We start from the raw sequence: 144,179 nt of genomic DNA, 5'->3' as shown, positions 1-144,179 counted from the left end.
GTCCCTTACACAACGCCTTAAGATTTGATCGGGGCCAAGCTTGAACAGATTGCCCCCAATCCAAGTAAATGAGGCACTTTTTCTGATGATTCTGCTCTTCTCTCTGGAAGATAGGTGCGGAGGGAACTGTGCTGAAACAAGGTAGTTTGCTATATCAGCAAACCATGGAGAGAGTACTGAAATAGCAAATAGATGTTCATCAGGCATCTGGTCATCCACCGTTCCATCCTCATCTGCAGACAAATCCAATCTAGATAAAAAATCAGCAACAACATTTTCTCTACCTGGTTTGTCAACAATGGTCAAATCAAACTGCTGCAATAAAAGTAACCATCTAATAATACGAGCATTCACATCTGGTTTATTCATTAAATATCTAATTGCAGCATGGTCTGTATGTACAAAGGTTTGATAGCCAGTAATATAATGTCGGAACTTGTTCAGTGCATGGACCACAGCCAAGAATTCTTTCTCGGTTACAGTGTAATTCAGCTCAGCTTTGGACAAGTTTTTGCTAACAAAGTAAATGGCATATGGAAGTTTTTGCTCAACCTGTCCTAAAGCTGCACCTATGGCTTTGTTCGAGGCATTAGTGTGGATGTGGAAAGGTAGGGCCCAGTTTGGACCTCTCAGGATTGGGGCTGACACCAACTTGTCCTTCAATTCATTTAAAGCCCTTTGACAATCGTCAGTCCATTTAAACTCCACATCTTTTGCCAACAGGCCAAACAATGGCGATGCTAGCTTGCTGAAATCTTTAATGAATCTCCGGTAGTATCCTGCTAATCCCAAGAAACTCCGAACATCCCTTACCTTTTGAGGAGGTGGAACCTTCTTGATGAGAGCAATTTTGTTAGGATCCACCTGCAACCCTTGGCAAGAAATGGTATGGCCTAGCACGGTCCCTTCAGTCATTAGGAATTCACATTTTTCAGGACTAAGGGACAAGTTCATCTCAATGCATTTGGTTAGGACTTTTCCCAGATTGGACAATGCTTCCTGAAAGTTGGCCCCATAAGGAGTGAAGTCATCCATATAGATTTCCACTGCATCATGGACCAGCTCCGAGAAGATGCTCAAAACAGCTCTCTGGAAGGTAGCAGGAGCATTGCATAGCCCAAAGGGAAGGACTCGGTAGGCAAAGGTACCCCAAGGGCAAGTGAAGGTGGTCTTATCTTGGTCTTCTGGGCTGATTTGGATTTGGTTGTACCCGCTAAACCCATCCAGGAAAGAGAATAACTTCTTTCCTGCCAGTCCATCCAACACTTGATCTATGAAAGGTAGAGGGAAATGGTCTTTCTTGGTAGCTTTGTTCAATTCCCGGTAGTCCACACAGATTCTCCATTTCCCATTTTTCTTGGGAACCAACACCAGAGGGGACACCCATTCACTATCTGAGATGGGGTAGATGAATCCGGCATCCAACAGTTTTTGCAATTCTTCCTTGACAATGTCCTTAAGGGCTGGATTCATTCTCCTCTGGGGTTGCCTAACCAGCTTACAATCCTCTTTGATGTATATGTGATGGGTACAAACCGAAGGATGGACTCCTTTCATCTCCTTATAGCTCCAAGCAAAAGAATCTAGGTGACTGGCCAACAGGCTACACAGCTCCTTTTCCTGGGAAGGAGATAGGGAGGAGCTGATCTTCAATGTTCTCTCAGGGCCGAACTCCACATTCTTGACTGTGGGAGTGACAGGGTTGGTTGTACAAAGATCCACTAAAGTGCTAGCTTGGGCATCCTCCACCAATTTCTCTAAGGATAGTGTAATGGAAGGTGGATTCCGAATCAAGGTCTCAATCAAGTCATCCTCGGTTGGGGGGTCTCTTCTAGTGGTCTCTAAGGTGCACAGAGGTGCTGAGTACACCTCGTCTTCCTCTCCTTCTTCTAACCAGAGTGGTAAGTCATGCTCTAAGGAGGGTTGGGCAGGAGGGTATAGGACTAGCTGTTTTGACATAGGACCATTTTTTATGGTCATATTTCCTGCACGACAACTTATGTAAGCATCTGCAGTGGCTAACCAAGGCCTTCCCAAAATGAGAGGATATCTAGTAAACTTTGCCTTGGGTTGCAGAACCAAGAAATCTGCAGGATATTCCCAAGAGTCGATAGAGACCAAGACATCCTCCACAATCCCTTCGGGAGTCACAGTGGAGCGATCTGCTAATTGCAGTACTGTCGAGGTCTTCCTCAAGGAACCCTGAAGATTGAGTTTGAGCATGGTGTCCCTGGTCATCACGTTAATGGCAGCCCCCAGATCAATCAAGGTGTGAGGTATGATGGTGCCACTGATGTGGACATCTACTACAGGACTTCCAGGATCTAGGTACTTTGGGCAGATGACTTGTCCTAACATAAGGTCAGACAGTTGTCCTATGACATTGATGGTTGAAGCATCTTTCTTCCGCCTGCCTGGGTGTTTGAAACACTTTTCCTTAACCAGTTTGTTGTATATTGGCACATCCTTGATGGCTTGGAGAAGTGGTATTTTTACACACAACTGCTTGAGCTCACCCATAAGCTCATCCTCTTCTAGGTTGGGTTGTGTGGTGGCTATTAGTCTCTCAAGAAAGGGTGGAATAGCCTTTGGTTCACTTTCCTGTTTATCTTCCTCATCCTCTGGGGGAGGAGGTTGGCGATCTGGTAGAGTCTTTCCAGATCGAAGGTTGATCTCCTGGATCTCCACAGCATAGGTAGGGCATGAGGTTTCCCCAGTGTATACCTGCTGGGCCTGTCTATTGTTGGGGTTCGGGTTCGGTTGAGCAGGCATTTGAGGTTGCCTTGGAGGAGCAGGAGGTAATGGCTGAGGTTGAACCGGTGGTGGAGGCAAAATGGCAGGAGGAGTGTTGTACTGGGGCCTCCACCCCGACTGAGGTGCATTCCACTGAGGCTGTGGCTGGGCATGTGAATGATATGAATGAGAAGTAGGTTGAGTGGGGTACTGAGGTGGATAAGACCATGGAGGAGGCATGGACCAGGAAGGATGAGCAGGGGGACCCCAGGAAGGCAAAGGAGTCGATTGGTTGGGGCTGTAATAAGCTTGAGGTGCCCCTTGCATTCCCTGTTGATAAGGTCTAGATCCTTGTGGCCTCCTTTGGTTGAGGTAGTAGAGAGGTTCAGTGGGAGCTTCTGTCCCTTGGTACATGGCTTTAAACCCAGGTAAGGTTGGACACTGATTTGTGGGATGGTCCTCCTCACAAACGAAACATACTTCAACCGAATGCAATGGGCATTCGTTCTTAGGGTGTCTCCTTGTGCACCTAGGGCAGAAGACAGCCAAGGCTCTCTCAGCTTATTCTTTCTTCTGCTAGATTCTGAATGTGTCCAGTTGCATGGCAATGGTCTATCTCACCTTACTCTTGAGATCTTCTAATTGATTTGCAAGCTCATGTTTGGAGAAAGGGACACTAGTTGCGAGGAGGTTTCCCCTACCTCGTTTCCGAGCTGCCCTGGAGTGGTTTCTAAACACAGTCTTGATGTCCTCATAAGGCAGTTGGTAAATGTCCCCCCCCAGCTAACATGTGAAGGGTATCTAAAAGGTCTTCAGGGACTCCTCGGAGTAGGACCAACTTGAGGGATTCAGGGTCAAGTGTGCACCTGGCCCGCTTATAGCTTAGTTGGAACCTCTCCTCATAATCCTCTAAGGACTCATCATTTCCCATGGTCATCCGAAAGATTTCTCCCTTGGTTTCCTTAGACCTACAATAATCCCTGTACTTGGTATTGAAAGCTTGCTGCATCTGAGCCCAAGTGGTGATACTATTCCCAGGTAAGCCCATGAACCAGCGTAATGCTGCATCCTTAAGAGTTGAAGGGAAGAGTTTCAGCTTTTGCTCATCTTCAGTATAGTCATAGGTTCTACAAAGGACAGAAAACTCAAACAGGAAGGTATCAGGATCTTCAGTAGTCAGTCCATGGAAGTGAGGTAAGGCAGAGGGGCTAATGTTCTTCATTTTCATCTCTCCATTGGTCTCTCGGATGGGGAAGGCACCTTCTATTCTCTCATCTTCTCTTCTATTGTCAGCCATAGCTTTAGATGGAGTGGTCTCTAACTCTTCTTCTACTATAGGATCTTTGTATATCTCTGGATGTTCACCTATAGGTTCTTCTGGGTCACTGTCACCAAAGAAGAGAGAAGGGTGACTCAGTGATGTGGTGGGGGTGTTGGGTAGGAATTTGCCTGATTTATCTCGGTTCCTACGAGGCATGAAATGGAAAAGACTTTCTTTTTTTGATTGATTTTGCTTCTTTCTTTTGTACCTGCAAAACTGAAACAGATTGATCTATAGCTAACTATAAAGATGCAGAATTAAACTGAAAGCAGGAAAGAACTAATCTACTTTGCTCAAATGAAATTGCAGGAATGGAAATGCTAGTCTACGCTTGCAGAAATGAAATGCTAATCTATGAAAGCAGGAAATGCTAATCTATGAAAGCAGGAAATGCTAATCTATGAAAGCAGGAAATGCTAATCTATGAAAGCAGGAAATGCTAATCTATGAAAGCAGGAAATGTCTATGCTACTTTTGCAGAATGGAAATGAAATAAACTACTTAGCAGAAGGCAAGAGTAAGAAAATAGAAGAAAAGCAACAATTACTAATACTCTGACGCTTCCCCGGCAACGGCGCCAAAAAGATGGTGGGCTCCAGTATTGTAGCAATAATGCTACAACTCCTGGGGCTCCCTATCTCTAATTTTATCAACCCGGTAGTTCGTACAAACTTGGAAGCGACGGTGTTGTATGCACAAGTACTAGCTCTTGTCGCAGCTGTCACTTGGTCAGCTGGCACAAGTTCGCTAGGGCTCAAGCCAACTTCTATATGCTCTTCAGAAGAAGCTTTCTAAATGATGGACGAAGGCTATCTCGATGGAAATTGACCTACTTTGCAAAAGTGAACTAAAAGCCAACCAAAACATGAAACCCTAGTAAACCCTAATTTGACTAGTTTGACCTCTATGATGCAATAGTGAAAGTGTAAATGTATAAAAAGGATGCCATTACCTCTAATGATGTGAAATGCATGAACTCAAACTACTTCTATGAAAAAGGACATTGTTTTTGTATTTTTTCTTAAATGGATGGAGTGATTATGAATTTGTTTCTTATTAGGGTTTGGCTGTGCAGAGGTGGTGCGAAGGGAGAGAAAGCTTGGGAAAGGTCAGGATGGCTAGGAGAGGTCCCAGAGGGTCCATAGCATTAGTCCATAGAGGTCTACAACATTTGGATGCTCGGCAACCAAGTTTGCAGGCTTCTACAGGATGTCTGCAGGGGATCCTATAGGAAACTAAGGAATTCTACAGGAAGTCTGCTAACTTCTACAGGATGTGCTATAAGTGGAAGTTTTGGGTGATGGTGAAGTGATGGAATGGTTTGGGTGGATAGGTAAGGTGGAGATGGAGCTTGTGATGACTCAGGGGCAGAGAAATAAGATGGAGAGAGAGTGCATGGAGTTGATTGGTGGATAGAAGGATGGAAGCACCGAAAGGTCAAAAAGATGTAGCTACGTGGCAATGGATGAGTTGGAAGGTAAACGAGCTGAACAAAGGTCGAGTAGGTGGCTTGAGGAGAGGTCAAGAAGAAGAAGAAGGAAGTGGAATGATATGGAGCAGTGTAAATAAAACAAATGACTTATGTCTTGCACCAAAAACGAGAATTCATTAACGAATGCTACCTGTGCTATTAAATCAATAAATAGTGTTGTAAATCATGAAGAAAAGTCATGCATGGAATTGCAATGACGAAGTATGGCTCAAGAGAAAAAGTGCATGGAAGGATCCACGATTAAACCAACTGTGTTGCAGCTTGCATGAAGGTAGAAAAGACTGCGTTTTTTTTGGTGGTTGGTATAGACTACACCCGAATCCCTAAACAGAGATGGCAGTGATCTCTAACAACCTTTTCTTGGAGCTCCTTTGTATTACAAACCTCCTATCCGAATCTAAGCAGCTAAAAGTAATTTAATCATAAACCAATCCTACTCAATCCTATTAAAGAAATCAAATCAGCAAACCGTGTTCTTGAAATGCATATCAAAACAAGTAAACAAAGTGCTGGAAAGAAAGGTAAATAACACTACAAGAAGAGGAGATCTATTGCTCTCAGGTTGGGCCCTAACCTGAGAGCTATAGCTCCCTTAAAAGCTCAGAATTAGATCCAAATCTGCTTGCCTTTATTCATAATCAAAAGTCTGATGTCATGCCAAAACTGGCTTACAAAAACAAACACCGAGCTATGCTCCAAAAATTACAATATCAGTCCAAAAGTTCAAAAAGCTCCTAACAAAGGCTACGGCCTTCATATTTATACAAAATGAAGATCAAGCTGGCTTCCTCCATTTGTGGAGCTTGGCTGTCCAACTGAAAGTCAAACTGCTGTAAAATTGCTGATCCTGTAGAACGTGTTGGCTGTCTTTAAGCTCGGTGGGGAGAGCTGTTAGGGCTCGGAGTTAAGGTGAAAATCACGAGGAGGGTCATCAAGACTGTGGACAACCTCCCTATGAACCCGCAATGTCACCTTTGTTGTCTCCTTGTCTCCTTTTGCGTGGTCTTTTGCTCTCTTTAATGCCAAGAACCTGAAATCATCATGTATTAGTCACATAGATATAATGCCTGCCCTTCTTCCTACAAACAACACGAATATACTAAGAAATGAATGCATAAGTGGTAAAATATGAATGGTTGAGCAAGGTAAGTAGGCCAATATGAGCCCAAATTGTACCAAAAATTGGGGCTCATCAATGAGTAATGAAAGAGTATTCAAGTATTCCTCATTTTTGTACCACCTTTTTCTATATTACCAAGCTGACAAGCTCCCCTTTACTATCCAAAAGTTTGATACAAAAGGTCACCCTAGGTCAGAGATTTTCTAGACTCCTTTGATCCATAAGTATGACTCCCCATATCCATCACTACCCACCAATTTCAAAACTCCCTGAATAATATATCAGCACTGTTCCAGTTGGAAAAGGCCTCTTCATATGCCAAAGATACCAGAACCAAGTCCTTAGAGGACTTAGTCATTGAGTTGGGACACGATCCCAAAGATGTAAAGGCCACTGAAAAATTAATAAAGAAGAAGAATGATGATATAGATGCTCTGAAGAAATAGCCCAAGGTTCCCTAGTTGCATCACCCACAAACAAAAAAAGTTCTGGAGGCACAATAAGTACATGAAGAGCTCATGGACTTGATCCTAAATCTAAATGACCAATTAAAAGAAACATAGAAGCAGTTCGACATTTTGATTCAATCCAAACAAAGTGACCTGGCAACACCTACCACAACTGCCATCCAAAAGTATCAACTACAGTTCCTTCTACATTGGCAGCATCTTTGGCACTAATAGCTCCACCTGCCATAACACTACCAATCACAACTGAGTCTATAGCAGTAGGCACATCTACAATGAAAACAACAGAGCTAGTGAAATCCATGGAGGAGATGTCAATCCAGGAAACATAGCTCAAAATGATAAAGGAGAAAGTGGCAAGCTTAGAAACTGACTGTAAGCTTGTGCAAATTTATCAGAGAGAAGAAACACAGAAATCCCTAAGGATGGGTGAGAAGATCAAAGTCCTAGAGAAAGATTTGACATTACAGAAACCACTAGGACAGACCAATGAAATGCTCTAGGCCAATATCATTGACTCTGTCAATGATATTTGGCCATCAATTCAAGTTATATTTGAGCAAACGGAATTGGTAAACGTAACCACTGAGGCTATCCAGAAAGTAAGGGAAGAGTCGGGCGAGATGCCTGAGGATGCCAATCAACTCATCCACTTCTTGAACAGTAAGAACAAAGATGAGCTTAATGATATTGGTATAGAGGATAGGACCAAAGCCATCATAGAGGTCAAAAAGGTTCTTTCCAAAAGAAACCTTATGCTAAACTTGGAAGAAAAGTGCCACAACATGCAGGTGGCCATTGACAGGTTCATGGCCAAAATTCAAATTTTGAGGGACAACGGCCTTCCCAGTGATATGGTTATCCATGATAAACTCATGACCCAATTGGACTACACTGACAGGCTTAGGAAATTGGCTAAGGAACAAGCTACAAGCACTTCAGGTATAAAAGCCCTGCCAACTAGAAAAGTATTGTATGATACTTTGGAAAATATATTAGTCCTAGAACATGAGGTGAAACATATGTTTGTCGCCAAGCCAAATTTTGCTAAATACACAGAGGAAGACGAAATTTATAGGAGAATGTTGAAAGAAAAGTTACTTGAGGATGAATGGTGGGAAAAGATGACAAATTTACTATAAGTTTTACATCAGAAATTTACATTAGAAAGTTACTACAGTAAGTCTGAAGGTAGCCAGATGGAACAGATAAAGGTAGATCACCATGGTCAAAGAGTAATAGGGTCAAAGAGTATCAGCGAAAGATCAAACTGAAGAATATTCGAGTGTACAAGTATCATCCAGCTTAAAGGGCCACAACTCAACTGCAAAAGCCAGCACTACCACAATAAAAGGGATAACATGATGCAGTTTTCCATCTATCTCTATCTTCATGCTTGAAGATATTTTTATTTCCTAAATTAAATCTCAAACTGTTATGAGATATTTTGTAATTATTTTTTGTATAAATACTTCATATTTTGAAGTATTTGGGGTGGATTCCAAGACATTTCTATAGACTTTCTCTCTCAATTCTAAGTTCTATTGTATCAATGACTGGATTGGCTTGCTGGATCAAGGAATAAAGCTCAGATATTTTACAGGATTCTTGTGTAAAGTGATATACAAATAAGTATTCTCTTTTGTTTACTGTTATTTCTCTTATGTGTCTCCATAATCTTGTTTGTTTATCTAAAATCTAAATGTATAACATGGAATGATATTTCAGAAATTGCTTGAATGCACTCTATCTTGACTGTTTACATTTTAAATGTTTTCTACTAAACTATCTTAGTTAGGGAATTCTTAACTGCTCCCTAACTTCCATAGTTTCTCTCCTTGGTCTATAGAAAAGGATTCTTAATTTCCCTTTGTTCATGATCACCCTCTTTTCTTCATTCTGATCCTGGTCCAAGGATTCTTAGCTACCCTTTCACCTTAGTTAGAATCATTTCACCCATTAGACCTGAAGATTTTCCTTTTGCTTTGCTAGCCTGCCTTGTGAACATTCCCTTTAATGATCTAATCCAGTTATACTATCCTTTTAACTTGACTCCCTAGCTCAATGGTTTGAAGACCTAGCTCTATCCATTTGCTCCTAGAATTCCACCAGTCAATCTAAAATCAAAATCTCATGAACACTAAGAACTAGCCTAAAATCTAATAAAACAAAGCTAAATAATAAAGAGAGAGCCCTCTCTAGACTCATGTTTTCTAGAATAGGAGCCTAAAAGATTGGTTTGTGGCTACCTCAGATTATTCCTTCTTTTGATAACTTCTAGGGAAAACTTCTGAGAGATAACAAAATGTTTGCAACTGTAACTCAACAAAATGTTATACTGTAAAATCGTACACCTAATTATCCTACCAACTAATCAAGCTTATTTCCAGAGGTGTTGGGCCCTCCCACACCTAGAGTAAGCTAACTTAATGCAATCAAAGAGTGATTTAAAGCATTAAAAATATGATTCACAATAAACCATGTTGGCAAACACTATGGTTCACAACTTGGAAATGGCCATATGCATATCACTTCAGAACAAAGTCTTGAAAACTAAATTACATAAATCACTGTATGTTGTTGACAACTAGCACTGTATTATATTACATCTAACTTTAAAGGCAATTTATTAAATGTAAAACTAATAGTGTATCTAACTATGGAAATCTTCATCAAACTAGAACTAATTTGAGCATGTTCGATTTGCTTCGAATCGGCTTTGCCTTGCTTGGAACAAATGGTTTCCCTTCAAGTTAACTAACTCCTAACATTAGAGTAATTTGCTTCTATCTCAATCTAGAAAATCTTGAACTTTGAAAGCATCGAGCTTGGCATAACAAAATCTCCTTGAGCTTTATACATCGATCTTCAATAAGTCAAAAAGGAGTGTGGAAGGAGTCCACCTGGCCACTACCATCTTGAGTACAAGTCAAGGACCCACTGTTTGAGTATGAAAATGAGAATGACGCTGATGACAAGGAACCCATTCCATCCCTGTGATGCCCTGCCAGTCTTGCCACTAATCTTCATAGCTAAACCCATAAATAGACAGTTAGCATATTAAGAATATGACTCAAAATCTACTTAAACTTAATCATAAATAGAAAAACAATGCCAGTTAGATGCATTTACCTCTGGTCATATATTAGCAAGGTTTAGGTAGTGATGTAGGTGGTAGGGTAGGTGGAAAGAGTACCTTTTCAAATAAAAGACAGTGAAAATAGGGGTGGGAAGCAGAAAATTTGGGGAAAAAATGGGCGCCAACATAGGCGATATGCATTCCAGTGTAACATCATGGAGTCGCAGGCATGGGCTTTTTCTTCTCAAATAGGCGAAACATGGATTTTGGATTTCCCCCTTAGCCCCTCGCACAACTTTACTCATATGACTGAGAAATGGAACCAGGGGGTGATCCCTCAGGTGCTAAGGCCTTCAAACCCATGTGTGGAGGAATTTTCCTTTGTTCTCGCAAATCTATCGGCACTTTAACTTTACTTTACCCTACTCTACCATTTTTCCTTAGCACGGACCGACAATCCGGACACAAGATCTTATGGATCACTCTGTAATAATTTCTTGCATCCAGGGGGGGAGTCTCACATATTGCAATTGCTTCTCACCATAGTATTTAGCCTTTTTCCCTTTAACAATTGCGATCGTTAGTCTACAGTGTGACATCATCATTGCCACGTGTCACCCTATGAGTGTTGACACATGGCACCCAAAAATGGCCCCATGTCATGCCTTGAAAATAATGAAACTAGGTGACACGTGTCCTCTACCACGTCATCATCCATACCACCATGGCACTTCCCATGCTGCCACATGGAGTAGAGAGAAAGGGGGATGTACGCCTTGGTTTTGTAGGCATTTCCTTTGTTAAATCGTTTTAGCCCTCCCCCGACAATATGACACTATATCGTAAATCAACCACCGCAAACTCTTTGAAGGTTTCGAAACCTTTCAAGGTGACGAGTTGCAGGACTAATATGATGTGGGATTGTGCTGCGTGGAGGAGAGAGAAGGGGGTGGCCTGCTCCTATTTTGTTCAACTTTCCTTTGTTAAATCATTCCTCTGCCATCTCTACGATACAACACTATATGATAATATCATCCCCCACATGGTCTTTCAGGTTTGGAACCCATCGATATGCCTATCTGTGGAACTTATATGATGCGGGATGCTGGGAAGTGGGAACCCGCCATGTGGAGGAGAGAGAAGGGAGGCAGCCGCTCCTTTTTTGTTCGCCTTTCCTATGTTAAAATTTCTCTGTCCTCCCTCGGTGATTTCTCATTATATTGCAAATCGTCCCCCGCAAAGTCTTTGAATTCAGAATCCTACAAATCCATAGATATTATGAGATTACGGGTGCAGGGTCGTTGGCATGTGGGAACCCTCCACGTGGAGGAAAGAGGAGGAGGGTTTCTCATTCTTGTTTTGGTCCCACTTTGCTATGTTACATTTCTTAAGCCCTTCCTCAGCTATACAACATTATATCATAGATCGCCCCCCCGCAAAGGTCAGTTAAGCATGGAACCTACGCATGTGATGAGCTGCGGGACTGCCGAGATGCGGGAACTCGCCACATGGATGAGAGAGAAGGGGGGGTGGACCGGCTCTGTTTTTCCCGCCTTTCCTATGTTGAACTCTTTAGACCCTCCCCTAGCTATGTAGCACGTTGTCACAAATCGGCCCCCGCACGATCTTTGGGGTTTGCTGTGACAGTGGGCATGTAGTGACAACTGATTTGTTAGATTTTTCTCATACTTGGACATTTTTATTCAATTGTTGGGTTTTTCCATGGTAACCTTCAAAGTGATTTAAGTTCTACTCCAGGAGTCAATTTTTGGAGTTCTATATACCACTAGAAATATTTTTCTAAGCACTAGGCATTAGAGGGGGCCAGATTGAGCTCTAAGACATTCTATAGCCTAGGACAGTGGATCCAAGTTTCACTACTCTTGGTTAACCTTAACCAACTAAAATTCATAATTCAGTGTGTGAAAAAAGGAGCGACGTGCACATGGAACATCAAGCCAACAAAAAGACCATCGAAGACTCTGCACGCCCTGTCATGTGGAGGTGAAGATATGATACAACACGATCACACTCATCATTTAGCAGCACTGTAGCTCGACATGGACACTGCTAGCACCATGAACATACTAGCTTTGTCGTGTCGAGGCATGTCATGAGTCATCTCAACCACATCACTATTGTGGGCCATACCGTTGTAATCAATTTAAAGTAATGTAGACGTCGAAGAGACCCACATGTAAAGTTGAAGAGTCATGTAAAGTTGAAGAATCAGATAATTCAAAATGTCATCAAGGAAGTTGAAAAATCACAAGGTTCAGTTTCACCCTTAGCTATAGATACCCTTCATTTTTACATGCAAAGGACTTTTTCACCTTGGCTCCTCCCACATAGCCTTGAGAGTCTATAGTATTTTCTTTGAGGAGAGAGCAGTGGATCCAATGCCCTACTATCGGGGTTAGTGATGTATGGTGTACCAATGTGTCTTGGAACATTCGCTTAATTCAAAAGCCTCATAAAAGGCTAGCACATTTTCATAGATGTATTGTATTTTTTTGTAAGACTATTCTTCGAACACTTTTAATTCATTTTTCTTTAACATATGTTAAAACAGTTGAACTATTTCGGTAGTTCCAATACATATGGTTATGAAAATGTGTTTTATAAGTTGTTAACATTGTCTCGCCCCTGTGGACTAATGCACCGGACACTTGACATAATCATTCCCATAAACTTGTCATAACGAACGTTGCACTCGTGTGGACTACTCTGTTGGGTGTTGTACGTGTTATCCATTCACTTGGTGTTTGTGAGTGCCACATTCATGTGGACTACTCCTTCGAAAGTTGTGCATGTCTTGTTGTGTTGTGTTTACCTCACAGATTTGGGACTATTCCCTTTCGACTAAGACTCACTTCCACCCTCTCCCTCTGTGGTGAAATAACCTTCACACAAGTAACACTAAGCACTCACCAGGCATGAGAACCTCATTGTTCAAAGACAAAGCAGACCACTCTCATGTGCTGACAAGCAAGAAATAAGGCAAACCTTTAAGATAATGGCAATGGGGCTACCGTACTGGATGAGACTCCTACACCAAAGGGTGTGAGGTCTAGTTGGGACTTCATACTAGGCAGATGCCTTGAATGTTGGTGGGTCCATCACCGTCAAAATTTCTAGCGCTAGAAGGAGGGTCACTATTTGTTTATGGTTGAATGTCCTCTCAGCCCCACTCATCAAGCATCTCATGAAGGAAGTAACTCGCACTCCCTCTCACCTACGTGCCACTCTAAAGTTGGTTACTCCTCAACTCCTAGACATTTACACCAAAATTCATATCAGCACCTCTGCTCTGTAAATCCCATCACACACCAATTCCTGAAATTAGTCAGACTGATCCCAGGAATACATCATCTTCCATATGCATCAAGGAAGCCAAAGACCCCTCCCACATGAGTTGTTATATCATCAATGGAAGAAGTAGTTCTCTCCACACTTGAAGGTTTGGCAGAAGTTGTTGAGAACGGAGAGGAACCTATGGTCTTCCAATAGAGAGAATGAGACAATGTTTTGATCTTCTGCTCAGGTTCTAGTACAAGAGGCGGTGGGGAAGGCAACAGAGGAGGTAGAGGTGGAGACGAACCAACAAACTCAAAGCAAGAACTGTTATATTATGAAGAAGAGGAGGAGGACGAAGAAGAAGAATACATGGATTCCAAAAACTTGGAATGGATGACTCAAGTACCATTGGCTCTTCTGAATGCTTTTCGTAGGATTTTGAAGTTTTTAGATATAATGCTAACAAAGTTTGATGCTGACAACACAGTGAAGGCAGAAGACCACTTGGAAAACTTATACCTAAAGCTGCAGGTACTCAAGGTGCACCACAATGATGTTACATGAATATTTTTTCCGTGTACCCTGGATGGCCACACAACAATATGGTATCACAACCTTCTTAGCAACTCCATCCATAACTTGGTTATGTTCAAATGAATATTCTTGGAAAAATTTGCTAATGACAAGACCCCAACCATGTTTCTCAAAAAGTTGGCCAATCTGAAGATGGAGTTGAAATAAAAGGTAAAAGCCTTCAATAAAAGGTTTTTGCACATATTGAATAAGTTTGCAATGGACACAAAGCCTCATGACTCCATCACTATCGACTACTGCACGTCTGCACTACCAACTAGTATTGCGCAGTTTGTCAAGGTTGGTGCGAAACCAACATTAGTATAAAAGTGGAAAGATCCAATCGCTATAGAGAAGGACCTACATGCAATAGGAGTCATTAAGGATGATGAAACATTGAAGGACTCCAAATACGTGAGTAGGAAGCCCCAAGCTGTGGTGAGCAAGTGTAAAGACAAGGAAGCAAGTGATATTGGAACCCTTACTAATCTTGTTAAGAACATGACAACAGAAGTGTCTGAGCACAAACAACAAACGTTGAAACATTTGCGAGCAACTGGCCATCCAGATAATAGAAATGAAGCATGTCATCAGGCAGCAACCGCTTCCTAACTAAGACTGCATAGAGCTCCAATTCAGTGCTCCAGTTAGAACAATTTGTGAATAATGAATTATGCTCATTTCATGAAGATGACCACCTAGAAGGGTCTTGTTTGGATTAGAAATGAGTTGAAAACTCAGTATGCACCCATATTGCAAACGTAGTGAGAAGTATGCAGTACTAGCTGATGACGACGATGCTGCACTTGATGAGGTACCTAGCACTGGGTAGGTAATAAACATTTATTAGTGCTTGCAAGCAGCAGATAAGACAAACACCGAGAAGAAAACCCAAGAGAATTATGGTCGTTACAATCTCAGGAGTCAAGGGGCTCACCCTACACTTGGGGAAATGCGAAAAAGGCTTAAACTGCTGAGGAAGGTTGATCCACCAGCCGTCCAAATGACGAAAAAAAAGGGAAATCGCAAGAAGACAATGGCAGAAAAGAGTATGTTGATGAGTAGAAAACTACAGAACACTCCGTTGAATAATAAAAACAGAATTATGACCTCGGACATCTTGGTGAGTCTACCCTCTTTGGACTACAACATTGTAGAAGACATGAAAAAAACTCACGCAAATGTTATTTTGTTCAAGTTGGCTAAGATTAAAATTCAGTGGGATATTCTGTTGCATTCACTAGGGCAAACATCTACAAACAATGTAACCTATGTTGGCAGGTGAGCAAGAACATCTCCTAGTTCACTCACAATTGTGCTCAACACGCTCTATATTGAAGATGAAAACTCCATTTTCCCTCCATTCTTGCTTTGATTCGAAATTTTTAACCGCAATGTTCACAACTATTTGGTTGATTCTGGGGCATCAATTTTTGGCATTATGGCACTGATTTAGAGCTATGGCACAGGTGTTTTCCTTGATGGCAACTCTCTTTGGTAACCGATCACAGGTCAGGCTTTCAGAATGAAGGAAAAGGCATATATGCAGGTTCATCTAGACGAAGATGCGTATACACGTGGGTTAGACGTTACAAAGGCACGTATGTGTATACATGCACTTTCATGTAAGGAAAAGTGCGTATATGTTGGAGAACCTACTTTTGGTCCGTGGTAGTTACTCCTTGGTATTTGAACCTATGGTTTTGGACCATGGTATCTCGTCAGAAGTGTTGACCCAAAGTATTGGGTCCATGGTATTGTTTTATTATGGTTTTGGACCGTGGTATTGTGGAAGGCCTAAGACTATAAAAAAGGAAGGAGATCATTTGGCAAAGGATCATCTGAATTAATTGAATATCTAATAAGTGCTAGATCTGAAATATTGATTGGGGTTATGGTGCAGATCTGAATCTGAATGAAGGAGGAACCTTAGCGCAGAGAGAAGGATAAGTTCTATTGATGGGTCATAATCTTTAGACTTGAATGATAATATCTTTGTATGATTTTGATCTGTTATATGTGGCACATACTTGATTTATAAATCTGGTAATCTGGGTTAACTAATGTTTGAAAAGAATGAATTATCCTTTATAGATCTATACGCAGGTTTAGTGAAGCGAAGGCGCGTATACACAGTGTTTTGGTAAGGGAAAGAAGCATATACACAGGTTGGCTTTGACACAGAAGCGTATACACACAGGTTTCTGAAAAGTGAAGTAGCATACATCTCTTGATTTATGTTCTAGCTACTTCTGTTTATTGCTGAAGTGTTCAGGGTTCAGAATTGGTGTGTGGTTATAGTTACTGTGTTCTAGATATAGGTGTCAGAGAAGTGTTTATTTTGATTCAGTTTTGATTCGTGAAAAGGTGATTGGTTGACGTAGAAATTCTTGATGTTTGATTGATGTGGATCGAGTCTGAAAATTTATGAAACGTGGTCCCTGGAAGAAAGAGAAGGTTGTAGCCTTCTGTAGGCCGGCACCTACGTACTAGTATCTTGGCTAGTGCAAGAGCTAAGGGGGTTGTAGCTCCCTTCTAGGAGAAACTGGAGAACAAGAGAGGGTTGTAGCTCTCTGCAGGTTGCAACCTGCGTACTGGTAAAGGACTGCACCAGTACATTGTAAAATGAAGTTTCTAATTAAAGGAAGATAGAGACGAATTGCAGCAGGTGGTTTTCACCCACATTGGGTTTCCACCTTATATCTTGTGTTCCTGTGTGTGTGATTGTCTTCAGATCTATTTTACTATTTCTGGTTACTGTTTATTTGATCTTAGTACACAGATTAATGATCAGCATCAGTAAGATAAATTAAATTATAAGTTTACATTGCATACGCGGGTTTCCTTCTCTGTAGTTGCGTATATACACAGTTTTATCTAACTGAAGTAGCGTATATGATCTGGATTTAAAAAAAAGAATAATTGACTTGATAATACTGATTCACCCCCACTCTCAGTATTATTTCCAACAATTGGTATCAGAGCAAGTCCTTCTGAAGAAGCTTGATCGCTTGAAGGAAGATCCATCATCATGAGCAACTACGAGAGAGAAGCATCTATCAGGCCACCAATTTTTGATGGGACAAACTTCGTATATTGGAAGGTAAGAGTTACTGCATATCTTCAATCTCTTGGTATAGAAGTCTGGGATATCATAGATATAGGGTACACTTTTCCATCAGCAACTCCTACAGATCCGGCTGAGAAGAAGAAATATGAAACAATTGCAAAGGTTTTCAATACTTTATTAGGGTGTCTATCTCAATCAAAATTCATGAAGGTTATGTAGTATAAATCCGCAAAAGAAATATGGGACAAGATTGTTTTGAGCTATGAAGGAGATGAATAGGTAAAACGAGAAAAACTTCAAACCCTCAGAATTCAGCATGAAAATCTCAGAATGCATAATGATGAAAGTGTGGCTAACTATTTCCTTTGTGTAGATGAGATCGTTAATTGTATGAAAAATTTGGGTGAAGAAATAAAAGAGGCTGTTGTGGTTGAAAATTTTCTAAGATCTTTGTCCCCTAGGTTTGAATCCAAAGTTTCTGCAATAGAAGAAAAAGAGAATCTACGAAACCTTACCATGTCACAGCTGCACGGAATTCTGACTGCTTATGAAATGAGGAAAGGAGGACCATCAGACAGGAGAGAAGCTGCCTTGAAGGCTTTAGGCAAAGGAGATTACTATGAGTCAGGACACATGTCAGAAGAAGAGGAGGAATCAAATTTTGTCTAGAACCTTCAACGGGGTGCTGGAAGATTCAGAGGTAAGTTACCTTTCAAATGCTTTGCTTGTGGAAGAGTCGATCACTATGCTTCCAAATGTCCTCATAAGGATAAGATTGACAAGGGGAAGGAACCTATTAGATGGAACAAGAAACAGAATGGAAATAAGAAAAGTTATTACACTCATGAAGATAGTGATGGACTTTCAAATAGTGATGAAGATGAATGAGGTATTAATTATAAACTTTTAATGGCTTTTGAATATGATGATTACATGGATGCTATAGATGAAGAAGGTCTTTATGAAGAGATTTCTAAACTCAAAATTTGTTTAGAAGAGAAAAATGTGATTATTGATTCTCTTCAATGTCAACTGGTTGAAAGGGAAAAACATCATGAAAAATTGGAATGTGAAATTGTGGGACTTAGAAGAGAGATTGAGAAAACTAAAGCTCTTAATCTTATATTTGTTAAAGATTCTGAAACTCTAGATGAGATTATCAATGTGCAACATTCCCCACTAATCAAGACAGTTCTGGGCTGCAATGAAGAAGCAACTCAAGTGCAGAAACCATCCACATCAAAAAGTTATCTTGATGCAGCAAGGAGGAATGAGCAAAAGCCCAGTGGAGATCACCAGGTAAAACAGGGATGATTTACATCAAGAATAAACAAAGACTACCAAGTAAATCAGGGGCAATCCATATTAAGGATGAACAAAAGCTACAACCAGCCATAGGTAAAATCTTCTCAATTTTCCTCAAGAATGGATGACAATAGAAACTACAATCATTTGGGTGGTAGATTTGATAATCGCAGGAGTTTCTTCAATGGCCAATGTTTCTCTTGCCATAACTTTGGCCACAAAGCAGCTCAATGTGTTGCCTATAAGACAATCATGACTAGAGAAGCTCAAAAACAAAGAAGTATGACCGGAATCACGAAAGGGACCTACAACAACTTCTCCACCCTTGAAAATGAAATTGAATGTTCTATTTATAATAACTTTGGTCATGAAGATTCTGAATGCAGGAGCAGGTTTTGGAAGACAACTCAGAAGGAACAAACCTCAAGTGCCAGAACATGGATAATGAAGGAACCGCAACCAGAAAGATGTGGGATAGCTTTATATGCAGAAGGATAGGAAAATCAATGGTACATCGACAGTGGATGTTCGAAGCATATGACAGGTGATAAAGAAAAACTTCAATCATATAGTGCTTTAGGAAAAGGAAAGAAAGTTTCTTTTGGAAATGATACCCCTGCAGTCATAAAAGGAAAAGGCACTGTTCAGTTGAAAGAAAAAGTCAAAGCTAGAAATGTTTTGTATGTTGATGGTTTGAAGCATAATCTACTGAGTGTCAGTCAGATGTGCGATCAAGGAACTGAGGTAATATTTTGATCAAATGGATGTAGTGTTCGTGATCTTGATACAAGAAAAACAGTGATTAAAGGCATAAGAACTCCAAATAATTTATACATATTTGAAGAAGGACAACAACAATGTTATTTGAGCAAAAATGATGAACAATGGTTATGGCACTGGAGGTTGGGGCATCTAAGCTTTTCACAGATAAGGAAAGCATACAAGTACCAGGTAGTTCGTGGTCTTCCAGACATCATAATTCCAAACAATACAATATGCAAATCATGTCAGTTTGGTAAGCAAACCAGAACTAACTTCCCTGAGAAGGAAGGATCAGCTAGCATGCCTCTTGAACTAGTCCATATAGATGTATTTGGTCCATCTATGAAAAGATCACCTCGAGGAGAAGAATACTTTATATTATTCATTGACGACTTCTCCAGAATGGTTTGGATAGGACTTACGAAGCACAAAGACGAATCCTTCGAAAAATTCAAATCTTTCAAAGCCTTGGTTGAAAACGAATCAAATCACAAAATTAAATGCCTCAGTTCCGATAGAGGTGGGGAGTTTGCCTCAAATGAATTTTTCAATTTTTGTGAAGAACATGGAATAAGAAGGGAATTCTCTACAGCTAGGACTCCTCAGCAAAATGGAGTAGTGGAAAGAATGAATAGAACGGTTCAACAAATGGCTTGTGCTATGCTTGATGAGTCTGGAACTCTCACAACCTTCTGGGGTGAAGCTGCATTTGCTGCGGTTGTTATTCTCAACAAAAAAAATGTCCGAGTGAATAGCACTCAAACTCCTCATGAGCTCTAGTATGGTGAGACTCCTTCGGTAAAACATTTCAAGATCTTTGGAAGAAAATTCTATATTAAGAATAATGATGAACATCTTGGCAAGTTTGAACCTAGAGCAGATGAAGGCCATCTGGGCAGATAGAAGCCGAATGAAGAATGATTAATCGTTATGCCCATCGTGGCGGAAAAATATGGGTACTCCTCATAGCAAAGCATATAAGTGTTACAACAAAAGACTTGGAAGAATTGTTGACAGCATTGATGTAGTGGTTGATGAAGAAGGAAACATTCCTAGGCAAGTAAATTATGAAAATATCGAAGAGGATGAAGACCATCCTTCAAATCAGACTGATGATGAAGAAGAACCTCAAGAGGCACTAGAGGAATAGATAAGGATAGAAGAGAAGACTCCATCTAGGTACGTTCAGAAGAATCGTCCAGAATCTTAAATTTTGGGGTAGAAAGAGGCAGGTATACAAATAAGAAGAACAATTGCAGAAGCCTCAAGCTATTTGGCCTTGCTCTCCTCCACTGAACCAAAAAATGTAAAATAAGCATGCAAGGATGAATGTTGTGTCAAGGCAATGGATGAAGAACTTGAGCATATCGAAAAGAATAACACCTGGGAGCTGGTTCCGAGACCAAAAGATAAGAATGTCATAGGGACAAAATGGATCTTCAAGAACAAGTTGAATGAAAATGGGGAAGTGATTAGAATCAAGGCCAGACTTGTCTGTAAAGGGTATGCTCAACAAGAAGGAATAGACTTTGAAGAAACTTTTGCTCCTGTTGCTAGACTTGAGGCCATCAGAATGTTCCTTGCTCTCTCTAGCTTTCAGAAATTCAAAGTATTTCAAATGGACGTGAAATCAGCCTTTCTGAATGGAGACTTAGAAGAAGAAGTGTACATTGAGCAACCAGATGGTTTCATTCTTGGGAATGATCCAAATCTTGTATGCAGAATAAAAAAGGCTCTCTATGGTCTTAAACAGGATCCAAGGGCTTGGTACTACCGTTTGGAAAAATATCTTCATCAACAAGGTTTTTCAAAAGGATCAGCAGATAGCAATCTTTATATAAAAATTGAAAATGACAAATTGCTAATACTTGTTGTGTATGTAGATGATATTATCTTTGGCAGCAATGAAGAAGCTATGAGTCAAAGCTTTGCCTTGGTAATGCAGAAAGAATTCGAAATGTCTTTTCTTGGAGAACTCACATATTTTCTTGGATTGCAAATCCAACAAAATGAAGGCGGTATCTTTTTGTCTCAAACCAAGTATCTCAAGCAGATCTTGAAGAAATATGGCATGGAAGATGCAAAACCAGTATGTACCCCCATGGTTACAGGATGCAGCCTCAGTGCAAATGATGAATCAGCAGCAGTGCATCAACCAACCTATAGATCCATGATTGGAAGTTTACTTTATTTGACAGGTACCCGATCAGACACCATGCATGTAGTAGTAATAGTTGGAAGATTTCAAGCAAATCATAAGGAAACTCATCTTCAAGCAGTCAAGAGAATCTTCAAGTACCTTCAAGGAACTCAAAACTATGGCTTATGGTATCCTAGAGATACAGATCTCACACTTCATGCTTATACAGATGCAGATTGGGCCGGAAGCGTGGATGACAGGAAGAGCACAAGTGGTGGTGCATTCTCTATGGGTTCCAGATTAGTATATTGGTTCAGAAAGAAATAGAGTTAGATTGCTTTATCTACAGCTGAAGCGGAATATGTGGCTGCTGCATCTTGCTGCACTCAACTCCTTTGGATGATGCAGACCTTGCAGGATTTTCAAATCACTTGTACACCACCTATCTCCATCTTATGTGATAATACAAGTGCAATCAGCATTTCAAAGAACCCAGTCATGCATTCAAAGACCAAGCACATACAGATCAAGTATCACTTTCTCCAGGAACAAGTGTTGGAAAAAAAAGTCAAATTGGAGTATGTTCCTTCTAAGGAAAGGTTGCTGATATTCTCACTAAACCATTGCCCAGGGAAACTTTTGAATACCTCAGACAGAAGCTGGGATTAGTTGATGCATCATCTTGCTGTTAAATCTTGTCTGTTTCAGAGAAAAATAGGCGTACGCAAGTTGCCTAAGGAGGATCCGCGTACATACACTGGTTTGTGCAGAGACAGTCGCGTTTATGGAGGTTTGATGGATATCAATAGGGACAGGCTATGGTTGAAGATATTCTAATATGGGTCTGACAGAGACCATCCGGCATAGGCTCAGGGGGAGTAGATAAACTTCTAATGATGCGTTGTTGGCATCATATTAGAAGCTTTTGGTTCTAGTTCACAGCTGTTGTTGGTTTCAGGTGGAACAAAGGCAGAGGGAGACCAGAAAGAAATCTTGGTTACTGATCTGAATGGTGATTGACAGATGCTGCTGCTATCAGTTATTGGTGACTTTCATAAGTCTTTCTCTAGATATTTCATCTCTATGTCATGTATCTCTTTTATGGTTTCAAGGTCATGTAACAGCCTATTTTGGTTTCCCTACTATGCCTGGGATGAATATGTAATGTACTTGGTTGACATATGTAAATTTCTGACGTATCCCCACTTGGTGGGGTGGATGAACCCCACTTGGTTGGGTGATGGATGTATGTATTGAGTCTTTTGGTGATAGGAAGGTCTTTTATGATGTATAAGTCATGGTTCTTCTTGAAGAACATCTTTTTGCAGATCTTGCCTACAGTCAGGGGGAGCATGGTCAGCACAACAGGGCAGAGATTTCAGCATGTACTCAGGGGGAGCACAACCCTTTTCCCTTGATGACAAAGGGGGAGAATGCCTTTGAGGATCTTGGGGTTGCCATCAAGTCCAAAGGGGGAGAGTGTTGGCATTATGGAACTGATTTAGAGTTATGGCACAGGTGTTGTCCTTGATGGCAACTTTCTTTGGTAACAGATCTCAGTTTAGGCTTTCAGAATGAAGGAAAAGGCATATATGCAGGTTCATCTAGATGAAGATGCGTATACACGCAAGTTAGACGTTACAAAGGCGCGTATTCGTATACACACACTTTCACACAAGGAAAAGCACATATATGTTGGAGAACCTACTTTTGGTCCGTGGTAGTTAGTCCTTGGTATTTGAACCTATGGTTTTGGACCATGGTATCTCATCAGAAGTGCTGACCTAAAGTATTGGGTCCATGGTATTGTTTTATTATGGTTTTGGACCGTGGTATTGTGGAAGGCCTAAGACTATAAAAAGGGAAGGAGATCATTTGGCAAAGGATCATCTGAATTAATTGAATATCTAATAAGTGCTAGATCTGAAATATTGATTGGGTTATGGTGCAGATCTGAATCTGAATGAAGGAGGAACCTTAGCGCAAAGAGAAGGATAAGTTCTATTGATGGATCATAATCTTTAGACTTGAATGATAGTATCTTTGTATGATTTTGATATGTTATATGTGGTGCATACTTGATCTATAAATCTGGTAATCTGGGTTAACTAATGTTTGAAAAGAATGAATTATCCTTTATAGATCTATACGCAGGTTCAGTGAAGCGAAGGCGCGTATACACGCTATTTTTGTAAGGGAAAGAAGTGTATACGTAGGTTGGCTTTGACACAGAAGCGTATACACACAGGTTTCTGAAAAGTGAAGTAGCGTACATCTCTTGATTTATGTTCTAGCTGCTTCTTTTTATTGCTGCAGCATTCAAGGTTCAGAATTGGTGTGTGGTTACAGTTACTGTGTTCTGGGTATAGCTGTCAGAGAAGTGCTTATTTTGATTTAGTTTTGATTGGTGAAAAGGTGATTGGTTGATGCAAAAATTCTTGATGTTTGATTGATGTGGATCCAGTCTGAAAATTTATGAAACGTGGTCCCTGGACGAAAGAGAAGGTTGTAGCCTTCTGTAGGCCAGCACCTACGTACTAGTATCTTGGCTAGTGCAAGAGCTAAGGGGGTTGTAGCTCCCTTCCAGGAGAAGCTGGAGAACGAGAGAGGGTTGTAGCTCTCTGTAGGTTGTAACCTGCGTACTGGTAAAGGATTGCACCAGTACATTGTAAAAAGAAGTTTCTAATTAAAGGAAGATAGAGACGAATTGCAGCAGGTGGTTTTCACCCACATTGGTTTTCCACCTTATATCTTGTGTTCTTGTGTGTGTGATTGTCTTCAAATCTATTTTTCTGTTTCTAGTTACTGTTTATTTGATCTTAGGACATAGATTAAGGATCAGCATCAATAAGGTAAATTAAATTATAAGTTTACATTACATACGCGGGTTTCCTTCTCTGTAGTTGCGTATATACGCGGTTTTATATAACTGAAGTAGCGTATATGATCTGGATTTAAAAAAAGAATACTTGACTTGATAATACTGATTCACCCCCCCTCTCAGTATTATTTCCAACATCAATAACATCATTCACTCTCCATTTCCAAGAAGATCAATGTGCAATGTAGAAAGACATCCGCGCAGATCATCCAAATCGATCGGATATGCATACCAGCCATTGGTGATGTCAGAGATGTGATCATATGATTGTCTCATGAAGGTCGAGTTCAACAGTGCACAAACATTGTTGTTGTGGACATACCGGAATCATATGGCCTACTAATCAACAGAGACTGGTATAACAAGTTGAATGGGTACTTTTCTATCGATAGGTCACACTTATGGCTTCCATATAAGGGCAAAAGAAATCAAATCTGGGTGTTATCTCAGAGATACATGAGGCACAACTTCACTTTGATCAATGGAAAGAATGAACCATTGGCCTTCGTAGAGCTCATGTTTAACAACTACCTCTTGGAAACAATGCTGGGGTGTTATCTTGCACAGCCAGCTCTAACCCCACCAGACACATAGTTGGATCTCCTTCCTTGCCCAACTAATGGAAATGAAACGTGTACAACACATTTTAACGCTAGTAACAGTAGCAGTAGCAATAGTAGCAATAATACAAGCACGTCGAACAGTTCGTGTACAAATGAACTATGGACCATGTATTTTGACGGATCAAAGACATGCGATGGGTCTAGAGCCAGGTGTTTCTTGATTCACCCAAAGCACAGTAAGCACTTGGTCTCAAGTCACTTGGTGTTTGAGTGCACAAACAACATTACTGAATATGAAGCACTCATGTTGGGCTTGCAAAAGGCCATTAGCCTCAACGTTGTTGCGCTCAAAGTGGTAGGTGATGCAGAAATCGTGGTACAATAAGTACGTAACACCATAAACTTTTTATCATCTCATATCAAAAGTTACCAGAAAGAGGTATGGTGACTAATCTCTAACTTCCAAGCATTCAATATCATTGTTGTACCAAGAACACGTAAGGCAGTTGTCGGTACCTTAGCAAATGGAGCTGCTAGCATGTGACCACTTAGGGAGAGATTTATTGTTGAAATTTTGTATAAGCCTTCTATCCCTGATAACATAAATCATATATGCATTTTTGGAAATGATAAACAAATACTACACTTCATGGGTAGTGCTGATGCCTTTAGCGACTAGTGGATGATGAATATGAGCACGAGTAGTCCCTACAAGCTAGAGCTCACAACAAGAAAAGAAACCCCATCCCCAAGGGTGAGTTTCCTCTCAAAAGGCTCTATGACTTGCATAACTACTTTCGAGGGTCAAGAAGTAGAAAAATCCACAGTTCCTCCATGATGAATGAACAACTCAATCTCGAAACATATCATGACCTGAAGTTCGTTAGTCTCAGTACGTGATGCACATCGCAGGAGCGACAAGTTTTTGTCCGCTTGTTCAAACAATATTGTGACATGTCCATGTGGGCACCTGATGGAATGAGTACATATGACACGTGAATAATCCAACACGTTATTCCAATCAAATAAGGGGTCAAGCCATTGCAGCAAAAACTGAGGTAAGTACATCTATCACTTGAACCCCTTATATAAAAAGAACTGACTAAGTTGTTGGATGTTCAGATCACTTACAGAGTTTATTATTTTACACGGGTTTTTAGTTTAAGTTATGAACATAAGAAATCTGGGGGAATCCTCTTAAGCATCTATTTCTGAAACTTGTACCACTCCCGGAACAAAAACAACTACCCCGTGCCATCATTGGAACCTATTTTACACGCAATATCTAGAGAAAGAATGTCATCTTTTCTTAATGGGATTTTGGGATACCACCAGGTTCCAGTAGCGGAACCTAATAGTCTAATAGTGGTTGAGGAGAAGCTTGGAAAACACATATACCATCCACAATCACTTAACGGGGGGGTTGACAACCTTTGTGTCAACAACCAAGATCTCAAACTCTGTTTTCAGTAGGTTGGGCCACGCCCCACGCCATGTAGATAGTCTATTTACTGCTTGCTATTTTTTTTCTTTTCTTACTATTTTTGTTTTGTTTTGTTTTTTTTCTTAGTATCATGCTAATTTTGGTTTTGCAAAAAAGTGTTTCCCTCTACTTAGTTCTATCTTTTGAATGATTATGTGTGCTGAGATATAAAGAGTCTTGTGACACTATAGCACTTAGCCAGTCATATGTATGTCTTCTATGTGCTTGGTTATAACCTTTGGCTGATGAATTCTTAATAGAAAATGTGAGCCATCTATAAGGGAAGCTTAGGTCCAACCAGGAACCTCTGTCCACATTGGGAAACCTCATGCGTATACTCAGCCTTCTGCTCCGTGTGTTCAAGCTCATCCAACTGGTAGAAGTGGAGAAGGGGAAAAATCAAAATGAGAAAACCTATGTCATAGGTCTTACATGCTTCTCTAAAGGAAAAACAACTTCCTCTCTCAATAAGTCGGGATTCGTCTTCCACCCCAAAAATAAATAAGTGCCTATGCACAATCCTCTTTAAAATACAAAGGCAAAAGAAGAGAAAGGCTTCCCGCAGAGAGAGGTGAAGCATGCAACTCCACTGGGGTACTGACAAAGCTACCTAGAAGTGGAGCAATGTGTGTGTTCCTACGTGACTCCACCAAGGTACTGTCTAGGCCTGCTAGTAGTGGAGAAACACCAGAGATGAAAACTTATATTGTGTAATTTTTTAACTCGCAAGTGGAACTACCCTTCCCAATTTTGAAACATTCTAATCAAGCTGAAAATTGTTGTTGTTTTTGAATGTGTTGGCAAGGGCTGAACCATATCTATCCATGGGGTAAGTGGGGAAGCTGAAGTAATCCGCACAACAATTCAACACTCCCTGAAAGGCCAAGGCCCCATGCTATCAATGGACTAAAACATAGAATCTTGAGTTCAACCAATGTGTTGCCCAGTAGTGTAGCAGCTGTAACACCCTCTAAAATTTTGGCTTGCATTCAATTTCAGAGCCTTCCTTGGGTTTTTCTTTGATGTTTTCAAACACTCAAGCTCATCTCATGAGCTCATGTTGAGTCTTTGCACCCTCCTTGCTTGTCCATTCGTCAGACATATTTTTCATGTTGATCACAATGTCATGCTTGCATCCATGATTTGGTGATGCACAAGGTCCCTCTCCATGAGCACAAGCTGTATTCGCTATGTAAGAATCCATCGCACTCACACACGATGTTGTATGCATTGTCATGCAAGTGTCGTCGTGATCGTTCAATGATATATCAAAAGCGTCGGGCTTGTCACTCGCACCTTCAGTCAGTCACACTAAGTGTGTGTTGTCTTAATGGTTCAACATGTCTTTTTGTCAGGTCATGTTGAGTGTGTGTTAACAATTTCATGCATGTACAAAGTCACTCGTTCACACAATTATTCATTTCCCTGAATCTATGTTGACCAGAACAACTACAACAACTAGACCTCCGCTAAGATGCACTACACAATTTCAGCCCTTAGTGAACATGTACTACTACCAAGAATTGCATAGATCTTGAGGATACCTCTAGGAGTCTGCGCTATGGAATCCTAGAATCGACTCGAATGAATGTCACCAAGAAGAATGCATAATTTTCTTAGCAAGCCATGTCAATCTACGTTGGCCTCAAGAAAATTAACCAAGCCTCCAATTGGTCAATGAGAGAGTTTGACCGGGCAGTGAGCCTCAGCCTCACTCCTCCAAGAAATTGTGCAGACACTGCCAAGCATGCCCACTTCCACTCACTGAAGAAACTTCATAGACATGCTAGACATACACGTGCTACTTGTCACTGCAATGCCCTAAAAAATTGTGTAGATTTTCCGCCTAGTCACCCTGTCAGCTAGTCTGCTATTCATCCTGAAAACTACGCAGTTTTCATGAGCAGTCTCCTTGCTGCCCAACATCTCGCTCATCTTAGAAACTGCACAGGGATGTCTAGCAGGCTAGCCTCCTAGCTCTATGGAATTTTTTCTGGCAACCTCTCGCAGCCTGCTGCCAGCTCCCCAGAAAAATTGTGCAATTTTTATCAGCAGCCTCCCGTAGACCCCTGCTAGCTCCCCAGCTAAATTGTGTAGTTTTCACTGACAGTCTCCCTCTACTGGCTGCACTATCTCCCTAAAACATTTGTATAGATATACCCTTCATCCGAGCCAAATCCCGTAGAAATTCATTGTTGATCCGGATTTCCCATCTCAACCTCCCAATGACCTCTACACTTTTTTCATGGATAGTGCCTGGAATCCACATCCCAACTTGAAATCTTCCTTTCACAGGTTTAGAGAATTGTCCTCTCTCTCAGTCACCTACATTCAAAACCAAAAGAAAATGCATCATGGTAGACTAGGATATTTTTGGAATTGATGTCATCTCATCATGAGTGATTGCAAATATAGGTACATGGATGAGACACAGTGTGACAACAAATGGGATGAACAAGGAGCGCATTCAAGGAGACTTGTTTGTGAACGAAGGAACACATGAAGCATGCCAAAGTACAAGCAAAGGAGAGACGTGCACATTCAACATCAACTGAACACTAAGACCATCGAAGACTCCGCACAACTTCCGATGTGGAGGTGAAGCTATGATACACCAAGAGCACACTCATCACTTCGCAACACTGCCGCTTGACATGGACACCACAAGAAACATGAACATACCAGCCCTATCATGTCATGTCATGTCATGAGTCATCTCAGCCACATAGCTATTGTTGGCCATACTATTGTAATCAATGTAGTGTGACGGGGAAGTCCAAGAGACCCACATGTAAAGTCAAAGAGTCATGTAAAGTTGAATATTCATGTAATTCAAATAGTCATCAAGGAAGTTGAACAGTCACAAGGGTCAGTTTCACCCTTGGCTATATACACCCCTCATTTGTGCATGTAAAGTACTTTTTCACCTTGGCTCCTCCCACATAACCTTGGGAGTCTGTAGTTTTTTCTTTGAGGAGCAAGCAATGGCTCCAATGCCCCGATATTGAGGTTAGTTATGTATGGTGTACTAATGTGTCTTGGAACTTTCACTTAATTAAGAAGCCTAATAACATGCCAACACGTTTTCACACATGTATTGCATTTGTTTGTAACACTATTCTTTGGACACTTGCAATGCATGTTTCTTTAACCTATGTTAGAACAATTTAACTATTTTGTTTGTTTTAATACATATTCTTACGCAAATTTGTTGTATAAGTTGTTAATGTTGTCTTGCCCATGTGGACTAACCTGACATAAACTCCACATAATCATTCCCATAAACTTGTTATAATGACAATCGCACTCGTGTGGACTACTCCGTTGGGTGTTCTACGTGTTATCCATTCACTATGTGTTTGTGACTGCTGCATCCATGTGGAATACTCCATCAACAGTTATGCATGTCATGTTGTGTTATGTGTGTCTAACAGAGTTGGGACTAGTCCCTTTCAACTTAACACTCACTTCCACCCTCTCCCTCTATGGTGAAAGAACATTGACACAAGTAACAATAAGCATTCAACAGGAACATGAACCTCGTTGTTTAATGACAAAGAAAACCACTTTCATGTGCTGGCAATAAATAGATAAGGCAAACCTTTAAGATAATGGAAACTAGGTCATCATACCGAATGGGACTCCTACACCAACGGTGTGAGGTCTAGTTGGGACTTCATACTGGGGAGATCCCCTAAATTTTGGTGGGTCCAACACTGTCAACACATTCCACTAAATGCTTAATACTTGCACATCACTAATGTATATAATACCTTTCTCATGTCCCTATTTTCCTGTTGTGTTCCTTCCTCTCCATTCATCCTCCATCATCAATCTCTATGTCCAATTCCATGAAGATTTTGTGTTCAATATATCTTCAACAACATAAATAATTACTTTTGCCTAGTCCTAAGGTCACAAGCATTTTCATTGGAAGGTTGGCTTGATCTGGAGGAAGAGAATGTGATGTGCCTCGGTCCTGTGCTTATATGTCCTCATCCTATTTCTATCCAAAGTGGAATTCTTACATGTCCATCCTAATTGTAAATGAGTACCGATATCAATATATTTCAGATTCCTGCAGACAAAGAAGTTATTTAAAGCCCATATCTTCTTCTCCATAAATTTACCACTGCTTCGCCTGAGATGAACCTACCCTCATGGCTGTGGCTATTCCCTCGTGCCTCCACAACTCTGGATCCCAACCAGTGAAAGCTTCAGTTCTAAGAATAATTACTCATGGATCTGGATCTTATCTTGTCCCTCAGTGCCCCTCCTGGTCCTCGAGCTGGAGCGTTTCTTTCAGAGTGTTTATCGCCACTCGAAACAACATCTTATAGTGAATTTATACATTAATATAATATTTTTTGTTAATATTTTAAAAAAGAAAATTTTGTTAATTTAAATTACAAATATTTCATTTTTGGTTTGTGAGGTAATATGGGTTTTAAGATTACTGGCACACCATCCTTCAAAATCACCACAGTTTGGTTCCAAATATTTTGATTATTAAAATTGATTGTAATATTATTGAAGTTATAAAATTAGAAACTTCAAATTTATTTGTTTTTCCAGTTATTTCATTCATAATAGTAATGTTTTTTAAAGATACTTTTTTTCTTAATGATTAAATAGTTGTAAATATTTTCTTTTGATTTGCTATGGGTTTTCAGATCGCTGACATATCTATCTTGTAATTTGAGTTGCTTCAGTACAAAGCATTAATTACTCAAATAAACTTATTTCTATCTAAAAAAATAAAAAAATATTTTGACGATTGCCAAATAACAATATATTATGGCTTTTAAGATTTAACAAATCCAATCTCATTGATTGTGAGGCTATATGGCACAATATTGTAACTTTAGTCATTCTATTGGTTCTTTTATAAAATCATGTGGTAAATGTTTCACTCCATTTATTGATGTCAGATGGGTTTTTTTTAAGAAAAAAAACACTATAATTTTCATTAAAGTAAAAAAATAGTTACATCTTCATGGATCTATACTAGTGTGAAAAAATTCTAAATCAAATTTATCTATTATATCATCATATGCATCATCACAGTTCCTATTTTTAGAATAACAACTATGTATACTTTCATGACAATCTAGTATCTCATACATAAAACTAATATATATCTAAACCATCTCAAAAAGAACAAAAGGTAAATCAAACAAAAATATTATAAAGGTCTCTAAAGGAAGTCAACATGATCACTTTCGGATCCAAGTTGACTCCCTCCTTTGGCAGAGCATCTGCGACCTAGTTCTTTACTTTGTAGATTCAATGAAAGTTCTTCTCCAACATTCAGATGCACCTCATCCAACTTTATATTGATGGTGAATTAAACAGTGACTGACCATGTACCCAATCGATAAGTCCATTGGAATCTACATTTACATGTAAAATATCAATTCCCAACCATTTGGTGATAAAAGAACACCATGGAAATAAATGATTTCTGTAGTGTTGTTTGTGCCATCACCACTCACCTGCCAATCATGATAGGTATTCTAGTTACAAGAAATATGAATGTGCCACATCCACACCTTCCTTGTGTACAAGCCCCATCAAAAAAAGAAGCAGGATAGTGCTTCCATATGTCCTTAAGTTGAATTGACCTTCTTATGTGTTTCTTCATTCTAGGGCCTATCTTTGAGATATATGAAACAATATTGACCTCTATCTCTCTCACATCGATCACTTTTTGTTTCAATATCTTGTGGTTTTGGCTCCTCCATAATCCATAGAAAATATAGAAAGGAAAAGAAGAGAAGTCCCTATATGTCTTGAACCAGTGAATAAGGAAACCCTGAATTGAGCTAGAGATCCAATATCCATTAATATTAAATTGTTGTGTGACCCCTCTCAAAATCAAATATGAAAAAGTACAGGTGAGAAAAAAGTGACTCACATCCTCCAAGGCCTTCAAACACATTACACGCCTTCCTAGAGCTACAAATCCTCTGTGCAAGCGGTTATCCTATGTAAGTAATTTTTTATGCAACACAAACTAATAGAAACACTTGGGTTTCATTGGGATCTCCCATTTCCATGCCTTTTGACACCTAATCCAATTATGTGGAGGGACATTAGGCGGACAATATTGAGATGTACCTCCTTCAAAACTATCTTTCTCTTTTTGAGTTATCCATCCCATATTAGCTTATATTCCCATTTAGAAAGATAAATTCTAGCAGGAACAAACTTTAACATGTAAGTCTCCCCTTCAGGTGTTAAAAGACCTATAAAACCCATCTCATTTTCCTTGATCCATGACTTTAAATATTATAATGTAAATGAGACAAAGAGATTTGTTTAAGAAATGAAATATCACTTTCATGAAAATTAGGAAGAAGTGATATAAAGAGTATGTGATTTCCTGCAAGACCCTTAATGGCACCTAGACCAACTTGAATATTAGTGGTGGCTTGATCGGCCTTGACCTAGGTTCAACATTAAGAAGCCAAGTAAATCCCTACAATGCTGGCCCTTTTGGCATCAATTTTCAGAGCACAAACTGGAGTCTCAGCCAAAGTAGTATGAGGGAATGCTGGAACCAAGTTTTTGTACCCTATTATCACGTGGATTGAACCTCAGGCTGAAGGAAGGCAATGCGAGGGTAACCACAAACCATGCTTAGCCAAGTAGCTAGCCTACTAGGCCGGGAGAGGGCTCTCTCCGTAAGGATCTCAGCCAATATGACTGGATGAGGTAAAGGATTTTAGGTTAGGTATAGTAACATGAAGTTTTGATTGGATTTTGAAGGGTTTTTGTTGGATCAGGAGGAGCTGGATAGTTTAGGTCTAGGGAACTAGGTCAGAATTGCAGGGTGTTCAATGGGGCAAGGTAGGCATAGGCTTTAGCTCTCAAGGGCTTGATGGGGTGAGATGTTTTAGGCTAGTGGGAAGCTAAGGAGGGCATGTGAAAACCATGGATCCTCTCTACACTATAGAAAACATGAAATGGTGAATGATTTCCCAAGGCGAAGCACTGATATAATGAATTCAGCCTATCAAATTGAAAGCATTCAACTAGAAGCAATGAAATGATTAAGAAGCATACAAAAAAATTAACATATGATAACATAAGAAGAAATTGTACTAAAACTCCATACCACATGGATCCCAAAAAAATAGGTGCAATTCTTATTAATCTCCTTCCAAACTGCTTACAAAAGGTGTACAATCAAGGTCTGAGCATCCAACTGAGTCCAACCCTTTACAATGAGAAAGAAGAAGAAGATATAGACATGAATTCAACGTCCTCCCATCCTCAAGGGTTGAATCCCTAGGATGAGGAGCTAATCTAACTAATATTAAACAAGAAATAAGAATATAGGCATCTCAACAACATGCCTCTAAAAGTGAAAAAGGGATTTATTTGAGCTCAAACTAACTTCTAAAACAACGAATCTACCCTCTATCACTATATATCTATCATAGTTATATTCCAAGTCATCATTTAGAAATTTAAGTCATCCTCCATGAGAGATAATCCATGATCATAGTCAAAAACAGGAAAAATGGCCAACCTGAGCAGAAACTACCCTATGCGCAGTGCCACTAGCCCAACGCACAATGCCACTTTCAGGTCTCTTTTGGAGGCCTTCCAAGCATCAAAATTGAGCTCATGATAGCTCATTGGAAAGGTATACAAGTATAAGTTCCAAAACACCTACAATATAGGATTTTGAAGCTCATTTGACCCCTCAAAAGGCGATTCTCCCAAGATTGTTTTTGTGTGTCCAAAAAGTGGCAGAAAGGTCATTTTTAGGGTGTCTTTTGACCTTTTGGTGGAGCAATTCTGCACTAAAAAATTTGAAAATTTCTAGGGTGCATGTCCTTGTTGCTCTAAATCCAAAAGTACAAACCATTTCTTCATTGAGTGGCCCTAGAAAAATCGAAGCGCTGGTGGCACTGCGCGTCTAGGCTGTTTTCCTATGTGGAATTTCAAAAATTGGCAAATGACAAAAATTTCTTCAAACTTTCCCAGAATTGGTGAGTAGCACCATCATCATGTGTCCTAGTGAGCCAAGGAATCTTTAGCAAGAATCCTAAGCCTATCCTCCTCCTTTTTTCCTTTCAAAGCTTGCCTTAGCCTAGTTTTCATTTTCTTGACCCTCATATTGTAAATCTTGTTTCAGGTCCTGTAATGATAGGCCGTGTGTCTGATCATTTGATTGTCTCTATTGGCCTTCTATAGTAGCTTCTCAAGGTGAAATTTGACTCTCTCAAGCCAAGTCTCCCTATCGTCTTCAATGTCCTTCTCAATAGGAGTCAAAGTGACTTGTTCCTCTTTGCCACTTTGTCGTTTTACCTTGAGCATTTCTAGCTCTTGTTTGTCACTCAACTATTTGTTTTCTTGCTCCAAATATGTGATGACATACTTGGCCCTCTCCAAATTATCTGCCAAAGCTTGTACTTGACCCTCCCTTTCTTGTATGATGATGTCTTTTAGCGTTTCTTTGTCCTGAGCATCTAAGTCAATAATTTCAACTCCATGATGAGTATAACGCTGCTCCGGATCATCATGCTCAGCCAAGTCAATGTCCCTTTCCTCCTCATCATCAAAACTATGCTCCGACATCTTTTCCTTCCCTTTGTACAACTACTGCTCCTGTACCTGCTATGCTAAAGAAGAAAGCAAATCCCCTTCCACATCCTGTGGAGCTAGAATTTGCCTATGGGCTGATGAAGAAGGCAAGGTCCCTTCCACATCCCATGGAGAAAACACTTACCTATCGGCTTCAAATGATCTCGTTGTTCCCCTCTGATATGTCATGTAAATGGGCACCTCAGTAGTTCTAGTCTCCTTGGCTTCCTCATTTGTTTTCACCTGAATACTGCTAGAAGGTCCCCCTGCTTCTTGAGGCATTGGTGGAGGAATTTGAGGACCCCTAAAGATATCATGAGAAATAAATTTCTCACAAGAGATGTTGAGGAGACTGAGGTGATGAATCACAATCATCTTGATCAGGGAATAGTAATAGAGACTACTCATCTGCTGAGGGTATGGCTTCTTCTAGAACAAATGAGCCATCTTCTCAATATTCCTGAACAAGACGTAAGGGAGGTTTAAAATCCTCACCCTGGTAAAATTCATGAAGAGCCTAATGTGATAGGTGTACAACCTCGAAAACTTGCCCTCACAAGTGAAATAATTCATGATGATTTTCATCCTGGGGACATACTTGTCTTTGAGAAATCTGAAAGGAAAAAGTCTCTTCACCTCATTTATGTATTGGGGTTTGATATAAGGCTCATAGTAGTTTTCATCCAGGTCCTGGGCCCTGTACCATTTCTCCCCTACATTTGGAATCCTGGTGGCATCTGAAATGATGGAGGGTGAAACTGTGAAGGTAACCCCAGCAAGAGTTACTTTGTTGTCCTAAAGATGAGATACAAAAAGTCTAGTGAGTTCAAGGTGATGTTGAACTCTCTCTACCTGCTCAGAGAACTCATAGCATTCAATATATCTTAAACATGTGACAGCCAACTGAGAGGCCTACAATTCCCTAAGGTTTGATGGCTCTTTTCTGATAATTCTTCCTCCCTTGTGTGGTTTTCTCTGCTTCCTAGCTCTATCGGCTGAAGTGTCACTTCATGTGTTTTACTCCTCCTCATAGTCTCGGTCCTCTGTGTCCATGTTTGCAAGGCTAGAGTTTATATGAAGGGAATGAGTGAAAGTGTTTTAGGAGTGAGGGGATGGGAAATGACTTTACGAGCTAAAACTAAATGAGGGATTAGGAAATGATAAAATGAGAGGGAGGGCTTGTTTTTTTTGGGAAATTTCCCTTGGAGAAGAGGGATAAAGGGATGGAAATGATATGAAATAGGGATAAAGGGATAAGGGATAGGAAAAAAGGGATAGGGAAATAGGGACAGGGAAAGAGTTTAGAGCTGTAGGAATAGGTGATAGGATGAACAATGAGGGTTTAGGGTTTTAGTCACCACTAGGGAGATTTTTAGGGTTTCATATTTAACATGGAGAATGATGCTTATGATGTTGATATGCAAACCAAAACTGAAGTGAGGTATGTCAACCTACTTGTATGCAGGTGAGAAAGGGTAAATTTGAGGTTTTTATGAATATTTGAGGCTTTTCTAGACCTCCTGCACAACGCGCAGTGCCATTGCACAGACGCGCAACGCCACCCTAGAAGCGCAGCGCCAGCGTAAAATAACACTGCAAAATTTTTCTAGATGCACAACGCCGGTCTTAACACATAGTGCCAAGTCTTCAGCACGCAGCGCCAACTTGCCAGTGTGAAATGCACAACACCACTCAACCACTGCCCCAGAAGCGCAATGCCACCCTTTAGAAGTGCAACACCAACATTCCTTCACCTAAAACTCACTCAAGCTTGCCTCTTCTTCTCACATTTTTGACTGCTTGGTTGCCAATGAGAATAATGAACTTGGAATTGAAATGTGAGAGATTAAATAGGAGTAGATTTTTTGTTTTTCACTTGAAAAACCCACTTTCTAATGTTTCTTGTCCATCTTCAAAACTCTGTTCTTAATGCCTTTCCTTCTTTGTGTCTTTGCAGGTGGATAATGCTCAACTTGAACTAAAATTTTCCATGTTTCTTTGTCATGCAGCAAGGATAGATGCTCTGGTGCAGCTAGGATCTTTTATTACATATAGTGACTTAAAATTACATAAGAAATACAAATAAACTCAAAATACTCTGTTATCACCTCAAAAACATGTTTTTGAGGTGAAAATTACATTAGGTTAAAAGATAATTATTCAGTGGCTATGACCTACAAGCCATCATGTTTGACATATTTATCATTCTCATACCCTTGCTGACCTTTATTTAGATGTTAAAATCAGGCTCTTGATCTTGGAAATGAAACCCTAAGACCTAATGGAAACATGCCCTATGACCTAATGAAAGCATGATTGTAAATTGACCATGAAACCATAACTGAAGACAACCTGAAGAAGGGTCAACAAGTATACTCTATGAGGGAAAAATTTAGATTTTTTGAAGATAAGACAACCATCAGTGGATCAATTTGACATGACCTAATGAAATGATGCAAAATTTCAGTATGGGACACCTAAAATGAAAATGCAAAGAGAAAATTTTGATCCCTGATGGAAGTATGCAGATACTGACACTAACATTGGTCTTATTATGGATGGAAGCTACTTGGAGGTGTCAAGAAAACTATAGACCAAGTGCCTCATCCATTGGGCAATACGATCAAAACAAAAAGGTGAAAAATGACTCAATACAAACTGAAAACTGACTCACAACCAAACCGACTCTAAACTTGACTATAAACCAAATCAACCAAACTTGACACTAATCATTCAAAATTTATAGCCGTCACTTCAAGCCCCAAGCTTAGATGACAATGTACTTGAAAACTTGCAAGGAAAATCAAACTGGTTAATGTAATGAAAGTGAAGTAACTTCAAGGAACAACCTCAAAAGTAGTAGTGCTTCAGGAGCCTACCATTCACTGGTACTCCTGAAAAATCTTGACCTTCCATTTCCTTCAATAAAAATGCATTTTGTCCCTAATAAGCTGAGATTTTATACGGTCCTTTCCATAAATTTTCAAACTTACCATGCTTTCCCTTTTCCTCATTTTGTGCATCCCACTGCAGCACTACATCTTCTAGCTGAAACTTTTCTGCTTTAGTTTTGCGGTCATAAATCTTCTTTATCTTCTCTTGCAACCAGAAAGTGTTTTGGGAAACATCTTCCCTTCTTTGCTGAAGGTGAATCATTTGATTAATTCTGCGCTGAATATCATCCTCTACGCTACCAGTTTCATGTAATAATATCATGACCGGGATTGCAAGTGATGTAGGAAATACTGTATTAGTACCATAAACCAACTTAAAAGGTGACATACCTATATATTTATTGCTACTCACTATGTCAGCCCACAAGGCATTAACAAGCTTTCAATGCCAATTCTTCTTGTTTGCCTCCAACATTTTCTTGATAATGTTCACCAAGGATTTATTTGATGACTCAGCCAATCCATTGCCTTGCGGGTAGTATGTTGTGGAATGACCCAATGCAATATTGTACTTGTTGCAAAACTCAGCCATCTTCTACTTAAATGCTGCTGCATTATCTATTATAATCTTATGAGGGCACCCTAAACGAGAGAAGATATTATATTCTAAAAATTGGATAATTACCATGTCCGTGGCTTGCCTTATCGGAATGGCCTCAATCCACTTGTTGAAGTAATTGGTAGCTGTCAAGATCCATCTGCACTATGCTGATGATGTAGGATGGATTTACCCTATGAAATCAAGTCCCCACTACTGGAAAGGTGCATTTACCTCAACTGGCTTCAAAGGAAGAGGAAGAAACTTCCTTTTTCCTTGAAAAACTTGGCATTCATGGCAGCCCATCACTGCCTTATATAAATCTGAAAACAAAGTCGGCCAATAATATCCTGCTCTCAACACTTTGTTAGCTGTTGTTTTCCAAAACAATGACCACCCCAATCACCTCTATGAAAATCATTCATTACCTTTTGAGCTTCATCTTCAACCAAACAATTAAGAAGAGCTCCTCTCGGATCTTTCCAATAGAGAGCACTATTTAAAATGCAGAATTTTGCAGACTTTAGCTTTAGTGATCTACCTTTACTTCTTGACATTCCAGGAGGTGGCGAAAGATGATGAAGAACATAAACTATATGAGAATAACAAGGTGATTTGAGAAACATTTCTGACACCTGAATGAGTGAGTAACCATGTTCATCCTCCGACATTGCTGCAATCAAATTTATGTCTAGAGCATGCGGATTTGATTTAGCCATCAGCTTTGCTAAGCCTTGTCCTTTGATTAGTTTGGTAGGCTTAATCTCAAGATCATAGTCCAACATTGCTGCTATCAACTTACCTCTTCTTCCGTTCGGATCAGTTTGCATCAGAACATCCTTGACTGTTGCATTAGGAACATAGGCTATAGTATGTGAATGCAGAATGTATACTCTGAAATCCTTCAATGCTTTTATAAGATCTAGTGCTTGTTTTTCAACGATATTGTACCGCAAGGAAGCATATTGAATAGTACTACTGAAAAAGGCAATTTGTTGCTCCACTTGATCCATATTTTGCATCAACACCGCAGCCATGGTGTGCTCGGATTAAAATGAAAATATAATAAAATCATGAGTATAATCAGGACTAATCAAGACTGGGGCTATGGTCAAAGAAAACTTTACTAAGTTGAATGACTTCATGGCATCCTTAGTCCATTTCACAGCGCTATCCTTTTTCAACATATTTGTTATTTCACGTAAATGCTCAGCCAAATTTTGTATAAATATGTGTAAGAAATTCATCTTACCATTTAAAGCTTGAATCTCCTTTTTGTTGCGTGGAAAGTCTATATGCTGTATTGCCTCCACCCTTTAAGGATCAATGCGAATACCATCTTTAAAAATTATATGACCAAGAAGCTTACCCTCGTCCATGGCAAAAAGACTCTTCTTCCAGTTGAGAGAAATCCCGAACTTCCTACATTTTTGAAAGACAATCCTTAGGAGGTGCAAATGCTCATCATCAGAACTGGAAAATGTTGTCAAATCATCTAAATAAACAACCAAGAAAACATCCTTCTCATTAGCAAAAAATATGTCCATCACCCATTGAAAAGTGGCTCCACAATTCTTCAATCCAAATGGCATACTGAAAAGTTCCCCAAGGTGTTGTGAAGCCATTTTTGTCTTGGTCTTTTTCATGCACCAAGATCTAATTATAGCATGAGTAACCATCAAGTAGTGACATCCGTGATGCTCCAACTACTCTTTGCAAAATATGGTCCATCTTAGGAAGTGGGTAATTATCCTTTAAGCACACCTTGTTGAGGTTCCGGAAATCTATGCACAACCTTATTTCTCCGGTCTTCTTTCATACCGGGACCAAATTTGAAATCCAATTAGAAAATCTAATTGGAAGAATGATGCCAACTTTAAACAATCTATTTAGCTCTTTCTCGATGGATGGCAGTAGCTTTGGATTGATTCTTCTCAACTTCTGTCTAAAAGGGTTTTGATCTAGCTTGATAGGAATAGTATGCTGAATGATATCCTTCTCATATACTTTCAAATTTGAATAATCCCAAGCAAAGACATCAGAAAATTAAGAAAGTAATATTACATACCCTACCTTTACTTCGGGAGACAATACTTTTGATAACTTTACAAGCTTGGGCTTGTCAGCTGTTCCAAGGTTTACATCTTCAAATCCTTTTTCTCTGGGAATCAAGGTCAGTTTTCTTGCCACATCATCCTGATAAAAAAGCTCCTCTAAAAGTATGAGACCTCTAGGAATAATGTTATCTTTTAGTTATAAAACCTCCATTTGGTTTACCTCAATCTCTTGTTCATCGAGATCACAATCATCATCAATGGAAGCATTCTTAAACTTTCCTTCATTATGATAAAAGGCATTAATTTCATTATCATCCCAAAAAACTTTCCAATACGTCAAAGTATCAGGAACAATAGGCCTATGTTTGACATGAATTTCAAATTTTTTTCTAGAATTCATTAGAATCTTCAAATTGTTGGCTGTAGTGGTGAGTGAATCTGCAAGGATGTTTTGAGTGCGGGGTACTGCTGCTAAGGTATATTCAGGAAACATCCTCAAAATATCCAGAACTGAATTTCTGTAGGCTCTCATTTGTGGATGATTTGCTTGATATTCTCCTTTTATTTTTTTAATCACTAGCTTGAATCACCATAAACAGAAATCCTTTTTGCATTGAGATTCTTCAAAATTTTAAGACCTGTAATCAAAGCCTCATACTCTGCTTCATTATTAGAGAAATCAAAAGCTAACTTGTTGGAACATACTCTAACATTACTTGGGACTTTGGCAGGCTGGAAAGCAGGGCTTCGAATCCAAATTCCAATACCAGCACCATCCTTACCTGCAACGCCATTGAAGTCCATGCTCAAAAGGTTGGCTTCATCTTTGAGATGCTGAAATTATGTTTCCTTCTCTACTTTACCTTGGTTGATTACTTTATTTTTCTACTCTTCATTGACCTTTTGTTGCTGTGTAGGATTCTCTGAAGAACTTGCTATTTTTTTTTCTTGATTAAGAACTGCTCTAAAATTCTCAAAAATTTCTGGTACATCATCTACTTCTACAAGCTGAATATCTACATCATTCAATCCACTATCAGAGTACAAAACAAAGGACTCTAAATCAGTATGTACAATATTTGTTGGATGATTCATAGGCTTCTCTTTACTAGTGATCATATACTTCATTTTCTTTTCTCGGTACGACTTCCTCAATTGACTGAAAATAGGGATGGTAGTGTAAGAGAAATCAAGTTGTAAAGTGCCTTTGAGCTTAGCACACCATGATCTAGATAAGAGCATACCAAATCGAGGCGGTACATCAGCAACGACCACATCCATCAAGACATTTTTCTCTGGGATTTGATCTAAAGAAACAACCAATCTTTGATGAGACCGATGCAACGAACTCTACCAGAGTCAAAGGAGTACAAATCATGATATTTTTGGGTCATATCTCGGCCCAACTTTTCCATAATGACTTTAGGCATCAAACTGTGAGAAGCTTCGGAATCTAACATAGCATTATGGAGAATATACTCATGCAATCTAAGACTCAAATAAAAGGGAGGGACTTCACTATCTTTAGGCTGACCTTCTATGGTTGGAACAAAAATGAGTTCAGGATGATCATCTTCAACATTCACCATGTCTAACAAAGGATCTATTTGAAATATTCTAGATATATGGTGTTTATAATTGATATCCTTAACCAGCTCAGTTAAAGGAATGGACACTTTCAATTTAGCAATTTCACTTTCTAAATTAAAGGATGAAACTTTTTCTACCTCTTTGAGACCAATGTCCTTCTTATCTGCTTGCTCTTTCACCGTGTTATCTTTTTGCTGATTGTTCTTCTTGGTTGTAGTGATACTTGTTGATGGTACTTTGCTACGACTTAGATCAGAAAGCTCTTTCCCTTTCTTCTGAGTGTTTGAGGAATCATTCTTGGAGTACACATATTTTCTTTTCTAAAGGGGATTGACCGGTACATATCTGCTCCTTAAATAATACTTCCTATGTTGTGCAGTCAAAGCATTCATATAACCACGCTGATAATCATAAAATTCAGCCTCCAAAACCACATCATTTGCTAAGATGTAATCCTCATCCCTTTGAATGTCTAGAACTTCTACATATTCTTCATCTTCAATCAGAAATATAGGCATACCATCAACAATGAAAAAATGTTTTATTTCAATTACCAAGCCTCCCTATAATTCCTAATTTTGGTGGGTCCAACACCGTCAACACATTCCACTAAATGCTTAATACCTGCACATCCCTAATGTATATAATACCTTTTTCATGTCCCTATTTTCCTATTGTGTTCCTTCCTCTCCCTTCATCCTCCATCATCAATCTCTATGTCCACATCTGTGAAGATTTTGTGTTCACAATATCTTCAACAACATAAATAATTACTTTTGCCTAGTCCTAAGGTCACAAGCATTCTCACTGGAAGGTTGGCTTGATATAGAGGAAGAGAATGTGATGCATCTTGGTCCTGTGCTAATATGTCCTCATCCTGTTTCTATCCAAAGTGGCATTCTTACATGTCCACCCTACTTGTAAATGAGTACCGATATCAATATAATTCAGATTCTTGCAGACAAAGAAGTTAGTTAAAGCCCATATCTTCTTCTGCATAAATTTGCCATTGCTTCGCCTGAGATGAACCTACCCTCATGGCTCTGGATATTCCCTCATACCTCCACAACTATGGATCCCAACCAGCGAAAGCTTCAGTTCTAAGAATAATTACTCATGGATCTGGATCTTACCTCATCCCTCAGCACCCCTCTTGGTCGTCGAGCTGGAGTGTTTCTTTCATAGTGTTTATTGCCACCCAAAACAACATCTTATTATGAATTTATACATTAATATAACAATTTTTGTTAATATTTAAAAAAAAAAAGAAGAAATTTTAATTGATTTAAATTAAAAATATTTAATTTTTGATTTGTTAGGTAATATGGGTTTTAATATTACTAGCACACCATCAATCAAAATCACCACATATTGGATCCAAATATATTGATTATTAAAATTGATTGTAATATTATTGAAGTTATAAAATTTGAAATTTGAAATTTATTTGTTTTTCCAGTTATTTAATTAATAATAGTTATGTTTTTTAAAGATACTTTTTTTACTTAATGATTAAATAGTTGTAAATATTTTCTTTTGATTTGCCATGGGTTTTCAGATCGCTGACATATCCAGCTTGTAATTTGAGTTGCTTCAATCCAAAGCATTAATTACTCAACTAAACTTATTTCTATCTAAATAAATAAAAATATATTTTGACAATTGCCAAATAATAATATATGATGGCTTTTTAAGATTTAACAAATCCAATATCACCAATTGTGAGGCTATATGGCACAATATTGTAACTTTAGTCATTCTATCAGTTCTTTTATAAAATCATGTGGTAAATGTTTCACTCCATTTATTGATGTTAGATATTTTTTTTTTAATGAAAAAAACCACTATAATTTTCATTAAAGCAAAAAAATAGTTACATCTTCATATGCATCATCACACTTCCTATTTTTAGGATAACAACGATGGATACTTTCATGAAAATATAGTATCTCAAACATAAAACTAATATATATCTAAACCATCTCAAAAAGAACAAAAGGTAAATCAAACAAAAATATTACAAAGGTCTTTAAAGGAAGTTGACTCCCTTCTTTGGCAGAGCATCTGCGACCTAGTTATTTTCTTTGTAGATTCAAAGAGAGGTCTTCTCCAACATTCAGATGCGCCTCACCCAATTTTATATTGATGGTGAATTAAATAGTGACTGACCATGCATCCGATTGATAATTCCAATGGAATCTCCATGTACATGTAAAATATCAATTCCCAACCATTTGGTGTATAAAAGAACACCATGCAAATAAATGATTTCTACAGTGTTGTTTGTGCCATCACCAATCACCCGCCAAACATGATAGATATTCTAGTTCCAAGAACTGTTAATGTGCCACCTCCACACCTTCCTTGTTTACAAGACCCATCAAAAAAAGGAGCAGGATAGTGCTTCCATATGTCCTTAAGTTGAATTGATCTTCTTATCTATTTCTTCTTTCTAGGGCCTATCTTTGAGATATATGAAACAATATTGACCTCTATCTCTCTCACATCGATCACTTTTTGTTTCAAGATCTTGTGGTTTTGGCTCCTCCATCATCCCTAGAAAATATAGAAAGGAAAAGAATAGAAGTCCCTATATGTCTTGAACCAGTGAATAAGGAAGCCCTGAATTGAGCTAGAGATCCAATATCCATTAATATTAAATTGTTGTATGACCCCTCCCAAAATCAAATATGCAAAAGTACAAGTGAGAAAAAAGTGACTCACGTCCTCCAAAGCCTTCAAACACATTGCACGCCTTCCTAGAGCTACAAATCCTCTGTGCAAGAGGTTCTCCCATGTAAGTAATTTTTTATGCAACACCAACCAATAGAAACACTTGGGTTTCACTGGGATCTCTGATTTCCATGCCTTTTGACAACTAATCCAATTATGTGGAGGGACATTAGGCGGAGAATATTTGAGATGTACCTCCTCCACAACTATCTTTCTCTGTTTGAGTTATCCATCCCATATTAGCTTATCTTCCTATTTAGAAAGATAAATTCCAGCAGGAACAAACTTTAACATGTAATTATCCCCTTTAGGTGTTAAAAGAACTGTAAAAACCATCTCAGATCCATGACTTTAAAATATTATAATGTAAATGAGCCAAAGAGATTTGACTAAGAAATGAAATATCACTTTCATAAAAATTAAAAAGAAGTGATATAGAGAGTATGCGATTTCCTGCAAGACCCTTAATGGCACCTAGACCAACTTGAATCTTAGTGTTGGCTTTATTGGCATTGACCTAGGTTCAATGTTAAGCAGCCAAGTAAAACCCTACACTACTGGCCCTTTCGACATCAATTTGTGGACCGCAGACTGAAGTCTCACCCAAAGTAGTATGGGGGGAATGAAAGAACCAAGTTTTTCCACCCTGTTATCACGTGGATTGAACCTCGGGCTGAAGGAAAGCAATGCCATGGTAACCACAAACCACACTTAGCCAAGTAGCTAGCCCTAGTAGGTTGGGAGAGGGCTCTCTCCATCAGGATCTCAGCCAAGAGGACTAGACCAGGTAAAGGATTTTAGGCTAGGTATAGTAGCATGAAGTTTTGATTGGATTTTGAAGGGGTTTTGCTGGATCAGGAGGAGCTAGATAGTTTAGGTCTAGGGAACTAGGTTAGAATTGCAAGGTGTTCACTGGGGCAAGGTAGGCATAGGCTTTAGTAATCAAGGGCTTGATGGGTGAGATGTTTTAGACTAGTGAGAAGCTAAGAAGGGCATTTTAAAACCATGGATCCTCTCTAGACTTTAGAAAACATGACATGTTGAATGGTTTCCCAAGGCAGAGCACCGATATAATGAATTCAGCCTATCAACTTGAAAACATTCAACTAGAAGCAATTAAATGATTAAGAAGCTGATCCAGGTGGATGTTGGTGGCCACCTGCCAAGTCCACCTGGACCCCCACCATTGTCTTTCTCAGCATTTTCAGTTTCCTTAATTGTAGCACAACTTACTATTTTTAGCAGTTTTTTGGGTCCTGAACTTCCGGAGCCGTTTTGAGGCCCTAAACGACGTTTTTTGGGGAATCTGGGGGCAACATGGGTCCATGGAATGGACCGATGTTGCCCGTTCCAACAATCATAGTGCTCAGATAGATCTTTCTAATGACTATTGTATGCGTCAAACGGAGATCATATGCCAAAGTTACGACCCCGGGAAGTTGATGTACCAATTTACCCCAAACGGGGCCCACAGTTTGGCGTTTCATCTCCTAGGGTTAGGTTTTGGAATGTTAAGGGTTTTCCATTGTTTCTCAACAATAAATAGGCCTTCAAGCCTCATTGTAACACAGTTTAGAGGCATGTAGCCATCACATCTCTTCTCAGAGATAAGCTACCATCGCCCTAGCTGGTTTATTTCCATTTCTGATTGTAAGCATATTTCAGTATTTTCCATTAATGAAATGAAGTATTATTTCCGCTGCATCTTTGTGTATATGGTTATCTCTGTAATTTGTTGCGTTCCTATTTAAATCCGGATCAGTGGTATCAGAGCGGTCTGCTTTTTCTCTGTTTTTCTTTGCATGTCCCCAACAAGGTCGGGATATAAGGAGTTAGGGCTTGAATTGGTTGAACCTTTGCAAGACCAGCCTCGCAAATCCTGACAGCCTCCCATGGCGGACGAGAAGAAAGATGAGGGGGCAGGAGGTCCCATCAAAATCTTGCTCGAAGAAGCCCTCGAGTGACAACGGAACGCGATGATGGACAGCTTTGCCCAGATCCTTCAGCGGCTACCCAGAAGCGACGCATCGGCTTGCAACAGCTACTCTGGAAACGCCACACCCTTTAAGGTACAAGTTAATTTTGAAATCCCCATATTCGAGGGTCAGATAGACGCAGATGCCGTAGATAAATGGTTAAATCTGCTAGAGGGTTATTTTTCTGTTCATGAATTTTCGAGTCGGGAAAAAATTGTTTTTGCTCTTCTCAAAGCAGCCCCCCACGTCAAGGACTGGTGGGAAACCTACTACGAGCAGAAGGATGAAAGTACTGGCTCACTATTTTCAGCCGCACCCACCTGGGATTCATTCTGAGATGCCATCAAGGAGCAGTACTACCCTGTCGGAAGCTATGAGGATGAATACATAAAGTGGACCACGCTGCGGCAGGGAAGGGACCAAGACATGCCGGAGTTCACCAATCTTTTCCATACCCTTCGCACAAAGTTGGGTATCAAGGATTCGGAGCAACATTTGATACTCAAATACCGTGGCTGCCTGCACAAGTACATCCAGGAAGAAATACAATTCCTAAACATCCCCTCGCTCGGCGCAGCATACCGATATGCCGTCAAGGTCGAGCAGAAGTTTAAACAAAAGAAGCGAGACTTTGGATCTGCGAATCCAAAGCAGGGGAAAGGTGCCCCTAAACCACAGAACAAAGGACAAAGTCAAGGCAAGACAGCCCAAGACAACCAGCCGAAGCTGCAAGCAAAGAACAACGCCGCGAAGCCGAGAAAGGACACTAGAAAAGGGTGCGAGTTCCATAAGAGCTCCACTCACAACGCAAGTGAGTGTCGGGCCAAGCAATCACTGGTGGCTGAGCTAAAGGTTTCAGAATTAGATGCATGTTCCGACTCTGAGTCAGAACCCAACAAGGGGTATGAAAAAGGGAAGCAGATCATTGATGCAGATCCCAGCGCCACTGTTGCTACCGCAAAGATCCAGAAAAATGAACCCGAAGATCCAGAGGAGGAGGAGCGTCTCTTCCACTCCCAGATGTGGGTAAAGGGCTCCCTGATACAGTTCATTATTGATAGCGGGAGTCAAAAGAACCTCATTTCGGCAGAGGTCGTGAAGTGGTTGGGCTTACCGACCACAGCACATCCACAACCATACACCATTGGGTGGCTTCACCAAGGACGAGATCTTCGCGTGAGCCAGCAGTGTCGCCTTCCATACAACATCAATCCCTTCACGGATGAGGTATTGTGTGACATTGCTCCCCTTGAAGTTTGTGATGTATTACTAGGACAACCATACTTGTGGAAGTGACATGCTGTGTATGAATCAAGGCCCCGTGCTGTTATTATTACATTGGGAAATAAGTTGTTCAGGATACCAGAGGTAGCACCACCTACCGCCATCTCTTTGATTACTGCAAAACAATGCAGTAAGATCATTTCCAAAACCAGGAAATTTGTTTTCCTGATGATATGCCCTCAAGGAAAGAAGAAGACAGTGGCCGCGGCCTCCAAACGGGGTCCCTCTGCACGACAACTATAGATGGACAAGGTTGTGGAGGAGTACGAGGACATCTTCACCTCCCCGGCAGGGGTTCCTCTGCACTGTCAAGTCAAGCACTCCATCGATCTGACCCCAGGTGCGCCACTACCCAATGGACCAATTTATCGGCGCTCCGTTCTGGAGAACAATGAAATCAAGAGGCAGATTCAGGAGCTCCTGCAGAAAGGTCACATCCGTCTGAGTTCATCGCCCTGTGGGAGCCCGATCGTGTTGGTACAGAAGAAGGATGGGACGTGGAGACTCTGTATTGACTATCGGGCGCTGAACAAGATCACTGTCCGTAATAGGTACCCGATCCCGCGGATTGATGGCCTCCTAGACCAACTAAAGGGGGCGAAATATTTCAGCAAGATCGATCTGAAGTCAGGATACCGCCAGGTACCAATCGAACCCTCCGATGTGTGGAAGACTGCCTTCAAATCTAAGGAGGGCCTCTTCGAATGGTTGGTCATGCCTTTCGGATTGACGAATGCTCCTGCAACCTTTATGAGGCTAATGGATGACATCTTGCGGCGACTCACCAACTCCTTTGTAGTAGTATACTTGGATGACATTCTGATCTTCAGCCAGAGTTGGGAAGAGCACCTCCACCACATCCGACAGGTTCTCCAAACACTGCGGCAACACAAGCTATGTGCCAATTTGGAGAAATGCACTTTTGGCATGACCCAGGTTCAGTATCTGGGATACATCATTGATGAACAGGGGGTGCATGTTGATCCAGCCAAGATCCAAGTCATTCGGGATTGGCCCTCTCCAACCACTCTAACAGAGCTCCGCAGCTTTCTAGGTCTTGCCAACTTCTACCGCAGGTTTGTGTTGGGGTTTTCTCATATTTCTTGGCCCTTGAGTCAAGTCATCAAGGGCGGGGCGAAAGCAAAATTATTTTGGTCTGAATCTCAACAGAAGGCATTCAGGGAGTTGAAGGATCACCTCTGCACGGCACCAGTGCTCGCGTTACCAGATTTACAACAACCATTTGAGGTCGAGACAGATGCCTCTGACTATGCTATTGGGGCAGTCCTTACTCAACATGGACATCCAGTGGCATATCACAGTGAAACACTTTCGGACACAGTCCGGAAGTACCCCACTTATGATAAAGAGATGTATTCCATTGTACAGGCCTGCCGACAATGGAAGCATTACATTTTGGGGAAGGAAACGGTCATCCACACAGACCACCGACCTCTGCAGTTCATACAGACCCAAGGGAAATTGCAGAATGATCGCCATCAGAAGTGGTCTACATACCTGCAACAGTTTCACTTGAATATCAAGTATAAAAAGGGCAACACCAATAATGTTGCAGATTGCCTCAGTCGACCACCGATCATGGCGCTAACCACCGTGCTCAACTCTTGTGGGCACGAGACTTCTGATTGGCCACTTCTCTACAAAAGCGACCCAGAATTCGGCCACACATACGGAACACTCTTGGAGGGTCGGCATGTTGCAGATTTTCACCTCCAGGATGCCCTATTATGCCACCTCGATCACCTTTGTGTTCCTTCAAGCGAGCGTGCCAAGATGATTTGGGAAGCACACTACAATTGGGCTGCTGGGAATTTCGGGGTTGAGAAAACAGTGGCAGTACTGCAAAATTATTTCTATTGGCCGAATCTTCGACAGGATGTTGGGAAGTACATCCGATCATGTACTGCCTGTGCCATTCCCAAACCGACCGTTAAGAAGCACGACCTCTATACCCCGTTGCCTAACCCTAGTCGACCTTGGGAATCCATCTCCATGGATTACATGTCAGGCCTTCCTTCCACTAAGCATGGAAATGACTGTGTTTTTGTGGTCATCGACAGGTTCTCGAAGATGGCCATTATGGTGGCCTGCAAGAAGAATATCACAGCAGAAGCCACTGCTAAACTCTTCTTTGAACGAGTGTGGGTGCACTTTGGGATCCCACAGTCTATCATCTCAGATCGGGACAGTCGGTTTCTCAGCACATTTTGGTCCAGTCTCTGGTCAATGCTGGACACCAAACTCACGAAGTCCACAGCCTTCCATCCTCAAACTGATGGCCAGACAGAGGTTGTCAATAGGATGATTGTGCACATTCTGCGCATGTATAACTCAAAGCATCCACGCACATGGGACGAGAGCCTACCTTATGTTCAGCACAGCTACAACCGAGCTCTTCACAGCTCCACTGGCCATAGCCCTTTTCAGGTGGGTTTGGGATTCCAGCCACTATGCCCCATTGATGTGGCCATGCCACTTGCAACTACTCACATGAATTCAGCGCATGTCCAGTCCGAAACAGATAAGGCCACCAGCTTCATTGAGCGCATCCAACATATTCGCCAGTAGGTCCATGACATTCTTGAGAAATCAAATGCCAAGTACAAGCAGCGACATGATCAACATCGGGTGCCACACAAGTTTCAGGTGGGCGACAAAGTCTGGTTGCATTTGCAAAAGGAACGCCTTACTGGAGCCTATCGGAAATTGAGACCACTCCGATATGGTCCTTACACCATTACTAAGGCTATGGGAGACAATGCATTTGAGCTCAGCATTCCCCCATTCCTTGGCCTGCACCCAGTGTTCAATGTGGACCGCCTTCGGCCATACTTTCCACCATTGCTAGACACATCCAACATTGCAGAACAGCTCAAACCCACAGAATTAAATCCAGATTGCATGGAACAAGCTGCAACTGATCGGATCATGGACACACAGATCAAGAACACTCGCCAACAGAATATCCAACTGTATCGAGTTGTCAAAGCAGGCCAACTCCTTTAGCAGGGCAAGTGGCTCACCAGGGAACAAGTTCAGCAGAAGTTTCCTCATCTCATGGAGGAGCTCAATGCAATGGGGACCATTGCTTCCTAAGGGGGAAGGAATGATCCAGGTGGATGTTGGTGGCCACCTGCCAAGTCCACCTGGACCCCCACCATTGTCTTTCTTAGCATTTTCAGTTTCCTTAATTGTAGCACAACTTACTATTTTTAGCAGTTTTTCGGGTCCTGAACTTCCGGAGCCGTTTTGAGGCCCTAAACGACGTTTTTTGGGGAATCCGGGGGCAACATGGGTCCATGAAATGGACCGATGTTTCCCGTTACAACAATGATAGTCCTCGGATAGATCTTTCTAATGAGCTATTGTACGCGTCAAGCGGAGATCATATGCCAAAGTTATGACCCCGGGATGTTGATGTACCAATTTACCCCAAACGGGGCCCACAGTTTGGTGTTTCATCTCCTAGGGTTAGGTTTTGGAATGTTAAGGGTTTTCCATTGTTTCTCAACAATAAATAGGCCTTCGAGCCTCATTGTAACACAGTTCAGAGGCATGTAGCCATCACATATCTTCTCAGAGATAAGCTACCATCGCCCTAGCTGGTTTATTTCCATTTCTGATTGTAAGCATATTTCAGTATTTTTCATTAATGAAATGAAGTATTATTTCTGCTGCATCTTTGTGTATATGGTTATCTCTGTAATTTGTTGCGTTCCTGTTTAAATCCGGATCAGAAGCATACAAAACACATTAACATATGATCACATAATAAGAAGCTATACTAAAACTCCATACCACATGGATCCCATAAAAATAGCTGCAATTCTTATTAATCTCCTGCCAAACTGCTTACAAAAGGTGTACAATCAAGGTCTAGGCATCGAGCTGAGTCCAACCCTTTACAATGAGAAGGAAGAAGAAGATATAGACATGAATTCAACCTCCTCACATCCTCAGGGGTCGAATCCCTAAGATGAGGATCTAATCTAACTAATACTGAACAAGAAACAAGAATATAGGCATCTCAACAACTTGCCTCTAAAAGTGAAAAACTAATTCATTTGAGCTCAAACTAACTTATAAAGCAATGAATCTACCCTCTATCACTATCTATCTATCTTAGTTACATTCCAAGTCATTATTTACAGTTTTAAATCATCCTCCATGAGAGAGAATCCATGATCATATTAAAAAACTGGAAAAATGGCCATCCTTAGCAAAAACTACCCGACGCGCAGCGCCATTAGCCCAACATACAACGCCACTTTCAGGTCTCTTTTGGAGGCCTTCCCGGCATCCAAATTGAGCTCATGATATCTCATTGGAAAGGTATTCAAGTATATATTCCAAAAAACTTGGCATATCTACATTTGAATCTCATTTGGCCCCTCAAAAGCTGATTCTCCCAAGGCTACTTCTGTGTGTCCAAAAAGTGGCAGAAAGGTCATTTTTAGGGTGTCTTTTGACCTTTTGGTTGACCAATTCTGTCCCAAAACTTTGAAAATGACTAGGGTGCATGTCATCGTTGCTCTGAATCCAAAAATTCAAACCATTTCTTCATTGAGTGCACCTAGAAAAAGTGCACTAGGCAGTTTCCCTATATGTGGAATTTCAAAAATTGGAAAATGACAAAAATTTCTTCAAACTTGCCCAGAATTGGTGAGAAGCACCATCAGCATGTGTCCTGGTGAGCTAAGGAAGATTCAGAAAGCATCCTAAGCCTATCCTCGTCCTTTTTTCCTTTCAAAGCACACCTTAGCCTAGTTTTCATTTTCTTGACCCTCATATTGCAAATCTTGTTTCGGGTCCTGTAATGATAGGCCATGTGTCCGATCATCTGATTGTCTCTATTGGTCTTCTTCAACAGCTTCTCAAGGTGCAAGTTGACTATCTCAAGACAAGTCTCCCTATCATCTTCAATCTCCTTCTCAATAGTAGTCAAAGTGACTTGTGCCTCTTTGCCACTTTGTCGTTTTACATTGAGCATTTCCAACTCCATGAGGACTTGTTTGTCACTCAACTGCTTGTTTTCTTGCTCCAAATATGTGATGACATACTTGGACCTCTCCAAATTATCTGCTAAAGCTTGTACTTGACCCTCCCTTTCTTGTATGATGATGTCTTTCATGGTTTCTTCGTCGTGAGACTCTAAGTCAATGATTTCAACTCCATGATGAGTATAACGCTGCTCGGGCTCATCATGCTCACCCAAGTCAAAGTCCCTTTCCTCGTCATCATAAAAGCTCTGATCTGGCATCTTTTACTTCCCTTTGTAGATTTTTTTCACCTGTACTTGTTGTGCTAAAGAAGAAGGAAAAGCCCCTTCCACATCTTATGGAGCTAGCATTTGCCCATGGGCTGATGAAGAAGGCGAGGTACCTTCGACATCCTATGGAGAAAATAGTTGCCTATTGGCTGCAGATAATCTCCTTGTGCCCCTCTGATATGTCATGTAAACGGGCACCTCAGCAGTTCTAGTCTCCTTGGCTTCCTCATCTATTTTCACCTGAATACTGCTAGAAGGTCCCCCTGCTTCTTGAGGCACTGGTGGAGGAATTTGAGGACCCCTGAAGATATCATGAGAACTAAATGTCTCCCAAAAGATGTTGAGGAGACTGAGGTGATGAAGCACAATAATCTTGATCAGGTAATAGTGATATAGGTTGCTCATCTACTGAGGGTATGGCTTCTTCTAGAAAAAATGAGCCATCTTTTAAATATTCCTGAACAAGAAGTAAGGGAGGTTTAACATCCTCACCCTGGTAAAATGCATGAGGAGCCTAATCTGATAGGTGTACAACCTACAAAACCTACCCTCACAAGTGAAATACTTCATTATTATTTTCATCATGGGGACATGAGGCTCATAATAGTGTTCATCCAGGTCCTGGGCCTTGTACCATTTATCACCTACATTTGGAATCCTGGTGGCATTTGAAATGATGGAGGGTGAAACTGTGAAGGTTACCCCACCAAAATTTATGGTGTTGTCTTGAAGATGAGCTACAAAAAGTCTAGTGAGCTCAAGGTGATGTTGAATGCTCTCTACCTTCTCACAGAACTCATAGTAGCCAAGATATCTGAAACATGTGATAGTCAACTGAGAGGCCTGCAATTCCCTAAGGTTTATTGGCTCTTCTTTGATAATTCTGCCTCCCTTGTGTGGTTTTCTCTATTTCCTAGCTCTGTCTGCTGAAGTGTCACTGCCTATGTTTTCCTCCTCCTCGTAGTCTCGATCCTCTGTGTCCATGTTTGCAAGGATGGAGTTTGTATGAAGGGAATGAGTGAAAGTGTTTTAGGAGTGAGGTGTTGGCAAATGACTTTATGGGCTAAAAATGAATGAGGGAGTAGGAAATGATAGAATGAGAGGGAAGGCTTGTTTTGTTTGGGAAATTGCCCTTGGGGAAGAGGGATAAAGGGATGGAAATGATATGAAATAGGGATAAAGGGATAAGGGATAGGAAAAAAGGGATAGGGAAATAGGGATAGGGAAAGAGTTTAGAGTTGTAGGAATAGGTGATAGGATGAACACTGAGGGTTTAAGGTTCTAAGCACCACTAAGGAGATTTTTAGGGTTTCATATTTAACATGGAAAATGATTCTTATGATGTTGATATGCAAACCAAAACTGAAGTGAGGGATGTCAACTTACTTGTATGCAGGTGAGAGAGGGTAAATTTGAGGTTTGTATGAATATTTGAGGCTTTTCTAGCCCTCTTGCATAACGTGCAGCACCACTGCACATATGCGCAGCGCCACCCTAGAAGTGCAGTGCCACTGCACAGATGCGCAACACCACACTGCAAAATTTTTCCAGACGTGCAGCACCGGTCTCAACACGTAGTGCCAAGTCTTCAATGCACAACGCCAACCTGCCTGTGTGAAACACGCAATGCCACTCAACCACTGCCCCAGAACTGCAGCGCCAACCTTCCTTCACCTAAAACTCACTCAAGCTTGCCTCTTCTTCTCACTTTTTTGACTCCTTGCTTGCCAATGAGAATAATGAACTTGAAAATGAAATGTGAGAGCTTTAATAGTAGTACATTTTGATTTTTCACTCGAAAATCCCACTTTATAATGTTTCTTGTCCATTTTCAAAACTCTATTTTTAATGCCTTTTCTTCTTTGTGTCTTTGCAGGTGGATAATGCTCAACTTGAACTAATTTTTGCATTGTTTCTTTGTCATGTAGCAAGGAGAGATGCTCTGGTGCAGCTGGGATGATTTATTACATATAGTGACTTAAAATTACATAAGAAATACAAATAAACTCAAAATATTCTGTTTTCACCTCAAAAACATGTTTTTGAGGTGAAAATTACATTAGGTTAAAAGATAATTATTCAATGGCTATGGACTACAAGCCATCATGTTTGATGTATTTATCATCCTCATACCCTTGCTGACCTTTATTTACATGTTAAAATCGGGCTCTTGAACTTGGAAATGAAACCCTAAGACCTAATGAAAGCATGATTGAAAATTGACCATCAAACCATAACTGAAGACAACTTTAACAAGGGTCAACAAGTGTACTCTATGAGGGAAAAATTTAGATTTTCTGAAGAGAAGACAACCATCAATGGATCAGTTTGACATGACCTAAGGAAATGATGAAAAATTTCAGTATGGGACCCCTAAAATGAAAACGCAAAGAGCAAATTTTGATCCCTGATGGAAGTATGCAGATACTGACACTAACATTGGCCTTATTGGGGATGACAGCTCCTTGGAGGCATTAAGAACACCATTGACCATGTGACTCATCCATTGGGCAATACGGTCAAAACAAAAAGGTGAAAAGGGACTCAATACAAACTGAAAATTTACTCACAACCAAACCGACTCTAAACTTGACTATAAACCAAATCAACCAAACTTGACACTAATCATTCAAACTTTATAGCCTTCACTTCGGGCCCCGAGCGCAGATGACAGTGTACTTGAAAACTTGCAAGGAAAATCAAACTGGTATATTTAATGAAGGTGAAGTAACTTCAAGGAACAACCTCAAACGTAGTAGTGCTTCAGGAGCCTACCATTCACTTGTCCTCCTGAACAATCCAGACCATCCCTTTCCTTAAAAAAAAAATGCATTCTGTCCCAGATAAGCTGAGATTTTATATGGTTCTTTCCATAAATTTTCAAACTTACCATGCTTTCCCTTTTCCTCATTCCGTGCATCCTACCGCAGCACTACATCTTCTAGTTGAAACTTTTCTCCTTTACTTTTGTAGTCATAAATCTTATTTATCTTCTCTTGCAACCGGAGAGTTTTTTGGGAAACCTCTTCCCTTGTTTGCTAAAGGTGAATCATTTGATTAATTCTGTGCTGAATATCATCCTCTTCGCTGCCAACTTCCTGTAATAATCTCCCGACCAATACTACAAGTGATGTAGGAAATTCTGTATCAGTACCATAAACCAACTCAAAAGGTGACATACCTATAGATTTCTTGTTGCTCACTCTGTCAGCCCACAAGGCATTAACAAGCTTTCGATGCAAATTCTTCATGTTTTCCTCCAACTTTTTCTTGATAATGTTCACAAAGGATTGATTTGATGACTCAGCCAATCCATTGCCTTGTGGGTAGTATGTCGTGGAATGACCCAATGTAATATTGTACTTGTTGCAAAACTCAGCCATCTTCTTGGACTTAAATGCTACTACATTATCTGTTATAATCTTGTGAGGTCACCCTAAATGAGACAAGATATTATATTCTAAAAATTGGATAATTACCGTGTCCATGGCTTGCCTTGTCGTAATGGCCTCAATCCACTTGGTGAATTGATCGGTAGCTGTCAAGATCCATCTATGTTGTGCTGATGATATAGGATGGATTTCCCCTATGAAATCTAGTCCCCACTGCTGGAAAGGTGCATTTACCTCAACTGGCTTCAAAGGAAGAGGAAGCAACTTCCTTTTTCCTTGAAAAACTTGGCATTCATGGCAGCCCATCACTGTCTTATATAAATAAAAAAAAAAAGTCAGAAAATAATATCCTTCTCTCAAAACTTTGTTAGTTGTTGTTTTCCAAAACAAATGACCGCCACAATCACCTCTATGAAAATCATTCATTACCTACGAGCTTCATCTTCAACCAAAAAATTAAGAAGAACTCCTCCCAGATCTTTCCAATAGAGAGCACTATTTAAAATGCAGAATTTTGTAGACTTTAGTTTTAGTGATCTACCTTTACTTCTTGACATTCCAAGAGGTGGAAAAAGATGCTAAAGAACATAAACTATATCAGAATACCAAGGTGATTTGGGAAACATTTCTAATACCTGAATGAGTGTGCCACCATCTTCATCCTCCGACATTGCTGCAATCAGATTTATGTCTAGAGCACGCATATTTGATTTAGCCATCATCTTTGCAAGCCTTGTCCTTTAATTAGTTTGATAGGCTTAATCTCAAGATCATACTCCAACATTTCTGCTATCCACTTACCTCTTCTTCCCTCCAGATTAGTTTGCATCAGAACATCCTTGACTACTACATTAGGAACATAGGCTATAGTATGTGAATGTAGAATGTATACTCTGAAATCCGTCAATGCTTTTATAAGAGTTAGTGCTTGTTTTTCAATGATATTGTATCGCAAAGCAGCATCTCGAATAGTCCTACTAAAAAAAGAAATGGGTTGCTCCACCTAATCCCTCTTTTGCATCAACATCGCAACCATGGTGTGCTCGGATGCAAATGAAAATATAATAAAATCATGGGTATAATCAGGACTAATCAAGACTGGGGTTGTGGTCAAAGCAAACTTTACCAAGTTGAATGACTTCATGGCATCCTTAGTCCATTTCATAGTGTTGTCCTTTTTCAACATATTTGTTATTTCACATAAATGATCAGCCTAATTTGGTATAAATTTGTGTAAGAAATTCATCTTACCATTTAAAACCTGAATCTCCTTTTTGTTACACAGAAAGCCTATATGTTGGATTGCCTCCACCCTTGCAGGATCAATGTGAATACCATCTTTAGAAATTATATGACCAAAGAGCTTACCCTCGTCCATGGCAAAAAGACTCTTCTTTAGGTTGAGATAAATCCTGAACTTCCTACATTTCTGAAAGACAATCCTTAAGTGGTGCAAATTCTCATCATCAGAACCGAAAAATACTGTCAAATCTTCTAAATAAACAACCAAGAAAACATCCTTCTCATTAGCAAAAGCTATGTCCATCGCCTGCTAAAAAGTGGCTCCGACATTCTTCAATCCAAATGGAATTTTGGCATACTGAAAAGTTCCCCAAGGTATTGTGAAGGTAGTTTTGTCTTGGTATTTTTCATGCACCAAGATCTGATTATAGCTTGAGTAACCATCAAGTAGTGACATCTGTGATGCTCCAACTACTCTTTGCAGAATATTGTCCATCTTAGGAAGTGGGTAATTATCGTTTAAGGACACCTTGTTGAGGTTCTAGAAATCTATGCACAACCTTATTTCTCCGGTCTTCTTTCATACCAGTATCAAATTTGAAATCCAATCAGAAAATCTAATCGGAACAATGATGCCACCTTTAAACAATATATTTACCTCTTTCTCAATGGATGGCAGTAACTTAGGATTGGTTCTTCTCAACTTCTATCTAAAAGGGTTTTGATCTGGCTTGATAGGAATAGTATGTTGAATGATATCCTTTGCATAGACTTTCAAATCTGAATAATCCCAAGCAAAGACATCAGAAAATTTAGAAAGTAATCTAACATACCCTGCCTTTACATCAGGAGACAATGCTTTTGATAAATTTACAAGCTTGGGCTTGTCAGCCATTCCAAGAATTACACCTTCAACTCCTTTGTCCGTAGGAATCAAGGTCGGTTTTCTTGCCACATCATCCGGATCAAAAAGCTCCTCTAAAGGTATGAGACCTCTAGGAATATTATTATCTTTCAATTGTAAAACCTCCATCTGATTTACCTCAATCTCTTGTTCATCAGAATCACAATCATCATCAATGGAAGCACTCTTAAACTTTCCTTCATTATGAAAAAAGGCATTAATTTCATTATCATCCCAAAACACATGCCAATACCTCAAATTATCATGAACAACAAGCCTATGTTTGACATGAATTTCAAATTTGTTGCTAGAATTCATTGGAATCTTCAAATTGTTCGCTGCAGTGGCAAGTGAATCTGCAATGATGTTTTGAGTGCGGGGTACTGTTGTTAAGGTATATTCAGGAAAAATCCTCAAAATATCCAGAACTGCATTTCTATAGGCTCTCATCCTCGGATGCTTTGCTTGATATTCTACTTTTACTTGTTTAATCACTAGCTTTGAATCACCATAAATAGAAATCCTTTTCGCATTGAGCTTCTTCAAAATTTTAAGACCTGTAATCAAAGCCTCATACTCCACTTCACTATTAGAGCAATCAAAAGCTAACTTGTAGGAACATACTCTAACATTACTTGGGACTTTGGCAGGGTGGAAAGCAGGGCCTCGAATCCAAATTCCAATACCAGCACCATCCTTACCCACAATGCCATCGAAGTCCAAGCTCCAAAGGCTGGCTTCATCTTCTAGATGCCGAAATTATGTTTCCTTCTCTACCTTACCTTGGCTGATTACTTTATTTTTTTGCTCTTCACTGACCTTTTGCTACTATGTAGGCTGCTTAGAAGAACTTGCTATTTTTTTCTTAATTAAGAACTGCTCTAAAATTCTCGGAAATTTCTAGTACATCATCTACTTCTACAAGATGAATATCTAGATCATTCAATCCACTATCAGAGTACAAAAAAAGGACTCTAAATCAGTATGTACAACATTTATTGGATGATTCACAGGCTTCTCTTTACTAGTGATCATATACTTCATTTTCTTTTCCTGGTACAACTTCCTCAATTGACCGAAAATAAGGATGGTAGTGTAAGAGATGTCAAGTTGTAAAGTGCCTTTGAGCTTAGCACCCCATGATCTAGATAAGAGCATACCAAATCGAGGTGGTATATTAGCAACTACCACATCCATCAAGACATTTTTGGCTGGGATTTGATCTAAAGAAACCACCAAATCTTTGATGAGGCCGATGCAATGAACTCTACCGGAGTCAAAGGAGTACAAATCATGATATTTCTGAGTGATATCCAAACCAAACTTTTTCATAATGGCTTTAGGCATCAAATTGTGAGAAGCTCCAGAATCTAACATAGAGTTATGGAGAATATATTCATGCAATCTAAGACTCAGATAAAAGAGAGGGACTTCACTATCTTCAGGCTGAACTTCTATCGCTGGAACAAAAATGAGTTCAAGATGATCATCTTCGACATTCACCATGTCTGACAAAGGATCTATTTGCAATATTCTAGATACATGGTGTTTATAATTGCTATTCTTAACCAGCTCAGTTAAAGGAATGGACACTTTCAATTTATCAATTTCACTTTCTAAATTAAAGGAAGAAAACTTTTCTACCTCTTTGACACCAATGTCCTTCTTATCTACTTGCTCTTTCGCTCCACTATCTTTTTTTTTATTGTTCTTCTTGTTTGCAGTGATAATTGTTGATGGTACTTTGTTGGGACTCGAATCAAAAATTTATTTCCCTTTCTTCTGAGTGTTTGAGGAATCATTCTTGGATTGTACATCTTTTCTTTTCTGAATGGGATTGATCGGTACATCTATGCTCCTTAAAGAATACTTCCTCTGCTGTGTAGTCAAAGCATTCATATAACCACACCAATAATCATCAGATTCAGCCTCCAAAACCACATCATTTGCTAAGATGTAATCCTCATCCCTTTGAACTTCTAGAACTTCTGTATATTCTTCATCTTCAGTCAGAAACATAGGAATACCATTAGCAGTGAAAAAGTGATTTGTTTCAATTACCAGATCTTCATCATCTTCTCCTTCCATTCCTTGAACATAATTCTGTTGTAAGGGAGTTCTGATCTGTTATTGTTGTGCTGGTTGCTCTGGTGCCTTTTTTTCTCTCTGCTTGATTCGGAATTGGGGCTGCTGCTGTCCTCTAAAATTTGGATTCTGGATTGGTGTTTCAGGTCTATCCGTAATGGTTAACTAGTCAAACATCCTTTCCACTATTCAAATCAATGTATCCATCTTTACATCTGAAGTATATGCTTCTTCTTTTATGGTTACTCTTTTCTCAGATCTCATTCTTGCTCTTTTGGTCAGCAAGTTCGCTTCTACACTCACACCATTCTTTTGCATGTCTTCCAGTGTGGTAGGATCTCATTCCCACAACTGATATGCCATATCAACATCGAAACTATCTGGAAACTTGAGCAAAGCCAATCTCTCCAATGGTTTAATGTTGGCCGGAATAGCATTGTATACTGAATTAAACCTCACACAATAGTCTTGCACACTCTCACCGACATTTCTCTTGATGTTCTCATACTCGGAAAAAATGTGAAGTGGATTCTTCTTCACCTCCTACCAATCCAGGAATTGCCTATGAAGGATTGGTGAAGTGGTGATAGAAGCTGCTAGTAAAGCTCTGAACCATTTTTGAACTTGACCTCCAAAGCTTTGAACAAACAATCTCATCGACACATCCTAAATTTCTACTTCATGGAGGTCAAATAAATCATTCATTTTATCAACCTGTTGCTGAGCTATAATGATTTGAGTGGCATCAAAGAAAGGTATCTTGGTTTGATAATCAATAGGCATGGCACCAAGATTCTGAGGTAAAACAAGGGGTGCATACCAAGCATCCATAACTCGAGGTGGATTTAAAACAAGGATCGGGCTACTAGGAGTTGATGGAGTAGTTGATGGAGAACTAGGAGTAATAGGTGATTGATGGGGAATGATAGGTTGATGGGGAAGTGAAGGTATCAATGGGGGTTAGGAATTATCTTCAGAGGTTGAAGGGAATAATGATGAACTAAGGGTATTGGACACCAGTTTAGAAAGCTCAGGGATCTTAGTAGTAGTGAGGGATGATTGAGGGAGTTTTAGGATATACTCATCAATTGATTGGTTTGCCTTTTGGACTTCAAGATCTGCAATAAACTCCGGATCTAGAACTATATCATCAAGTGCACTTTCAGACCTGGTTCTGAATAGGGAAAGGTCAAACAACAAATTAGAGGGGATATCTTCTAAAAACAACCACTCATTAGGGCAAGAATCTACTCTTATTGAAGGTGTGAGACTGACTGAAGTTTCTTGTCTTTTGAGTCTTCTTGAAATGAGATTAGGGTTATCCACTACTGGGGCGGGATTTGGATCGGGATTGGCCTTAGTGTACTTTCTTGAAGCCATTGTGCTCAAATTTCAAAGTTTTATATATTGCTTTACAAATTTCCAGTTCAGCCTAGTAAATTCTAAAACTCATCATTCATAAGCTTAATAATTCAAATGAAAGATATTATCGGGGTGATTAGTCTTTCATTCCCCAGCCGAGTCACCACTATGTTGTCACCTAGATTGAACCTCAGGCTGAAGGAAGGGAATTCTAGGGTAACCACAAACCACACTTAGCCAAGTAGCTAACCCTAATAGGCTGGGAGAGGGCTCTGTCTGTAATGATCTCAGCCAAAATGACTGCATCAGGTAAAGTATTTTAGGCTAGCTATAGTAGCATGAAGTTTTGATTAGATTTTGAAGGGTTTTTGCTAGATCAAGAGGAGTTAGACAGTTTAGGTCTAGGGAACTAGGTCAGAATTGCAAGGTGCTCAATGGGGTAAGGTAGGCATAGGCTTTAGCACTCAAGGGCTTGATGCGGTGAGATGTTTTAGACTGGTGAGAAGCTAAGAAGGGCATGTGAAAACCATGGATCCTTCCTAGACTACAAAAAAAAAGTTAAATCGTGAATGGTTTCCAAAGGTAGAGCACTGATATAATGAATTCAACCTATCAACTTGAAAACATTCAACTAGAAGCAATGAAATGATTAAGAAGCATAAAAACACATTAACATATGATAACATAATAAGAAACTGTACTAAAACTGCATACCACATGGATCCCATAAAAATAGCTACAATTCTTATTAATCTCCTGCCAAACTGCTTACAAAAGGTGTACAATCAAGGTTTGGGCATCTAGCTGAGTCCAACCCTTTACAATGAGAAAGAAGAAGAAGATATAGACATGAATTCAACCTCCTCCCATCCTTAGGGGTTAAACCCCTAAGATGAGGAGCTAATCTAACTAATACTAAATAAGAAGTAGGAATATAGGCATCTCAACAACTTGCCTCTAAAAGTGAAAAACTGATTCATTTGAGCTCAAACTAACTTCTAAAGCAATGAACCTACCCTGTATCACTATTTATCTATCATATTTACATGCCAAGTCATCATATAAAAAGGTAAATCATCCTCCATGAGATATAATCCATGATCATAGTAAAAAACTAGAAAAATGGCCATCCTTAGCAAAAACGGCCCTACGTGTAACACCACTGGCCCAACACGCAGTGCTACTTTCAGGTCTCGTTTGGAGACCTTCCCGACATCAAAATTGAGCTCATGATAGCTCATTGGAAGGATATTCAATCCTACTTTCCAAAACACCTGGAATTTATGCATTTGAATCTCATTATACTCCTTAAAAGTTGTTTCTCCCAAGACTGCTTCTGTGTGTCCAACAAGTGGCAGAAAGGTCATTTTTAGGGGTTTTTTGACCTTTTGGTGGACCAGTTCTGCCCCAAAATATTTGAAAATTGCTAGGGTGCATGTCCTCGTCGCTCAAAATTGAAAAATACAAACCATTTCTTCATTGAGTGCCCTTAGTAAAAGCGCAATGACAGTGGCACTACGCGTCGAGGCAGTTTTCCTGTGTGTGGAAGTTCGAAAATTGGGAAATGACAAAAATTTCTTCAAACTTGCCCAAAATTAGTGAGAAAAACCATCATCAAGTGTTTTGATGAGCCAACAAAGCTTCAACAAGCATCCTAAGCCTATCCTCCTTTTTTCCTTTCAAAGCCCACCTTAGCCTACTTTTCATTTTCTTGACCCTAATATTGCAAATCTTGTTTCGGATCCTGTAATGATAGGCCATGTGTCTAATCATATGATTGCCTCTACTAGCCCTCTGTAGTAGCTTCTCAAGGTGCAAGTTGACTTTTTCAAGCAAATTCTCCCTATCGTCTTCAATCTCCTTCTCAATAGGAGTCAAAGTGACTTGTGCCTCTTTGCCACTTTGTTGTTTTACCTTGAGCATTTCTAGCTCCATGAGGACTTGTTTGTCACTCAACTGCTTGTTTTCTTGCTCCAAATATGTGATGAAATACTTGGCCCTCTCCAAATTATGCGCCAAAGCTTGTACTTGAGCCTCCCTTTCTTGTATGATGATGTGTTTTATGGTTTCTTCGTCCTAAGCCTCTAAGTCAATGATTTCAACTCCATGATGAGTATAACATTTCTCCGGCTCATCATGCTTAGTCAAGTCAAATTCCATTTCCTCCTCATCATCAAAACTCTACTCTGGCATCTCTTCCTTCCCTTTGTGCGGCTGCTACACCTACACCTGTTGTGCTAAAGAAGAAGGCAAAGCCCCTTCCACATCTTATGGAGCTAGCATTTGCCTATGGGCTGATGAAGAAGGCAAGGTCCCTTCCACATCCTGTGGAGAAAACACTTGCCTATTGGCTGCAAATAATCTCCTTGTGGCACTCTGATATGTCATGTAAATAGGCACCTCAGTAGTTCTAGTCTCCTTGGCTTCCTCATTTGTTTTCACCTGAATACTGATAGAATTTCCCCCTAGTTCTTGAGGCATTGGTGGAGGAATTTGAGGACCCCTAATGATATCATGAAAAATAAATGTCTTGCAAGAGATGTTTAGGAGACTGAGGTGATGAAGCACAATCATCTTTATCAGGGAATAGTGATAGAGAATGCTTATCTGCTGAGAGTATGGCTTCTTCTGGACAAAATGAGCCATCTTCTCAATATTCCTAAACAAGAAGGAAGGGAGGTTCACCATCCTCACCCTGGTAAAATGCATGAGGAGCCTGATGTGATAGGTGTACAACCTGGAAAACCTGCCCTCACAAGTGAAATACTTCATGATATTTTCATCATGGGGAGATACTTCTCTTCGACAAATTTGAAAGGAAAAAGTCTCTTCAGCTCATTTCTATATTGTGGTTTGATATAAGGCTCATAGTAGTGTTCATCTAGGTCTTGGGCCTTGTACCCTTTCTCCCCTACATTTGGAATCCTGGTGGCATCTGAAATGATGGAGGGTGAAACTGTGAAGGTTACCCCAGCAAGAGTTACCTTGTTGTCCCGAAGATGAGCTACAAAAAGTCTAGTGAGCTCAAGCTAATGTTGAATTCTCTCTACCTACTCACAGAACTCATAGCAGCGAAGATATCTTAAACATGTGACAACCAACTGAGAGGCCTGCAATTCCCTAAGGTTTCATCGCTCTTTTCTGATAATTGTGCCTCCCTTGTGTGGTTTTCTATGCTTCCTAGCTCTTTGTACTGAAGTGTCACTACCTGTTTTTTCCTCCTCCTCATAGTCTGGGTCCTTTGTGTCCATGTTTTCAAGGCTAGAGTTTGTATGAAGGGAATAAGTGAAAGTGTTTTAGGAGTGAGGGTATGGGAAATGACTTTATGGGCTAAAAATGAATGATGGAGTAGGAAATGATAAAATGAGAGGGAGGGGCTTGTTTTGTTTGGTAAATTTCCCTTGGGAAAGAGGGATAAAGAGATGGAAATGATATGAAATAGGGATAAATGGATAAGGGATACGAAAAAAGGGATATGGAAATAGGGATAGGGAAAGAGTTTAGTGCTGTAGGAATAGGTGATAGGATGAACAATGAGGGTTTAGGGTTTTAGGCACCACTAGGGAGATTTTTAGGGTTTCATATTTAACATGGAGAATGATGCTTATGATGTTGATATGCAAACCAAAACTAAAGTGAGGGATGTCAACTTGTATGTAGGTGAGAGAGGGTAAATTGAGGTTTGTATGAATATTTACAGCTTTTCTAGCTCTCCTGCACAACGTGCAATGCCACTGCACAGACATGCATTGCCCCCCTAGAAGCACAGCGTGAATGTAAAATAACACTACGAATTTTTTTTGGACGCGCAATGCCGGTCTCAACGCACAACGCCAAGTCTTCAGCGTGCAGCGCCAACCTGCCTATGTGAAATGTGTAGCGCCACTCAACCACTTCCCTAGAAGCGTAGCGCCACCCTCTAGAAGCATAGCACCAACCTTCCTTCACCTTAAACTCACTCAAGCTTACCTCTTCTCCTCACTTTTTTGACTCCTTGCTTGCTAATGACAATAATGAACTTGAAAATGAAATGTGAGAGCTTAAATAGGAGTAGATTTTGATTTTTCACCCACTTTCTAATGTTTCTTGTCCATCTTCAAAACTCTGTTTTTAATGCCTTTTCTTTTTTGTGTCTTTGTAGGTGGATAATGCTCAACTTGAACTGATGTTTGCAGTTTTTCTTTGTCATGCAACAAGGAGAGATGCTCTGATGCAGCTGGGATCATTTATTACATATAGTGAATTAAAATTACATAAGAAATACAAATAAACTAAAAATACTCTGTTTTCAATGGCTATGACCTACAAGCCATCATGTTTGATGTATTTATCATCTTCATACCCTTCCTGACCTTTATTTGCATGTTAAAATCAGGCTCTTGACCTTGGAAATGAAACCCTAAGACCTAATGAAGACATGCCCTATGACCTAATGAAAGCATGATTACAAATTGACCATGAAACCATAACTGAAGACAACCTGAAGAAGGGTCAAAAGCATACTCTATGAGGGAAAATTTTAGATTTTCTGTAGAGAAGACAACCCTCAATGGATCAGTTTGACATGACCTAATGAAATGATGCAAAATTTCAGTATGGGACCCCTAAAATGAAAATGCAAAGAGAAAATTTTGATCCTTGATGGAAGTATGCAGATATTGACACTAACACACCCTGATATGGTTTTGATGTCAGTTATTTTCCCTGACCCTTCCTCCACACAGATGGAAAAGTACTTCTCTTATTCATCCTTGAAGCCTCAACGAAAGTCTTTGATCATCCTTCATGAACACTAAATAGATAGATCAGGCACTTATGTGCCTCTATAATCACTCTTCCTTCTGTATTTACTCAGATTCGCTTAAGTATTGGTTAAATTTAACATGCATTACGATTATCTTTGCTTAAACAGTTATTATGACTTGCGTTCATATGACAAAGTAAAATACATAGAGTTGTGCACCAATGTAGCATTAATTCATAACCCTAGTATTCAACATAACATGATCACAACATTCATAACCGATGTAAATTAACACACAAACAAATAATTCTAGAATAATTCTCTTTATTGATAATCCACATTTCTAGTACTAACTCTAACTATCATCCACACATAGCTGTAGGGGTCCGCGCACTCAGCTGCAGACTTCAACCTTAAGCCTCTACACACTCTGCTACAGAGCCTCTTCCTACGCTAAGACTCTTCTCTCTTAGCTTCACAGAGCCAAAAATGACTCCAACTTATCCACCACTAAACTATTATTGACTACTGCACTGCCTTAGACTCTTCTAAGGCTCCATTTTTATACAATCCCATGGTCCATGGACCAGGGGTAGATCTCTAAAGTCGACATGACTTATACAAAATAAGGGCAGAAAACCCTTAGTAACTCTTTACATCTTCATGCTCGGTGGCCACAAAATGAGGAGACTTTACATTCTTTCATACAAAATTTGGGCCTTTAGCCCCCAAACATGGGTTTTTAACCCGAAAATTGACCCTAGGGGACCCATTCCCAACAGCCCCCGAACACAAATCTGGTGAATCGCACCTGAGTTACTCTGCTAGCGCAAATATCGTGTCACGAAGACCTCCTAGCTCCACTTGTACCACTGTAACTTCAATGGTGCACTATGTTGCCACCTGCTTCATCTACTCGACCAACTGTTCTATCGTTGGCCCTGTGTCATCTACTTGTACCTTCTGCTGTGTTTCCTGCAAACTAGACAGTTTGCCTTCAATGGTGGTTGTCAGCACATATGGTTTCTCTATCCAAGGCTTCAAGAGAGCCTTAAATAATGCTTCCCTATGCTGTGTTGTGTCCACCAGCTCTTTCAGTGCCTTTGCTTCCTGCATCTTCACTAGCCTTTGGGTAATGGTGACTGTTGGTGCACTAAGATGTATTTTTACATGCAATCTTAATTCCTACATTAATTTTCAAGCCAAGGCAATTCTTTGTATGTCAAGAGTGTCAACACACTATATATGCAGTGAATTCAGAGGTTAACTAATAACAAATCATTGCAATTTCTAATGACTATCTTCTTCAAACTCAATCTAAACAATTCTAAAAGAAGTAACTCTGAAAGAAATTCATAACATACTATGCAATTGTACTTAACCTATCATGAAAGCAAATGGATCTGAATACAAATTATAAAGAAACACTCCTAGAAGTCTTGAATTGAATTGAAACTAACTCGCTCACTCATGAAAGAGAACTGTAACAATTGACAGCAATGATAACTGAACAACAAATCCTAATTGAACATCAAATCCTAATTGAACAAAAAATGATACTCGAATAACAAACACTATCTGAATACAAAATGACTATATAATCATATTACTGGAAGCGATCAATTCTATCTCTAAAATCTATGATAACATTACTTGAAATGAACAATGATCTAAGTTGGAACTATCATAACCAATTCAATCAAAATTATTACTCATATATAACACACGGATCAATCTGAATCTCAAGTGAATAGCAAAATCAAATTGAATCGAAAATCCTTACGATAATCAAAAGTAATATTAATTTAACATTAACAAGCAATAAAGAATAAAATAGAGAATATTATGACACAGGTGAAGCAGTAAATCTTCTCTTGACTGGGCCCAGAGTCACTAGAAGTATTTGCTAAGAGATACCCTGAATATAAGTATGAGTTAAATGTAGTCTTTCTTCATTAACATAAGTAACCAAGTTACAACGTCCAAGATAACAATATTATATGTCTAAAGAATAATTACAAATTCTGAAATTCTGAACTCTTGTGCAGTTTTTCCTTTCGTCCTTATATAGTACATTTAGAAAGTAAATAGATAAAATTAAATCCTCAAGATTAGGGGATCCTAAGGATTTTGCTATACTTGATCTGATTCTATCATAAAATAGTCATTGGTTTGCCCGGTCTCCCACTGTCTTTCCTTGCCTCTGATGTTGTCTCTTTCCCTTATGAGATGCTACTGTCTTTTTGACTGAGAAGCTATCGACCAATTCACATCTTCTGCACATAAATATAATGAATTAGTTTTTCCTGCTTAGATTCGTCTAATTTTTTACTGATTACTTTTTCCTGAATTAGCTATTATTTCCTCTACTTTTACTCATAAACAAAGATAATCATATCAGGATGAGTGCTAAATAAATCTATTTCCAAGGAGAAAACATACATTTTTGTTGACCCAACATACTCCCCAGCTTACCTTGTTGCATGACCTCATGCAATTAATTGGTTTAGATGTAGCTGAGTTAGGGAATAGGCAGGATATACCTCCCTATAAATTTTGAAGCCATTTTTATTCTTAAGTACAACAACAACCTCGTTAACTTCTTGATCCTTCAAGTTGTAGTCACTACGATACTTATCTGGAGGATACCATATAATTGGAGTTCTATACCGACATCCTATCCATTTAGGCCCCATGGTCAAAACGATGTTACTATAATTATGGAAATGAGAGGAGAAAGCTTTAAAGTTCCGATATCCAAATGGTTCTTGATTTCTAACAATAGTGTTGGAGACTTTCCACCTTTTTCTAGTTGTAGACAAGGCTTCCTCCTTGATCTATTGGAATTACTCCTTTCCATCTTGTATAATATCGTCCACAACACCAGCTCGCTTCATAAATTGCTTGTGCCTGACAGAGAGATGCAGGGGTTTTGTAGGATCACCTCTAACCCATAGGTCGATTGCATATTCACACTTTCTAAAAGTAGTGTGAGCCTCAGCTCACTTAAGTTGGTTAGCAGAAAAAGAGAGAAATTCCTGGAATTGAACATCCCCTATAAAGGGGCCACGGTTGTTGTCTCTGTCATCTTCCAAAAAGAAATTGTGCACATAAAGTTCACAGAGGAGGCGTTGTACCTACTCATTCTTCTCTCTAATGCACTTTACAAAGTCCAGGGTAGTTTTGATTTCCATAGACTTCCCGACCTTAACAGATTTTATTTTCAGCAAGAGCTATCTTTCCAAGAGGAATAATTCATCGTTTGTAGCAGGGGCTTTGCATGACATGGGGTCTAAATAAAGAGAGAAGACAATCTCCAACTCCTATTTAGCCTTTTCTAATTTTTCCTATGCTTTCTCAACCTTTTTTTGTTCAGCCTTGTACTGAGTGAAGGTCTCATCCCCAGTCACCATGAATGCCTCAAACGTTTTCCTTAATTCTTGGTGTATACATAGGGGCACTACCTCCTCCTTATGTTGAGTTAATTCCTATTGAACCTTCAGTAGTTCATTCTGCAGTCTCCTAATAAATGCCTCCCTTACTAAGAAAATGTAAGTAGGTGTCTCCTCTATTTGGGCTTCATTATCTTATGTCTCCATAGGCTCATTTTGGACAACATCCCCGGATGCTTCTTGAGTTATGCGGCAATCAATTGGGATGCTTTCTTCAACATCAGTCTGAATGGAAATGTTCACAGTAGCGTAGTCTCTTTGGGTCTCCTGTGAACAAAAACAAAGGTCTTCAATCTGCATCTCAGTGTCCTCTACAAGACATGGCTCTGCTTGAGTTTCCTTTGAATAAACCAAAAGAATCTCAGTTTGGGTTTGAAAATCCTTTCCAAAACAATGTTCTGTCTGTGTTCCTGTGGTCTCCATTTCCACTTTCAATTTTTTGGCTCTTATTGCCTCTTTTAACCACTATCTTAGCTGCCGAATTATTCATGTCTATTTTCTATATATTTTTAAACATTTTTCTGAGCCTGTCCTTGTAGGAATTTTTTATTCTGGGACTTCCAACCAGTGGTGGTGCAACTGCATTTTCCTTAGGTTCATGCTCGGGTGGTGTGTGCAATGACCTAGCCTCATTTGTTTGAATGGGGGTATCTCACTGGGACTTCACCCGCATAGAGTGTATATGTTTTGCTGGGTTCAAGGGCGCAAAAGAATTTTTCCTTTTCAGTATCCTTATCGGACCTGGGGTTCTAGGCCCTTGCTGTTTTGTTAGTGGGTTTTCTGGAGGTAGGGCTAGAGTAGGATTTTCAATATTGTCCCAAGTTATATGCTTTTGTGACATTCCATGCATGATAATCAATTTTATCAGTCCATTCTGACTGATGATGGTGCATGGGTCCTTAGCTTTCCTAACTCGTCGAGCGATATCATGCAATAAAGAATTCCAATAAAATGGAAAATTAACTGAAATTTTCTGTTTTAGGATGGCTAACAATTTGAGTTGGTGGGGATTCACCACATCCTGGTGACCATCGCATGTGATGTACCATTGCAAAATGACTACCAATTCCTGCCATGGTTGTCTTAACGCTGAAGGATGAATCCCTTTCCCTGTTCGCGCTAATTTCTCACCTGGGTGTTGGAACACTGCAACCGCATTGTGCAGAAGGACGTGCTTGTCTATCCACTTTGTTCCCTCAGCCGGAAGTCCAGTGACTTTGTCTATGACTACTTCAAAGACAATTATGTCCCAGCCTCCTATTGTGGTGATACCATTCTGCAAATTCTACAAGAATTCGAGTGTCATTTCTTCGTGAAATCCCTGCAATTTATTCAGATATTGCAGCCGGTTGGCACACTCAAGAATTGCACGAGCCTGGTTCGATTCCATGAACACCATGGGTTCATTTCAAATAGATCTACCTCCCATGGCTGTTGTGTTCTTGTGACTGGTTCACTCGTATGGAATTATCTTAGACTTTCACAATTTAGAACAACAAGAAAGAATGTTAGAGTAATTAACATGAAAATGACCTTTATTTGGGAATTAACAACATATACAATCAAGTCATTTGTCTCATCAACCATATTTGATACAGGCTAATAATCAATCTACATGCCATCCATAATGGTTTCCGTCTTTTATCCAATCGGAAATACCTTGGTAATTATTATGCATACACAATCATAATGCAATCCTTTACCTGGAAACCAATTTAATAATTATCATTCAATTACCCATAATTGTCACACATGTTGTTCATACGTAGACCATTCCCCCTCCAATGGGAAAACGGTGTCCACGTTTTCCAAGCATGTGAAAAGCAAGCACATGAATTGATAATTCATAAATGCAGCCAACCAATCCAGAAAAGCAGCACAATTTAAGACAAAGCAATTAAAGCAATACTCATATCAAATGTAAAAATGGCCGAAAAAATAAAAACAGATATTAAAATCATTATGTGAAAAAAATTTCACCTTAAGTGGTATTAGTAATAAACACATAATTGGCAGTAAGTAGTAATGACTGTCATAAAGTGATTGGACAAATATAATGTATTGAATATATAACATAATTTGCCATGCATGTTGGCTTGTAAGAGTGTCATTCAAATGGGAAATTTCCTTAGAAATGAATCCATAGGTGGTAATAGAATAGAGCGAATTTGGTAGTGTAAGATAATACTCCAATACTGCAAGCATAGCCAATGCTACCAGTAGGTGTTGATAGCCTCGAAAGAGTTGCTTTTTAACCCCACAAATCAACGAGAGTCCTCCTTTTAGTATGTAGATGATTCTTCTTTTCCTGCCATAAAGAGACCACTATGCTAGCATAGTGACCAGATTATCATAGTGCCATTCACCAAGATATAACAAAGTGATCAGGCTAGCTCGTAATGAGAACCCATGTCCTTCTAACAATTTTAATCATCAATTCCCTGTAATTTACACAGATACACCACTTCCCATTTCTCTTGGGGATGACCACCAATGGGGAAACCCATTTTCTATCCAAAATAGGATAAATGAAATTCACATCCAACAACTTATGTAATTCTTCTTTTACAATTTCCTTAATTCAATCTCCGTTGAGGTTGCCGATAGGTCCAACATCCTTTTTGGTATAGATGTGATGTGTACATAGCTATGGATCTATAACCTTCATATCAGGATAATCCCAGGAAAAAACCCCTTTATATTTTTGCAAGACTTGAATGAGCTTTTGTTGCTAATCAATGTCAAAGATATCATTAATGTTTAAGATTTTGCCTGGTTCAATTTCCACCAGCTGGTTGTTATGAACAACAGTCATCTGGATGTGTTGATCATCAATATCCTTCAAGTGATCTTCTAAGGCTTCATTATGAATAATTGCTTTCAGCATTTGACACTTTACATTGCTCACATTAGTTGGCTGATTGATGAAATTGTTGATAACGTCATCTTCAATCTGATCTTCGAATTCTATTGCCTCTGCTACTATGAGTGATGAACGGATGATTTCTTCCAGGTATGCTGGTGGTTTTTTACATATTTTTACAATGGGCAGACTTGGTTTGACAGGGGGATATAAAACAAGGTTTTTTACACCATCCCCCTTTTCAATAGTCAGGTTTCCCTCCTGACAGCCTGTATATGCATTATTTGTCACCAACCAAGGTCGGCCCAGTATTAGAGGATGCCCATCCAATCGACTCTTCAGGTTTATAACAAGAAAATCTACTGGATATTCCCATGAATCCACAGAAATTGTAATATCTTGTAGATTTCCTTTTGGCCTTACCACTGAACGAGTCCAAGGTTGTAATACGAAGTGCTTGACAGGTTTCTGTTGTTAAAATGTTAATGGTTGCACCCAGATTAATTGACGTATTGGGAAAACAACAACCATATATATGAACTGTCACTATGGGATTCCCAGGATCTTCATACTTTACTAGAGTTTCCCCTCCCAAGAGTAAATCAGATAAGGTTCCTACAACATGAATTGTGGGTGAAGTTTTTTCTTTCCTCACAGGCATCCTTACACATAACGCTTTAATTATTTTAGCATAGATGGGAATGTCCTGGATGTCATGGAGGAGCGAAATTTTTATAAAAATATTTTTTATTTCCCCTACGAGATCAGAATATGGGTAAACAATCGGCTTAGGTTGGATTTTTCCAAAGGTCGCTACCAATTTGTAGACTAGTTCGAATTTTGAGAAGTGGAGGTAGGTTGTTGGGATTGATAGGGATTACCTTTCCAAATAGGAGTAAAAGGAGAATTTTTCCAGCCATTACCTAGAAAGGATTGAGTTTACCATAGCGTCATAGGGAATAACTGAGGTTTCCAATTCGAGTAGTGCGATTGGCCTCCCATGCTGCCCCAGGATTCTATTGCTGATTAAACTATGAAGAAGGAAAGAACTAGGATGCATCTTGTGACATACCTATAGGTTTGGCCTGCCACTATCTGTAGAAAATATGTGATAGGTTAACTCGATAATGCAATATAAATCAAAGAAGAATATTATAACCTACTTCTATGATCAATTTGTAGAAGCTTAAATATCGAGCCGAACAATATAACTAGAAGAACAAGAATAAATGGCACAATACACATGAAAATACTTTGGGGAAGGCCTCAACTAAGACCCCCACACTATTGTATTATCATACATGGTGGAAATACATAGGAATTATACAAAGCCTTAGCTCTCACAGCTAGCCAGCTCTGAGTACAATCCTCATAGATGCTCACAGACAATATTGGATTCTATCCAACCTTCCTCTCTAGCCTCCAAGCTCCTATTTCCTTGTGTTGTTCCTTATGGATGATAAGCCTATTACCAAGTGGAAAACCAATCCTTAAAAACTACACAATCCTCAAGGATAAATCCTTGATTGCATGCATGATTTTTATCCATGAGAAAACACATGCAACTAATAGTACACTATCCTTGAACATTAATCTCAACTGGGTCTTTCTCAGAATAGACATGCATGAGTTTCTGATGAGGGAATCTTCAGTTAACTGGAGTAGCACTAGTTGAGTGCATTAATGTATCAACTGACTGTTAATTCACTATTAGTTCCTCAAACATTTTGGAACTAATTTAACTAGACTTAACTCAGTAAACTAATTTAACTAATTACAACTCAAATATAACTGAATCTTATCTCCTTAATTTAAGGGATAACTCTTGCATGACTTCAAAAAGACTTCTAACTTGAATTTCTCCAACTAATTAATTTAAAATAAATTAATTAATTATTTCCAAGTGGCTGTTAATGCTAAATTCGATTTTAATTCACAATTTAATTCAAGGACAAATTAAATTGGAATATTCTTGTTGCCATATTTCAACACTCCCTCTCAATAAGAAATGGATTATCTGCCACCCTGATCCTGTCTCTATGGAACTCGAATTTACACTTTGACAATGCTTGTCAAAATGTCAACATCTTGCTCCTCTGTCGAAATATACTGCAACAACATGATCCTCTCGACCTGTGAAAAGCCATGAGAAACAAATATTTCCTTATGCTTCTCCACACTAACATCAGTAGCTTTCTTTACCTTGTAAAGCCAATGGGAACTCACAACTGACTTGTTCTCCAGTCTCAGAACCATGTCCCAAACACTGTTATGAACTATGGAGTCATACTCCTCCACCATAGCATCAACCCAAATTGGCTGTTGCACTGCTTCCTCAAAGGAAGATGGCTTGGTCTCAACACATTCCCCAACTAGGGCCATGTGTCTAGTGTACCTCTCAGGTGACCTTATCTGTTTGCGCTGAGAAGATGGTGCTCCCTCATTCTCTTTCGCATCCTCCAACAATTTGTCAGCTTCTCTTGTGCGCTTCTGTCCATTTGTGGAAGACTCTTCTTGAGTGGATGTCTCCACTCCTATAACCTCTGCATGCAGATGCTCCGCATCGGTTTGAATCTCCTCCTCCTTAGGAACCAATTGTTCCTTCACACCTTGTAGTTGGAGCTCCCTCTCATGAGAAAATCTTATGGCATTCTGATCATCAAACTTGAGATCTATGCGAACCACTGTCCTCTGACTTGTAGGAAAGTACACATGATAGTTATGAGGTGTATTAGTGTACCCCACAAATATCCCCAACTCTATTGTCGGCTCAATCTTCTTCCGTGAATCATTTGTCACACGGAAATATATCAATGAGCCAAATATCGTGAAGTGACCCACATCTGGTCTCTTACCAGAGAAAGCTTCCTCTGGTGTCATCATACCAAGTATGTAATGTGGGCTTCTATTCTACAAATAGACCACTGTGTTGCATGCCTCAGCCCACAAGTGAAGTGGTAGGCCTTAGTCGTGAAGCATTTCCCGTGCTGCCCCTACAATAGTTATGTTCTTCCTCTCAGCCACCACATTCTGCTGTGGGTTATGAGGTGTCATCAACTCTCATTTAATTTCCTCTGCTGCACAAAATTCCTTAAACTATTGAGAGACATATTCTCCATCGTTGTCACTTCTTAAGGCCTTGATCTTCTTCCCTAAATCTTTCTCGACCAAAGCTTTGAACTCACAAAATTGTGTGAAAGTTTGGTCCTTATTTTGCATGAAATAAATCCAACATTACGAGAATAGTCATCAAAGAAAATCACATAATACCTTTTCTTCACTGTGGATGTCGTCGATAATGGCCCACCCAAATCATTATGAACTCACTCTAATATAGCCTCTGCTCGACTGTCTCGATCATGAAACAAAGACTTGGTGTACTTTGCCAAGGTACAACCTTTGCATGTGTCAACTTGCTCAAGTTTACCCTTGTGAAGTCCTATAGATATCTGTTGCATTATCTTCAAAGCCCCATGATGCAAATGGCCCAACCACCTATGCCACAACTCGCCAATGTCTTGACTTTGCACAAATTTTTCTTTCGTACTCAATGTTGCACAATCATCTACCTCTAGTTTATAGAGATTCTTCACCCGAATCCCTATATTCTTGGTCTGACCCATGGCTATGTGTCTTAGGAACTATTTTCCTTTACTGAAGACAACATTGTAGCCTTTATCCTCCAACATCACAACTGATACCAAGTTCTTCTTCAATCTAGGCACATATATCACATATGTCAAGGTGAGAGGAGCTCCATGCTCCCTCTGAAAGGCAACTGTGCCCACTATTGAAACAATATACCTTCTGTCATCACCCATCCCTATGCACATCTTGAGGTCTTTCTCCTCCAAGGCACTAAATAAATTTTTATTACCGGTCATGTGGAATGAGGCTCCACTATCAAGATACTAGAGACAACCCATCATCAATGACACCATGCATGCGATCAGGGTAAAGTCCATTTCGAATTGAGAGGCTAATGCCTCACCTTCCGATCCTTCCGAGGATTCTTCTTGGACTTCTTCTATGGGAAATTAGTCGCATATTGTCCCTTCCTGTGAAAATTAAAGCATCTTACATTAGAAATGTCACCCTTCTGCCCTCAATGAGAAGAATTCGATTTGAAATGGGAAGCCTTCCCCTTCCCTTTCCTTGGCTTACTTCCTAAGGCCAAATTTTCTTCATCATCATTCTTGGATGAAGAACCATCTCATGTGCTCCTCCTGATCTCCTCTTGCATATGATCTGACCACACTCGTTCCCAATCCAACAATTTCTCCCTTCCATTAACATAGCCTTGGTAGCTATTCCAACTCTTTGCAAGGCCAAGGAGAGTGAGGCTCACCATATTATCACCGGAAGTAGTTATTCCCACACTTCCAAGCTCATCTCTGTAGGTGGTGAGCTTGTTCAAATATGTGGAAATAGTATCGTCCTTCTTCATCTTGATTCTTCGAAGCTTATTCTTGAGAGCCAATTTCCTTTGGTCACTACTATTCTGGTAGAGGTCCTTCAATGTCTTCCACATTGAAAATGGAGTATCCTTCCCATGGAGACTCAAGACAATATGGTCTCGAACTCCCTCAAGGATGATCTGTCTCACCTTCGTGACAGACTTCTTCCACTCAGCCAACTCTTGTGCATTAGTTGAAGCTGGCTTTGGGATTTCTTGATCAATGAATTCCTTCAAGCCATTGTATTCCAATACAACCTCCATTCTACCTTTCCATGCTATGAAATTTGAGCTACCTTCCAAGGCATACTCCTGTCTCAAACCATAGAATGCCATTGGCCAACCTTGAAGTATGATATGAATTCGATTTGCACCTGCAACCTAGGACTTCAAACTTCGAATTCTATTCTCAGTATACTGTTCACAACTCTGATACCATGTAAAAAATATGTGATAGGTTAACCCGATAATGCAATATAAATCAAAGAAGAATAATATAACCTACTTCTACGATCAATTTGTGGAAGCTTAAAGATTGAGCTGAACAATATAACCAGAAGAAGAAGAATCAATGTCATAATACACATGAAAATACTTTGGGGAAAGACTCAGCTAAAAACCCCACACTATTGTATTATCATACATGGTGGAAATACATAGGAATTATACAAGTCCTTAGATATCACAGCTACCCAGCTCTTAGTACAATCCTCACAGATGCTCACAGGAAATCTTGGCTTCTCTCCAGCCTTCCTCTCTGCCCTCCAAGCTCCTATTTCCTTGTGTTGTTCCTTATGGATGATTAGCCTATTACCAAGTGGAAAACCAATACTTCAAAACTGTGAAATCCTCAAGGATAAATCCTTGATTTTATGCATGAGTTTTCTCCATGAGAAAAGACATGCAACTAATAGTACACTGTCCTTGAACATTAATCTAAACTGGGTCTTTCTCAAATTAAACATGCATGAGTTTCCGATGAGGGATTCTTCAGTTAACTGGAGTAGCACTAGTTGAGTGCATTAATTCATCAAATGACTGTTAACTCACTATTAGTTCCTCAAACAGTTTGGAACTAATTTAACTGGACTTAACTCAATAAACTGAGTTAACTAATTACAACTCAAATATAACTCAATCTTATCTCCTTAATTTAAGGGATAACTCTTGCATGACTTCAGAAAGACTTCTTACTTGAATTTCTCTAACTAATTAATTTAAAATAAATAAATTAATTATTTCCAAGTACCTGTTAAGACCACATTAAATTTTATTCACAATTTAATTCAAGGAAAAAATAAATTGGAATATTCTTGTTGCCATATGCCAACATTGTCGATGCTAGTTCATTAGATATCCCGGCTTTGTATCTTCTTCTGCTTCCTTGAACACTACTTTCAGCTCCAAAAGTGATGGACATTGTTCAATGGCGTGATCCTTGGTATAGATAGCGCATGTTTGAACCATGTCTAATGGACACTCCCGTTGGTTGTGCTTCTTCCGACACCGTGGGCAGAAAATGACCAAATTTTTCCGCTAAAGCTTGTTTTTGTTTATCCTGTAGGACATCCAGCTGCGTTGTGAGGGTGCCCAGGATGTTCATTTTTAAATCTTCCATGAGGTTACCGATTTCCATTTTTGTTACGCCTCCACTATGTGGTTTGCTTCCCGTGTTCATGGGATCTCGGCTTGCTGCTCCTATGTGTGTGCTTCCTCGTGAACACATGATGCACAAGTGAATGATTTCATCATAATATTCCTAAGAAATATCTCATTTCCCCATTAAATTTAGTGCTTCTAACCACTCCTCTTTCATTCCATTAATTAAGATATCTCTTAGGACTTCTTTCGATAGGGTGGTGTGTGGAGATCTCTACAAGTTATAATGAAACTGTTTGATGTATTCTTCTAGAGTTTCATTATCCTTGGCAGCCATCTTAAATATTTCATATTTTATCTCCCTAGTGTTGCAAAAGTCCTCATACCTTGTGAGGAAGGAAGTTTTCATATCATCCCAAGAATTAATAGTATGTCCACCCAGAGCCATGAACCATATTAAAGCTGCTCCTTTCAGCGTAGAAGGGAATAGTTTTAGCTTTTCGGGGTTAGTGGTGTAGTCATGCTCTCTGTGGAGGACATGAAATTCGAACAGGAAGGCATCAAGATCTTTTGTGATCATCCCATTAAAATTTCAGATGCTCTGCAAAGGAATGACCTTCATGGGGGCATTGGCCACTTGGTCGACTATGGGGTTTTCCAATGTCGAGGTTTGACCTTGAGGTGGTTGATTTTCCATTTGGTCAAAGATGTGCTAATAACTTTCAGGGATTTCATGAGACCCTTTTTCACACAACTGCCAATACCTAGATCTGGGATCACATGAGACCCTTGTTCACACAACTGAGGTCTTGCCTTAGTAGTTCCACTGGTTTCTCCTCCTTATCTTAAGTTACATTATTTTCCCTCTTGTAGAGGATCATATTGTAAAATTTTTGTAGCTTGAAGACTCTGTTTAGATCCTCCAGTTTTTCTTTGAATCTCAGTGTGAGGTAAAGATAGTGAGCCTACTGCTTGAGGGATTATAGTAGGAATTTTTCCATGTACATCCCGGAATCCGACTGATGCTTGAGACTCTACTTTTCTTACAATTTCTTCTATATAGGTCGTTCTCCCAAGGTTCACTGATCCCCTGGGTTTTTTGGATTTAGGAGGAGGGTTCTATTTCTTTTTCTATATTTAACCTCTAAGCTTTTGCTAAAAAGCGAACTAGTAAGCAAGAACTTTACTTGCTAGGCATGAAGGTTCTTACCTCCCGTTTTTAAAACCCAATTCTTTTGCAGCAAGATAAAAAGGAAATCACTTTGAAACAATCTCCTCGGAAACGATGCCAAAATGTTAGTGTACTAAGTGTTACACAAAATACTGTCACCATGACTATTTGCAATCAGTATGGGTCTATCATCATTCATACTGTCCTCCTTAGCAAGTCTCAAACCTCAGCTCTTCATGTCAAGCTTTGAAAATGAGAGAAAGACCTTAAAAATCAATAAAGCTCTGGTTCCGCACTTTCTCTCACTGTTACCTGTGGTCCCTCACCCCTTGTTCATGTTACCTGTAGACCTGCCCGCTCTGTCTCTAAAGGAGTGGGTGTGGACCCTTGTGAAAGTAAAAAAGGCGCAAGTTTATTCTTAAAAACTCACTTATGGTTAATTCTAGATGATTCTAGAAGGAATCTTGATGTGGATGGTTCGCTCCTAGGTGGTTCATGCATCCCAAAACTGAAGGAGCTAATACCTTGATGAGAGGAGCTTATCCCTTTGAAGGTGGACCTAGTAACTTCCCTCCATTGCACTATAAATTAAGGCATTGGGCTGGTTGCTAGGGAGGTTAGAAGCTGAACATTTTTTAGGGTAAATGCTGTTGGAATTGAGACTTCCTAGTTGCTTGAGACGAGAGATCACATACCTTTTGGCTTCATTGGGAAGAGAGTGAAACTTGTCAAAGTAGAGGAGACTTCTTGCTGGACCCTGGGAGGAGCTTGTACAGCATCAAGGCACCAAGGTTGTAAAGTTCTTCTTTGATTAAAGTTAATACAATCAGATTCATTTTTCTCAACAAATTGTCTTATGTGATTTATTCCATGAATTCCTTGATCATCATGATAAGTATGCTTTATTATATTGGCTTTTCAGGTGCTATTTAATGTGTGTTCTTGTTTGTGTTTGCATATTCTCTACAAGGAAGTTCATTTGGATCAACGGAGCGAGGCTTCCACAAGCTTGCATTGGACCCAAGGTAGGCCTAAAACACTTGTTTGCCTTTATTTATAAATTGCATATTTAGAGAAAGATAGAATTTGTTTGGTTTGCTTGTCGCTAGATATCATTAGATACTAGGGAGGTCGGTCTTGTCCGCAAGAACGACTTATCCAGGCCGACAAAATGGCGACTCCACTGGGGACTTGAATTTTTGATTTGCTTTTACTTTGACTTGAGAAACTGTGTTTTTGTTTCTGTTTTTGGCTTGATGTGTGTGGGATTGGGTAGGTTTAGTAGATCTTGAATTATTTTTTGTTTTTCATACTTTTGGGAGAGGACCGCACCCTCTGCTTGTAACACAGTGCGGACCTATCCGCACTTTTGCTTTACACACAGAGCGGTACCGCACCTGTGTGAACTGCGGGCATGCGGACCCTGTCAAAATTTTGAAAAACTTAAGATTTTCTCTTTCAGTCAGCTTAGGATTTGTTTAGGTGTTTTTAGCCTCTGCCCAGATCTGCACGTGACTTGTCAGGAACTTTTCTTAGGTTAATTCCATTGGCATTAGGGTTTTAGGTGAAATTCATAGAAGTTTTGGTTGCCGGTCTTGATTTTCATTTTGGTCTTATAGTAGCTCAGAGCTTAGAAGTCTTAGAAGCCTTAGATCACCTTGGTTTTTACTGGCCTTCTTATGAGTTTGACCATTTTCAAAATCTGCCTTTGTTGAGGAATCCATCTTATTTTTCTCTTTGTGAAACTTTGAAAGGACTTGTGTTGAAAGTTTTGGATTTCATTTTTAGAAAAGAAAACAAAAATTGGTTGTTTTTTGACTGATTTGTGATTCTACACAAATTAGTCCTTAGTTTGCTTATAGCTAAGTAAAACATCCTTGAAAAGAAATATTGTAAGCTTTTACTTCAACTAGTTTTTTAGAATTTATAGATCTCAAGATTAGATTTTTCCATAGTTTTGAGTGTTTTATAAAAATAAAAAAAATATCTTTTGAAAAAGTTTGTTTTTGTAGTATTTGAGTGTTTGAAAGAAAAGGGAAATTTTTGTGAGCATAACTAGTTGTCTCGTTTTTGAGTGTATTGGAAAAGACAAAAAGCTCTTCTTTTGATTTGTTTGTTAAGAAAAGATTTGTTTTTACACATATTTGCATTCTCAACTCTTTCTTAGCTAGAAATTCATTGAAGGGAAAATATTTCTTATCATCTTAAGTGCATTTTTTAGTTATTTGGAGTCGAGTCTTCAGACCATAAGTTTCATCTCCACACCTTTTGACTTAAGAAAAAACCAATAAAAATAACGCTTAAAGTAAAATCCATCTAGTAATTTTTTATTTCTAGGGCTCTATATCACCAACATAGCTTAGGCTACTATCTTGGAGTAGGGAGTAATTAACTCTCCAAGATAGTAAAACAAACAAGTAGTTGTATATTGCGGTAGGAGATAAATTCCAATTGTTACATCTATGCTCTAGGAAAGCTCCTCTTAAAGGAGAAGCACGAGATCATATCTGAACCAGTCTGGGAATCAATCCTTCCTCATTGGGAACGATAGAAGATATTCACGTATTAAAAACAGTAAACCTCGGATTAACCATTGTCGAGGAGCCTGGGGTCACTTGTTGGTAAACCTTGGATTATGTCAAGGAGCCTTCAAGGGGATTGAGCCTGTTACTCTACCCTTGCGTGTGTATCGGATCGTAGACTCTTCCCCCAGGTATATTTGTTTCCATTGGTAACCTTAGTGACCATATTCTATAGGATTCTTTCCGAAGGTGACGGTGGAGGGAAGATCCCACTGTAGTTGGAGCAGACATCGGCTAGACTCACTTGGACTTTCTAGGGGGTTCTCTTCACTCGAGACGGTTTAGTGGAGAAACTTGTGCCAGTCTATTCATTAAGCAGGTTTCCAGGGTAACTGTTCCAACCGCCATTTCTATATTGAATTCTGCAACGTTGGGTTTCATCACCAACTAGTGTTTTCGGTACGGAAAGTTACTGTTTGTGTGTGGTTTGATCTCATAGATTCTTTAGGTGTGTGATTCAAAATTGTTTGGTTCTTTAGAGGCTTTAGGTGGTTTTCATTGAGATTTTTCTTTGTTTTCATGTGAGATAGTTCAAATATTTAATCGTGGCCGAATTACCGAGGAAGTCCTGTAGACTTCAGGGCCAACCTCCTGAGTTTTCACCAAGCCAGCTTGAAGGGCTATGAGCCCTTGTAACTCCTAGAGATAGTAGAGTTGGGTCACCTGAATAAGGAGAGTCTTCTTTAGTGGTACATCCTGATTACCAAGCTCTAGTAGCAAATTATAATCCACAATCTATTTCATTTTTTGAAGTTACTGGTAGTTTTTCATCTCAAAGTCCCAAAGTCTACTATTCAAACTTCTGTACCTTCTATAGTTTCTCAGCCTGGGCCTAGTATGCCTTGTACTATGCCTCAAACGACTGCTACAACTGCTGAAACATCTGTTCAATCTACCCCACCTACTTCTGGAGTATCGATAGCTCTAGTTTCTATTGTTCCTATATCAACTCCTCAAACATCTTTACCTCAGTCTGGATCCACAATTCAGACTTCGATTCAAATGCCTGTAGGACAACCTGGTCCAAGTATGGTTGTCACAAGTCAACCTCAATTTACTTATCAACTGTACCAGGGACAGTACCAATTCAGTCCTACTGTGCAGTAGCCAGTCTATCAGTATCAACCGTACCCTGGATATACATATCAGCAACCTCAACAACCCTAGTACGGTCCGGTTAATCTTGGTTTTCCGAGAGGATATAATATCCCAAATGCAATTCCAATTCCTAGTTATCCTGGATATCCTCCTCCTGGGGCTGGTCTCATGACCCAGGGTTTCAGGGACCCTAACCGTCAGTTACCATTCATTGCAACTTTGGACTTGCCTGACTTGTCGTGCCTCACGAACGATCCAATTAACTATCTTCTGTTTTGGCCGCCAATGCTGAATAAGTTGCCTAGTGATATTCCTAAGTTTGAAGGCAAATTAGGAGACGACCCGTCGAACCATGTGATGAATTATCACCTCTGGTGTGCGTCTAATTCCATTTCAGATGATTCAATCCATTTAAGGCTTTTCTAGCTCACTCTAATTGGTCTTGCAGCCAAGTGGTACATTGAGTTACCGCGAGCCACTTTTTATAACTTTAGTCAGTTAGCTACTTCGTTTTTAACTCATTTTCAGTTGCCAGTCAGATATGACAATGACACGGAATTATTAACTTCATTAAAATAGTCAACGTCCACTTACATTTCAGATCACATTCATGAATGGAGACGTTGACGACGTTTAGTGAAAGTTTTTATCCCGGATCAAATCTTAGTTGAACGGTTTGTAAAATCTTTATTACCGAAGATCACTGAGGATGTAGCTAAGGCAGGAGTCGTTACTGAAGAGCAAGTAATTGCTCAATCTTAGTACCTTGACTTAGTTTATACACAGTCATGTACGTTACACGAGAAAATCCCCGACCTTCCTAAACAAAATCAAATAACTGCAGCTCCTTCAGGGTCTCATGCCATTGATGGTATGATTGGTATGGTAATACCAAAAGTAAGAAGAAATCTTCCGAGAATTCTTCTCCTATCATAACTTTACTATATTCCCCGATAGGAGATTCTTCTGCGGAAATTTCCGCCGATATTCATATTATAGAGTCATCTACAACCAAATCAAAATCTGGCGGTAAAAAGAAAGGGAAGAAGAAAAATAAAACAGATAAAAATTCGAAAGAGAAACCAGAAAAAACAGAATCAACTGATGAGAAACGCAAACCTCGTTATCCTTGTCTCATTTGTGACGAAGATTATTTTACAAGAGACTGCCCTCATCGTGCAGAGATTGTGAAAATCGTCAAAGTTTCCCAAACGGCTGCTGTTTTGAAGGATCCTTTTCCTAGTCAAGACAGTAAGATGATAGGTTCTTCCTCAAATGCCTCTGAAGAACCCATAATGATGATGTCCCATGTCAGGATTGCAAAGCGATTGCAAGATTATGGAAGTAAAAGTCCCGTTGATGATAAGGAAGCAGAATCTTCTCATTCGAACCCATCAACTTCAACTCCCGGTTCCGATCCACTACAGATCGAGAAACCTAACCCAGACTTAGTAATCAAACCGCCCGCCAAGGGTATACTTCGAAAGTCAGCTTTCAATCCACATGCGAGAGCGGCTCAGAACTATAACATTGTTGAAGATTTGGCTATTTCACCTTCAGCAATGTCGGCTTTGGAAGTGCTGCAATCATGTCCAGCACAGCGTAAATTGCTATTGTCGGCTATAGGAGCTGTTGACGTTCAGGACTCAAACCTTATAATTTTCGATCTAGAAAATAGTACACCTTGCTTACCTCATCAAATGGATTTCCAGGTTCCAGTGTTAGTAAAAAACAAACCTTGTTATAGGATTGTGATTGATCAGGGAGCCTCAACATGTATTATGTCGATCCAGTGTTGGATATCCCTTGGTTCTCCCATGCTTAATCAATCACCGACGATTCTAAAGGCCTTTGATGGTCGTGGGTTGCATCCTTTTGGCTTCTACAGGATTTACCTATAGGGGTTGAAGGCAAAACTATTAATCTAAATGTGGAGGTGGTCGATGCCCCTTTAGATTACAACCTTCTCTTGGGTCGTAGTTGGTCTTACGCTATGACAGTTGTTGTTTCATTAGTCTTTCGGCTTATAAAGTTCCCTCATAATGGAAAGATCGTAACTATAGACTAGCTAACTTACTTTTCATCCGACCCAGCCTCTTCTGAAAGTATTCAGCATGTCGGCAAAACAACTATCCCGTATAAGGATGTTGGAGTAGGACTAGTTAAAGATTCTGGTTTACTAGGAACTTTTCCTTTTCCTCCTATCAATGCATCGTCTTCTACTGCAACCATTCATATGACTTTGTCAGACACTATTGTTTATGATGATCCTTGGATCGTACCTTTCGAATCTGAGATAGATTCATTTGGTGATGTTATGCCTTTAAGTCCATATGAAATTGCGTATCAGGCCGTGTAGTCATTTTCCGACCCTTCTTCAACCGAAATTGACTTAATGAATGTGGTCCATGAAGAATCACTTTCAACATCAAACTCAGATTCAACAAAATTTTCCAAAATTTTTCACACTGATGAGCAAATTCGTGAAATCCTATGTGTCGATGATTTACCATGGGAAGATCTTCATCATAGATCTTCGCTTTTACCTGAGATTGATCGCTTTGAAAATTATTTTTCATCTATTTTTACGACTGAATATGTCAAGGAACCTCAGAATCCAATGAAAAATCTTGATTCTGAGTTAAATTTGGGAAACATTTCTCGAACTATTCCGATTGACATTTCGGTTAAGCCTGGAATTGTTGAAAACATTCATATAGGTGCCTCTTGGACGGAAAATGAAATTCAAACATATAAGGCCCTATTTCAATAATTTTGCGACGTTTTTGCCTGGTCATATGAGGAAATGCCAGGAATTGACCCAGAAATTGTTGTTCATGAAATCAAAACTTACCCGGATGCTAAACCCGTCTGGCAACGTTTGCATCAGATCCACCCATGAAAAGCTACTGCTATTAAAGCAGAATTTGAAAAATTACTTAAAGTAGGTTTCACTTATGCAATTCCGTTAACAGATTGGGTATCGAATATTGTTCCTCTTAATAAAAAGCAAGGAATAATAAGAATATGTATCGATTATAGGGATATTAATCAAGCCTGTCCAAAAGACAATTACCCAACTCCCTATATCGATCAAATCATTGATGATTGTGCTGGCAGTGAAATATTCTCCTTCATGGATGGTTTTTCTGGATACAATCAAATAAATATTCTACTTGCTAATCAACCAAAAACAACATTCATTTGTCGATGGGGGACATTTTCTTATTTCAAATTACCTTTTGGGCTCAAGAACGTCGGGGCAACTTTTCAAAGAGCCATGTCTTACGCGTTTCATGATATCAAGCACATTGTGCAACCCTATCTCGATGATTTACCTGCTCATTCATTACATCGAGCTGATCATCTCATCCATTTACAAGCAATATTTATGAGGTGTAGGCATTATCGAATTAGGTTGAATCCACACAAGTGTGTTTTTTGTATAGAAATAGGTCGGTTACTGGGGTTTGTTGCTTCGAAAGACGGTATCCGCGTCGATCCCTCCAAGGTTGAAGCTATTGTAAAATTGCCTCCTCCTTCGAGTCTTCGCCAACTCCAAAGTTTGCAAGGGAAAGCAAACTTTTTACGACGATTCATTCCTAACTATGCCGAGATCACAAAGGGTTTTACCCCGTTGTTGAAACAGAATACTCCATTATTTTGGGATGAGATAGGTGACAAATATTTTGATGCACTAAAACACGCGTTGACCCATGCACCATTACTGCATCCTCCAAACTACAACCAGGACTACTTCTTATATCTCACCGCCTCTCATTCCACCATTGGAATGGTGTTAGTTCAGGAAGATGAATTCGGTAATGAACATGTGATATATTACCTTAGTCGAACTTTAAATCCAACTGAGCTAAAATATTCACATGTGGAGAAATTGGCATTGGCAGCTGTTCAAGCTATCCAACGTTTTCGTCATTACATTTTACTACGCAAAACTACAGTAATTTCCTATTGCAACCCTATGATATATATTTTGACCAAACAATTGCTAGGGGGCAAGTAATCCAAATGGATTGTGATCCTACAGGAGTTCGACTTGGAATTTGAAAAATCTAAGTCAAAGAAATCTTTAGTTTTTGCGGAGTTAATGTGTGACTTCCCGCGTGCTGACATGGAAACCATGGTGGAGGAGCCCATTACGGACGAATCCTTGTTTCTAATAAGTACTTTAGATCCATGGTATGGGGATATCATAGTTTATCTCCAGACCCAATCCTTTTGGCAAGAAGTTTCAAGATCAAAACATCGGAAAATACGATTCCAGTCCCAACAATTCAAAATTATTAGAGATACACTTTATCATTGTGGGGCAGACTCTATTTTCCGATGTTGTTTAACTCATGAGAAAGCTGAAAGGGTTCTAAATGACTATCACTCTGGAGCGTGTGGTAGTCAGCCCAAAAGATATTGCGCGCTGGCTATTTCTGGCCATCTTTGTTTAAAGATTGTATTAACGCGGCCTGAAAATGCCACAACTGCCAAATTTTTGATCGAAAGATGCGCGCTCCACCTGCTCCTCTCTACCCTATAATTGTCGTCGGTCCTTTTTCCAAATGGGGTATCGATTTTATTACATATAACCCTCACTTGGCCGGGGGGCATGCGTATATCATCCTCGCGATAGATTATTTTACCAAGTGGGCCGAGTCAATGCCTACATCTGAGGCAAATGGCAGAATTGCTGCAATTTTCATGTTCAATAATATAATTGCTAGGTTTGGTGTTCCACAAGAAATTATCACTGATCATGGGCATCATTTTCGAAACATTATGATGACTGAACTTACGGACCAACTTGGCTTGTGTCACGATAGTTCAACTCCATATTATCCACAGGCTATTGGTCTAGTTGAAGCCATCAACAAAGTTCTAGTCATCATGATCCGACGAATCATTGGGATTCATAGGTCGAATTGGCATAACATGCTATTTTCAGCGCTTTGGGTGTATCGAACCTCAGTAAAAAAGTCAACCGGTTTCACTCCTTTCCAACTAGTTTATGGTCTGGAAGCTGTGTTACCCATTGAATGCGAAATCCCGTCATTGCAAATGGCCATCAAATTACTTCCAACCACTTCCAAAGAGTAAAATTTTTTGTTATACTTGGCTCAGCTAGATGAGAATCGACATGATGCTGCATTAGCAATCAAAACTCATGCCAAACGTATTAAAGCTCAATATGATCGAAATGTTACCCCTCATAATTTTTCGGAAGGAGATTTAGTCTTATTGTACGATCAAGCAAATGATAAATTATGCACTGGAAAATTCGTACCCATGTGGGATGGTCCTTATGTTGTTAAGCGAAAGCTGGAAAAAGGGGACTATGAATTGGTAGACTTTGCTGGGGTCTCTTTAGGTAAACCCAGAAATGGTATTTACCTGAAGAGCTATTACGCTTAAATCTGGGTGTGGAGATTTTTAGTTAGGTTAGTTTTCTTTCTAGCTGGTGTGTTTTAGATTAAAAAGTGTGCTTAGGTTAGAGAGTGATTTTTGTCATTATTCCAGCTTATCTTGATTTTACTATTGATATTGCAGATGTCGACGCCTCTCCAAACATACATTGGTTTTGCTGATGGTGCTTGTCGTAATACACGAAACATTTCTTCCGCAGCTTGGGTTATCTATTCGCCCTCTGATGAGTTGGTATCTATGCATGGGGTAAGCCTCGGTCAAACAACAAACAACATTGCCGAGTATAGTGCAGTGATTAAGTTATTATCTGAATCTATCTCTTTTGGGATTCGGAGTTTGATAGTGAGGTTAGATTCTGAACTCGTTGTGTTACAACTTAATAGAGTATATGCCATTAGAAATCCAGTGTTATTGAGATTATTTTTGAGAGTTCGTCTCTTGGAATGTGAATTTGACTATATTGAATATCAGCATATTCCAAGATATGTAAATACATTAGCAGATGCAATTGCTTCTCGAATGTTAAGTAGACATTTGCAATAATCATACAAGTAAATTTAAAAACATTCCATAACATGTTTTACAAGATAAGCCGATAATAGTGATATAGTATAGCATAGAAGTGTGTCAAATATACATCATCTTCGATCATAGGTTGAAAAACACCTTATGATCGGCATAATGATAGTACAAAAAGAAAAAAATGTCATATGTGTCTACAACAGGAAATCATCATATCACTGGTGATGATCATGATAAGAAACAACTATACGGGCCACCCTACAAAGGAACATCCTGAAAGGTCCTGGGACCCCAATCACATAGCGTTGTAGCCTAAGAGGAATGTCATCTATGCTGGTCTCTGAAATGTCTACTGTCAAACGCTCTAGATGGCTCTCCAATTCGGCCAAGGTCTCTGTAGATTCATCCTGTGGGGTTGGTGCTGCTGCAGTTGGTTGTTTCCTCTCATAGGGCCAGAGAGTGGCTGGTCGTCGTGGACCTACATCTGCATTTGAAACTTTTACTATCAATTTTGGGACGAGATAAAAACAAAAACAAAATTAAATTAGAAAATGTTGAAAATGATTTTACCTGAGTCATCCAATTTCTCTCCTGGTGGAAGAGCCATGTTTGGGTCACCACGATAATCTACCCCAGCATAAGGAAAGCCCTGAATAGAAAAACTTGGTTTTCCAACCAATGAAAATACTTAGAAGTGATTCAAACGACTTATGTTCCATCCTCAGGATGACAGGCCATAACTGCAACCCAACGCATCAGTTTGGGCTCTCAGGGAAGTCCAACTCCAACAGTGGGATGCTGTGGGACCAACATTAGAACCCTCTCCAGACTAAAGCTCACAACTAAAGCACCATATCCAAAGGTCTTCAGTTGTCTGTTCTTTGCTCTAGTCAGTTGGCCTTTTATATTAGCCACACAACATCGCACCAGTTGAAGATGGTGCCTCGAAAGCAGTCTACTGCCATCCGCATTTTGGCTCCAGTGGCTATGTGTAGTGTTGCGCTTCCGCAGAGCCTGGTAATAGTAAACGCAATCACTTTCAGTTCAGGAAGGGATATGGTTTTGATATCTATCCCTTTGTCTCTAGTTTGGTTGTTGCAGAACTCTAGCCGGAGGCTATCAACAGACTGGCCACCTGGCCTAGTCCCGAATAGAGTCAAGTGTTCACCTCTCTTAGGAAAACCAGTCAAAAATTAAATGTCTTCCGGCTCCATTTCGATCTAGTGCCCACCAATAAAGAAGCACTAGTCCTGTATGTTCCACCTGTCTACCAACCGCTGCAAAAAGTCCACCTGGGCCCTCATGCCAGGTATGGCCCAGAATTTGTATAAGTCGCATGCCTTCAATGCATCAATCGAAAGTTGATGATTTATCATGGCAAGATATACATCATCGTGCTCCCGTTCTCGCCAATCAAGCATGATGTATACCCTACATTCAATGAAAAGGCATTTTTAGAATATCTAAAATCAAAATTTTTGGGTGAAATTTGAGAAATTTAAGTTTAAAAACCTTTGCTGCGGGGACTACACCCTCTCTGTTAGGGATAGTGCGTGGGTCTTCACTCTGCCTTCATAGTAGGTGCAGACCCCTGACTTTTTTCCTTTTACGAAAAAGTCGGGGTCTGCAGGTTACCTATGTTATGCCTGCGGACCCCGCGCGTGGGTTTTTAACCTAAAAATTCCTTAAAAAACGAAATCAAAACCTAAAAACAAATTTGACATGGATGAAATGAAAAGAGTAGGATGATTTAGATTACCTGGAGGAGATGGTGTTCAATTCCAACGGACGGATTTTCCGCAATCTTCACGGGAAGTTTCTAACGAAAAGCTCTCTTTTCTCACTCTGAAGTTAAATGGTAAAAATGAATTTACGAAAGCCCTTTTTATAAGCTTTTTTGAATAAATGAATTGTCAATTTGTTTATTTTTCACTTTAAAGAGGTAACTTTTGAAGCATTTTTATCTATTTTAAATAGGTATGAGTAATGTTTGAGCTTTTGTGCAGGATAACAGATTTTTCAGGCAAAATTGGTCATTTTTGACGAAAAACATTAGTCACCTTTAAGCTCTTTTCTGACTCCTAAAACATGAAAATATTGCCGAGTTTTTCTTTTTAAGCTCGTTAAAACGAAACTAAAAAGACGGTCCACTTACAGCCCTTTTCTGACCGTAAAAACATGAAAAGATTGCCGGATTTTTGTTGTTTCAAATTCGATATTGGTTATAAAACGACGTGTCGTTGATCGCTTTTTTACTTTTTAAGGTCAGAGGCACTAATTATGAAAAGTAATCCTTGGTCGTAATGATCAAGTGGTTCTCTCAAGTATTATTTTATACTTTTTCGGGCTTGGGAGACACAAATCTACGAAAAAGGACAACCATGGAGTCTTCTTAAGTTTTTTCAGACTCTCTAAAATTGAAAAACGCAAAGTTTCTCCTATACTGGACTCATTAAAATTTAACAGTAAAGGACCTGTTCAATTACAAACAGGAATGGACCACTCCTTCTTAGGGTTCGAATTTAAACTAAGTTGGAATCATCTGAAGGATGAGCTTATAATCAAGCAAATGTTATCCTCCTCAAGCTTGTCAAAAATAAAGAGGTACTTGCCAGAAATGGTGGGGGGAAAGAGAGAAAAATGAGTCTGTTTGTCATACTTTGCAACCACTCTTGAACACAACACTTTTATTCACCTGGGTTGGGAAATCCTTTGCCTAATAGTTGATCAAACCATATTGAAAGTCTTCAGCTAGTTTCTGGGTATTAACTTTGGGTCAATTGTCACCAAACCATCTGCTGTGTCATTATGTGTTCAAGAGGTCAGTGCAAATAAACCATTCATCTACAAAATATCTGTCATCCATCTTGACCATCCCTGGGTCAGTCCTTGCAACTAAATTTCTTCATACTTGATCTATGATTTCGTGTTGTGGGCTTGCCTACGACGGATCGCTTTCTATCGACTTCAGCTCATTATCTAGGAAGATGATCTAGAAATCGTCAGTACCTTGGGATCTACATGCCTCAATGGCAGGTTTCTCGCCTTCGACAATAGGTTGCATCATTGACCTTTGATCAAAGGATTCCATGACATGCTCAACATCAACACATCTATTCACATCTCATGGATTGTACTGAGTACTTTGAGAGCCATTGACATTACTACTGGTTTCTCTCACACTTGTTAACAGTTTACATCATTGACTGGTAATCAACTGGTTTCTACCATGTTCAACTTCGACACATTCATTCAGATGGTTAGAATCATACTATTTCGGGAAGTAGAAATCAAGACCCTGGACCTAGTTTCCACTATCTAGGCTGCGAGGAATTTTGTATTCATTATACAGTGGACTATTCATAAACAGATGGCTGCGTCCATACTGTGCCTACATGTGTCTATACTTGTGATGTATTACAAGATCGTTCCTATATCAGAGCAGTAGTTAGTTTTCTAGTCAGTTTTGATTTGAGTATGGGAATGCCTACCTCAGTGATGATATGATCTCATATATATATTTTGCATTGAATGTTTTTAAAGGTTCCAACCAAGCTCTCCACAAGATGATCCTTGAAATGATAAAGTATTCAGTCTTCTTAGATGATAAATGAAATCCTCATCTACTACAGACTTCGCACTTTAGGGGGCAATCTGTTACACAAAATAATGTCACCATGACTATTTGCAGTCAGTATGGGTCTATCATCATTCATATTGTCGTCTTTAGCAAGTCTCACACCTCAGCTCTTCATGTCAAGCTTTGAAAATGAGAGAAATGAATCTCTGGTTCCGCACTTTCTCTCAATGTTACCTGCAGTCCCGCACCCCTTTTTCATGTTCCTTGCGGACCTGCCCGCTCTGTCTCTAAAGGAGTGGGTGCGGACCCCTGTGAAAGTCAAAAAGGTGCAAATTTATTCTTAAAAAATTACTTGTGGTTAATTCTAGATGATTCTAGAAGGAATCTTGACATGGATGGTTCACTCCTAGGTGGTTCATGCATCCCAAAACTGAAGGAGCTAATCCCTTGATGAGAGAAGCTTATCCCTTTGAAGGAGGGCTTTATCCCTTTGAATGTGGACCTAGTAACTTCCCTCCATTGCACTATAAATTAAGGCATTGGGCTAGTTGCTAGGGAGGTTAGAAGCTGAAAATTTTTGAGGGTAAATGTTGTTGGAATTGAGACTTCCTAGTTAAGCTTGAGAGGAGAGATCACATACCTTTTGGCTTCATTGGGAAGAGAGTGAAACTTGTCAAAGTAGAGGAGATTTCTTGCTGGACCCTGGGAGGAGCTTGTACAGCATCAAGGCACCAAGGTTGTAAAGTTCTTCTTTGATTAAAGTTAATACAATCAGATTCATTTTTCTCAACAAATTGTCTTATGTGATTTGTTTCATGAATTCCTTGATCATCATGATAAGTATTCTTTATTATATTGGCTTTTCAGGTGCTATTTAATGTGTGTGCTTGTTTGTGTTTGCAGATTCTCTACAAGGGAGCTCATTTGGATCAACGGAACGAGGCTTCCACAAACTTGCATTGGACCCAAGGTAGGCCTAAAACACTTGTTTGCCTTTATTTATAAATTGCATATTTAGAGAAAGATAAAATTTGTTTGGTTTGCTTGTCGTTAGATATCATTAGATACTAGGGAGGTCGGTCTTGTCCGCAAGAATGACTTATCTGGATCGACACAAAGATGTGTTTTTATAGGCAATCTTAATTCCTACATTAATTGTCAACCCAAGGCAAGTCTTTTTATTTCAAGAGTGTCAACACTATATATGCAGTGAATTCAGAGGTTAACTAATAAAAAATCGTTGCAATTGCTAATGATTATCTTCTTCAAACTCAATCCAAACAATTCTAAAATAAGTAACTCTGAAAGAAATTCATAACATACTTTGCAATTCTAATTAACCTATCATGAAAGTGAATGGATTTAAATACAACCTATAAAGAACTACGCTTGGAAGCCTTCAATGGAACTGAAACTAACTCGCTCACTCATGATAGAGAACTGTAACAATTGATAACAATGATAATTGAACAATAAATCCTAATTGAACAAAAATTCCTAATTGAACAACGAATCCTAATTGAACAACAAATCCTAATTGAACAGCGAATCCTAATGGAACAACAAATGATACTGGAATAATAAACGATATCTAAATAGAAAATGAATGTATAAGCATATTATGGGAAGTGATCAATTCTATCTCTGAAATATATGATAACATTACTTGAAATGAATAGTGATCTGAGTTGGAACTAGCATAACCATTTCAATAAAAAACATTACTTGTATATAACACACGGATCAATTTGAATCTCAAATGAACAACAAAAGAAAATTGAATCGACAATCCTTACGATAATCAAAAGTAATATTAACTTAACATTAACAAGCAGTAAAGAATAAAATAGAAAATATTATGACATAGGTGAAGCAGTAGATCTTCTCTTGACTGGGCCCAAAGATCCCAGAAGTCTCCGCTAAGAGATACTCAGAATATAAGTATGAGTTAAATGTAGTCTTTCTTCATTAAAATAAGTAACCAAGTTACAACATCCAAGATAACAGTATTATATGTCCAAAAGAATAATTACAAACTGTGAAATTCTGAACTCCCATGCAGTTTTGCCTTTCGGCCTTATATATTACATTTAGAAAGTAAATAGATAAAAGCAAATCCTCAGGATTAGGGGATCCTGAGGATTTCATTATACTTGATATGACTTTGTTATAAAATAGTCATTGGTTTGCTTGGCCTTCTGTTGTCCTGCCTTGCCTCTGACGCTGTCTCTTTCCCTTATGAGATGCTATTGTTCTATTGATTGAGCAGCTATCAACCAATTCACGTCTTCTACACATAAAGATAGTAAAAATCAATTTTTCCTACTTAGATTCGTCTAATTTGTTACTGATTACTTTTACGCGACATTATCTATTATTTCCTCTACTTTTATTCAGAAACAAATATAATCATATGAGGATGAGTGCTAAATGAAGCTATGACCAAGGAGAAAACATACATTTTTCTTGACCCAACAATAATGGTGCACGCCATCGCTTTAACCGCGTCATATCGCTACTGCACCTCTCATGCCTTTGTTTCCAGCCTCTCAAAATTTGGATCCTCCTAAAAGATGGTGACTACTTCGAGCGACTACTCGAAGAGTGCAATGTAATCCTTTATTTCACTATCTACTGCTACAACGATGTCCTTAACAGCTGCCTCACACTGCTCTCTGACTTCTGGCAGAGTCAAGGCTAGGGCTTCAACTCAAGTTCTACAATCTTAAGCTTCAGTTGAGGCTGAACCTGTTATCGCTTCACGCACTCCGGTAGCGAGCTTCTAAATTCTCACATCCACTAGCTCATCTTCGGGAATATCTAGTTCTAGGACAGACTTACATACCTCAACAACTACCTTCACCTTATGCTCATTCTTGTCCGTGATGGCCTTAGTTATTTTATGCAACCATCTGAGCGTTGTTCACCCTCTACTCACTGATAACATGTAGCATGTGTTTTTCATGGACCCAAAGTTCTGCGATCACGCCATCCTGCAAAGTGTGAAGAGCTGCACTTGGAAGCGTGGCCATATTGAGTCCAACCCCCTTGAGGGCACTGACAGTGGCCTTATCAGATTTTTTCTTCTGTAGTTAGCACTTTGTCCAGTAGTGCTATTGCCCGGGGATCTAGTGTGCACACCATCCCTAATACTTCTAAGGTGCCAGGTGCCAAACTAGTTGACATCACGCTGCTTCGTCCCACACTGGCTTGTACCTGCGATGCCTAGATTTGCAGCTCATGCAGACTAGTATGAATGGCACCCAAGACCTTTTTCTGTTGCTGCTCGAACTGTTGCAACAGGTTTGCAGTCACATCCTTTACCACATCACCAATGTCGTTCAAATCACCTTCAGCCAAGGTGATTGGATCGAGGGAAATATTGCAGGCCTTAGACTTCTTCCACGGACCTACATTCTCCTATTCCCTGTTACGCTTAATCTAAAACAAAGTAGTCTCTGGTTCCACTCCTCCCTTGTATGATTACTATTCTTCCTCCTCTATATCCGCGGAAGGCGACTTCTCACTCCTGTAAGAGCTGTGCTCCTCCTCTTCTTCCTGTCCTCCTATTTTCTTCACAGCAGCATGCTCCGCCTTGGTTTTATCTTCAGCCTTCTTCTTCCTTTTCTCAGCCACTTGTTCCATCTTCAGACTGGCCTCTTCCTTTTTGCGCTTCATTGTAGAATTGCTAGACCCAGCTGTCAAGTCCGAAGTGGTGCGTCAATCTGTTGGCCAGCATTCGAGGACCACTATGATCACATCGTCTGTGGCCAGATATGGAAGGTCATACCACTTTTGTTCAGGATCCTTCTGCATGCACATGGACACATGGTGGAAGTCCACCTGGAACTCCACATACTCTGTCAGCAGATCAAAAACTATCGGCGATAATCACATCTTGCGGTTAATGGCCATGTGGATACTCATCTCCATCAAAATCCAAAAGACCTTGTTGTCCTTGACCCTTTGGAGGTCCTCCATAGCCCAAAGTTAAGTGAACTTCGATGCGTCACACCATAGCCTTTATAGAAGACGTGGTCTATGAGTTGATATGTTGCTAAGTGCAGAAAGTGCTCAGTATCAGCCAAATTCCAATCCTCCAATTTTAAATCAGGGATGCACCCAAGGCACGGTCCTTAAAAGACAATTTTTTCTAGAAGCAAGGGTGTATGCAGTGTGACCTTTCTTTCATCAATGTCCTTCGAAAGCTTTGTCTTGCCTTTGCGAGGAGGAATGTACTTGGGAAGTTTAGAGATAGGGTCGGACCCCTCAACGTCAATTTCCTCTGCCCCCATGTCAATGTCTTCCTCACCCATATGTATTTCTTCAAAATCCTCTTCAAGCTCTAGGTCAACTACCTTGCCCTTCTCTTGCACAGTGGACTTTTCCTATTGTGGGTGATTTCTAGGTGATCACGCACCGACTATGGTGCTTTATGCTCATCATTCTTTAATTTTCGACCCTCTTTGGATGGCGTAGGCCTTGAACTCGGTGACCTCAGTGATTTAGGCACTTCTTCTAGTACTTCAACACTCGCAACCTCCGGGGCAACTCCATCAACTGTCATTGCTACTTTTGGGGCAGTTCCCTCAGCTGCCATTACTTCTCCACTGATCGCGATTTCTACGGGTGCCAACATGATACTAGATAACAACTCCTACGTTTCCTTTGCCAACTTCTCAAATGTTGAACTCACTATCAATGCATCAAAGTACTCACGGTTCATACGTGCATGAGAGCACGACACCTCAATTTTCAAAATGCCAAGTATTTTTCGTTGGACAACCATCTGTGATTTATAGGCATTTTCAAATTCAAATCCAACTGTTATGCCCAAAATTCATTCATAAATGCTAGATTGGCGGCAAGTTTTCACAGATCTTGCCCTTAAATTCTGACTTAAATACTGCCCCCCCCACTCCATTTAGCCATTTTCCCACTATCAAGTTGTGAACAACGACCATAACAGTCACTTTCCAAGTGCCTTGTGCAGTCCCTTCTTGGATAGCATAGCTCCCCGCCCATTACTGCTGACACTATGACATTCCTTCATTTCGCACAGTTCCCCAATCGCACAACTCCCCAACCCAGGAAGTGTAGTTTATAGTCCGACGCCTCCTTTCTGCTACCTGGAGCGCTAAGGCTGTGCTTCCATCACGTAGTCATCTAGCCTGATCGCCAGTGTATGGCTTCAACTGGCTGCCATTCACTCGCCCTGGGAATGGTTCTCCATTCAACTTTACCAACTGAACTGCTCCACCATCAGTAATCTCCTTGATGACATAGGGCCCTAGCCAATGCATCCGAAATTTTCCTGAGAATTTACCAAAATTGCTATCATATAATAGAACTAAATTATTTTCCTTGAAGGTGCGCAGTTTGATGTGCTGATCGTGCCATGCCTTTTCGCGCTTATTTTGAACTTTTTGATGGAATCCAACTAGAAACCTATCTTCTTCAAACTCTATTAGCTACGTGAGCCTCTCCTCCTGGGCTCTGCGATATGCCATTCCTATGAATTCCACTATGTGCAGACTAGTTACAATTTACTCCATTAGCATCACAACTTCCATGCCATAAACCAGTCTGAATGGTGTTTGTCCAGTCAACTTCTTGCAAGTCATCCTATAAGCCCATAGCACCACGGGAACGCAAACATCACAGTCATTTCTTTGAGCATTGCAAACCTTTGTTAGCACACTCTCCAATATTTTATTAAACTCTTCCAACAACCCATTAGCCTACGGATGATATGGTGTGCTCCTCTGATGGTAAACCTGAAATTCCTCTATCATCGCGATAATCGTCTCATAAAGAAAATGTGTACCGTAATTAGTCACTAAAATTTTTGGATAGCCAAACCTTGTCAACATGTACTCAAAGATGAATTTTGCTACTGTCACACTTGTATAGTCCTTGACAGGTTGTGTCTCCACCGATCTGGTTAAGTACTCAATCACAATGATGATGTACCGCACACTGTCTTCTTCCCTGGAGGCTAAATTGGTCCTACAAAGTCAATCACCCACTTCTCGAAGGGCTTTAATGATATCTATGGATTTAGAAGTAGCTCATCCCTGTGCAACAGTTTAGTAGTCCTTTGGCATGCATTGCATGCCCTATAGTACGCTTTTGAATCCTTATGCAAGGCCAGCCACCACAACCCAGCGCGTAGAATATTTTGCGCTGTTGCTTTTCCTGCATAATGACCTCCCATGGGTGCACTATGAGCCTTAGTGAGGACGTTTTCTCATTCAAACTCTGGCACATAATGTCGCAGTACTTCATCTAATCCCATTTTGTACAAGTGTCCTGCAATGACAGAAAAGTATGTCACACGCACCACTAGTTCCTTCTTCTGTTGACTTGTATATCCTTCTGGAGTCGTTCATGTCGTCAGGAAGTGTATAATATCTTCGAAGTGGTTGTCTGTGACGTGTACTAAAAAGAGTTGCACATCAGGTAGTCCTTCCTCCAAATTAGTAGGCTCCTCTCCTACTTCAATGCGCAATAGATTATCCGGTCTAGCATTCAAGCCTCCTGGTTTCACAATAACTTCAAAATCTTACTATTGGAACAACAACAACCATTTGCATATCTTCCCCCACAACACAGGCTTATTAACAAAGTATTTCAATGCAGAATGGTCTGTATACATCTTAAAATTTCCGCCCAAAAAATAATGCCTGAACTTCTAGAGTGCATACACCATAGCTAGTCCTTAGCGCTTTGTCGTGGAATAATTTTTCTCCACTTTGGACAGCTTTCTACTTGTGAACGCTATAGGGTGATCCAAGTCCCCTTCACTGACCTATGTTAGTATTGCTCCCAACACAGTACATGGTGTGTCCACATGCACATGAAATTCCTTCTTCCAATCTGGGAATACTAGGATCGACACGATGACCATTTTCTCCTTTAGCACATTCAAGCTCTTCTGACATTCTTCATTCCAACAGAACATAACATCCTTCTTTAATAGCTTTTTCATCGGCGCAATGATCTAGGCATAACTCTTAATGAATATCCTAGAGTATCCCATGTGCCCTAATGATGCATGTAGCTGTTTCACACTCCTTGGTGCCTCCAAATTGATTATGACCACGATCTTCGTAGGGTCTATGACCAAGCCTTGTCTACATACCACATGACCCAGAAATAACCCAAAAGGGACAAAGAACAAACATTTCTTCAGATAAAGCATGATTTCGGACCTCCGGCATATGTCTAAAATCAAGCTTAGACATTCCACATGGTGCTTTACGAGTCCAAACATTGTCCAATCGTCAAAGTATACCTCCAGAAATTTGTGAATGAAATACTTGAACGTCGCGATGACTATGCGTGAAAAGATTTTCGACGTGTTCTTCAGCCCAAAAGGCATCGCCGTATACTGGAAGCACCCCCATTCAGTTGCGAGAGTCATCTTACTTCTATCCTCCGGTGCAATATTGATCTGATGGTACCCAGTGAACCCGTCAGTGAACGAATATGCTTCTTGGCCGCTAACATTATCCAGGACCTCATTGATGAACGGAGTTGGGAAGGGATAATGCATGCAGGCATCATTCAACTTCCTAAGATCTACTGTTGGGCACAGGATCCCCCTAGGGAAGTTTTGGGGCTTAGAGCCCATATTTTGGTCAGAGATTGTAATTCCGATGTAAACACTTCGCATTTTGTGGGTGCGAAGTGCGTTATTTGTAAAAGAGTCATAGGGTTGTCCACCCTGAATTTTGTTATTTTAATGTTGATTGTAGAGATCTACCCATGGTCCGTGGACCATGGGATTGTATAAATAGAGCAAGGCTCTAAGTAGTTAAGAGATAGAATTAATCACGATATGGATGAAGAATTGAGTCACACCTGTGGAGAAAAGTTTAGTTTTGGGTCGTAGAGTAGGATAAGGATCTAAAACTAAGTGCATAGAGGCCTAGTAGTTTGCAACTGAGTGCGCAAACCCCTGCAACTGAGTTCGCAGGGTGAGTATACTCTGTAATAGTTGGAAGTATTAATAAAGGGAAGTTTCCTATAATTTCTGTGTATTTCTTTCCTATTTTATGCCTTTGTTTTCTTGGGTATGAAATTCACTTCCAATACTTGTATGATGCGTGAACATGTATGATTGTATTGATTAAGTGAATACATGATAGAATATCTATTTACGTGAAGTTAACTAAGATCTGTTAAGAGGATAAGTAAGATATGCGGTGTAGTTTGGTGAATTGGTACAGTTCGCTGCCATAAGCAGCACGAAGCATCTCAGCCATTGGCTAGGGTTGTGCGAAAGATGATTGTAATAGGTTGAGAAGGTATTGAAGGTTGGAATAGTACGCGAAGTGACCTACACAAAGACAGGCATAGTTGGACGAAACTAACATCACAGACATCTCAAGGGTGCGAAAACTTGGTTCCAGCATCCCCCCATACTGCTTCGGGTGAGACTTCACTCTGTGCTCCATGGGATGATACCGAAAGGGATAGTAGTGTAGGGATTTGTTTAGGTAAATAACTCTGAACCTGGGTCAAGTCCCCATAAGCCAATAAATGGTTTCATTGTCGGGAGCAGAATCTGCATAGAGATGTCTGATGTCGTATCATTGGAATCCAACTAAGAAAGAAATTTAAGGCTGGTTGGAAAGAGGAATTCACGAGTTCGCGACCCAAGAGAACAGAAACCTGCAACTATTAAAAGAAGAGTGGTTATACAACTACCTATATACGAAGATCCATGAAATATTCTTCACATCCTTCCCTACTGAGCTATACAAGTGGATCGTGAAGCTAGCAGATATCCAAGGAAGGTGGAAGCTTGACGGTCCTATTGCATGGACCCCATAGTGAGTACGAAGGTTGGACGCATCAGAGGATAAGATCATGCGCGCCATTGATCATTGGCTTGATCATATTATAGGAGGATTCGTTACTAATTCACTATTGAAACCTCAGTTAGCTACAATGAGGCAGAGTGATGCTTTCTCAAAGGACCGCGAGGTAAGTACGTAAAGTCTTTGAAACTTGGAGTAAAATTATATTGTTCAAAAATAGGGTTATGCATTTACCTTGATGTTCAGGGCTACGTGAAGTGGAAAGGCTTATAGGAATGAAGGAAATAAGGGACCAGAAACTAGCCCCTTGATTTCACCTCCGCAAGGGGACAAGGAAGAGCTCACAAAGGTCTCACCGTGAAGTGTGATCCATCTGATGAAAAGGTCATACCACTAAATTTTAATATGATGACAAGGTCGCTGCGATGCGTATCAACAAAAGTAAGAGATATGCCTACTTATGATGGTTTAAGTGAGGTAGATACTTTCTTGGATGCATTTGAAAGAGAAGTTTCAGAAAAGCAATGATTCCATGCCTCAGACTGGCTACTGCATTCTATGCCTGCAAGATGGTGGGGTGCACACAAAGGGAGCTTTGATGATTGGCGCGAATGTAGGAGGATGATGTGCACATGATTTGGGAAGCCTAGGGTGCGATCGAAACATAAGTAAAATGGACAGGATGATCCACGCGCACATCTGGCTATGAGGATACAGGCTTATGGAAAAGAGCCCCAACCTACATGGATGCACGTGTACTCCTTACTGAAAGACCTAGTCAATAAGCGTGCATTGGGGGGACAAAGGTGAAAATGGCTCTTAATGTTGGGAAGACATTATACAGGAGGAGATATCGCACAAAAGATTATACACATAGAGGCACTCAAAAACTTGTACAACGCGTTGAACAAGGTATGTAATGCGCAACAAAATGATTGGGACCTGCAGTATTATGGGCTTATAGGACGACATTAAAGAAAATGATGGGATAGACACCTTTTAGGCTTGTATATGGAGTGTAATTTGTAATGCCTATGGAATACATCATTCCTAGTCTGCGCATAACAGTATTCACATGTATGACGAATCATGGAGCCTTGCAGGAGAGGCTCACACAGTTGGAGGAGCTTGAGGAAGAACGATTTTTGGCTAGATTTCACTAGCAAGTACAAAAGCAGAACAAAAAGGCATGGCACGATAGAAATATTAAGTTGCACACATTTAAGGTGAATGATTTGGTGTTTTTGTATGATAGTATGTTCGATAAATTCCTAGGGAAGCTCAGAATGCATTGGATGGGACTGTATATTATTAAGTAAATTACAGATGGTGGTGTGATGCAGTTGGTTAAGCTAAATGGCAAACTCTTCCCAAGAAAAGTAAATGGTAGTCATCTAAAGCCATACATAGGTGGCTCGACCATATGACTAGCTGATGGAAGCACAGTCTTAGCGCTCCAGGTAGCTGAAAGGAGGCGCAGGACTATAAACTACTATGCCCGGGAGCTGCACGATGTCAGGACTGTGCGCAGTAGTGAAGTGTCACAATGCGAGGGTAGTTGCGTTGTTGCGCGGGTCGGCTGGAAAGTGACTGTTACAGTCACTATTCACGATGTGATGCTTCGTTTGAGACCAAATGGAGCAGGAGGCAAGCATTTAAGGTGAACATTATGGGCACGAGCATTAATCGAAAGAATGTGGGGGGAAAGGTCGAATTCAAATTCAAAAGTCACTATAAATTACAAAGGGTTGTCTAGCAAACAACACTTGGAAACTTGAGAAGTGAGTTGTTGCGCACTCAGAAATTCATGAACCTAGACTTGTTCAATATTCTGAAGGCGAATTCGTTGCTTGAGCAATTACCCGAGACGTTGGGAGAATTTTGGAATCGCACTATGGCAGCACTTGAAGAAGCCATGGGTACCAGAGTAATGACCGCTAAGGAAGTTGCACAGGCCATTATGAAAGTGGAAGCCCCAAAAAGTGTCGAGATAGTCACAAAAATCCCTAAATCATCGCGCACACCGAGATCTAAGAAAGACAAGCAAGCCATGGTACTGGTTCACGTATCACCTAGAAATCCGCTAAGGACTACGCTCACCATAGAAGAAAATGGAAAGGCTACCAATTCGGAGGCTGATGAGGAGGAAGAATTTTAAGAAATCCTTGTAGAGGAGGATGTAGCAATGGAGGTTGAAACCCATGGTGTGGACCCTCTTACCAGGCTACCCGCATATGTTCCTCCGTAGAAGGGTAAAGCAAAGGTGCCCAAGGATATAGATGAGAGAAAGAGCTCTTTGTAGACTCCGCTACTCCCTAACGACATTATTTTTAAATACCGCACTTGGGACGAGTACCAATGCTGAAGTTTGAGGATTGGGTTCTCACCAACCTCGCGAATTTCCCACATCTCACGACCACATAGCTCATGCACTAGAAGAAATATGTGCTAGCCGAAATCATAGAATTGGAGCCATGTAAATGGCTGAGAGGAGTTGAGAAAGTAGGGTTGTTAAACCTGCTCTGGGTGCCGCATTACCATCACGCCCTAGTGACCATTTTTGTCATCAGGAAACTACTCTGTCTAGTACATGATAGGTGCTTGTGGTTGGAGGAGCCCATCCCCATCACATACCATTTGATTCATAGAATTACCCCACTCCCTTGCAAAGTGGAGGACCCAACAAACATCTTGAAGAGAAAGAGTGATGATTTGGCCATCGCAGAGGCCATGAAGAAGAAGTTTAAGCTGGAGAAGAAGAAGAGAGGGTATACCATTTCTAGCATCAACAAACCTGTGGCTAAACTCGCGACACAAATATTGGCAGGGAAGGTTATGCAGAAGTGCCATGCAGATGAGGTGCCTGCGTCGGTGGTTGCACTAGCAGTGAAATGCACAGAAGGGGTCCAGTTCAACTGGGAAAATTATTTATGCGGAGAGTTCCTTGAGACCTACCGCGAGGCACAGGAGCAGGGAAAAACCATTCACTCTTCATGGATTATGTTTTCAACAGTACTGGTGGCATGGGAATTGCCCAATGATAGCCAATTCCCGACAATCGCACAGGACCTTCCGGAGGAAACAAAGTACGCTTCGTTGTGGGAAACCAGGGATGCACAAAGGATAAGGGATAGCAAAATATTCTGGGTGTTCATGGTGATGAACATTAGAATGGGGATTAATTACAAGCCAAAGTTATCGCCCATGCTTTACAACAGTCTGCTGAGCTTCACGAAATTCAAGGTAGATTTCCACCATGTCTACATCAGGGCACAGAAGGACCCCAAGAAGATGTGGCGCGAGCTACCCTATCTGGCGATAGATGATGTCATCTTCATGGTCCTTGAGTCCTGGCCACCGAAGTGGCACACTCTAGCTGGCTCTACGGTGGAAGAGGAAAATTCCACTGCGTAGTGGAAGAAGGAAGAGGTGAAACTGTGGATGGCGTAGTTGGTAGAGAAATGTAGGAAGGAAGAAGTAGCGACTAAGGCCCAGGTGGCGCGTGATGCTGCAAAGTTGGAAAAGGAGCAACAGAAGATTGCAGAATCAAAGCATGAAGGATAGAAGTCACCTTCACCTAAGCTAGAGACCAATATAGAGCAAGGTGGCACAGACCCGCGGACAGTGTCCACCTAGGTGAAACGTCTGCACCCAAGAGAGAAGGTAGGGCTGCGAAAGAAGTCGAACGCTTCAAAGACTTTGTTCGACCTGATCACCCTCACTGAGGGGGATCTCCATGATATTGGCAAGACGGTGAGGGACGTCACCACGGAGGCCCTCCAGCAGTTTGAGGAGAAACACCAGATAGTGTTGGGGGCTCTCTGGACTCAGATACAGGAGTTGCAAGTGTGCACTCCACAGGCTAGAGCTATGTCAACCAACCTCACCGTAGGCATGTCTGTGGCCAAGGAAATGCTGTGCTCCTGGATGAATAACACAATAGTGCTTACAAATGGCACACTCATTACAGAAAATGAGGCCAATAAGCCTGTAGTCAATGGGTTGAAGGGAATTGAATTAAACGTGGCTACGCTCCCTTGGGAGACACTCTATATTTTGCAAGATGGAGTCATTGTAGAACTACGAGCTAGGGAGGGTCATGCGCTCTAGGTAATGAGCAAGCAGCGCATCAACATTGAACAGTTAAGCCTGCATCGCGACGAGGTAGTGGCACAAAATAGACAAATAGTGCAGGTGGTAGAGGAAGCCTGCCAGATGGTCTCGGATTTGGCCATCCAATTAGAAGAACCAGTGGAGGTGTTTGTATGAAAATTAGCAGCAAGGGTGTGCGAGGCAAAGGAAGAAATGGCTAGGGTTTAGCTAGAGTTGAACCTTCAGATAGTAGAACTGTAGTTAAAGGCGTAACCTTCAAATCCACCAAAGATTAAGGAACAACGCACCACCACGATCTCCATAGCAATGGCAGCGGTCAACAACGTAGTGATAGAATGCACAAAGTTGTTCGAGGTCCTCACCACCCTATAGGAGGAACATACAACGCCTAGAGACAGAGGCCCATGAGCTGTAACAGAGATACGATGAAGTAAAAGCAAATGCGTAGACGATTTCCCTTACATAGAGGCTTGCGAGGATGCAGTAGGCTAAAGCACTCAAGGAGTAGGTGGATGCTGCTCGACATAAGGAAGTTATTTTGAAGGCACACCTAAAGCCGTGGATCGATGAGGATTACACAATTACAGCATCCATTGAAGCAAAGCTCACGCAACTTCAAGCAATGCAAGAAAGGATCCAGGGTAGTAGTTCAGCCACAACAGTCACTCAATAGTGCGTCTAAGGAAGTACAACAGGCAGCTGCTCAATGCGCTACCAAATTTGCAATGATCTAGTCAGAGTTGGGAGGTCTTCACTATTGTGGGGAAAAATGCCTATGCAGGACGATCCTATCCACCTAAGGTGTGACAGTGCCTTAGCAACAAACAAAGACAACTATTCTAGTATTCTTCCTTTATGAATTAAGAATGAAGAGAGATGGATGGACTAACCGGTGTCTTCCGTTTGTCCCTTGATCCAGTTTCCCTTCTCTTTGAGAGTTCCTAGCTACTTGCCTTCTCGCTCACCCAGCTTCAAGAGGTTTCTGCAAGATCACAAGAAGAGAACACTACACAAGACATGGATTCATATTCATAACTAGTTCAGGATTAGAAATAAATTAAACATACTAATGCAATCATACATCAAAGATACATTAGTATATAGGAGAAACCAAGATAGCTTTATTGATGAATAACAAGGTTCAGGAAGAGATACAACCCAGAGGGCTCTAATCCAACATCTCCTTCCCAGCAAATGGAATTCCTATCTTCACCCCCTTCAAAGCATTAAGCACCCAATGATTCCAATCTCAAACCAACAGCAATTCTTTGCAATAACAAAATTCCAGCCTCTAGATCTCATGGAGGAGAGATCCATATATAGATGTTTGGAGAGAGGATGAGTCAACTTGAAATCTGACTAGTTTCCTCTCCCTCTGTCAGTTCTTGATTCCACTTGGAGGTTCTTGCTTCCACTTGGAGATTGGGAACCTCTTACTCATCACTAGTCGAATTCACTGAGGCAAGTGTCATTGAGGAAGATTCTGGAAGCTTCCTGGGTCTTGACACCTCTTGGAATGAACTTGCCATTTGTCAACTCTCGCTCAGCGCACCCTGGTAGTGCTTCTACCTGCGTTGCAGTGCAGGTAGCCAGTGTTGACTTTGACATTCAGCGCAGATAGCTAGTGGAGCCACTGAATTGATCTTGAATTGACTTGTTTTTGAGCAGTTTCTGGTGGAGAACTTCTGTGAATTGCTGTGGTTTGTTAGCCTTGTTCCTCTAGGGGTAGGAAAAATATGTTTAGGGACTTTGGATCCCTTAGATTATGGGCATTTCATGCTTATAGCTGTAAGGCACAAAAATGTCTATAACAGTTGCCCCCTAAAGTATGAGGCCGTTTATCGTGTGAAATTCTTTATTAGGGGGATTCGAAGTTCATCCAATGCTGGGAGGAGACCTGTAATAAGATACAATACAATACATTATTTTTCATACTTCTTTCATGATCTAGCTAAGGCGGGCATTCCCATGCTCAGCTTTATAAATTCATTTTTCTGTACATAGAACAGACAATCGTCTGATGGTAGACTGATAATTTTGATGAAATTATCATCCTTTGGGTAGGATGATTATCTGATGCAATGATGTACATGTCAATGCCTTTATTTTTTCCTGAATATATATCGCAGCCCGGATGGATGAAACTAGATCCGGGGTCTTCAAACTCGTTCGATCTTCACTCTAAGTACAAGCTGATCCATGTGAGAAATGTTCTAAAGTCGAACATGGAAAGACATCGCTTGATTACCGGTCAATGAGGTAAACCGTTAACAAGCGCGAGAGGAATCACCGATAATGATAATGATCCTCAAGGTACTGCAGTACAATTCACGTGGTGTGAATAAAGGACTTGGCGTCGAACACCATGCAAAATCTTTCGGTCGAAGGTCATTGATGTATACCTGTCATCGGAAGTGAGAAACTTGCCATTGAGGCATGCAAGCTTCAAAGTACTGAAGGGGTTGTTCCTAGATCAACTTCTTGGATAATGAGCTGATGTCGACAAGAAGTGATCCGTCAAAGGAGGGCCTTAATGAATCCCACATCAATGACACAGAACGGAGCTAATGATTTTGATGGAGGTGAAAACGATCTGTGACATATGATTCAGGGTGGCAGTCATGAAAGGATGAAGGATAATGTACGGCAGTGAATGGGACACGGTTGACTTTTCTGAACGACTTCTCTTGAACATATGGTGACACTGATGCGATGGATCGGTAGCATTACCCCAAATATGGATGGTATGGCGAGACCATGGTGATGTGACCAGTGAATGAAACAACCCAACCCGATTGTGGTACGGAGGAAAAGTGTCATGTTCAAGAGCGACTTGCTACCATCAAAGTTTTCTTGAGTTTCTCCCAATTTTTCCCCAGTCATTGCTGACCAGTACCTCTTTATTTTTGTCAAGCTTGAGGAGGATAACATATGCTTGTTCTATAACTTGCCCTTCGGGCAAGCCCATCGCTATGTTTTAACGAGCCTAGCGATAGTGAAACTCGTTCTCGTCTAAAGACAAGTTTGTCGCTATTTAATGATTTTAACGAGTCTAACGACAAAGATAACTCGGTCCTTTTCATTTTTAGAGAGTCTGAAAAGGTACATAAAGTTAACTCCAAAAGTCCTTTTTCGCCATCTAATCCCTTAGGTCCGAAAAGGTATAAAACAATGCAGAAGGGATGAATTTTCGATAGTTTTAACGAGCCGAATAAAACAAGCGCTCGATCTTTTTGTGCAATAATCCCTCAGGTCCAAAAAGATTAAAATCTAGAGGAGGGATAGCACTTCCTGTCCCTTTAACGAGCTGGAAGGCCAAGGACTCGGCAATCTTTTCATATTTTACAAGTCAGATGAAAAGAGCTTAAAGAAGACTCGTCTTTTGAGGAACGAGTGATGAAATAGGTTAGCAGCTGATTCCAGGTAAGGATTGGAATTTTCCAATCACGGCAGTGTCACAAGGATGGCTAAGTGAAATCACTCTTCGCAGCTGTTCCTCAAAATAGGTAAACAATCAAATGGAGGTGAATGATCGGCCAATGGAAAAGTGGAGGTGATGGTGCAAACACGACCAAGGCTTTAATGGCTGATAATGTTACATTCACTGTGGTTATTTACCGGGTAGTTCATTTTTTAACGAGCTTAAACGCGGGTGGAAACATTTGCTCGATCTTATGTTTATTTTTTAACGAGCATGAACTATGTGCTAAAACTGCTCAGATCTTGCGTTTATTTTTTAACGAGCATGAACTGTGTGCTAAAACTGCTCGATTACCCAGTCATATGATAAGAGTGTCTCATTAAGATTTTATTTTTTATGGAGCTTCATCTTACAAAGCTATGCCCCGCATCCTTTCGTTATGCAAGTTCGGAAACGACTAATCCTACGAGTTTAAAGTGTTAGACCTAAAAAATTAAAAAAATAAATAGCCGCCCCTTGCTTGCACTCCGAAAGGTTTGCATGCCCCCAGGTATAAAACAGAGTTTCAAGGTTACCCCTACTTTAGTCCGGAAAAAAAATTGTTTTACCGAGAGAGGCCTACCTCTTTCAGGTTACCAAAGATTGCTCCATTTGCGGCCACGAATAAAACACTTCCTCGGCGATGTCTAACGAAATAGACAAAGGTGAGCGACGATGCCCGCCAACTCACATAACTTTGACAAAAGAATCTTATTCTAGAACAACCCCTCTTCCACTCACGGACGGGGTACGGACTAGTCATATTCTCCCGTGGAAACCTACCCTATACCCAAAGTTTTCCTGCCGAAGCAGACCAGGACGCATGCCCCCTGGGTTTTGGTCATATCCTCCCGGATTACTCGCGCTCATCAGGAGGACGGACCATGGGCTGAGACATTTCTTGCGTGAAGAGACCATTTAGGGATGGTATATGACTATTTGCGATGCATGATCCAGGAAATGAAAGCTGGTCCACGAGCTTGACCACTCTTCCTTCATGCGGAAAACACATTACTCTAAAGAGTGAGGAGACGATGGCTCCCATGCAATATATATAGTCTCGTCCAAGGAGTAGGTTATAATCCAAGGGTCCTTGAACGACCATCACGTTCATTTGAACAGTCTTCCCTTTCAATGTGATCGGCGCATTGGGGAGGATCCCTAAAGGTCGACTGGTTCCTTTATCGAAGCCTGATAGATTTCTCATTTCAGGCAAAAGCGCTGGCAAACCAAGCGCTTCCCAAGCAATAGAGGAAAGGATACTCACAGATGCCCCCTCATCAATGATAGTGCCAACCATTACCATTCTGTATATTTGAATGATAATTCTGAATGGTATGCTTGCTGGCAAACGGGGTCTGCCTAGTTGGTTCCAGTCGAACGAGACAACTAGGTTGCTTGGTGGTGGGACCGAATAGACGGCCAGGTATGACTCTGACGAAGTTCCTTCCTGCGATAAAGGAATGGGCAAATTGCCCCCTTGTTCGTCAGAGTCTGTGTTGATGAAGAGAATTTGGACGGTGTCGTCTTTATTCTCTTCTGTGATGGTATCATTCGAGGATAGAGCCTCTGAAGGCAAAACCAGGTCAACTGCCGCCTCAAACTTTTGACTTTCGTCAGGTATGGATTCAGACAGTTCATCCTCAATGATAGGTGCTTCGGCTGACCACCTGAGCGGGCTAGTCGGGTTCTCAACTGGTGAAGGACTTGGCAGGAGTTTTTGATATCCAGGAGGAAGTTGCACTGGTAAAACCGGGCGATCTTCCAAAACTCTTTTAGCCTCATCTAAGAAGGGACAACGGTGGATGGTATGGTCGCCTTCACACAGTTTGCAGGGAAATCTAGCTTTCCCTCTCTGTCCTGTGACTTCACTTTCACTAGTTGACGGTGAGATGTCAACATGGCTATCAGAGGTTGACGCCACCGAATTGTGCAAACAGGGAGACCAGTCCCTTAGTATACGAGGGATGCAGGGACAATCTCTGTGGAAGTGGTCTCCCTTGCATATGACACATGGAGATTTAGGCCTAGTCAGTGCTTGTGTGGATTTTTGTCAGACGCCACTTGTTTGCCCCCAGTCACTTTTGGTTCCTTCTTCTTCTTCTCTTTCTTCTTCTTTTCCTTCTTCTCCTTAGGAACTTGGTTTTTTGTTTTACCAGTTCCATCAAGCGAAGAGGAAGGAGGAGAGGAAGAATTAGATGAAGTAGAAGACTAGTGGGTAACTCTAGTCTGGTCTAACTGTTGACTCGACTGTTCAGGAATAGTGGTGTTCTGAACGACATTGGTTGAAAAGAGCCAGACCAGCAAGCCAATTGTCAGTCCTGGAAGCGACAATGTGGCCATATGGGGTGCACCAACATCTCCCCAAGAGGAGAAGGGAGTAGGATTTCCACCAAGGGGAATTCCTTGGTTGGTGTGCTCCATTTTCTCAACCTAAAGATCAATGCAGGAATAGGGGTGATTGTTCTGTTTAAAATAAATTTTAACGACGCTTTAGACACAACTTGTTTTTTCACTTTTAAAGAGTCGAGAAAAAGCTAAAGATGACTCTAGTCTTCTTCGATGGTTTAACGAGCCCGAAGTGACAAATGCTCGGATGGACTTTTTCTGTTATAGAGTCTAAAAAAGGCCAAAAGAAACTGCTCTGCAGTTCTAGGCAGAGGGTGTGCCAAACTTTTCGCAAAATCACAGAATACTTTTTAGGGTACGGGCGGTCGATCTTCCTGAATGCTGTGTTCAGTGCATTGCGATCAGTAGGGCGGCCGACACGGCTTCCTAAGGATAAAGGTTTTATGCCTATAGGGGTCTCCCAATATATACGCGACGGTACGTGGGAGCACAATTCGTACTGGCGCTATCGTCCCTCAGGAGGAATCACCCACCATCAACGAGATCGACAGTCACCAGGCTTTACGACGCCGGAACACGTCTCTAGCCTAGACCTCTATGTTTTGTGTTATGTTGCAAAGCGTTGTTAAGTTCATTCAATTTATTTTAGGTTGATCTTTTTAGAAGTTTGCCTTTTGAGGTTCACCACGAGATGTATGACACAATTCCTAAATGCAGTCTAAAGATGATAAGCAAGCTTTATATCTTTTCAACTTATGAAAATCCTAGCTACAAAGGGAAAAGAAAGACACCATATTTTCTCAAAGAGCAATCAGCACACTCTAATGCACTTTTCCTAAATCAACATGCAAACTATCAAGATGCAAATGCACAATGCAGGTTTTTGTTTTCCGCTTTCTTAGTATTGATGCGTACAAAGAAAGATTTTTGTACAACTTTGAATTTGCTTTTAAATGACAAATACAAACAAGTTTACTTTTTCCGAAATCAGAGAGGGTAGAAGAGATTACAACACTTAACGATTTCCGAAATGAATACTTGTTTTCAACACTTAAAAGAGACAAACTCAAACCAAAAGCAAAAGTAAATGTATAATCAACTGTAAACAGCCAATGAACTCTCTCCTAAGATCATAATCAACAGATCTGAATCAAGGGCTACAGGATGACTATTTCACTCTTGCAAAGGAAAACTGCAAATGACGCCACAAACACATAAAAACACTCACAGTCTTTTTGTACAAAAGGAGGCGGAATTTAAGCAGAGAAAAGGAGTTATCAGACTGGTACCTATGCTGGTTACAGGCTGCAGAAATTAGAGATCAAAACAAGGGAAAACAGAGCAGAGAACCCCAGCTGCACAAGGCCTAACTGGATCAGCAAAACCTCAACACAGGGGTTTTGACATTCAGCGCAGGTAGCCTTCACGGGACCTGCGTTGAAATGCAGAACCTCTTCACAGGGTCTGCGCTGAAGGAGAAACGAGAGTTTCTCACTGGGTTCTGGGTCACAGATTGCTGATTAATCTACGATTTTAGGCCAAATAAAAGCGACAAACAAGGTACAATCAAAGGGATGCTTTGAGGGGGTACTAAGATCTATCACAAAGGATCATCAAATCATTTTTGAATCCATTGTTCAGATCATAGACAAATCCAGTGATTGGATCAAAGCAGCAACTGTCTACTTTGCATCTGAGAATAGCAGATGCAGTTCGATTGTTGTTGTTGAGTCTATGAAACAAACAATGATGGAAACACAAATAAAATGACTAAACAGATGTCCCCAGCGGAGTCGCCAATTTGTTGTGGGGAAAAATGCCTATGCAGGACGATCCTATCCACCTAAGGTGTGACAGTGCCTTAGCAACAAACAGAGACAGCTATTCTAGTATTCTTCCTTTATGAATTAAGAATGAAGAGAGATGGATGGACTAACCGGTGTCTTCCGTTTGTCCCTCGATCTAGTTTCCCTTCTCTTTGAGAGTTCCCAGCTACTTGCCTTCTCGCTCGCCCAACTTCAAGAGGTTTCTGCAAGATCACAAGAAGAGAACACTACACAAGACATGGATTCATATTCATAACTAGTTCAGGATTAGAAATAAACTAAACATACTAATGCAATCATACATCAAAGATACATCAGTATATAGGAGAAACCAAGATAGCTTTATTGATGGATAACAAGGTTCAGGAAGAGATACAACCCAGAGGGCTCTAATCCAGCATCTCCTTCCCAACAAATGGAATTCCTATCTTCACCCCCTTCAAAGCATTAAGCACCCAATGATTCCAATCTCAAACCAACAACAATTCTTTGCAATAACAAAATTCCAGCCTCTAGATCTCATGGAGGAGAGATCCATATATAGATGTTTGGAGAGAGGATGAGTCAGCTTGAGATCTGACTAGTGTCCTCTCCCTCTGTCAGTTCTTGATTCCACTTGGAGGTTCTTGCTTCCACTTGGAGATTGGGAACCTCTTACTCATCACTAGTCGAATTCACTGAGGCAAGTGTCATTGAGGAAGATTCTGGAAGCTTCCTGGGTCTTGACACCTCTTGGAATGAACTTGCCATTTGTCAACTCTCACTCAGCGCACCCTGGTAGTGCTTCTACCTACGTTGCAGTGCAGGTAGCCAGTGTTGACTTTGACATTCAACGTAGACAGCTAGTGGAGCCACTGAATTGATCCTGAATTGACTTGTTTTTGAGCAGTTTCTGGTGGAGAACTTCTGTGAATTGCTGTGGTTTGTTAGCCTTGTTCCTCTAGGGGTAGTAACAATATGTTTAGGGACTTTGGATCCCTTAGATTATGGACATTTCATGCTTATAGCTGTAAGGCACAAAAATTTCTATAACATTCATGCAAAGATATCTACACCAACAGAGTGACTCAATGGCCAGTCATGATGTTTGTGTTGGGGGCCTGTTGGGAGCGGGATCCCCCAAGGGAATTTTTGGGTCTTAGAGCCCAGGTTTTGGTCAAAGATTGTAATTCTGATGTAAAGACTCCGCATTTTGTGGGTGCGGAGTGCATAGTTTGTAAAAGAGTCATAGGGTTGTCTGCCCTCAATTTTGTTATTGTAATGTTGGCTTTAGAGATCTACCCATGGTCCACAGACCATGTGATTGTATAAATAGAGTGAGGCTCTAAGTAGTTAAGAGATAGAATTAATCACGATAAGGATGAAGAATTGAGTCATATCTGTGGAGAAAACGTCTAGTTTTGGGTCATAGGGTAGGACAAGGCTCTGTAGCTAAGTGCACAGAGGCCTAGTAGTCCGCAGCTGAGTGTGTGGACCCCTGCAACTGAGTGCGCAGGGCGAGTCAAGTCTATAAAAATTGGAAGTATTAATAAAGAGAAGTTTCTTATCATTTATGTGTATTTATTTCCTATTTTATGCCTTTGTTATATTGGGTATGAAATTCACTTCTAATAACTATATGATGCACGAATGTGTATAACTGTATTGATTAAGTGAATACAAGATAGAATATCTATTTACGCAAAGTTAACTAAGATATGTTAAGAAGATAAGTAAGATATGTAGTGTAGTTTGGGGAATTAGTACAGTTCACTGCCATAAGCAACGCAAAGCATCTCAAGCTTTGGTTAGGGCTACACAAAAGACGATTGTAACAAGTCGCGAAGGTATTGAAGGTTGGAACAGTGCACGAAGAGACCTGCATGAAGACAGGTAATGTTGGACTAAACCAACATCATAGACTGCTTTGGGTTCCAGCATCCCCCCATACTGCTTCGAGTGAGACTTCAATCCGTGCTCCGCGGGCTGATGCCGAAAGGGAAAGTAGTGTAGGGATTTGTTTGGCTATATAACTTTGAATCTGGGTCAGGCCCCCATAACCCAACATCTACACATATCCTTATTTCTTCCTTCTCTTTCTTTTCTTGAACCACTATTTGGCTCACCCAATTAGATTCTTCGACCGATTCAATAATACATGTCACAAGAATCTTGTCTAACTCTAAGCGTACCCTTTATTTGTACTTTGGATTGAGGTGGTAAGGTATTTGCTTCACATGTTTTACATCTGGTTTTAGGATGATGTTCATGACACCCAAGTCCCCTATTATCCATTTTAGATATGAAAACTTTGTGCGAAATAGATCCTGATATTCACGAAAGGGTTTAGCAACCTTATCTACTGTTGTGTCATCCCAATAGTCCCCAATCTTTTCAAACTTCGGCTCTGCCTCTATGCCAATGATCACTGGTCTAGTTTTGAGCGGCTTGGTTATGTGTCGGTTCTCTTGTTGTGGTCCTTCAACTTTGCGGTGACCTTTAGTCTTTGGAATATTAATATTCCTCGAGTCTTTGTCTTCTTCTTTTGCTGTTACATTGTAGCACTCCAGCGCATGGCTAAGTTGCATAGTCCAATCGGGTTGAATCAAATCTAGAGGATCCTGTGGTATCCTGAAAATTGTTGTCTTAACCTCCCACAATGCTTCATCGATAGACTCAAATCCATCCTCAAAATTGAACGTCATAAAAAATCCTTGGTGAAAAAATATTCCTTTCTTTGGTTCCATGGAGGAGTTCCATCTTCAAGTACTAATTCATTGGTATAACATCCAAGGTATGACAAAAAAAATGGACCCACTGTGGTTGAGGCTTCGCTCTTTACACTTCAGTCCATTTGGCCAAATGGTCACGTCAATCATTTCTTCCATCATACCTTCCTATTAATCACACCTTCGGATGACCAAAGCGTACCCTCATCATTCTCCTATATTCACGCCAATCATCAAAACTATCTTTGTGTGTACCCAACCATCTTGTGGGCGTAGCGTGCAACGCCCAATCCAATGCATGGAAGCACTGATTCTCTGGTACTTCCCTTTCAAATTCGTCCAAAAGGTGATCAACATCAATAAACCCATCATAGTAAGGAAGATTTCTTACCTCTGATGATACACAGCACAACGATTTGCTCATCATATTACGGCGCAACATAGATACTTCATGCAGTCGATTCCACCTGTGCTCCAATTCCTCATCTGAATCTGATGTGTATGAGCTCATGCAGTCCCACACAATACATCCGTTTGTTGTTAGATTTACCCAATCCTGATCCCGCATTTTTATTTTGAAAATCTGGTCCAAATCATCATCACTTTCATACTCATGGACTGGTTCAGTATAGCATAGTCCTTCTGCAAGGTCCAGTGGCACCACTACATGAAGCTATTTCTTCTCAAATATCATCTTCTGCATCTTTAGATTGATCGCCCCATTCATGTCAGTGGCCCAATGGATCCCAAGGAGTACGGGGTAGAGATTGTTATCATCATCAATATCTATCACTTCAAAATTAGCTAGTGCACTTGCTCCTTCGATATCAATTATTACCCCCTGCAACCTACCCATTGGGATGATTTTTTGTTGATTTTCCATACTTAACTGAATCAGAGACCACTGTAGCATTGGTCTCCCCATTCTTTCCCATCTATTTCAGAAAAAAGTTCGCATCGGACCCTAGGTGCAAGATAACTTGGTCCATTTCTTATTCTCCTATCTGCGTGGTGAGTCTCATCTCACGTCCAGTTCTTCCCTTATTCTTACCAAGCTTTATAACTAAGTGCAATCCGTTAGTAGAATTTTCCATGCCAGTGCACCTATTGATCAGCTCGTGCAGTCCCTTCATAGCCTTGCTATCGCGTAGAAGTTTCATGTAGGTTTCCAAGAACGTGGTAATCGTGATGGGTCCATCTCTTCAGCCGGCTTCTCTTGGGTCCCTGGGGTAGAGGCCTCAACGAAACTTTTCTTCACTTCCATAAATTTTTCTTTTGCACATTCTAGATCAAACCTTGTCTCATTTTCTGGTGCTTTGCAGACCCACTCACCTTCTTCAGGCTACTTCCCCTTATCCTCAATAATCGTCGCTCCAGTCCGTAGCACAATATTTACCTTAGGGTCTTTCTTTCAAGGCTCATCCCTCATCATCTGCAGGTTCTGAGTTGGTTGCTGAGACTGTGCCCCCTTCTCACGTATATTAGCTAACAACATAGGGAAATCCTATGTTACATGTTCAGACTGAGTACAATAGCGGCATGATAGCCACATCAGGTTTAGGCAGTCTCACGTGTAGTGTCCTGGTCCTCCACAATTGTAACAAATAACCTGACCTTGACCTCTATTAGGTATTACTCCACCTCAGCCTCATCTGCATCCTTGATACTTGCCTCGCGCTCCTCCAGTGCCTTGGTCCAGAGGCCACATTTCTACCTGCACCCTATATGTATGTGTCTTATCCATCATTAATTTGTAACTCCAATTGCACTCATCATGACCCACAAATTGACAAAAGTTGCAGAAGAGTTGTTGCGGTGTCTATACGAATTTCTGCAGCAAATGGAAATTGTCTATTGTATTCTTCCCAGCCATCTGATAGATAGCACACCATAGCGTATACCCTACACTTGGTCTTGCTACAGCTTCCGGCCTCAGAGGCATTGGTCCCCCTGATGCAACATATTTTGCGAAAACTGGACAACAATCTTTGTCATGCCCCTCTCTTTTGCACTTTAGGCACCACACTTCTTCGTGCTCCTATGGCCGAGTTGTTCTGTCTTTCTTCAGACTTTACATTTCGAGGCAAAGGTTCTGCAACTGCATATGAATCTATTGAACCCCCAGATTAGCATCCTACATTGGTGTTCCATGCAATCTCATCTTGATTTCCAAAGCTTCTTCCTGGGTCCCAATCTTCTGTTGTGATAGCACAACCCTTAGATGAGGCAAGAGTGAGGACACAAGCCATTCGCGGTGCTTCCCATCTGTTAGATTCATGTTGGATTCAAAGATCGTACATTTAAATCTTTGATCAAAATCCCAGGGCATCTATCCAGGCTTCATCATGATCTCCTTGAATCCCACAATTGATTCTGCCTCAGACTTAGGTCTACTAAATTCCTTATTCTGCGCAGTCTGGATATCTGCCAACATGGACATCGGATTATCAGTGTAGTACTTAATGTAGCAAGTCAGTGCGTGGTCCTGCAAAGCACCAACCAATTTTGCTTTCTTCATTTGATCATCCGTGATACCTTAAGCTTCACATACAACCTTCGCAATGAACCAAAACTGGTCCGGATCTTCATTTCCCATGCCCTTGAACATAGGTAGATTTACAAAGTTCGCCATGTTGAATGGTGGTGGAGGTGGTAGTGGTGTGGGTGAGGGTGTAAGCGGTGTGGGTGAAGATGGAGGTGGTGTGTTTGGATGAGGTATTCGTGGCAACCCTTGCTTTATCAACTGAATAGTGCTCTGCGGAGAAGCCTGTGCTGCTCCCTCGTCATTGCTTAGAGGGGGTTCAATGAACGGGCTATATTAAGGGCCTTTTCTTCCTCCATCCCTGAAATTCCTTCCACTTTGCGTAGCCCCAAACATCAAGGTAATTTCATAACCTGTTTTTCACACAAGAGCATCCCAATCCAAGTATTTAATGTGTTATGAAAACAACTCACAAAAAGATAGAAAATATAGATGAATTACTTAGAAATAAGCCTCTTCGGGGGGGCAACCTCGAACTTCCATTACACAAATGAACAATTCTTGGATGATACAAATGAAAAGACCTACTTTCTATATATAGGAGTCTAAGGGGTCATAATATAATCAAAGCTGACATAACAATAATAATGTAAGGGCACAATAATAACAATAGTGGGCTTCTATGGGGCACAATAATAATAATATGGGGACTGCATGGGCACAACAATATAATAAGGGATTTGTAATAATAACAATAAGGGGTTAAACTAGTAGTATAAGGACCTAACATGCCCCTCTCCTTCAAAAAGTGTTGTCCTCTATTAGAGTCGATCCTTACAGCCCTCCGTCAGAGATCTTTTCGCTTTTGCATATCATTCTTAGGTGTCTCGCTCGTTCCACTTCGTTGCATTTCTCTCGGGGCTTGCCATTGACTGACAAGGGGGTCTGGTTGTCTTGTGTTTCCTCATGCTTGTCCCTGCAGGGTTAGTAAAAATTTCTCAAAAATAACCGAAGTACATGATCATTGCATTCATCGTCATAAATGATTAGTTTCGTTAAAAAAAAAAAAGTCTTTAGTCCTCGAGTCTAGGGTTTTCAGTCCTTTGCATACATATAATAAAGCCCGTAGGCCATGAGGTTGGTTTCAAAATATTCTCATTTAATATTTTTTCTCAGAAAGCATTTGAAAACATTTTTAGTCCAAAACTCTGTTTTGGAACTAGAAATTGTCATTGTAATAATTGTATTTGTTTCATCACAAAAAGTTTCAGAGCAAGCCTCTGATCTTTTCCAAAGCCAAATGCCGGATCCCTGCAAAAGTCAACAAAGTATTATCAGTCCAAGACTCAGAAAAAGCAAGAGAAAGTCAAAGAGCAGCATTGTATTAAAAGATCAAATGTCAAAGTGCTGAAACATTATAAAGTGGGTTAGCAAACAAATTTAAATCAAATCTGATTTGATGAGATATTTTCTTCACATATAAATCATGGCAAACAATTTCATTTGCTCGAAAATCTCAAGGCAGAAATCGTGTTTGTGTTCTTGAAGGCCGAAGCCATGTTTTCATAGCCGTGGACAGTGTTTGGAGGTGCACTTTACCCATATAGGGTGTGCGCTACCCATATAGTGTGCGCTATGCACTTGGTCTCACCAGCCAGTGTTAAAAACCACGGGCACTACGCACTTGCTGTGCGCTACGCGTAGGGTACGTGCGCTACACACACAGTCACAGCGCCAACAAATTTTTGCTAGTGCATCCGGATCATTGCCAAATCGACTCCAAAGCTTGCATGTAGGTTTTCGATGGTTGCTCAGTAAATTTTGAAATGTATGTAGTGTGTTTAAAGTGGGGAACCTAATGTGGTTGGCGTAGAGAGGTGAAACCCTATGCTCATAGCAGATTCATTCCTTAGGGTTTTAAGGACATGTTGGTGGCTTTGTGAAGATTTTCCGAATTTGAATGGTTGATATAGGTACCTACACATCTATTGTCAAAGTGTCAATGCCCTCACGCTGCAATTTATCATTTTACCACTGTTGTCATTGCCATTGTATTACCACTGTCACTTCCACTGTTTCATTATGGTCATTATCATGTTGTTTTCCCATTCTCCATTGATGAAATACAGTCCCATACTCATTTGACAAAGTTTAGCCAGCATTGCAAAGGCTGCACATTACACTTTTTGCTCATTTGTCAAAATTTCCTTGTGATCAAAACAGTGATTGTTTTATGCCAATCCACTTAAACAAAGTTATTACCATTGTGGCTTGTTTCCTATGATGCTTTGGTACATATGTAACATATTTGGGTTTTGAGTATACATTGAAATTTTGATTTCACCACACCTATATCAACATACATATTGCAGACATCTTGTTTTTAAAGTCATGTCAGACACAGATTCAGTTTATGAGCAGGAGTATGAAAGTGATTCCACAACAAAGGGTAATGTGCCACGGAGGTCTCGCAGAGGTGGAAAAGGTGGTAGGCATCTCAGGGAAGAGCCTACTTCTTTGGTTCAATTGCAGGCTTGCCCTCTTGCAATGGATTGTTTTCGCTATCAGTCATGCTACCACTATTGTTAGTTAATTTCACAAATCCAGCATCATCATGAACTAGCTCATTTGTTTGTTCTACATTTACATGATGGCCATGTAAACCTCACCGGAGTAGATTTCATTCTGTCACCAAAGACTATTAAACAGGCCACTGGGATACCAAATATTGGAGAAAATGGTATAAACGTCAGCAGTTAGAGAAATCCTACTATGAGCCATACATCAAACCTGGGTATATGAGGCACTTGAGCAGGGTTTTTCCTTTCCAATAACTGAGTGATGAGTTTGCACCTTTGATGAAACTCATCATTCGGTATTTCAGTTGTGAGGGCAGATTCTTGCGTCTTTATGCGTACCATGTCCATTTGTTGATGCATTTCACAAGGGTACATATGATGAACATTCCATACTTCATGTATTGCAACATATAGAGGATGGTGTTTTTTGTATTAAAGAAGACCCCAGCACAGCAGCATAGAAGTATTTATCATTACACACTGATCAAGATCGTAGTGGTTCATCAGTTGGCATAGCAGGGCATTACTTGGGAGGATTTTATTTCTCATGACTTTTTCACAGCGCCACAGCCACCTCTAGAGATAGTTCATGATGAGGGAGAGCCTTCACATCAGTTTGACATTCCTGAGACCGAGCATATTAATGCTCCAGTGTATGTGACATATCGGCGAGGCCACATGGCCTTATTTGCAGCTACACGACGAGTACTATCTCCACATGGTGTGGAAGGGGTCTCACCTTCTTCTTCAGTGAAGGTACAAGTACAGGTTCAGGATAGGGGCAAGAGGTCAATACACGAGGAGGGCCATTCAGGAGGTCATGATATTGATGTTACATTTAGTGATGTGGATAGGAGCTCTCCTAGCTCGAAACTGAAAGAGATCATCCAAGAGCAGAAGGCTGAGATTGACAGCTTGAATGAGAAGTTACTGAAGGCAGAATGTCTGATCAAATATTTGGAGTAGCGCAATAAGCAGCTAGAGGATCAGCATACACTTATAGAGCTGCGACAAATCCGTGAAGACCGAAGGTTGGCCCGAAAAAGACTTGGCGATTTGACACCTGTTGAGCAGCAATTTTGGCTTGAGAAAGTCAATCGACATCTGAAGGAGTTGTTGGCGAAGGCCAATAGAGACAAATACATGCTCCATCACATGAAACATCATTATTGGGCTCGCATGCATGTTGGCAAAGCAAAAATGAAGATTTTGAAAAGGAGGTTGAGCAGAGCACTAAAACGGCGAAAGAGGCTGGATCCACTTCGAGTTTTGGCCGAGGTTTCACTGACTGGGCATGATACATGATGGAGGGTCTTCGCTCCGAATTTGAAGAAATTTTTATCATTTTGAAATTTTTGGTCCCAAAAATAGATTTTTCAGCGATACGAGTAGCGCGTCGACGCTTGCTTTTGATTGGGACAGTTGCTGGAGGGAAACTTTATATTTTTGGGTTTTTCATGGTAATTTATGCATGCTCAATTATTTCCGAAGCATTTCATCAAGTTCTGGATGATCAAAAGGCCCAAAAACACCATGAAAACCACCTTGCTGCCACCTTTTGCAACAACAGGAAGTACTTCCAGGAGAATGCAATTTTGAAGGGACAAATGAGCTCCAAATTGGGAAATTCCACTTGTTCTAGATAGAAGACATCCAGGGCTTTCCAACCAGCTATTGTGAGCTTGATTTTGATGTCTGGAAGTTCCCCAAAAATAGGCTGAAAGGCGTGCTATGCATAGAGATCAGGGTGCTACACATAGAGGTTTTTGGTCAAATTTTCACTTCTTCATGTGATTTTTGACCCAGCTTGATATAATTTGATGTACATGATGTAAAATTGGCACTTATTTACCATATTCTAGATGATTCATTCATAAAATACCAAAATATAATGTAATGAATCAGTTTCCTTCTTTTTAGAGGCAGGTTGTTTTGGTCACCTAGATTCTTGCTTCACGTTTAGAATTTGTTCAAACTACTCCTAGAAGGAGGAGCTCAACCCCTAGAGGTTAGGGAATGGGTTGGCTTGATCTATATATGCAAATTTTTAGTCAGTAGCAGAGGTTGGACTCTTGGGAAGATTTTGGCACACTATTGTACGTATTTTTCATATTTTGGCTAAGGAAAGATCAGAGGTTTTGCAGCACCTGTTGGGATTCTTGTGGCTTTCAGTTCTTGATGGTGTTATCTCTCAGTTATTGTAAGTTTATTCATGTTTTATGTATGCCATTCCCTTCTTATGCTTCTGAAACTATATGAATGAGTAAATGAGGTTGAAATCATTGTTTACAGTGCTCTTCCTTTAAATTTGTTTAGTTTTACATGTTTTCGCCAGTTTGGAGAGGATCCATGTTTTCCCTTTCTCTCTTCAGCTCCTTGTCGTTCTAATCCATCCATACATCTGATCAAAGGCATCAAGACTACTGCCTACTTCACCCCAACTCGAATTCTGCAAAGATCTGGCCTTATCCCTGGACCCAAAATTGGTTTTTCCATTTCTCCAACAAAAAACTCAAAAATCTAAATCAAACTTTCCTATCTCTTTACTAGCCTAAAATTAGTATTAATTTTGAGTCATCTCAGCCCCTTTGAAGACCTTTTTCCGAGATAGACCCGGAGAGAGCCCTCTCTTGTCCTCATAGGGCTAGCTACGAGGCTGAGCTTCGTTTGATGTTGCCTTGAGTCTTGCCTTCCTCAACCTGAGGCAGATTCAAGTGCTAACATAGTGGCGACCATACTGGGGAAGAAAATTGTTTGTTGGTTGATGTGTTTGTTTCATGAGTCTTAGACGGAGTCTGAAGTCATGCCAGGTAGCTTTCGAAACACTTTTGCTATGCATAAGCAGAAGTAGATAAACGCTGCTTCAGTCGATCTTCGGTGAGCTTGTGAATGTAGCACTTGATTTGCAATTTACCCCAGTATACTTATTCATTCTACACCTTGGATGATTGAGTCTAGAAGTTGATAGGCTGAAAAAATTCTTTGTGTCCCTTTGATTGTTCGAAACAATTCCACACTGGCTTCCAGAAGATACACGTGATTAAATCCTGATCCAGATCCACCTCCAGTATATGAGAACCCAAATCTAATTGCGAGAATACACCGACGAGAAAGTCCCATAATTCCTTTGTTTAAGTCTCACTCTTGTCCTGTAGTTTTTAAGTATCTTGAAGAACTTGACTTTGACAAGAAGTTTGCATTGTCGCTGTTTAAAACCAAATCCGAAAGTGCACTTGATTCTCTCGTTCCAAATCCTGACTTTACTGCAGCTCTTGAAGTTGAAAGAAACAATAAATTAATTGAAAATTTTATCTTGAGGCACCTTCAGAGAAAGATTCAGGCCGCAAATCTTGCTGATTTCCTAGAAGCTGCATTTGCAAATATTGGATCTTCTATCACCGATTTCACCTCCAAAATTCCCATCGAACCGCCTTTCATTCCCAATATTCCCCTGCAACCCATCATCACATATCAAAAGTCTGCAGTAAATTCTCCTTCTTCATCCCACATTGCTACTCCTCTGCATACACTGTCTCATACTTCAGTTACATTCACCCCTCAAACAACCCCCAGACTAAATCCGTCAAAATCAATGGCTGCTCGTTTCGCACCTCTTGCTTTACCTCAGCAATTGCATGATATGCCCGCGGATTATCAGAGTAAGATTCCTATATTTGATGGCACTCCTCAAAGTGTGCCCGCTCAGCAACACATGGACAGAATGGCAGATTTTTGTGATTTACATGAGATTGATGAGGAGGATGTAACTATGTGAATCTTTGTGCAAACATTCGGAGGAGAGGTAAGAAAATGGTTCAGAGGCTTGGGAGCTAGAAGTGAAACTACATTGGCTGAGATTCACAGACAGTTTCTAGATCGTTGGGAAATCAGAAAAGATCCACTTCAGATCAATGCTGAGTATAACAATATCAAGCGCAATCCTGGTGAGTCTATCCAAGACTACGTTATCAGATTTAATACAGTTTGTAATGCTATTCCAGATGATTTAAGACCATCTAGAAAATCAGCTCTTCTTAAATTCCTGGATGGTTTTGATCTGGAGATGGCTTATTCATTACGGGACAGAGATCCGCCTACCTTGGAGGATATGCAAAAGATTGCTGTTAGTGTTGAAGCAAATTTGAATGATAAAAGAGCCAGGATGAAAGCTGAAAAGAGAGTGACCATAAAGGAAGAAGCTTCTACATCAGATCAGATACTTCGCAAGGTAGAGAGGATGTTTGAAAAGCTCACTCTTGACAAGCTAGAACTGCAGATCCGCAACCCCAATTTCCGTGGTCAGCAGCAGCCACAATTCAGAATTAAGCAGCGTGAACAAAGAACACAAGAGTCGGTAGTTCAGCAGCAGGTAAAGACTCCTCTACAGCAAAATTTTGTTAGTCAAGAATCTGATGATGATGGTGATACTCTAGGGGAGGAAAACCATTTCTTTACTCCTGATGATCTGCCTATCTACATCACGGAAGAGGAAGAATATGTTGAAAGCTCCGCCACAAGCAAAGATGAGGATTTTATTCTATCAAACGATGTGGCACTTGAAGAAGAATCAGAGGAGTACGAAAGAGGATACATGAATGCTTTGTCCGCCCAACAGAAGCAATACTCATTAAGAAATCGAGATGTGCCCATAAACCCCATTCAAAAGAAGAAGGAGATTTCAGCAAAAAATGATTCACTTGTACCACAGAAGAAAGGAAAAGAGACAATTGATCCCGCAGCTAGCAAATCATCATCAACAGACAAGGTAAATCAGCCACCAAACACAATGAGGGATAAAGCTGAAAAAAGAGAAGTTCCGGTCAAAGAGGTTGAAAGAGTTTCAGCATTTAGTTTGGAAAATGAAATTTCAAAACTGAAAGTATCTATTCCTTTGACTGAAATCATGAAGAACAGCAGCTACCGAGGTCAAGTCTCCAAAATTCTGAATTTTGATCCAATGTTTGACACGTTAAATGTTGAAGATGATCAGCTAGAATTGATTTTTGGGCCTGCTTTAGATGGTGAGTCTCCTGACAGTGATGTTCCTCCCTTTTATATCTGTTTGAGGTTGCATGAATATGTATTAGACAATGCTATGTTTGACTCGGGTGCTTCGTACAATTTGATGCCAAAGGCGATCATGGAAAAGTTGGGATTAGATATTACAAGAAAATACCATGATTTGTATTCATTTGATTCCAGCCATGTAAAGTGTATCGGACTGATGAAGGATTTGGTGGTAAGGTTAGATCAAATTCCAGCGAAGAATGTCTTGATGGATGTGGTTGTGGCGGACATTCCTCCGCGTTTTGGTATGCTCCTTTCAAGATCTTGGGGGGCAAAGTTGAAAGGTACACTACAGTTAGATTTTTCTTATGCTACAGTTCCAGTCTTCGGTCAAATGAGAAAGCTATATCGAGAGCAGAAGATGAAATACATGATAACAAGCAAGGAGAAACCAATCAATCATCCTGTAAACTATGCACATACTGCCTTGGAGTCGTCTGTTTTGTTTGCTGATAGTTTTAATGATATAGATAGTCAATTAGTTCAGGCAGAAGATATACCAGAAATCACCGATAATTTTAGAGAAGTTCTGCAGAAAGAAAGAAGTGAAAAGCAAGCTACTATGGAGCAATCAACTGAAAATAATGGGCAGCAAACAAGAAAAACAGAGATGACACAATTTTAGCACTTGGAGGAGGATGAAGATGGTCTTTGGACCATGGATTTTGATGGCGCAGTAGGTAGTGATGGTGCTGGAATTGGTGTGTGGATTCGTAGTCCATTTTCCGCTCCAGATAAGGTTCCAAGCAAGGTGAGATTATGTTCCTACAAACTAGCATTTGACTGTTCTAATAACGAAGTGGAATATGAGGCTCTCATTGCTGGCCTTAAGATTCTTAGAAAGCTGAAAGCAAAAAGAATTGCAGTATATGGTGATTCAGAGTTAGTGGTAAAGCAGGTGAAGGGTGAATTTCAAGCCAAGCATCCTCGCATGAGGGAATACCGTAATGCAGTTTTAGATATTTTGAAACTCTTTTCTGATCATACTTTGACGTGTGTGCCTCGCATACAAAATGGTGTTGCTAATGGACTTTCTAAGGTGGCAAGCAATTTAAAAATTCCAATGAATTCCAGCAACAAATTCGAGATTCATGTGAAACACCGCCCCACTGTTCCAGATAATCAGCGATGTTGGTAAGTCTTTCAGGATGATGAAGATATTAATGATTTTCTGCAGAATAAGGGTAAGTTTAAAGACACCTCCATCGATACAGAACATGATGATGGTAATGTTGATATACAAGTAAATCAAATGGAAGTGCTGCAACTTAAAGATAACATTATTCCTAAGGGATTGATTCCTTTGGAGGAGTTGTTTGACCAAGACGATGTAGCCCGCAAACCGACATTGAGACCGACTGAAAAAGGTGTTGAAGAGGTAAATATTGGGACAACTGAGAATCCCAAGATGGTAAAGCTATCAAAGTCATTGTCACCAAAGGTAAAGGAAGAGTATGTCAGATTGTTGTCTTCATTTTCTAATTCTTTTGCGTGGGATTACTCAAATCTGAAAACATATGATACTAATATCATTCAACATATTATCCCTATAAAACAAAATCAGAAGCGTTTCCGTCAAAAGTTGAGGAGAATCAATCCTAAGCTGCTACCATCGATAGAAAAAGAGGTGAATAGGTTGTATAAGTCAGGAATCATTGTGCTTATCAGATTTTCCAATTGGATATCAAATTTGGTACCCATAAGAAAGAAAACCGGTGAGATCTGTTTATGTATTGACTTCAGAAATTTGAATAAGGTGTCCTTAAAAGACAATTATCCGTTGCCAAAAATGGACCATATATTGCAGCAAGTAGTTGGAGCATCAAGGATGTCACTACTCGACGACTATTCAGGATATAATCAAATTTTAGTGCATGAAGATGATCGTGACAAGACTGCGTTCACCACTCCATGGGGAACGTTTCATTATGCAAAGATGCTGTTTGGTTTGAAAAATGCAGGTGCCACTTTTCAGCGTGCAATGGACATGGCTTTCGCCAACGAGAAAGATGTATTTTTGGTTGTTTACCTTGATGATTTAACCGTGTTTTCAAATTCTGATGAGGAACATTTATATCATTTGAAAATTGTTTTCCAAAAGTGCAGCAAATATGGCATTTCGCTGAATCTAAAAAAGAGCCTTTTCGCCATGGATGAAGGCAAGCTCCTTGGCCACATCATATCAAAAGACGGCATTCGTGTGGACCCTGCACACGTTGAGTCCATCCTGCAGATTTAACAACCCCCGAACAAGAAAGAAATACAATCATTTAATGGTAAACTGAATTTCCTGCGTCGTTTCATTCCAAATATTGCCGAGCATCTTAGAAAAATCACGAACATGCTGAAAAATGATAGTCAGTTAAAGTCGACAGAAGAGGTGGTGAAATCATTCAATTTGGTAAAGTTAGCTCTTTCTTTAGCCCCTACTTTAATTAGCCCGGACTACACATAGGACTTCATTTTGTTTTCATTTGCTTCTGAGCACACTTTGGCAGTTGTATTAATGCAAAAAAGGGATGGAGTTGAGAAGCCCATTGCCTTTTTCAGTCGTATTATAAGGGACGGAGCATTGAAATACAACATTATTGAAAAACAAGCACTTGTGCTTGTAAAGGCCTTGAAAGATTTCCGTGTGTATATATTGCATTCCCACATTATAGCATATGTTCCTAACGCAGCAGTTAAAGATGTTTTGGTACATGCAAATCCAGAAGGAAGGTAGGGTAAGTGGATTGTTGCGTTGTTAGAGTATGATGTGGAGATTAAACCAACCAAGCTGATCAAAGGACAAGGACTCGCCAAGTTAATGGCTGAAACAAATCTGCATGTTCTAGATATAAATTTGATTGCTGCTATGTCTGATGAAGATGAGGAGAGTCCGTTAGATCAGGTATCTGATATTTTTGTTTCTTCCCCTTGGTATGTTGACATTATATATGTACTTCAGAATTTGTCTCCACCTCCCGGGATGCCTAGAAATAAGAGTAGAACATTGAAATTGAAAGCTGCAAAATTTTGCATACTGAATTCTCCATTGTATTGGAATGACCCTCGTGGAATTTTGTTGAATTGTTTGGTAGAGGAGGAAGCCAAACGAGTTGTGGAAGATTTTCATAGAGGTGACTGCGGGGGCCATCTATTTTGGAAAACCACAGTGAATAAGATTCCAAGGGCGGTTTTTTATTGGCCTTCGTTATTTTCAGATGTATATAAGGCTGTTAAGAATTGTCATGAATGCCAAATTTTTGAAGGGAAGCAGAAACTACAGCCTTTGCCTCTCAAACCAATTGAAGTAAGTGCACCCTTCCAGCAGTGGGGCTTGGATTTCATCGGGGAAATACATCCGTCATCGTCAAGACAACATAGATGGATATTGACAGCTACAGACTACTTCACAAAATGGATTGAAGCAATTCCCACCCGACAGGCCATGGATGCGGTAATTATCTCTTTTCTTGAAAATAATATTCTGTCATGTTTTGGGTGTCCTAGTAAGCTAATCACAGATAATGCAGCGGCATTCAAGTTGAAGAGAATGCTTGAATTTTGCTATAAGTACAATATCATCTTGGGGCATTCGACCGCCTACCATCTGCAAGGAAATGGATTGGCGGAATCTTCAAATAAGTCCTTGGTAAATATCATTAAGAAATTGCTGGAAATCAATAAAAAGGGCTGGCACAAGAAATTAGTGAATGCACTGTGGGCTGATAGGGTAAGTCAGAAAAAGTCTATTGGCATGTCTCCTTTCTAGTTGGTGTACGGGACAGACACGGTTTTTCCTACTACGCTTGCTATCCCGGTAGTCAAATTTCTTCAAGAAACTGGTAGTGAGGAAGATCCCATGCAGAGGAGGATTAATCAGATGATTCATTTACAGAAGACACGGGAGGAAGTATTTCAAAATACTTTCATGTTGCAGGAGCGCATAAAGAAGATTTATGATAGGAAGGCAAAAACAGATAAGTTTCAGCTGGATGAGGTAGTTCTGAAGTGGGATGCCGGAATGAAGATAAAGGAAAGCATGGCAAATTTGAAAATTTATGGAAGGGTCCTTATAAGATTGCAACATATCATGGTCAAAACACTTTTCTTCTCAAGGAAATGAATGGAGATGATTGTCCTGGAGGGCCGATCAATGGTCGGCTGCTAAAGTGATACCACTTCTGAGTATTTCCTGCTCATTTCATCATCATTGTATATATCGTTTTACTTCTATTCTATTGCATGTGTGTACTGATCTCTCATCTTCAGTCTGGGGCCCACAGTGAAGGCTATAATTCAGGAGATGAAGGTTAGTTGGTTTGAAATTTGTCAAGTCAGTTTTATCAGTCCTTTCAATTTTAAAATCGAGTCAGTTTAGTCAGAGTTGTATTCAGTTTTCAGACAAATCTGCAGTCAATAAATGTGTCAAAGTTTTGTGTTAACTGTTGAAATAATGACTCCATCACCCAATGGGTGAAATCAATGGTCTGCTCTCCTAGAGATCTGTTGTTCTTCGCATCTCCAAGGAGCCACCATCCTCATTGGAGCCAATGTTAGAGTCGGTCCTTACAGCCCTCTGTCAGAGATCTTTTCGCTTTTGCATATCATTCTTAGGTGTCTCGCTCGTTCCACTTCATTGCATTTCTCTAGAGGCATGCCATTGGCTGATGAGGGGGTCTGGTCGTCTTGCGTTTCCTCATGCTTGTCCCTGTAGGGTTAGTAAAAAATTCTCAAAAATCACCGAAGTACATGATCATTGCATTCATCGTCATAAATGATTAGTTTCGTTAAAAAAAAAGTCTTTAGTCCTAGAGTCTAGGGTTTTCAGTCCTTTGCATACATGTAACAAAGCCCGCAGGCCATGAGGTTGGTTTCAAAATATTCTCATTTAATATTTGTCCTCAAAAAGCATTTGAAAACATTTTTAGTCCAAAACTCTGTTTTGGAACTAGAAATTGTCATTGTAATAATTGTATTTGTTTCATCACAAAACGTTTCATAGCAAGCCTCTGATATTTTCCAAAGCCAAATGCCGGATCCCTGCAAAATTCAACAAAGTATTATCAGTCCAAGACTCAGAAAAAGAAAGAGAAAGTCAAAGAGCAGCATTGTATTAAAAGATCAAATGTCAAAGTGCTGAAACATTATAAAGTGGGTTAGCAAACAAATTTAAATCAAATCTGATTTGATGAGATATTTTCTTCACATATAAATCATGGCAAACAATTTCATTTGCTCGAAAATCTCAAGGCAGAAATTGTGTTTGTGTTCTTGAAGGCCGAAGCCGTGTTTTCATAGCCGTGGACAATGTTTGGAGGTGCGCGCTACCCATACAGGGTGTGCGCTACCCATATAGTGCGCGCTACGCACTTGGCCTCACCAGCCAGTGTTAAAAACCACAGGCGCTACGCACTTGTTGTGCGCTACACGTTGGGTACATGCGCTACGCACACAGTCACAGCGCCAAATTCTTTTTTCTAGTGCATCCAGATCCTTGCCAAATCAACTCCAAAGCTTGCAAGTAGGTTTTCAATGGCTGCTTAGTAAATTTTGAAATGTTTGTAGTGTGTTTAAAGTGGGGAACTTAATGTGTTGGGTGTAGAGAGGTGAAACCCTATGCTCATAGCAGATTCATTCCTTAGGGTTTTAAAGACATGTTGGTGGCTTTGTGAAGATTTTCCCAACTTGTATGGTTGATATAGGTACCTACGCATCTATTGTCAAAGTGTCACTGCCCTCACGCTGCAATTTATCATTTTACCACTGCTGTCATTGCCATTGTATTACCACTGTCACTTCCACTGTTTCATTATGGTCATTATCATGTTGTTTTCCCATTCTCCATTGATGAAATATAGTCCCATACTCATTTGACAAATTTTAGCCAGCATTGCAAAGGCTGCACATTACACTTTTTGCTCATTTGTCAAAATTTCCTTGTGATCAAAATAGTGACTGTTTTATGCCAATCCACTTAAATAGAGTTATTACCATTGTGGCTTGTTTCCTATGATGCTTTGGTACATATGTAACATATTTGGGTTTTGAGTATACATTGAAATTTTGATTTCACCACACCTATATCAACATACATATTGCAGACATCTTGTTTTTAAAGCCATGTCAGACACAGATTCAGTTTATGAGCAGGAGTATGACAGTGATTCCACAACAGAGGGTAATGTGCCACGGAGGTCTCGCAGAGGTGGCAAAGGTGGTAGGCATCTCAGGGAAGAGCCTACTTCTTTGGTTCAATTGCAGGCTTGCCCGCTTGCAATGGATTATTTTCGCTATCAGTCATGCTACCACTATTGTGAGTTAATTTCACAAATCCAGCATCATCATGAACTAGCTCGTTTGTTTGTTCTACATTTACATGATGGCCATGTAAACCTCGCTGGAGTAGATTTCATTCTGTCACCAGAGACTATTGCATAGGCCACTGGGATACCAAATATTGGAGAAAAATGGAATAAATGTCAGCAGTTAGAGAAATCCTACTATGAGCCATACATCAAACCTAGGTATATGAGGCACCTGAGCAGGGTTTTTCCTTTCCAATACCTGAGTGATGAGTTTGCACCTTTGATGAAACTCATCATTCGGTATTTCAGTTGTGAGGGTAGATTCTCGCGTCTTTATGCGTACCATGTCCATTTGTTGATGCATTTCACAAGGGTACGTATGATGAACATTCCATACTTCATGTATCACAACACAGAGAGGATGGTGTTTTTTGTACAAAAGAAGACCCCAGCACAGCAGCATAGAAGTATTTATCGTTACGCGCTGATCAAGATCGTAGTGGTTTATCAGTTGGCACAGCAGGGCATTACTTGGGAGGATTTTATTTCTCGTGACATTTTCACAGTGCCACAGCCACCTCCAGAGATAGTTCATGATGAGGGAGAGCCTTCACATCAGTTTGACATTCCTGAGACCGAGCATATCAATGCTCCAGTGTATGTGACATATCAGCGAGGCCACAGGGCCTTATTTGCAGCTACACGATGAGTACTATCTCCACATGGCATGGAAGGGGTCTCGCCTTCTTCTTTAGTACAGGTACAGGTACAGGTTCAGGACAGGGGCAAGAGGTCAATACATGAGGAGGGCCATTCAGGAGGTCATGATATTGATGTTACATTTAGTGATGTGGATAGGAGCTCTCCTAGCTCGAAACTGAAAGAGATCATCCAAGAGCAGAAGGCTGAGATTGACAGCTTGAATGAGAAGTTACTGAAGGCAGAATGTCTGATCAAATATTTGGAGCAGTGCAATAAGCAGCTAGAGGATCAGCATACACTTATAGAGCTGCGACAAATCCGTGAAGACCGAAGGTTGGCCCGAAAAAGACCTGGCGATTTGACACCTGTTGAGCGACAATTTTGGCTTGAGAGAGTCAATCGACATCTGGAGGAGTTGTTGGCGAATGCCAATAGAGACAAAGACATGATCCGTCACATGAAACATCATTATTGGGCTCGCATGCATGTCGGCAAAGCAAAAATGAAGATTTTGAAAAGGAGGTTGAGCAGAGCACTAAAACGGCGAAAGAGGCTGGGTCCACTTCGAGTTTTGGCCAAGGCTTTTCTGGTTGGGCATGATACATGATGGAGGGTCTTCGATCTGAATTTGAGCAAATTCGGAGAATTTTTTGTCATTTTGAAATTTTTGGTCCCAAAAACAGATTTTTCAGCGATATGAGTAGCGCGTCGACGCGCTCGCTTTTGATTGGGACACTTTCTGGAGGGAAAATTTATATTTTTGGGTTTTACATGGTAATTTATGCATGCTCAGTTATTTCCGAAGCATTTCATCAAGTTCTGGATGATCAAAAGGCCCAAAAACACCATGAAAACCACCTTGCTGCCACCTTTTGCAACAGCAGGAAGTACTTCTGGGAGAATGCAATCTTGAAGGGGAAAATGAGCTCCAAATTGGGAAATTCCACTTGTGGTGGATAGCAAACATCCAAGGCTTTCCAACCAGCTATTGTGAGCTTGATTTTGATGTCGGGAAGTGCCCCAAAATCAGGCTGAAAGGTGCGCTACGCATAGACGTTTTTGGTCAAATTTTCTTCCTCCAGCTCAGGATTTCGGCCAGTTTTCACCAGTTTCACTTCTTGATGTGATTTTTGACCCAGATTGATATAATTTGATGTACATGATGTAAAATTGGCACTTATTTACCATATTCTAGATGATTCATTCATAAAATAGCAAAATTTAATGTAATGAATCAGTTTCCTTCTTTTTAGAGGCAGGTTGTTTTGGTCACCTAGATTCTTGCTCCATGTTTAGAATTTGTTCAAACTGCTCCTAGAAGGAGGAGCTCGACCCCTAGAGGTTAGGGAATGGATTGGATTGATCTATATATGTAAATTTTCAGTCAGTAGCAGAGGTTGGACTCTTGGGAAGATTTTGGCACACTATTGTACATATTTTTCATATTTTGGCTAAGGAAAGATCAGAGGTTTTGCAGCACCTATTGGGATTCTTGTGGCTTTCAATTCTTGATGGTGTTATCTCTCAGTTATTGTAAGTTTATTCATGTTTAATGTATGTCATTCCCTTCTTATGCTTCTGAAACTAAATGAATGAGTAAATGAGGTTGAAATCATTGTTTACAGTGCTCTTCCTTTAAATTTGTTTAGTTTTACATGTTTTCGCCAGTTTGGAGAGGATCCATGTTCTCCCTTGCCCTCTTCAGCTCCTTGTCATTCTAATCCATCCATACATCTGATCAAAGGCATCAAGACTACTGCCTACCTCGCCCCAACTCGAATTCTGCAAAGATCTGGCCTTATCCCTGGACCCAAAATTGGTTTTCCCGTTTCTCCAACAAAAAACTCAAAAATCTAAATCAAACTTTCCTATCTCTTTACTAGCCTAAAATCAGTATTAATTTTGAGTCATCTCAACCCCTTTGAAGACCTTTTGCCGAGATAGACCTGGAGAGAGCCCTCTCCTGTCCTCGTAGGGCTAGCTACGAGGCTGAGCTTGGTTTGATGGTGCCTTGAGTTTTGCCTTCCTCAGCCTGAGGCAGATTCGAGCGCTAACATCCTCAATGCTTGAGTAGTTCTTCAGGCTCCTATATGAAATTATTGTCCTCCCATGTGGAATATTCAGCTGGTAAGTTCTTGCACTTGATGAGATGCTCTGAAATTGATCGATTTCGTAGCTATTAGGTTCTTGTTTTTGTGACTACTATAGGCTCCAATATGATTTTTCCTTCCTCATCAAGTTCTGGAAATATTGTTTGAACTGGGATCTTCTGCAACTTTTGAATGAGTGGCAACACTTCTTCATCCTTCTTCCATTCATACCTTGTCTCGTTTATCCAATCTGGTTGGATAATAGAAATGGCACACAACAATTCTTCCACATCCTCATCCTTTCTTGAGACTGCATCTGCCACAACATTTTTCTTCCATTTTTTGTAGATGATTTCAAACTCATAACCCAACATTTTTGTGACCCATTTTTTTTCTCTTCAAAGGATACTTTCTTTTTCTAAAAGGTATTTAATACTATCATGATCCATTTTTACCTTGAAGTGTCTTCCCATTAGGTAAGGTCACCGTTTCTTAAGTGCGTGTAGTATTGCCAACATTTATTTCTCATAAATAGCTTCTTGAGGGACATTTGTTTGTATGTATGTAACCATAAAATACACAATCGCCTACATCAAAACTTTTTTCATTGTGATGTTGATCTGCCTGTTGTTTCATTTGATTCTACACCAAAGTGGCGTTATCCTTTAAAAGTTGGTGAACTTGTTGTTGATGATCGATGTGATCTTTCACTGCTTAGAGTTTTAGAAGTGATAATTTCTTCTAGTGCATTACAAGATATGTTCAGATTCATTTCTTAATGCTCTATGTGATTTTTCACTTCTTGAACATTTTTCTTCTTGATATGTCCTTCTATCTTGATAGTTTGAGGAGTGGTAATTCCAGCCATTGCATTACAAGATATGGTCGGATTCATTTCTTCTTTCTTGATGTTGTCTTTCACTTCTTGAACCTTTTTCTTCTTGATATGTCCTTCTATCTTAAGAGTTTGAGGAGTAGTAATTATTTCCAATGCTTTACAAGATATGGTTGGATTCATTTCTTCTTTCTCTGGGGTTGGTTCCTGGTGTATATACTATTCTTTTGATGTTTCTTGATCCTTTTCTTCCTTCTCTCCACAATCAATGTAAAATAATTTCTTCTCAGCACACTTATGACCTTGAATGTATTTTTTATCACAATTGTAACAAAGCCCTTTTTCTCCTTTTCTTCTAATTGTTGTGGTGTAACCCTTGTAGGTTGTGGAAGGCTAGGAGAAACAAGACTTACATATTTATAGTTGTGAGGGGTAGACTTCCTTGTTGCCATAATTTTTCTTTCCACTTCGTAAAAAAGCCCTTTTTCTCTTTTTTCTTCTAATTGTTGTGGTGTTGCTCTAAAGAAGGTGTTTCTTTGTATCCTCATAATGTGTTATAATTTCATCCATGAAAATTTACCACTTAACAGGTGGTTTACGAGAACAAAGACCTCTATACCATAAAAACTGATCTTGTTATAATATGAAGATGCAACACATACCTTTGTAATAGTGGTATGCCATGTAGATCAAAATATTTCTCCATATGTAGTATCCAATTTACTGGATCCTTGCCATCCAAATTCCTCATCTCGATTTTTCTTGATTTTAGGAGCTCGATCTTGAAATGAATGTAACTCTGTAATTTCATATCTCCAAGTTCTGAAATTTCTTCCTATGGTATCTCTATGAGTTCTCTTTCTAACCCCGCAAGTCTGATCATAATTTGATTATCCAAGAAACAATTGTGCCAAATCTCCCACAGTGACATAATTATAGACTAGTTCAGTAGCGCGAACTTGTATGACGTGTTACGTATCATTGTTTCAACCTTAGTACCTGAAACTGATATATAGAAAACTAAAGGAATTCCACTTTTTGAAACTTATGAAATTCAATCTGATTCTCAGAAAAAAATTTATGACGATTTTCCCAAGTGTTACAAGGAAAAGTGTCTACTCAGAACTGCTTATCCCACTAAGGTGTGATAGCTACCTTAGAAACAAAAAAAGTAAAGCTACTTTAGTTTTTCCTTTATGAAGTATAGATAGAGAAGAACAAAGCAGACCAACCTCTGTCTTGCGCTAATATCCTGGTTCGATTCCTCTCCTTCTTGATAGTCTTTCGCTACTTGTTCCCTTGCACGCCCAGCTTCATAGAGTACCTGTAAGATCACAGTAGCATAGCACTATACAAGAACATGGATCTATAATCATAAACAATCTAGGATCAGATGTAAATCGACCATACAAATGCAGCAAATATAAATGACAAAAGAGTATGGAGGAAAACATGAATAGCTTTTATTGATAAACAAGAAAGAGCTAAGGGGAGTTACAATAGTTGTTCTAACCGAGCATCATCCTCTCAGCAAGGAAGCCCCTCTTCACCTCATACAAAGCTTAGATCACCCAACAATCTGATGTTTGTCTCAAGAAACCAACAACAATTCCTTACAATATGCAAAATTCCAGCCTCTGGATCTCTGGGATGGGGGATCCATATATAGATATTTGTAAGGGAGATGAGTCAGCTTGTGATTTGATTAGTGTCTTCCCTCTGATAGTTCTTGCTTCCACTTGGAGATTAATGATCTCTTACTCATCCTTGGTCGAATCCAGAGAGGCAAGTGTCACAGGAGAAGTTTCTGGAATCTTCCATTGCCTCTCCACCTCACGGAATGACACTGCCATTTGTCATTTCTCGCCCATCGCACCCCATAGAAGGGATTTTTGAAATGAAATGCACCCACACAGTGTATTTAGGTGAGATGAAACACACTTGGCCTATGGAGCAGCTGAAATGATCCTGTTTTGACCAATTCTGAGCAGTTTTTCATGGAGAACTTCTGGGAGAAGCTGTAATCAGTTGATCTTGTTCTTTTAAGGGTTAGAACAACACTTTTAGGGACTTAGGGGCCCTTGGTTTATGGAAATTTCATGCTTGGGGTTGTAGTGCCCAAAAATGTCTATAACAGTTGCCCCCTAAAGCATGAGGTCGTTAATCTTTTGATGTCGGGTGAAATGCTTTATTATGAGGATCCAAAGTTCTTTCAAGCTAGGAGGAGACCTGTAATAAGATACAATACAATACATTATCTTCATAATATTTTCATGATCTAGCTGAGGTGGGCATTCCCATGCTCAGCTTTATACATTCATTTTCATGTACATAGGACAGACAATCGTTTGAGTGTAGACTGATGATTTTGGTAGAGCCATCATCCCTTTGATTGGATGATTATCTGTGCAGCAATGATGTAGATTTAATGTCTTTATTTCCCTTAATATATATCGCAGCCCGGATGGATGAAACTATATCCGGGTCTTCAATCTCATTCGATCTTCACTCAAAGTACAAGTCTATCCATGTGAGAGATGTTCTGGAGTCGAACATGGAAAGACATCGCCTGATTACCAGCCAATGATGTAAGTTGTTAACGGGCGCGAGAGGAATCACCGATAATGATAATGACCCTCAAGGTACTGCAGTACAATTCACATGGTGTGAATAAAGGACTTGGCATCAAAAACCACGCAAAATCTTTCGGTTGAAGGCCATTAATGTAAACCTGTTGCCAGAAGTGAGAAACTTGCCATTGAGGCATGCAAGCTTCAAAGTACTGAATGGGGTGTTCCTAGATCGACTTCTTGGATAATGAGTTGATGTCAACAAGAAGTGATCCATCACAGGAGGACCTTAATGAATCCCACATCAATGACACGGAACGGAGCAAATGACTTTAATGGAGGTGAAAACGATCTAGTGATCTAAGGTTCAGGATGGAGTATAAATGTATTGTAGTGGGTGAGACACAGGTGAATTCTCTGAATGACTTCTCTTGAACATATCGGTGACACTGACTTGATGGATTGGTAGCATTAACCCCAAATGTGGATGGTGTGATGGGACCATGGTGATGTGACCAGTGAATGAAACAACCCAACCCGACTTGGATGCGGAGTGAAAGTGTCATGTTCAAGAGCGACTTGCTACCAACAAAGTTTCTTCAAGTTTTCCTCCCAATTTTTCCCCAGTCATTACTGACCAGTACCTCTTTATTTTTGTCAAGCTTGAGGAGGATAACATATTCTTGTTCTATAATTTTCCCTTCGGGCAAACCCATCGCTATGTTTTAACGAGCCTAGCGATAGTGAAACTCGTTCTCGTCTATAGACAAGTTTGTCGCTATTAAAATTTTAACGAGTTTAACGACAAAGATAACTCGGTCCTTTTCAATTTTAGTGAGTCTGAAAAGGAACATAAAGGAAACTCCAAAATTCCTTTTTCGTCATCTAATCCCTTAAGACCGAAAAAGTATAAAACAATACAGAAGGGATGAATTTTCGATACTTTTAACGAGCCGAACAAAACAAGCGCTCGATCTTTTTGTGTAATAATCCCTCAGGTCCAAAAAGATTAAAATTTCGAGGAGGCATAGCACTTCCAGTCCCTTTAACGAGCTGGAGAGGCCGATGGCTCGGCAATATTTTCATATTTTACGAGTCAATTGAAAAGAGCTTAAAGGAGACTCGTCTTTTGAGGAACGAGTGATAAAATTGGGTAGCAATTGATTCCAGGTAAGGTTTGGTATTTTCCAATCACGACAGTGTTACAAGGATGGCTAACATGATCACTCTTCGCAGCTGTTCCTCAAAATGGGTAAACAATCAAATGGAGGTGAATGATCGGCCAATGTAAAAGTGGAGGTGACGGTGCAAACACGACCAAGGCTTTAAAGGCTAAAGTATTACATTCACGATGGTTATTTACCAGAAATTGGTTCATTTTTTATTGAGCTTAAACTCTGGAGGAACATGTGCTCATTGCTTATGTTTATTTTTTAACGAGCATGAAGTCTGCGCTAAAACGGCTCGATTACTCCAGTCGTGTAATAAGAATGTCCCATTTAAAATGGAAATTTTAAGAGTTTTGCCCCACATCCTTTCTTTATGCAAGTTAGGAAACGACCAATCCAAAAAACAAATAAATGATCGCTCTTTGCTTGAACTCCAAAAGGTTTGCATGCCCCCAGGTATAAAACAGAGTTTCAAGGTCACCCTTCAAATCACCGACAAAACATTTGTTCTATCAGAAAAGGTATACCTCTTACAGGATACCAAAGATTGTTCTATTCACGGAGTAAACAAAACACTTCTTCGGCGATGTTTATCGAAATAAACAAAGGTGAGTGACAATGGCTGCCAACCCACATAACTTTGACAAGAGAATCTTATTCCAGTCCAACTCCCTCTTCCAATCTCAGACGGGAGTACGGAGGTCATATTCTCTCGCGGAAACCTAACCTATACCTGAAGTTTTCCTGCCGAAGAAGACCAAGGTGCATGCCCCCTGGGTTTCAGTCATGTCCCTCGAATCACTCGTGCCCATCAGGTGGACGGACTGGGAATTGAGACATTTCTTACATGAAAAGACCATTCAGGGATGGTATATGACTATTTGCTATGCGTGAACCGGGGAATGAAAGCTGGTCTACGAGCTTGACCGCTCTTCCTTCATGCGGAAAACACATTACTCTAAAGAGTGAGGAGACAATCGCTCCCATGCAATAAATATAGTCTCGTCCAAGGAGTAGATTATAATCCAGGGGTCCTTGAACTACCATTATGTTCATCTGAACAATTTTCCCTCTCAATGTTATGGGCACATTGGGAAGGATCCCTAACGGTCGACTGGTTCTTTTATCAAAGCCTGTTAGATTTCTCATCTCAGGCAAAAGCGATGGCGAACCAAGTGCTTTCCAAGTAGTCGAGGAAAGGATACTCACATAATCCCCTTCATCTATGATGGTACCAGCCATAACCATTCTATATATTTGAACAATGATTCGGAATGGTACACTAGCTAGTAAACGGGGTCTGCCTAGTTGATTCCAATCAAAGGAGACAACTAGGTTGCTTGGAGGTGGGACCGAATAGATGGCCAGGTATGACTCTGACGAACTTCCTTCCTGCAGTAAAGGAACGGGTAAATTTCCCCCATGTTCATCGGAGTCTGTGCTTACGAAAAGAATTTGGACGGTGTCATCCTTGTTCTCTTCGGTGACTATATCATCTGAAGATGGAACCTCTGAAGGCAAGACTGGGTCAACAGCCACCTTGACCTTTTGACTTTCATCTGGTATGGGTTCAGATGGTTTGTCTTCAATGATAGACGCTTTAGCCGACCACCTAAGCGGGTCAGCCGACTTTTCAACTAGTGATGGACTAGGCAAGAGTTTTTTATATCGAGGAGGAAGTCGTAACGGTGAAACCGGACGATCATCCAAAACTCTTTTAGCCTCGTCTAAGAAGGGACAACGGTGGACGGCATGATCGCCTTCGCACAGTTTACAAGGAAATCTATATTTCCCTTTTTGTCCTAGGGCTTCACTTTCACTAGTCGATGGTGTGTTTTCAACATGATCATCAGAGGTTGACGACACCGAGTTGTGCAAACGAGGAGACCAGTCCCTTAAGATCCAAGTGATGCAAGGACAATCTCTATGATAGTGGTCTCCTTTGCAAATGACACATGGTGATTTAGGCCTGGTCGGTGCAGTGTGTGGATTTTCGCTAGACGATGCTCATTTGCCCCCTTTCGCTTTTGGATCCTTCTTCTTCTTCTCTTTCTTCTTCTTTTCCTTCTTCTTCTTAGGTACTTGACTTTTGGCTTTACCGGCCCCATCAAGCGAAGAGGAAGGAGGAGAGGAAGAATTGGAGGAAGTAGAAGGTTGGTGGGTAACTCTGGAATCATCTAGTTGCTGACTCGATTGTTCAGGAATTGCAGTGTTCTGAATGACAAAGGTTGAGAAGAGCCATACAGGCAAGCCGATTGTCAGTCCTGGAAGTGACAATGTGGCTATATGGGGTGCACCAACATCTCCCCAAGAGGAGAAGGGACTAGGATTTCCTCCAAGGGGGATTCCTTGGTTGGTGGATTCCATTTTCTCAACCCAAGATCAATGTAGGAAAGGGTAATGAATATTCCATTTAAAATAAATTATAGACGCTTTGACACAACTTGTTTTTTCAATTTTTAAGAGTCGAGAAAAAACAAAAGATGACTCTAGTCGCCTTCGATTTTTAATGAGCCTGAAGTGACAAGTGCTCAGATGGACCTTTTCCATTAAAGAGTCTGAAAATGAATGAAAGGGACTGCTCTGGAAATCTAGGTAGAGGGATTACCAAACCAATCACAAAACTACAGAATACTTTTTACGATACGGCAGTCAATCTTCCCGAATGTTGTGTTCAGTGCATTGCAATCGATAGGGTGGCAGACACGGCTTCCTATGGATAAAGGATTAAGCCTATTGGGGTCTCCCAAAATATACTCGACGGTACGTGGGAGCACAAGTCCGTACTGGCACTTATCGTCTCAAAGTGGAGGAATCACCCAACCATCAGTGAGAACAACAGTTACCAAGCTTTATGATGCCGAAATACGTCTCTAGCCTAGACTTCTAAATGTTGTGCGTTAGGTTCCAAAGCGTTGTTAGATTCATTGAATTTATTTTATAGTTGATCTTGTTTATGAAGTTTTCCTTTCAGGTTCACCACGAGATGTAGATGTAATTCCTAAAATGCAATCTAAGATGATAAACAATCTTTTTATCTTCTTTGTGCAATGAAAATCCTAGCTACTAAGGAAAGAAAGATAGAATCCTTTCACAAAGAGCAAAGAGCACACTCTAAATGCACTTTCCTAAATCAAACCAATTAGACTGTCTAAATGAAAATGCACATGCATGTATTTGTTTTCGACTTTCTTAGTATATGAATGATAACAAGAAAGTTGATGCACAAATCTGAATTTCTTTTCAAGCGACAATTATCAACAAGTTTCTTTTCGAAATCAAAAATGGAGACAATCACAACACCTAACGATTTT

The sequence above is a fragment of the Pinus tabuliformis genome, chromosome 4_2 (assembly GCF_031772625.1).
Source record: "Pinus tabuliformis cultivar Carrire ecotype Pingquan chromosome 4_2, CPIR1, whole genome shotgun sequence".
NCBI classification, from domain to species: domain Eukaryota; kingdom Viridiplantae; phylum Streptophyta; class Pinopsida; order Pinales; family Pinaceae; genus Pinus; species Pinus tabuliformis.
This window is presented reverse-complemented; position numbering follows the sequence as displayed.